Raw genomic sequence first — 144,179 nt, 5'->3', positions numbered from 1 at the left:
TCCCTAAAGAGAGAGCTGGAGAGGAGCGGGTGTCACGGGCTCTGCCACTAGTGAGCTCCGGGTATCTGATTATTTTCTGAGGGTCAGATTCCTCACGTGTGAAACAAGCTGGACTGAAGACCAGCTGGACTGAAGGTCTCTTGGCATTCTAGAACTCTTTGACTTGACAATTCCTCAACAGGCTTTTGTAGGCTGCAGGAATTTCCTAACTCAGAGAACGGAGTCAGTATCACCACTTAGCTAGTTTCGGCTAGGGGACAAAGTACCTCCAGCTTTATTGCCAAATAACAACCACAAAATGTGGCTGGGCATGGTGGCTCACACCTGGAGTCCCAGGACTTTGGGAGGCAGAAGGGGTGGATCACTTGAGCCCAGGAGATGGAGACCAGCCGGGGCAACATGGTAAAACCCTGTCTCTGCCAAATATAAAAAAATTAGCCCCGCGTGTTGGTGCCTGTTATCCTAGCTACTCCGGAAGCTGAGGTGGGAGGATTGCTTGAGCCGAGGATGTAGAGGTTGCAGTGAGCCAAGATGGCACTACTGCACTCCAGCTTGGGCGAAGGGAGTGAGACTGTCTCAAAAAAAGAAAAATAAAAACCAAAACCATAAAATGGAAAGGACCGAACCTTAAGTAAAAAAAAAAAAAAATCCGTATTAAATAATAGCAGCATTCATTCTTCTTCACTAGCAAAACATGCCAAAGCAGCAGTTGTTCAAAGGCAATTGCCTCTGGCCCGTGCCCACAGCCTCCTTTTAAAAGGAAATTAACCCTCTGAGTCATGACACAAGCATATTCACACTCCAAGTGAGAGAGGAGTCAGATAGCATCATAAACCTTCCACCCCAACTGTCTGAACAGCTTCAGAGGATTCTGGAATTACTGCCCTTTGGGCCATTTTCCATGTGGGAAACTTCCACACAGTCACTGTGTTTACTTGCTTACTGACTGGCAGTAACCATGAGTTCCCTAGGCTTCACACTCTACCCACTGTCAGCTCATTGTGCAGGTAATAATTCCTCAGTTACCCACATTTATATTTTGTACCTTAATTGTTTCATTCTAAATGTCAACAAAACCCATTAGCAGGTGTCTGAGGTTGGTAGAAAGCCTACAACTCCTCACTATCTAATACTAGGAGTAAAAGAAAACATAATGGCTATTTAAATATGGCCACATCAAATGCATTGAAATGTACAATTCAAATTCCAGTGGATCTAAATTGAAAACTATTGTCAGAAAGTTCAAATCTTTGAAAAGTATATTTAATAACACTTTTTAAAGTTATTAAATTGCAACAGAAAGACTTCGAGTTAGAAAAGCTGAATTGCCTTTAAAGTAACATTAATGATAATAAAAATTCTTCTTATTATAAAAATGTTTGGGCTGGGTGTGGTGGCTCACAGCTGTAACTCCAATACTTCGGGAGGCCAAGGCAGGAGAATAGCTTGAGGCTGGGAGTTTGAGAGCAGTCTGGCCAATATAGCAAGACCTCACTTTCTGCAAAATTTTTTAAAAATTAGCTGAGCATGGTGGCACATGGCTGTGGTTCCAGCTGCTTGGGAGACTGAGGTGGGAGGATCACTTGGGCCCAGGAGTTCCAGGTTGCAGTGAGCTATGATCATGCCATTGCACTTCAGCCCGGGTGACAGAGCAAGAGGCTGTCTTTATAATTTAAAAAAAAAGCGGGGGGTGGCGTAAGCATCCTTTTCCTTTAATAACACAAAGTATTTAACAATATGTTTTGCTCCATTTGTGTTCGTGACAGTGGAAGTAATGGTCGGTGAAAATATTATTCAGGAACAAAGAGACCTTTGGATTCCTCTCACTATATATCAACACTCAAAATGAAGGGGGAGCACTTTTTTCTCTGTTTTCTTTTTGGATCAGTGTGAATAACTCACCAAGATCAATTAGTTCCCAAAGCAGATCTAGGGTAGCTCTCTATCCAGCTGAAATTCACCTGATGATTGCCAAATCTTTCATTTTGTTTTTCAACTCTACCTGTGCTTAACATCTGGTTTGGGATTTAAAATAATTCATTTAAAAGCAAAAGTGAAATGGATTCTCCCCTCTGGAGCTCTGGGAGACAGAAGAGTGTTCTTTGCATTCTACAGTGCGCGGCCCAGTTTTCTTGTGGGGCCAGGCTTGTGTTTGACAGTCCCCAGGGACCCTGCAACAACTGCAATAGTCCTAGCCTTCCATTAAAGGCACTTTGGGATCTGTGATGAGGCACCAGGACTACCGTACAGGGCTCCCTGCTCTGCCTGCTGCCAGAGTCTTCTGTGGCCACTGCCTGAGTTTGAGGGCAGTCAGGGTGGTAGACAACTGACAGGTATATAGAGTTACTGAGACAGCTCCCAGAAGTGCCCCAGAGTGCTGGGGCCCTGGTTCTGGATTTTCTATGTGCAGTCCCCAGGGTTCAGACCTTTACATTCAGGCCTGGAAAATCAAAAATGCAGTTTTCCTTTTGGTTCATTCAATGAAGCCATCTTTCAACATCTTTTCTGCATCCCTGGATCTCCTCAAATTCTTCCTTCCACTCCTTTGGGGAAGTCAACCTTGCAGTCTAGAACTCATCCATGACTTAATCATCGTTGGTGGCTCCCCTCCCTCCCTCCCTCCCTTTCTCCTTTCTTCCTTCTTCTTTCCTTTCTCCTTCTCTCTCTCCCTTCCTCTCTGAAACTCTTTTGTTTCTCCTTCTTTGTTCTCTTGCTAAATTTCCCATCTCTGTCCCACTTTCCAAGCCTGGAATCTTTCAGAAGACTGCATGGGTTATTCTAGAGCAGCACTGCTTAATAGAGATATAATGTGCAGCACATGTATAATGTGAAGTTTTATAGTAGCTGCATTTTATTTCATTTATTTTATTTTTTTGAGATGAAGTCTCAGTCTGTCGCCCAGGCTGGAGTGCAGTGGTACGATCTCTGCTCACTGCAACCTCCACCTCCCAGGTTCAAGTGATTCTCCTGCCTCAGCCTCCTGAGTAGCTGGGATTACAGGCGCCTGCCATCAGGCCTGGCTAATTTTTGTATTATTAGCACAGACAGGGTTTCATCATGTTGGCCCGGCTGGTCATGAACTCCTGACCTCAAGTGATGCACCCGCCTTGGCCTCCCAAAGTGCTGGGATTATAAGCATGATCCGCTGCACCTGGGGAAGCTGCATTTTAAAAAGTAAAAAGGAACAGATGAAATTATTTTAATAACATTTATTTAAACCAATATATTTGGGTATTATTTCAATGATAGTATCATCTCAATATGTAATCAATATAAAAGCTGAGAGAGATTTTGCATTCTTTTTGTCATACTAAGACTTTGAAATCCTGTGTGCATTTTATACTTATAGCACATCCCAATTTGGACCAGCAGCATTTCTTTTTTAAAAAAAGTCTTCTTGTATTTTTAATGGACAAGTGATAACTATATATTTACAGGATACAATGTGATGTTTCAAGACATGCACACATTGTGGAATGATCCTATCAGCAGAGCAGCCACTTTTCAAGTGCCCAGTAGCCACATGTGGTTGGTGGTGGCCATATTGGACAGTACACATGTAGAGACTAATTTGCCCCCACGTTGTTGTGGCAGGGATTGATAATTACCTCCCAATGTTTATTTTCCCTTCCAGTTTAATAATAGAACTTCAGTTGTTAGGTTTTATTTCTTAGCTTCCCGTGCAGCCCGGTGTGGCCACGAGACCAAGTTCAGATCAACAAGATGTAAGTGACAGCTCAAGATTCCACCTTTCTCCTTATGGGGGAAAGACGTGTTCTTTGTCAGCTCTACCCTGTGTTTAACATCTGACTTGGGATAAAAGATCTTTACAGAGGAAGAATAAGCTGACTTCTCTCCTCCGGACTTTGAGAGAGAAGAGTGTTCTTGGTATTGTTTCCTCAGTTGGACTGAGCCCTGAAATGCCTTCACAGAACTGTCATGGCAGCCTTGGGCTCTTAGCCCCTGTACTTCTCTGTGAGAGAAATAAACTTCCGCCTTATTGAGGCCATGGGTATTTTGAGCTTTTTTAAGGCTCCAAATCTGAACCGATTCATTTCCATAAGACGGTTTTTGCCTACAACAAAATCAGCCACAGCAAGTAGCAGGTAACCTTGGAAAATACTTTGTGGCAATACTTTGCATCTTATCTTACCGTGTCTGTCCTCAGAGATGTTCTGAGTGTCTCTACCCACACAGACTCTTTGACTCACTGAATAAGCATGAAAAGGGGGTTCTCTCATAGCCTCATTGAGAGAGAAACAGACTTACTGATCGGGATTGCCTGAAACTTTCTGCTGCTGTATGCTTTAGTGGGCGGGAAAAGGTCAGTGATATAGACCAAAGTTTTAGACTATATTTAACTTTCTTTAAGAGTTAAAGTTGAAAAATAAAATTTTCCTGGCTCACAAGGGTCAACTGGAACATCATGCTGTACACATCTGAGTGTCTGCTATCTCATTCTTTTTTTTTTTTTTTTTTTTTTTTAGACGGAGTCTCAATCCGTTGCCCAGGCTGGAGTGCAGTGGCACAATCTCAGCTTACTGCAACCTCTGCCTCCCAGGTACAAACTATTTTCCTGCATCAGCCTTCTGAGTAGCTGGGACTACAGGTGTGTGCCACCACACCTGGCTAATTTTGTATTTTTAGTAAAGATAGGGTTTCACCATGTTGGCCAGGCTGGTCTTGAACTCCTGACCTCGTGATCTGTCCACCTTGGCCTCTCAAACTGCTGGGATTACAGGTGTGAGCCACCGTGCCCGGCCTGCTATCTCATTCTTAATGAAAGGGTTTCCTCAAATTCTTTAGAATACGTGTCTTTGGCTGGGCCCACTGGGGGCTGATGCCTGTAATCCCAGCACTTTTAGGCCAAGGCAGGAGGATCCCTTTAGCCCGGGAGTTCAAGACAAGCCTAGGTAACATAGTGAGATCCCATCTCACTATTTAAGAATTAACCAGGGGTGGTGGCACATACTTGTAGTTCCAGCTATTCGGGAGGCTGAGGCAGAAGGATTGCTTGAGCCTGGGAGGTCAATGCTGTTGTGAGCCATGATCGCTGCATTTCAGCCTGAGTGATAGAGCAAGACTCTGGTCTCAAAAACAACAACAAATAAAGAACATGTGTCTTTCAACTAGAAAGTGCTCCAAAGGCAATTCAGACCAAATAAACGGGAAGATAAGGTGCAACGAGCAAAGTTGTGTTGAAGTGACTCTGGTAGATGCCATGGGTCATCTAGACAAGGAGCTTTTGTGACCAGAAGCCTTACTGCCCAAAGTGATCTACAGATTCAATACAGTCTCTATCAAAATTCCAATAACATTTATTTTTACAGAAATTGGCAAAAGATCCTAAAATTCATATGGAATTATCAAAGACCCTGGATAGGCTGGGCAAGCCTGAGCAAAAAGAACAAAGCTGGAGGCATCACAAACAGTATGGTACTGGCATAAAAAATAGATACATAGATTAATGGAACGTAATACAGAGCCCAGAAATAAACTCAAGCACACACAGTCAACAAATTTTCAACAAAGGCAGAAGACACCATGAGGAAAGCACTGTCTCTTCAATAAATAGTGCTGAGAAAATTGGGTGTCTACATGCAAAATAAAACTGGACCATTATCCAGCACCATCTACAAAAATCAACTCAAAGTGGATTAAATACTTAAACAGAAGCTCTGAAACCATAAAAACTCCTACAAAAAGATTTGGGGAAAATATCTTTGACATCGTTCTTGGCAATATATTTTTTTTTGATAGGACACCAAAAGCACAGGCAATAAAAGCAAGAATAAACAGGACTACATCAAACTAAAAAACTTCTGCGTAGCAAAGGAAACAGTATACAAAATGAAAAGTCAGTCTACAGATTGGGAAAAAATATTTGTGACCCACATATCTGATAAGGAGTTAATATCCAAAATGTATAAGAACTCACACAACTCTGGGCAAAAGACTTGAATAGAGGTTTCTCCAAAGAAGATACAAAAACAGCCAACAGGTGAAATGAAAAGTGCTCAACATCACTAGTCATTAGGGAAATGTGAATAGAAACCACAATGAGATATTATCTCACACCTGTTAGGATGGCTTTTACCAAAAAGTCATTAATCCTTCTTACAGAGAAATAGTAAAGGTGTGGAGAAGAGAGAACTCTTGTACACTGTTGGTGGCAATGTAGATTCGTACAGCCACTGTGGAAAACAGTATGGGGGTTTCCTAAAGCAAGTAGAAATAGAACTACCATATAACCCAACAATCCTTCTTCTGAGTATATACCCAAAGGAAATGAAGTCACCACCTCGTAAAAACATCTGCACTTCCGTGTCCATTGCAGCGTTATTCACAATTGCCAAGATATGGAAACAGTCAAAGTGTCGATCAACAGATGACTAGATGAAGAAATTGTAGCATGGATACACAATGGAATGCTATTCAGCCTTAAAAAGAGCAGATCCTGCCATCTGTGACAACATGGATGAGCTTAGGGGACATTATGCTAAGTCAAATAAGCCAGACACAGAAAGAAAAATACTGCATGATCTTACTTTTAAGTGACATCTAAAAAACTAAATTCAATACATTGAATATGTAGAACCAGAGAGTAAAAGGGCAGATATCAGAGGTGAAGGGAGCCTGGAGGGGAAGGGTCGAAATGGGAAGATATAGGTCAAAGCGTACAAAGTTGTGTAACTGTTGAATGAATAAGTTTAGAAATCTAATGTACAACATGAGGACTATGGTTAATAATATTCTATTTTATACTGGTAATTTGACAAGAGAGTAGATTTTAGGTACTCTGATCTCACACACACACACACACACACACACACACAGAAGAAAAGTAGCTATAGAGATAATGTACCAGTATATCAATTTACTTGACTATAGTGACCACCTCACTATGTATATGCATATCAAGATAAGTATATTGGCCAGGCACAGTAGCTCACACCTGAAATCCCAACACTTTGGGAGGCAAAGGCAGAGGATTGCTTGAGTCCAGGAGTTCAAGACACACCTGGGAAATATAGTGAGATCCCGTCTCTACAAAAAATTTAAAAATCAGCTGAGCATGGTGGTGCGTGCCCATAGTCCCAGCTCCTTGGGAGGCTGAGGAAGGAGGATTGTCTCTACAGAAAAAAAAAATTAGTTGGATGTGGTGGCATGTGCCTGTAGTCCCAGCTACTTGGGGGTGCTAAGGTGGGAGGATCACTTGAGCCCAGGAGTTGGACGCAGCAGTGAGCCATGGTTGCACTGCTATGCTCTAGCCTAGACAACAGAGTGAGGCTCTGTCTCTCACGAAAAAAAAATGATAAGTATATGAAAATATGCTGTACACCTCAAATACGTTCAATTAAAAAGGAATAAGAAAGTAAGAAGTAGCAATTTTTTCCATTTTCCATAGTTATAACATTGAGAATAAATTTAGTTCTGTTGATCGAAAAATAAAAATTTTAAAAAATAAGTCATTTGGTTTTTAAAAGTTCATTAGCAATTGTCTCTGTGACAGTCATTTTATTTCCCTTGCACCTTTGTGGCTGAGGTTTTGTGTAGAGACATGGGCATAAGGAGGACCCTGAGTGGGTCCCCTGAAATGTGGACACAAAGCAACCACCAGTCCACATTCCTCAGTCCACAAGGATGTCACGTGAGACTTTTGCTAAGTGTCTTGCTAAAATAAGTCATTTCTGACTATGATATTTTCCTGCTCGTCCAGTGGAGTGCTACGGCATGGGAACAAGGTTGTCTGGCATGAGCTCAGATTTCGGGGAACTCATGAGAGTGCCTAGCAATCATTACTTTCTTTAATAAATACGCACAAAGCCCCTTCAATCATCTGTTCCGGAGTTTTGCTGAAGCTCAACATTAAATGTAACCAGCACACAGACCCGTAAGTCACCTTTCCTGTTGTGTTGGAAAATCTGGAACTCATTTACCCATCTCCGGTCTTTTGCTGTCTCTCCATTCCCCCCGGTTTCTCCAGTTCAGATGGTCCTGTAATCACATCTGCAAGTTCTTTCAGGACTCTGGGGTGCCATCTATCTAAGCCAACAGCCATCCCTGCTCTCATTTTAAGCAGTTAGATGCTCTCTTTGCCTGTGTCTTGGGTTGAAGATCATTCTGCTTGAGAGAGAAAACAAAAGCTTTGTCTTTTGCGCTGTTTTATCAGATACATTACATTTTTTCATTTACATTGATGATCTTTCTTTTTGTCTTTCCTGGTTCTATCAGGGCAAAATGTTATTTGCTGTCCCATATATCCTTTACACTGCAAAATCTCATTAAGTAGATATCAGTTTAATTCAAGATATACTATCCAGAGCTGCAAAGATTCCCTTGCTGACTATAGGATCCATTGATATGATAGATTAATTTGTATTATTATAAACATACTGAAGGATTCCACATGTAGTTCTATTTTTCCCTATTCCTTTGAGTTTTGAATTAATCTTGAGTCTTTGTCATATGTTACCAACAAGTTTTTAAATGAGTAAGTATCAGAAGTAACGTACATCATGTACTGAATCACAGCATTCTGTTCTCCATAAATGATGTCAGTATCAGAAGGTACATATTTCTTTCTCTCCATGCTTCCTGTCAAGTGAACATGTTTACATGCCCATTCATGGCTGATCTATCAGATCTCTGGACACCAAAGAAGGCCTGCAAAACCTTACACATTGGCCTGTTTGAGGACCAAACCAACTGAAAACCTGTATTGGCTGCGTGAGTCCCAGTTCCCATGAGGGATGTCACCCAGCCACCAGGTGCTGATGCAGTGCACTGCTGCAGGGGAGGCCTCTACTTCCTCCAAAGCTGGTAAACTCTCACTGTAGGATTTCCACTGAGGGGCATGGCAGCACTTTCCTAAGGGGGTTGCAGAAATAACCCAAGAATCATCCCCCTTTCCTCCCATTGCGGCCTGTTCTTCAGTGCATTTCTACATTTGGCTGTAGCGCCTCAGCCATTGCAGGAAAGGGAGTCTGGGAGAAGGTTAATGGGAGAAAGGCCCCTATAACTGCTTCAACTTGAGCAGATTTATTCCTGTTTTCAAAACATATATTTGTTGTATTAGTCAGAGTTGCTCAGAGAAACAAAATGAATAGATGACAGATAGGTAGATGGATAGATAGATAAATAGATGAGAGAGGACATGTTAGAGGAATTGGCTCACTCTGTGATGGAGGCTAATAAGTCCCTTGACAGGCCATCTACAAGCTGGAGAATTTGGGGTGCCAGTAACATGGCTCAGTCCAAGTAAAAAGTCCTCAGGACCTGAGGGCCACTGGTACAAGTCCTGGAGTGCAAAGGCCAGAGATCCTGGAGTTCTGTCTAAAAGCAGAAGAGCGTTTCCCAGCTCCAGAAGAAAGAGAGAGAGACCAATTTGCCTTTCCTCTGATTTTGTTCTATCTAGGACTCCAGCCAATTGGATGGTGCAAATCTTCCCCACTTAGGCGTGTCAGAGTGACATGCCAGTCTCCTCCAGAAACACCCTCACTGACACACCCCAGAATAATGCTTTATCAGTTCTTTAACTTGACACCTAAAATTAGCCATCATATTTGGCATCCTTGAAAGATTGTGTTTCAAAAAAAAATCCTTCAAGATGGCTTATAGTAATAACTATCTTTGGAGGCTACTCATATCTGCCCCCCACTTAAGGGCGGCAGGTTTCACAAGTAAAAATACATGATGTTCAACTGAATTTGAATTTTGGATATGTAATGAAGTTTTTTGGGATTAGTATGTCCCATATTTTTCATAGGACATATCTACACTGAAGAATGATCAGTTGTTTACATGAAATTCCAAGTCAGCTGGCAGTCCTTCCCTATCCCAATGAACCAGCAGCCCTTTGTCCCACTCCAGAGCCTGACAAAGCATGCCTTGTCTCACTGACCCCTGTTGTTGATGAGCCCTGCGTCCTTCAGCAGCAAAGTAGGGCCACGCCCCTCAGGCCCGGCCTCTGTCACTCTCTCTTCTCACTCCTGCTCCAGGCGACGCGGACCCAGGTCACCTTAACTTTGATTATAAGAACCAATGCCCCTTTTACGCTTCCGGGGCAGGCTGACTTTCATGTCTCTTTATCACTGGAAATGACCGCACATCAGCCTTTCCAGCTCTAAGCTGGGAAACAAAATCCTTAAGTGATTTCCCCAATAGAGGCTCTTAGCCGAGATTGTCGATCTACAGCTGGCCGGGGTTAGGGGTGAGGGTGGCGGGGGCTGACAGATCCCGAGGAAGTGCCCAGAGGTTGAGGGAGGTGGGAAGGAGGAAATATGTTCTGCCACGGCTGTAAAAGGAAGGGAAGGATCTAGAAGATGGCTTTAAAAAGGATCCCATCTAAGATAGCAAAGACATCTGACCGCGTGCTTCTGGTATTTCCCATCGTTTCTCAGCAAAGAACGAGGAGTCTCCGAGGTGGAGTTTGAGTGCATTCGCGGATCTACCATTTAGGGGCCTCGCGCAGCCAGCCATAAGCCAGCTGTGGAACCTTCTTGCCCTTTTCCCCAAGGAACGGGTGCTAGTGCCTGTCCTGCTGGAGTTGCTTGGGCGTTAAATGAACTAATTCTCAAAGTTGGATTCCTGTCCCTTCTCTTCTCCATTTTCCAGAATTAAATTTCTCTTCTCTCACTAAATAAAAATGAAGTTAAGGCCGGGTGGGGTGGCTCACGCCTGTAATCCCAGCACTTTGGGAGGCCGAGGCGAGCGCATCACTTGACGTCCGTAGTTTGAGACCAGCCTGGCCAACATGGTGAAGCCCTGTCTCTACTAAAAATAAAAAAATTAGCTGGACTTGGCGGGGCACGCCTCTAATTCCAGCTACTCGAGAGGCTGAGGCACGAGAATCGCTTGAACCCAGGAGGCGGATGTTGCAGTGAGCTGAGATCGCAGCACTGCACTCCAGCCTGGGCGGCAGAGCGAGACTGTCATAAAAATAAAAGTGAAGTTAAACAAAATAAAATGATTATGCTTCAGAGAGAATGAAGTGAGGAGGAAAAAAAGAAAATAATCACCTACAAATATTGACCTTAAAGCAAATTATACAACTTAGTTTGAAAATATGCCAATCTGCCTGGGAATATGAGGAGATTCTGTTGATGGACAGTGGACTGAACACACATATTTACTGCTTCTCCTTCCAGAAACATGACTGAAATTATGGCAAAGGGACAAACAAAAGCTGTAAACACACAGAACAAAGAGTACAGGAGGGAAGACAATAGCAAAGGCCGAAATCAGAAAGAGTGGTGAGCTGACTCAGCTCCCCGTAAGGCAGCTTGATTTCCCGCGGGAAGCACAAGGCAGCCGGGGAAATGGCACGGCAGTTCCTTCTGGAAGAGAGATAAAGGAGGGAATGGAACAGGTTGGGTACATCCTTAGGACCCTCCCTCTAAACCTTCAGCTGAGTAAGCCCCACCTCGTTGCGGGGGTGGGCGGGGGGTGCAAGTTGCTTCCTGAATGTTGGCTGTCAGGTGTAAATCCCCCAGGCAAGAAATCGAATTTTTTTTTTCTGCTGGGGAAGCTGATCAGCATGAGAGAAAACTACCTAAAAATCCTGAAACTGAGGGTGTGGAAGAGTCCTCATTGAAGAAGCCCAGCCTCCAAGCAAGCCCAAGCCCCCTTCCATATATGCAAAGTATTCAAACAGCTTTTTAGTAGTTAAATTTTATGCAATGACAGGAAGCCAAGAATGATCAGACATCTGAGGGGGAGTTTCTCATATGAAAAGTGTAGTTCTAAACATCAGTTGGGGGAAAAAATCAATTCAGAGGAAACCTGGACTATACATAGAAGTGAAAACTTTAAAAAAAATCAGGAACGTTCTCACAGAGATGAACAAATATTTTATCCATGCAACAAAAACAAGATGTCACCAAAGAAGTTTTCAGGAAAAACCCAACTCTTTTTTTTTTGAGACAGAGTTTTTGCTTTCATTGCCCGGCTAGAGTGCAGTGGCACAATCTCGGCTCACTGCAACCTCTGCCTTCCAGTTTCAAGTGATTCTCCTGCCTCAGCCTCCCAAGTAGCTGGGATTACAGGCACCCGCCACCACAATGCAGCTAATTTTTTTGTATTTTTAGTAGAGACAGGGTTTCACTATGTTGGTCAGGCTGGTCTCGAACTGCTGACCTCATGATCCACCCGCCTCGGCCTCCCAAAGTGCTGGGATTACAGGTGTGAGCCACCATGCCCAGCAACCCAACTCTTAAAAAATTAAAGTACCCACATTTAAGATGCCTGTAACCATAAGACACCCCATTATTTTCTGTACCATTAAAAAAAGAAAGCCAGGCATGGTGGCTCACTCCTATAATCCCAGCATTTTAAGAGGCCAAGGCAGGAGGACTGCTTGAGCCTGGGAGTTCAAGACCAGGCTGGCTTATAGAGAAAGACCCCATCTCTACTAAATTAAAAGATAAAAATTAGCCTTGTGTGGTGGTAAACACCTGTAGTGAGCTATGATCATGCCACTGCATTCCTGCCTGAGCAGCAAAGCAATATCTTGCCTCAAAAAAAGAGAAAAGAAAAGAAAAAAAAAAAAAGACCGCTAACCAATGTATGACACTGCTTAACATAAGTTTTGCCTATTGAAAAGGTCTTTTAATGTTACTTAGAGATAAATGTATTAAATATCACCATTGTTTGTATATATAAAAGAAAAAATAAGCAAAACGCTTTACTTAAGGAATTCATAAACATCTTCACATTTAAAGTGTGAGTCCTCTGAAACTGGTTCCCACCTCAGAATTATTGACATTGTTTTTTCCCCATTTAATATCTTTCTCCACATCATTAAGAGTATTGATGATGCATTATATTTTAGCTAATTGTTCCACTAGTGTGTCAGGGATTTTTTTCTAAGCTATTGATACCAAGTTTTTAATTTTGAAGCTAGTACTTAATTTGGCTTTATTTAACTTAAATAATCATTTCACCTTTTCTCCATTGAATCACATCACTGAATATCATGGTGTTTTGGTCCAAGGTCCAAGGAAGCTTCTGACAAACTAAGTTTTAATGCTTCAATGATAAACCTGTACAATGCACAAATTGGTCATACCAACTCCTTGTTGCTTTGAAAGTTTTCTCATTTATTCCAAAGGATTTGACATTTTTACTGCCTTCAGTTGCATTTCCTGACATGTAGTATCAACATGTGTGGCATCAACCATGCATATAACCCAACTGAGGAGATGGCAAGCTTGTGAATACACAGGCAATGGCAATGACACTGTGACTGGTGCCTGAACAATGGTCATTGTCATTGTTCATTATTTATGTAGTACATGCTGATCACAGAGGTTATAAACTGAAAAATATGCATCTTAGAATCAATTAAGAACATTTAAAAAATAGCACTCACAGGCCGGGCACGGTGGCTCATGCCTGTAATCCCAGAACTTTGGGAGGCTGAGGTGGGCAGATCACGAGGTCAGGAGATCAAGACCATCCTGGCTAACACGGTGAAAACCCATGCCTACTAAAAATAAAAAAATTAGCCAGTGTGATGGCATGCGCCTGTAATCCCAGCTACTCAGGAGGCTGAGGCAGGAGAATTGCTTGAACCTGGGAGGCAGAGGTTGCAGTGAGCCGAGATCACGCCATTGCACTCCAGCCTGGGTGACAGAGTGAGACTCCATCTCAAAAAAAAAAAAAAAAAAAGAAAAGAAAAGAAAGAAAGAAAGAAAAAGAAAAAAATAGCACTCACTAGAACTGATGGAAGATAAAATTTAAGAAATCTCTCAGACAGTAGGAAAAAAAAGACACAGGAAAATAAAACGAAAGAGAAAAGATAAGAAAATTAGAGAATCAAACCAGAAAGTCCAACAAATGAATAACGAGAGTTTGAAAGAGAAGAGAGAACAGAACATAATGGAGAGAGAAAACAACAAAGAAATAATTTGAGAACATTTCCTGAAACTGACCTATGAGAGTTTTCAGGCCCAGCACTGTGGTTCACACCTGTAATCCCAACAATTTGGGAGGCCAGAGGATCACATCAGCCTAGGAGTTTGAGACCAGCCTGAGCAACATAGGGAGAACTCATCTCTGCAAAAAAATTTAAAAATTAGCTTGGTGTGGTGGCACACACCTGTAGTCCCAGCTACTTGGGAGGCTGAGGTGGGATGATCACTTGAGCCCAGGAGTTTGCTGCCACAGTGAGCCATGATTACACCACTGCACTCCAGTCTGGGTGACAGAGCAAGAGAATCTCAATTTTAAAAACAAAAACAAAAACAAAAAAGAGCTTTCAGACGGTAAGAGCACACAAAATGCCAAGCATAGTTACAGTAAGACTTTAGCGTACATCATTGTGAAGAATGAAGTACTTAAAAGATCTTAAAAGCTTCCAAGGCTGGGCGTGGTGGCTCACGCCTATAATCCCAGCACTTCGGGAGGCCGAGGTGGGTGGATCACGAGTTCAGGAGATCGAGACCGTCCTGGCTAACATGGAGAAACCCCGTCTCTACTAAAAATACAAAAAAAAAAAATTAGCCGGGCGTGATGGCGGGCGCCTGTAGTCCCAGCTACTCGGGAGGCTGAGGCAGGAGAATGGCATGAACCCAGGAGGTGGAGCTTGCAGTGAGCTGAGATCGCACCACTGCAGTCCAGCCTGGGCGACAGAGCAAGACTCCCTCTCAAAAAAAAAAAAAAAAAAAAGTTTCCAAACAGGGCTGGGCATGGTGGCTCACACCTGTAATCCCAGCATTTTGGGAGGCCAATGTGGGAGAATTGCTTGAGGCCAGGATTTTGAGACGAGCCTAGGCAGCATAGTGAGACCCTATCTCTACAAAAAAATTTTAAAACTTACCTGGGCATAATGGTGTGCCCCTATAGTTGTAGCTACTCGGGAGGGTAGGATCACTTGAGCCCAGGAGTTTGAGGCTACACCTCTAGCCTGGGTGACAGAGCAAGACACCATCTCTGAAAACAAAAAGAAAATAAAGAAACCTTCCAAAAAAAAAAAAATCTGATTTCTTAGAAAGGAACAGTTCTTAGAATGGTTCTGGACCTCTTAATGACTACATTGTATGAAAATAAAATAAAATAACATAAAAATTCACAGGAAAATGATATTTGTATTTAGACTTCTCTTTCCAGTCAAATTTTGATTAAATATGAGACTGGAATGAAGATATCTCCAGATGTTCAAGGTCTCAAAAAATTGATCTCTGAGTACCCTTTCCCAGAAAGATACTAGAGGAAGTACTCCACCAAAATAAGCGAAAGAACCTAAAAGAAGAAGACACTGAATTTAGGGAATCCAACAAAAGAAGGATGTGAACAGTACCCCCAGGGAAAAGATGAGGAAGACCCAGGAAGACAGCTTTGTTGCAAGCCCCGAGAGTCACCAGTCCAGAGAGAGGCAGGTTGGAACATTCAGGTAGGGATGATTCCATGAAGAGACTGAGAGAAAATCAGATGTATTGAGAGGAGATTTAGACCACGGGAAAATTTAGAAATATGTTAATTATTGTATGTTGCTTAGAAAACTAAGCAAAGGAAAATACTTGACATTTACTAACTCCAGTAAAAATACAAAGTTAGCAGTAGAGGAAAAGTAATCATCGTATACTGTATGGCTTAGCTATACAGCAGTGGCTAGCATTTAGAGTCATAGTAATCAGTGAATACTGATGTAGCCAAAATTGGGATATGTAATGGGAGTATGGGAGGTGGTCAAGTAATATGTGTAGGAGATGGGGACATGGAAGGAGGCAGCGAAGAAGTAAGTCCTTACTTTCTGATGTGGGAAGTCAGCAGATGGTACCTAAAAGTGAAAAATCAAGAAATAGCAGTGTAAGTGTGCTATTAGTGATAGGAAGATAAAGACCAACAGTTGTCACTGAAAGTTTGAGAGTAGTTTCCTTCTGCTATGATTTGAATGTTTTTCCCTCCAAAGCTCATGTTAAAATGCAATTGTGATTGTGACAGTATTAAGAGGTGGGATCTTTAAGAAGTGTTCATGAGGTCATGAGGGCTCTAGCCTCATGAATGGACTCACGCTGCATTATTGTGGGAATAGGTTCACTTCTTTTTGTGCTCTCTCTCACCCTCTTTTGACCCTTCCAGTACATGGCACCTTCCACCATGTTATGTGGCAACAAGAAGACCATCACCAGATGCTGACATCTGATATTGGACTTTCAGCCTCCAGAACTGTGTGCCAATAAATTTCTGTTCATTAAAAATTACGCAGTTGAGGCTAAGTGCGGTGGCTTACACCTGTAATCCCAGCACTTTGGGAGGCTGAGATGGGTGGATCACCTGAGGTTGGGAGGTTGAGACCAGCCTGGCCAACGTGGAGGAACCCCATCTCTACTAAAAATACAAAATTAGCTGGGTGTGGTGGTGCGTGCCTGTAATCCCAGCTACTCGGGAGGCTGAGGCAGGAGAATCACTTGAACCTGGGAGGCGGAGGTTGCAGTGAGCCAAGATGGCATCATTGCACTCCAGCCTGGGCAACAAAAGCGAAACTCCATCTCAAAAAAAAAAAAAAAAAAAAAATTACACAGTCTGTGGCGTTCTATTATCACAACACAGAATAGACTAAGACATTTCTAGACATTTGACAATCAGGACTAGAAAGAAAGGGCAGTGCAAGGGACTGCTCTTTTTACAGTAAACCTTATAGAATCATTTCATTCATCAAAGTGATATGTATAATAAATAACGACAAAATATTTGGAGAGTAGAAACAATAAAAGAGGCATCGTAATGAGGTAATTACCAGAATGGGAGGCTGGGGCCCAAGTCTTTTAACCTCTGTAAGACTCAGTTTCCTCACATATAAAATACAAATTATAGTATGGACCATAATTTTCTGGGCTGTTTGCAAGGGATAAATAAGCTAAGATATATATGAAGGTTTTGTTAATTTAAAACACCATAGAAATGTAGAAAATTGTATTTATTAAGTGTATAAGGCAAAAGGCAGAGTAATAAAACTGGTTTAATGCAAAGAAACATCTGGCTCTTTGATACTTGTTTGCAGTCCTCAGAAACTTGAACTGAAAAATCTCTGTCATTCACAGTAGATGGCATGGCTAATGTTTATGGAAAAGAAGATGGTGCCACCTTCCACGGGGCACTGTGGCTGCTCTTATGAAACAAAACACCGATGGAGTCTGCAACCAAACTAGTGTTCTATGTGTGTTGTGCACATGTCCAATATGTATCATAAGATGCTTCCTAAGGTTGCTCCTGAGACATCTTGCCTACATGCTACACAAACGTGGCTGCCTTAGTCCATTTTGGCTGCTTTAACAAAATATCTTATAAATAACAGAAATCTATTTCCTACAGTCCTAGAGGCTGAGGAGTCCAAGAACAATGTGCGAACAGATTCACTGTTGGGTAAGGGCCGTTCCTCAGGCCTTCTTGCTGTGTCCTTACATAATGAAGGAGGGGAACAAAGGACCGCTTTTATAAGGCACTAATCCCATTCACGAGGGCTCTACTTTCATGACCTAATCAACTCATAAAGGTCCCACCTATTCATACTAATGCATTGGAGAAATATTTCAACATATGAATTTTGGGGGTGACACAAACATTCAGACTATAACAGGGACCAAGTCTGTGGTGTAGGTAATAATATTGCACATATTTCAAATTCTTGGTTTTGAAAATATGCTGTGGCTATGTAAGATGTTATCAATGGGGGAAGCAGGGTGATGGGAGCACACGGTACTATTTTTGCAACTTCTCAAAAGTCTAAAAGTAATTCAAAACAAAAAGTTAAAAAGTAAGTATTTAGATCCAACCAATGCCCCAATTTAAACATAATCCAAACTACATCTGGACCCCAAAGGAGGTCTGAACCCTCCAAGAACACTAGACTGTGCTGTGCTGCAGCAAATGAAAGGCTGTATGCACACCTAAGAGGCTGATCTGTTCTCACCAAGGAACAGGCTTTTCCCAATTCCGTTTTCCTGAACCATTTGTTCGTTACTTCCCCTCAAGCCACAGTTTCATTTATGCCATTAGGAAAAATTATCACGTATATTCGCCAACCTTGGGAAAAGAATATAATCATTTTGTTTTCTTTCAAACAAAGTAGGAAAGCAGAAGCCTTGGGTAACTTGAAAATCCCAACTTTGTTTTATTTAAGGGATGCCAAGACTCCTTGTGCCCTTGGCACTGTGGGTGGGGGGATTTCCTGCATGCCAAATTGCTAATGCAAGATGCATTAGCCCATAGCTTTAGAAGTTCCAGATTTCTTGGCACCAAAGGGTTATGAATAATCCTTTCCACTCCCCTTGACTGTTGGAGGACTTTCAAAATATTTTCTAGTCCTTACTTCTACTGCCCTTTGATCTTGTCAGGGAGAATGCAAGAGACCAACTTGTTTGTTTCCTGGACTAACAGCAATGCTTCTCCAACTTTAACAAACATAGGAATTACCTGGTAAAAATACAGACTCACAGGCCACACTCCTTGAAATTCTGAGGTGGGGCAAGTTGTACCCAATATTGACAATGATTCCAGGTGATCTGATGTGGGGTTGACTATATATTACACTGTGAAAATCACTGGCAGAGAGATATAAAAGATAAAGAACATCCTAAAAAAGTGCTTTGAAGGCTGGGCATGGTGGCTCGTGCCTGTAATCCCAGCACTTTGGGAGGCTGAGGCCGGGGGATCACCTGAGGTCAGGAGTTTGAGACCAGCCTGGCCAACATGGCGAAACCACATCTCTACTAAAAATACAAAAATTAGCCGGTCTTGGTGGCCGGCACCTGTAATCCCAGCTACTCAGGAGGCTGAGGCAGGAGAATTGCTTAAACTCGGGAGGCTACAGTGAGCTGAGATCACACCACTGCACTCCACACTCCAGCCTGGGTGACAGAGAGAGACTCTGTCTCAAAAAAAAAAAAAAAAAGCTTTGATGTGGTTTGGATGTCTATCCCTTCCAAATCTCATGTTGAAAGTGGAGTCTAGTGGGAAGTATTGGGTGGTGGAGATAGGTCCCTCATGAATGACTTAGCGCCATCCCCTTGGTGATGAGTGACTTCTTACTTACTTAGTTCACACGAGATCTGGTTGTTTAAGAGTCTGGGACCTCCCCCTTCTCTCTCTTGCTTCCTCTCTCACCATGTGATACAGCAGCTTCCCTTCACCTTCCACCATGATTGTAAGCTCCCTGGAGCCCTCACCAAAAGCAGATGCCAGCACCATCCTTCCTCTACAGCCTGCAGGACTGTGAGCCAAAATAAACCTATTTTCTTTATAAATTACTCAGTCTCATATATTCCTTTATAGCAACACAAACAGACTAATACATCTTTAAAAGAAAAGAAAGAAAGAAAAAGCAAGAAAGAAAGAAAGAAAGAGGAAGAAAGAAAGAAAAGAAAGAAAGAGAAAGAAAGGAAGGAAGGAAAGAAGGATGGAAAGAAGGAGGGAAGAAGAAAGAAAGAAAATTGCTCATTATCCACAAGATTTAGTTAAAAGATTACATGAAAAGCAAAGGGTTTGGTGAGGCGTGGTGGCTCACACTTGTCCCAGCACTTTGAGAGGCCAAGATGGGAGGATTCTTTGAGCCCAGGAGTTTGGGACCATTCTGGGCAACACAGTGAGACTCCATCTCTCCAAAAAAATAAAAAATTAGCTGGGGATGGTGGCATGCGCCTGTGGTCCCAGCTACTCAGAGTGGGAACTCTACTCTCTGACTTAAGGTTTCTATTTTGTCCTATTACACTTTGGGAGGCAAAGTAAGTCATAGGGCCATACCTAAAGGTCAATGGGAGTGGAGTAATGAACTGCAACCCTACCAAGTGTCTGGAGGGTGGAGAGCAAGAAATATTTGATGAATATCACAAAGGAGTCCTGCAGAGGGTATTTCAGCACAATCATTCAATTGGGAGGATCAATTGAATCCAGGAGGTTGAGGTTGGGGTGAGCAGTGATCATGCCCCTGCACTCCAGCCTGGGTGACAGAACAAGACCCTATTTCAAAAAACAAAAAAGAAAAGAAAAGAAAATCAAAGAGTTTGACATGAGCTTTGAACCATTAGAAATGAAAATGTGATGCTGGTTCATCAGCTCACATTTTAGGTATAATTTTCCTTTTAGTAATTAATCATTGAAGAATAAATAGTGGAATTGTCCAGTTATTTTCACCTCTGAGATAATGGCATTGATGGGGTTATTTCAATAAGCCTAATTGGGATAAAATGAAGCTGAATTCCTTAGTGTTTTTCCCCACGTGGTAAACACTTGCATCTAGAGTGACTGAGTTCTTTTTAAAGTAATAAGTAGAGAGTAGAAGTGGGTTAACGTATAGACTTGCTGAGATTACGTGAATTGTGAGTGTTTTCGGGAAAGTTCAAGGAGCAAATTGCATTTAAAGCTGGGGCAGTATGGTCTTCAAATAGGTTTTTTATTTCACTACTCCAAGCCAGGTCAGACTTCCCTTTCCTGAACAGCATTCCTATTAGCATCTCATTTACCTTCAAACTTGGCCATTTATCAGCTCTTCACCCACAAAACTTTTGTCCTCGGCAGGACTGTGAGTTCAGGGTAGAGCATAATCATACCATCTCCTGCAGAGCTTTGTATACAGTAACTGCACAATAAATATGTGTTGTATGAATCCATGAATAAATACATTTAGATGAGCAGCCAGTCAAACCACCAGATAAATTCCGTTTGAGAGGGGAGGAATACGTGCTCCAAAGAGCCCTGAATTTAGATTCAGAGCAACTAGTCTTTGCTTCCTCAGTCTATAACCAGTAAACCAGTGCTGTCCAAGAGAAATATAGCACAGATTACAAATGCAAGCTGCCTATGTATTTTTCCATTTTTAGTAGCTCTGTTCTAAAAGGTAAAAATAAACAAGCAAAATTAATTTTAAGATCATATTTTATTTAACTCACCCAGTGTCTCTAAAATATTATTTCATCGTGTAATTAATGTAAACTATTTTTTTCAACAACCAAGAGCAGGTAAAATATGAACTATTAATGAGATTTTTACATTCCTCCTTCATGCCAGTTTTGAATCTGGTATGTGTTTTATTGGACCAGCCACATTTCAAATGCTTGATTGCCGCTTGGGGCTGGTGGCCGTGGTGTTGAAGGACACAGCTCCAGAGTTAGGTTGACTGTGAATAAACCCTGATTTCCTTTTTTGGGACACTGGAATAATACCTACCTCATAGGACTTCTGTGAGGATTAAATAAAACCATGAAGTGTGAAGGTGTAGGGTGGCTTCTAACAAGAAGGTTTATTTCTTGCTTTCCATTCATTGATGCTTTATTTCTTGCCACCCATTCATTCAGTGGGGACTCTGCCCTCTGACTTAAAGTTTCTATTCTGTCCTATTACAGAATAATAGGTCATAGGGCCTATGGCCCTATGGGTGTGGCCGTATGACTTGCTGTGCGGCTTTGGGAGAGTTACTTAACTTCTCTATACTTTAGTTTTCTTATCTGAAAGATGGAGACTATGCCAAAAATAGTACCTACCTTATAAGATTGTAAGTCATAGGGCCACACCCAGAGGTCAATGGGACTGGGGTAGAAAACTGCAACCCTACCATGTGTCTGGAGGGTGAAGAGCAAGAAATATTTGATGAATATCACAAAGGAGTCATGCAAAGGGTATTTCAGAACAATCATTCTAATAACCATTTTTGGCTGGACGTGGTAGCTCACGCCTGTAATCCCAACACTATGGGAGGCCGAGGCCGAGGCAGGGGGATCACAAGGTCAGGAGATCGAAACCATCCTGGCTAACACGGTGAAACCCTGTCTCTACTAAAAATACAAAAAAAAAAAAAAAAAAAAAAAAATTAGCCAGGTGTGGTGGCGGGGGCCTGTAGTACCAGCTACATGGGAGGCTGAGGCAGGAGAATGGCGTGAACCCAGGAGGCAGAGCTTGCAGTGAGCTGAGATAGCGCCACTGCACTCCAGCCTGGGTGACAGAGCAAGACTCCATCTCAGAAAAAAAAAGAAAATCATTTTTACTAACTTTCTGAAGGACTCATTTCTCTAGTCCATACTACCACTAGAGACAGCATTTTAAACAGTTTTTTTCTCCCAGCATATGTTTGTGTAAAGGGGTGAAAAGGATGGGGGAACCACATTAAACATCCCAAAATGTTTTTTGGGAGGGGAATTAATTTATTTTATTTTTTTAGAGATTGGGGGAGGTGGTCTCACTCTGTTGCCCAGGCAGGTCTGTCTTAAACTCCTGGCCTCAAGCGATCATCCTGCCTCAGCCTCCCAAGTCGCTGAGTTACAGGCATGGGCCACTACATTGGGCCCAAAGTGTTCGTATACAGTTCATGCAAAGGTCTTGGTCCTGCTGTGTCTTTGCACATACTGGCCCCGCCTGGAGCACTGCTCATCTGTTCAGAGTCAAGTCAAATGCCACTTGCTTCATCCATTTTTTAGATAGATGTTTCCCATGTGCTCTATGAAGCTGTTCCAGGAGCTGGGAATTCCACAATGAAGAAACATCAAATTTCTGTCCTCCTGGAGTTTACTTGCCTCAGTTTCCTCTACAGAACTTCATCTTTCCCTTTTAAATGGCACACTTCTATGACAGACCATTGCAGGACAGTCACTTGTCTGGATGCCTCTCTCTTTCACTTCCGTGGAGAAGGCCAAGGATCTTACTCATATTTAGAGCCAGCTTCTTCATATTCTCCAGGTTTGGAGACAAGGTTGCCTAAAAGATTAGCCTCTGAAACAAAAATGCAGACGTCAACTAGTACATCTGTCATAGAAGCAACTCACCCTGGGATAGGGCTGCTGATGGGTGAATCTAGGGATAGTGGCCAAGATGGGTTACAAAATCAGCATAAGAGGTACTAGTGCATTTTATGCTCGATAAAAATGGGTCTGGAGAGTAAGAACTGATTATAGAAACACAAGCAAGAGAGCCATGGCATCTGACAGCTCCACCGGCACTAGAGATGCAAAACCTATGATGGAACAGTTTTCTCATCTGTAAAATGGGGATAACAGCTACCTAATGGGCCGTAGAGATTAAACCAGAGAATCTTTGCAAAGGACAGTGCCAGATACTTGGTAAGATTTCAATATATTGTATTATCATTGCTACTGAAATAATTATTTCAGTGATTCTGAATAGTATTTATTACGTTTTAGATTATTGCTTTCATTATTACTGGTTTGGGGCACTACCTTCTACACCATGTGTTAGGCGGATCTGTTTTAGCCACTTGGGGCTCATTTGGCTGAAGGTACTTGTGTTTGTTCTTTTCTGCATTGCTATAAAGAAATAGCTGAGACCGGGCAATTTATAAAGAAAAGAGGTTCAACTGGCTTATGGTTCTGCGGATGTGCAGGAAGCACGGTACCAGCATCTGCCTGGCTTCTAGTGAGGCCACAGGGAGCTTTTACTCATGGTGGAAAATGAAGTGGGTACCGGCATATCACATAGTGAGAGCAGGAGCAAGAGGGAGAGGAGGTCCCAGACTCTAAATGACCAGATCTCTGAACTCAGAGAGAGAACTCACTTATTCCCAATGGGATGACTAAACGATTCACAAGGAATCCACCCCCATGGTCCAAACACCTTCCACCAGGCCCCACCTCCAACACTGGGAATTGCATTTCAACGTGAGATTTGGAGGGGACAAACGTCCAAACTATATCAGTACTTCAGCTGGACTGAACTGGGCTTATATTCTGTTCTAGTCCCCAAACAGAGAAAGTGAATCTGAGGATGTTGGCAGCTGACTTCCCAGCCTCATGAGGAGACTCTGTCTGCAAAAAGAAGCTCAAGATGGGAGGCATTAAAAAATACAGACACACATACAGAAACAAAAACACACAAACAAGCAAAAAATATCCTGATGACACTGCCAGGCTCCCAATGTCCAGATTTGCCTGAAGTTGGATCCACTTTCGGATGTTTGAGTTCCAGAAATTTTTTTTTTTTTTGATAAAATTTGTGTGACTTTAAACCATGGTTTTAAAGCACGTTCGGAGTCATTCCTGCTGCCTGCTGTCCAGGGGTCGGTCACTGGACTTCCTGAATCCTGTTGGTGTCTGCTTGAAGCAAAGACCCCTCGAGCTGTCCTTGTCCAGCCTCCTTCTTTATCCCTCCAAGCGCTTCCCGAGGACACAGGTATTACACTCCTTTCTCAAGAGTATTCCTGTGGCTACAGCTGTCCCAACAGCTCAGCTGGGCAGTGAGGAAGGGACAGGTGACTCATTCTTGCCTTCTCCAGCTGGAGAATGCAGGCTGGGTGGGGGGATATCTGGGATGCAGAGCCGTGTGTGTGTGTGTGTGTGTGTGTGTGTGTGGTGCCTCTATGCTGAGTTGCTCCCTGCTGGCTCAGAGGTCACACTCCTCCTTCAGCTTACCTGCTGTTGGGGCTACACCATGGTCCCCTCCCAAGTCAGGGCTCCTCAGCAGGGAGCTGTTTCAGATACCATACATTTATCCTAAATTTATCTTTTATGACACCTCCTTATCATAGCTGGAGATCCCCAAATGATAGACATAAAATGTGTTATGCCTCTAATTGTAACTTATCGGGGAGGTAGTGGTGGGACATTTTTTGGAATAAGACAAGGGCATGTAGTCCCCTCTGAGGCTGACTTCACAACAGTCATCAGATTTAAAGATTGATGCATGTTAGATACTAACTCCTTAAAGTGAGCGTAGACTTTTGATCATCCTTTTGCCAATGAGAAAATGTAAAGAGATTTGTTCAAGTTCACAACAGTTTACTTACCTTGAATTTATTTACTTGAACGCTATGATGGGAGTGCTGATTTTCCTCTGCCAAGCATCCCTTCCTTTGAGAGGTTTCTCTCTTTACTCAGTGTGATGATTCTGGGGGTGCCTCGATTGCAGCACCAGATGCTTCCCAGTTGACCCCAGGGGTGGTAGGTGCTCCAGTCAGGGTGCCCACCCATCAATAATAGTGACTGTAAAGGGTGGGCATGAGACCATGTCATATTGGAACTGGGCATAGACATAGCTGGACTCAGTTTTTATGTTTGTTTCTAGTACTTGTCTCTTGCTGTGTTTTAAATCCACGTTTCTCTGGTTACCATGAAGCTGAGTATCTTTTTTTGGCACAATTCATTGTTATTAATATAACATAAATATTTATTCTAGCTTCAAAGTTGTTATACCTGAAGTTGCTAACTTTAAAAATGAATTTAAAACAATCACTTAATAATTCTGCTTTGACTAAGACAATGAAATGTGACTTTAAGAAACCATATTTAAATTCAGCACCATTTGCTCATAGGTCTTTCAGAATTTGTTCTTAAAGTTTCTGGAACTTTCCTGTTTGTAAACTACAGGAATTACTGAGCTACATGAGAAAGCCTCTCTGGGACAGGCAATGGGAAGTTAAACAAGGATATCAACTCCCGAAAGTGAAGGTAGACTTTTTTTTAGCTGGGCGTGGTGGCACGCTCCTGTAATCGGGAGGCTGAGGCAGGAGAATCGCTTGAACCTGGGAGGCAGAGGTTGCAGAGAGCCGAGATCACACCACTGCACTCCAGCCCGGGCGACAGAGCAAGATTCTGTCTCAAAAAAAGGAAAAAGAATGCCTGTCTTTGCATCAGTGAGTGGAACTGCCTCATTAGTGGGAAAAACTCCGGACATTGTATGCACCCTTAGCCTTCAGGAAGGAGCTACAGTAAAGAGACACACTTAGCTGAAGGAAAAGAAGGAAGAAAACATAGCTTTCCTTAGAGGTCTCTTTTTTTATCCCAGAAGGAAATCCAAAAGTGTTGCATATCTGGTTGTCTGAAGCCAAACAGAATTTGAAAAGCTATATTATTTGTCAAACTAGGAATAGTATCAGTTGAGGAAGGAAAATGAAGGATTCAACAGAAGATAAAATTGGAACTCAAGAACTCAAACCATCTTTCTGTCCATCCTCTTCCCTCTCCTTAGGATCGGCCACTCACTCACCACCTCCCACGGGAGTGGCCAAGCTCACTTTAAAGACTCAGTTGAGATGCAGCCTAGAAGCAGGCAGTACATTTTTGGTACCTTCCCACCCAAGATTATTGCATTCGTTTTCTATTGCTACTGTGACCAATTACTGTAGATTTTCTGACTTAAAACAACACAAATTGCCTGCTTGTGGTGGTTTACACCTGAAATCTCCACACTTTGGGAGGCTGAGGAGCGAGGGTCACTTGAGCCCAGGAGTTCAAGACCAGCCTGGGCAACATAGTGAGACCCCATTTCTACAAAAATAGAAAGATTAGCTGGGTATAGTGGTGTGTGCCTGCAGTCCTAGGTACTCGGAGGATGAGGTGGGAGGATTGCTTGAGCCCGGGAGATCGAAGCTGCAGTAAGCAGAGATCACACCACTGCATTCCAGCCTGGGCCACAGAGCTAGGCTTTGCCAACACAAATTTAATATGTTACAGTTCTGGAGGTCATCAAGAGGCTGGCAGAGCTGTGTTCCTTTCCAAATGCTCCAGGAAGAATCTGCTTCCTCACCTTTTCCAGGTTCTAGAGGCTGCCCAGACTCCTTGGCTTATGGTCCCTTCCTCCATCTTCACAGCCAGCCTTGGCCGATCAAGTCTTCTTCCAGTGCATCACCCAATACTGGTTCTCTGCCTCTCTCTTTTACATTAAAGGCTCTTGTAATTACATACATTGGCCTCATCCCAGTAATCCAGGATAATTGCCCTATTTTAAGGTCAGCTCATCAGCAGCCTTACCTCCCCCTTGCCACATAACCTGACATAGTCACAGGTTCTGGGGATCAGGACATGGCTATCTTCAGGAGGACACTCATCTGCCTCCTACAATTATTATTTTGAATGTCCTTATTGCTACAAAACACTACTCTTATTTTTTTATTTTTATTTTTGAGATGGAGTCTAGCTCTGTTGCCAGGCTTGGAGTGTAGTGGTGTGATCTCTGCTCACTGCAACCTCCACCTCCCAGGTTCAAGCAATTCTCCTGCCTCAGCCTCCTGAGAAGCTGGGATTACAGGCGCGTGCCACCATGCCGGGCTAATTTTTGTATTTTTAGTAGGGACGGGGTTTCACCATGTTGGCCAGTCTGGTCTTGAACTCCTGACCTCAGGTGATCCGCCTGCCTCCTCCTCCCAAAGTGTTGGGATTATAGGTGTGAGCCACTGTGCCCGGCCCAAAACACTACTTTAAGTAGCTACATCATACTTTATTTAAAATTGTCTTGTTGACACACACCTTGCATCTGTTTTTCTTTTCCTGTAATAAGTGATATTACAACAGACACCTTTTAGACAGAATTTTGTATTTCGGATTTTTTTCTAGGATTGTTGCAATAAATCATGTAATATTTTATGACTTAATACCTATAGCTATACTGTTTTCTAAAATAACTACAGTAATATCTTTTTTTTGTTTTTTTCTTTTGAGATGGAGTTTCACTCTTGTTGCCCAGGCTGGAGTGCAATGGCGCAATCTCGGCTCACCACAACCTCTGCCTCCCGGGTTCAAGCAATTCTCCTGCCTCAGCCTCCCGAGTAGCTGGAATTACAGGCGCATGCCACCAGGCCCAGCTAATTTTGTATTTTTAGTAGAGACGGGGTTTCTCCATGTTGGTCAGGCTGGTCTTGAACTCTCAACCTCAGGTGATCCACCCACCTCAGCCTCCCAAAGTGCTGGGATTACAGGCGTGAGCCACTGTGCCCGGCTTAGCTACAGTAATTTCATACTCATTTCCTGTATATTAGAATATCACTTCAGTAAACCTATGTTGACACTGCCTTTTAGCATTTAACATCGTTTTCATTTTTTTGAATACCATTGAGGCCGAACAATTTCCATGTTGTAAGTTTTAGTGGCAGAGATTTTTTGGCCTTTTTTTGGTGGTCTTATAACTTTATTTGATGTATTCAATGATCAATGGCTACTTCTCATCTACTTTGACTGTCTGTAGACTTTTGAAAGTGGTAACAGGTACACAGGTAATCAAAGTGTAGAGCTTGTTTGGTGAATCTTCATCCTAATTACGTTTTCTGGACAACCACACATGGATACAGTAGAGGATATTCCTTATTCCTTCAGCCCAGATAGCTTTGTTGAGTCCGGCATCAATGAGCACATCTGGAGTTCCCATCTCCTTCATGGCAAGTTTCTAGATCTCTCTGAGTGCCCGAGGGGCACACTTTTTGAAGCCCACTCTATGTATGCACTTGTGAATATTGATGGCAGAATGGCCTTTCTTCTCGCTACCTTTGTTTGCTGGAGTCATTCTGCCTGGCCCAAGTTGGAAAGCTGTTTTCGGCTTTCTTCATTCACTATTGCATCTCAGCACCTAGCATGGTGCCTAGCATGTCAGTAAATCGCCAGTGAATATTTGTGGAATGAATGGATGACTGGAAGAGCATACTAAAGTGAGTAAAAGCTGTATTTTTTCCCTTATTTTTTTTCCCCAGAGACAAGGCCTCCGTCTGCCTCTCAGGCTAGAGTGCAGTGGTGTCATCATACCTCTCTGCAGACTCGAACTCCCAGGCTCAAGCCATCCTCCATCCTTGGCCTCCCAAAGTGCTGGGATTATAGGTGTGAGCCACTGAGCCTGGCCAGGAGCTTTAAAGTCAAATGTATCTGGCTCCCTGTAATCCTAGCACTTTGGGAGGCCGAGGTGGGAGGATCACAAGGTCAGGAGATCGAGACCATCCTGGCTAACAAGGTGAAACCCTGTCTCTACTAAAAATATGATACAAAAAAATCAGTCGGATGTGGTGGCAGGCACCTGTAGTCCCAGCTACTCGGGAGGCTGAGGCAGGAGAATGGCGTGAACCCTGGAGGCGGAGCTTGCAGTGAGCCGAGATCACGCCACTGAAACTCCAGCCTGGGCAACAGAGCGAGACTCTGACTCAAAAAAAAAAAAAATGTATCTGGCTCAAGTTTCCAAATGTTTTCCACACAGTGATTTCTTTAATCTTCACAACCATCTTATAAGGTAGGTACTATTTTTGGCATAGTCTCCATCTTTCAGATAAGAAAACTAAAGTATAGAGAAGTTAAGTAACTCTCCCAAAGCCACACAGCAAGTGGAAGACCAGGACTTAAGCCCAGGTGATGAACTGTGGCTGCAGTAGCTAGGTTATTTTTATTTTTATTTTTATTTTTGAGACAGAATCTAGCTCCGTCGCCCAGGCTGGAGTGCAGTGACGTGATTTCAGCTCACTGCACCTCCGCCTCCCCAGTTCAAGCTATTCTCCTGCCTCAGCCATGCGAGCAGTTGGGACTACAGGCACGGGCCACCATGCCTGGTTAATTTTTGTATTTTTAGTAGAGACAGGGTTTCCTGATGTTGGCCAGGCTGGTCTCAAACTCCTGACCTCAAGTGATCCGCCTGCCTCAGCCTCCCAAAGTGCTGGGATTACAGGCGTGCAGCCCCATGCCCGGCCAGTAACTATGTTCTTAACACTGCACAGCTTCTCCAGTGTACCAGCGTCTACCTAATAGGATTGTTACCGGGATTAGGTAACAGAATAGAATCAAATGCTTCTATGCCAAAACAGCACTTGACCTATAATAAAGCATAATACATTTTTGCTCTTTTGTCATTCATAGTACTATCTTTTTACTATTGTTACATTTTGTGGCTTGTCTATAGCATTTGCCCTCTGTATATTAGTTTCAAAAGGCTTTAGTTGTCTATTTTTAAGTGGGTTTATATAATAAAAAGTTATTTCTCCTTAAAGCATTCTTATTTTACATATGAAGTATTTGTCCTCACTAGATGAAATGTTATATACCTTGACTCCTGTTTCCATTCCATACGGACTTTAATAAAACAATATTCTGAGAGATTTCCCCTTGTGACTGACACAACTCAAAATAGACCTCCATAGGGAAATACCTGCCACTTACAACCATGCCTTTTTCATTGCGTAACAATGTGAATGTACTTATTGCAACTGAATTGTCACACCTAAAAATGGTTAAAACGATATTTTACTGCACTAGAGTAATAACATCAACAAAACAAAAACACATATTTTTCAAATTTAAGTGGGCCTTAAAAGAGCAGGACTCTAGATCTATAAACATCTCTAGCAGAGGTAAATTTTCTAAAGAGCTTAAAATGTTTTCGTACTGAAAAGATGCCAATGTTATGTATATCCAGCAATTGTGTCCATTAATATTCTCTTGATAATACTTTATCTTTTCCTCATTTTTTTCTTGCATTAAGAAATCAATAACCCTCCCCCACCACACACACACAAAAGAAAAGTGGGTAAAGGGCAAATTTCTGAAATATTATTATTAAATGTTTAAATATTTAGAAGTATTAAAATATGTGCAAGACTTTGCACAACTGTTCTTGTGATTCAGCAAAGAAGAATTTCTCGGCCAGGCGGGGCGGCTCACGCCTGTAACCCCAGCACTTTGGGAGGCCGAGGTGGGCGGATCACTTGAGGTCAGTAGTTCAAGACCAGCTGGCCAAAATGGTGAAACTCCGTCTCTACAAAAATTAGCTGGGTGTGGTTGCATGCGCCTGTAATCCCAGCTGCTCCGGAGGCTAAGGCAGGAGAATCTCTTGAATCTGGGAGGCAGAGATGGCAATTAGCAGAGATGGCGCCACCGCACTCCAGCCTGGGCAACAGAGAGAGAGTCCGTCTCAAAAAAGGATTTCTCATCCATTGCCTGTAGCTAAACATTAGACAGACAGCACCATAGTGTGACAGAAACAATTCTCTCATGTGTCATAGTCAATGAATCATTCAATTAAATAAGCAATTACATGATCATTTCCTGTAGAGGCCGCTGCCATTCATGTCAAAATCATATCATATTGCTTTAGGAGAAAACTTTAAGATGATGTACTAAAATTATTCATTCAGAAACCAAAAATTGTTAAACACTTCCCCTCTATCTCATCACTTTTTTTTTTTTTTTTTTTTTTTTTTGAGAAAGTGTCTTGCTCTGTTACTCCGGCTGGAATGCAGTGGCATCATCATGTCTCACTGTAAACTCGAACTCCTGGGCTCAAGCGATCCTCCCACCTCAGCTTCCTGAGTAGCTGGGACTATGGGTATGCACCACCACACTCGACTAATTTTTACATTTTTTTTTTGTAGAGATGAGGTCTCACTATGTTGCACAGGCTGGTCTTGAACTCCCAGCCTCAAGTGATCCTCCTTCCTCAGCCCCGCAAAGTATTGTGATTATAGGCATGAGCCATCGCACCCAGCCTCATCACTTTGAATAATACATTTTAAATCTGTGAACCATTATTTTATAAAGTTATACAGACTGCTCTAGGGAAAACTAAATGCTATTCCTACTTTAAGGAAAACCATTGTCTAATGATAAACATTTTTTAAAAAAATTATAATTAGCCAGGCATGATGACATAGCCCTGTAGTCCCAGCAACTCAGGAGGCCAAGGCACGAGAATTGCTTGAACCCAGGAGGCAGAGGTTGCAGTGAGCTGGGATGGTGCTACTGTACTCCAGCCGGGATGATGAGTGAGACTGTCTAAAAAAAGAAAAAAGAAAGAAAATTCTCAGAAATTATTTCCATAATTAGCAAGTACATAGAATTGATGTATGATGGAAGAGATAGATTCTAAGGTAAATTATCACAATTCTGCAAACTATCCAAAAGTAATATTTTACAACATAAAAGTATTATATATTAAAGCACATTAATCTAAATAGCATTCCCACTAAAAGGAACCAGGGCTGTCTGGAAAAAATGGCTAATTTCAGTTTGGGGGCAGGGAAAGTACAACAAGGTAGGCCTGGATCATTTTTGTTCCAGAAGATAAGAAAGGGTTCAAAAACACACGAAGACAGGTAGAAACGGCACAGGAGCCAAGTGCAGTGGCTCACGCCTGTATTCCTAACACTTTAAGTGGTCCAAGTGGGAGGATCCCTTGAGGCCAAGAGTTCAAAAGCAGCCTAGGCAACATAGTGAGACCGTATCTGTATACAATTTTTTAAGAAATTGGCTGGGCATGGTGGTCCACACCTGTTGTCCTAGCTACTTGGGAGCCTGGGGTGGGAGGATCACTTGATCCCAGGAGTTGGAGGCTGCAGTGAGTGAGCCAGTGCACTCTAGCCTGGGTGACAGAGCAAGACTTTGTCTCCATTTAATTAAAAAAAAAAAAAAAAAAGACACAGGAGTCTACTAGAAGAGGCTTCTGCTGGCCAAATTTGGAAAACTTTGAGCATCCAAAAAAAAAAACATAGTGTTGGCAATGGATTAAAGCAAACTGAATTAAAACAGGAGTCCAGGATCCTCCAACAAAAGGTGAGGTAAGGAGAGGTTCTTATTTACAGAAGAATCTCAGCTAAGAAATATAGAAGGAATAACTGATTTCAAAATCACTATTACTTCACCAATTTGATGACTGATTCCAGCAAGTATCAACAATGGATGCTAAACCTATAGGTAAAAATTGCTGGGACCCAGTGGATACACACTAACCCAAATATCACAGGTTATTGATTAATTGCAAAGAGGAGAGGAAGATATCTGGCACATAATACCTTAACCAAAGGATCAAATATGACATCCCTGATGTTAGGGCAAACTGACATGACACAACTGCTGGTATGAGAAGAACACACTACCACCTGGGCCGGCCAAAGTGAATAATCTGAATTTAATTCCGAGACAGTCTACAAAACAATTGGCCCGGGCACTTTACAGGTTGTATCTCAAAATAAAAAAAAAAAGCAGCAGAACCGCTTGAAATTAAAGGAGATGAAAGCTACATGATGTTAAATGCAGTACCTGATCGTAGACTGAATCCCTGATTTTTTAAAAAAGAAGAGTTTATGAACAGCATTATTGTGACAACTGGTGAAACTTGATTATTGGTGGTTATTTTAAATATTCCAATAGTAAGTAAATTTTTGATAATAGTATATCAATGTCAAATTTCTTGAATATGGTCAAGGTGAAGTGGTTATATAGGAAAAGATCCTTTTTCTTAGGATTTAGGAATTAAATAGGAATATAGCATAATGAGGGAAGTTCTTTGTGCTATTCTTTTTTTTTATATACTTTAAGTTTTAGGGTACATGTGCACAACATGCATGTTTGTTACATATGTATACATGTGCCATGTTGGTGTGCTGCACCCATTAACTCGTCATTTAACATTAGGTATATCTCCTAATGCTATCCCTTCCCCCTCCCCACTGTGATATTCTTTTGACATGTCTACAGGTTCAAAATTTTTCAAAAGAAAACGGGAAAAATTACATTAAAAAAACTCTAGTAAAAGGTTATTTACTATGCATGTTTGATTTATCCATATTTTTGCTTAACATTGTCTTTGTCTTACCTTGTCGACATAAAATGAGGAGGCTGTGGCACAAAATAAGATTTAAGGAGTTCACCTGAGCCAAAGTGTAGACAGCTGCCCAGAAGATTTAGACCCAAGAAACCTTGAATGTGAGCTCCGTCCAGCCTTTGCTACAAGGAGGTTTTTAAAGGCAAAAAAGAGGGGTGGGAAGTGAGCTCATACAAAGTTGCTGTAAGGAATTCTGTTTGGTTTACAGAAATAACAGGGATTAGTGATTGGCTATACACTGCTAAACTATAGGGTGTGGCTTATAGTGTCCAGTGTGGCATTATTAGGGTAATTTATAGCTACTTGTGACAATAGCAAACAGTTTCAAGAGATAAATACAGAGCTTAAGGGGGACATGATTGCTGTCTCATTTTAATGGCTCTCTGGTCCTGATAATTTAAAAGGACTCGCATTCCTCAGATAATAGATTTTTTCTAAGCCAGGCATTGTGGCTCAATCCTATAATCCCAGTGACAAGCAGGAGGCTGAGGTGGAAGGATCGCTTGTGTTCAGCAGCAGCCTGGGCAACATAGGGAGGCCTCGTTCCCCATAACCCCAAATGTAAAGAATTAGCCAGGCATGGTGGTTCACACCTGTAGTCCCAAGCTACTCAGGAAGCTGAGGCAGGAGGACCCCTTGAATCTAGGAGTTTGAGGCTGCAGTGAGCCATGATCGAACCACCGCACTTCAGCCTGAGTGGCAGAGTGAGACCTCAACTCTTGAAAAAAGAGGAAAGAAAGAAGGTTGTTTTGTTTTGTTTTGTTTTGTTTTGTTTTGAGACAGAGTCTTGCTCTGTCACCATGCTGGAGTGCACTGGCAGGATCTCCGCTCACTGCAAACTTCACCTCCCGTGTTCAAGCAATTCTCGTGCCTCAGCCTCTGGAGTAGCAGGGATTACAGGCACGTACCACCACACCCAGCTAATTTTTGTATTTTTAGTGGAGAAGGGGTTTCATCATGTTGGCCAGGATGGTCTCGATCTGCTGACCTCATGATCCACTCGCCTAAGCCTCCCAAAGTGCTGGGATTACAGGCGTGAGCCACCGAGCCCAGCTTTTCTTTTCTCAAACTTGTCTTGTGAAATTTTATGTTGAGGCTCGTAAGTTATTTTCTAGTACTTTAAACACAGTAATTATTTTGGACCACATGTAATAGACAATTAATGCAGCTAAATTCCCCTGGCCTGAAGTTTATGCTTTTGGTAAATTAAGGAAATTGTAAAGAAATTCCCCTGGCCTGAAGTTTATGCTTTTGGTAAATTAAGGAAATTGTAAAATTCTACCTTGTTGGAATTTGGCCATAATGGGCCATCATGTTGCATGGCTGGATGGTGAATGAGAAGATGAAATTGGGGTCAGGAAATTTTAAACCTGGAAGAGATCTTAAACCTTGGCCAAATTAAATTTACCAGACTTCAATTGAGAAAAGAACAATTCATGAACTGGGCAGCCTTCTCAGCCCAGAGGAGGCTCAGAGAGACTCCAGTGCAGCCACGTGTTGGAAAGAGGTAAATAGAAAAAGGAAAGTGACGAACAGAAAATGGAAGTGAGGTACGGAAACAGTCAGATTGGTTACAGCTCTGTGTTTGCCTTATTTGAACATGGTTTGAACAGTTGGCCCCCTTTAAGCTGCCAAAACTTGGTGACTGGCACAAGAGTAGGTTACAGTCTGTTTACTCTTCCATTTAGGTTATGGTTCACTATGTACACAGAAACCTTTAGGCCAAAGTTAAAATATGTAAGCAGGCTGCTTTGGGCTAAACCCGCTTTAATAGTTATGAATGCAGCATGGTCTTGCTCTTATGTGGCTCAGTTTCTGCTGGGCCATTCTGACACATGTGCCACCTGGTAATGACCTTTGATCTGAGGGGATTGGGAGATCCTTGATAAATAGTATCCTCTTCTGTCCTGCCAGGGGAAAATTCTAAGGTGAATTATACGTGGCTCCTCAGACTTTCCAGCAGGATTAAACTCCAGTTACCTAGAGCAACAAATAGTTTGAAAATGCACCCTTCCCCTATTTCATCCTGTCCAGTCCTTCCCACCATTAGAACCACTTCCCAACATCAACCATCTGCATGGGAGCACATTTCTCAGGCTCTGCTTGAAGACACCCACATTCCAAAGAGCCTTTCCTGGTGCCTCTGAGTCCTGGGCTTCTCAGTTTCTCTAGATAATTGTCTTACTTCTCATGGTGGCCTGCTCTGCCAGGATTAGGAGCACATCCAAATTCCCTGCCAAGGAAGTGGAAACTCTATCATAAGTTTACCACCTTGAAAATATCGGTGGACATTTGCTGTCTCCTTTTCCCATTCTCTTTGCTCTTGTAAGTTTCAATATTTTAATTTTGTATTGTTATTTTAGCTGGGGAACACTGCAATATACAATAACCAAACTTTTTTTAAAACTCACAGATGGACTCAATAGCAGAATGGAAATGACAAAGTGAAGATTTAATGAACTTGAAGACAGAACAAAAGATATGACTAACCTAATGACAGAGAAAGAAAAAAAAACAGAGCTTCAGGTTTCAGGTATTATTGAGACTATAACAAAAGATCAATCATTCATATCATTTGCCATTTTTTGGCACCTTTTCAAATGTTCTTATGGTATTTCTCCTTTTTGTGTTGTTACGTTGTTGCTAATATGGTGAATTGCATTGACTGATTTTTTTAAAAACAGCAGGCCAAGCTTGCATTATCTTAGTGAGGATATATTACCCTTTTTGTTTATTAGTTGGATTTTATTTGTTAATATTTTGCTAATATTTACAGCTATATTCATGGAGATATTGAAGGAAATGACGTATAATAGAAAAATATGAAAGTAACAATAATCTGGATTTAAATGCATGTGTTATAGTAACAAAGACCAAGGAACACTTGGCTGTTAAGAAATGCAGACATGTATTATGTTTTTTATCTTGAATGGGGGTAGAGAGTTGGGCATAGCACCATGTCACTTTTGGCTTTGTCATTTAGAGAAATGCTGATTTATTTGAAAAGTTTAAAGGTACTCACTGGCAGAATTTAAAAAACAGTTATGAGACAAAATAACACAAGAAAGATCAGCTATCAGTTATAACAATGAGTATAAATAAATTAAACTCCTTATGAAAAGACAAAGATTCTCAGACTGACTCAAAAAAAACAGCATCCAACTCCAAGTGTATGGTATTTTATAGGGTTATCATTAAAAACAAGTATCAGAGGCCAGATGCGGTGGTCCAAGCCTGTAATCTCAGCACTTTGGGAGGCCGAGGCAGACAAGGCATTTTTGTACAAAAAATACAAAAACTATCTGGGTATAGTGGTGAATGCCTGTAATCCCAGCTACTCGGGGGACTGAGGCAGAAGGATCACTTGAGCCCAGGAGGCGGAGGTTGCAATGAGCAGTGACTGCGCCACTGCACTCCAGCCTGGGAGACAGAGCAAGACCCTGTCTCAAAAAAAAAAAAAAAAAAATCAGAAAACATTAAAAGTGCTTTCTTTCCTAGTTTTCTAACAAAAGTGCAGATGCTGAATTTTTTTATGCTTTCTTAAATATGCTGCTTTAAAAAAAACTGTATTGGACTATTAATATAACACATTATAGTAACACATTTTCTCTCTTTCTTTTTTATTTTTGAGGCAGAGTCCTGCTCTGTCACCCAGGCTGGAGTGCAGTGGTGTAATCTCAGCTCACCGCAACCTCCCCCTCCCAGACTCAAGCGATTCTTGTACCTCAGCCTCCCAAGTAGCTGGGATCACAGGCACCACAGCTGGCTAATTTTTGTATTTTTAGTAGAGACGGGGTTTTGCCATGTTGGCCAGGCTGGTCTCAAACTCCTGATCTCAAGTGATCCTCCCACCTCGGCTTCCCAACGTGCTAGGATTACAGGCGTGAGTACCACACCCTGCCAGTAATACATTTTTTACTATTGAATTATCCTGTAGTTTCTGATATAAATAAGAAAAGAAAACATGGCCAAAGATTTATCAAACATGCCTAAACAAAAAGTAAATACATAAAGCAATGATAACAATACTAATATACACAGAAGAAATCAAGGCAAAAGCCTCAAATGAGATACAAATGGCTATTTTATTTCACTGTATTTTTTGCTTATTTCTTTATCTTTTAGAGAGAGAAACTATACTCTAGGAAGCAGAGATAATACAGAACCTTATAAAATTTAAAGTTTAATTTTACTTTTGCCACACCCATGAACCCAGCTGTTCCTGAAAGGAAACCAGTGTCCCATACGTTAATAAAGGTTACACTTCATGTACTTGGAAACAGTGAATACTATTGTGTCCAAATATAAATGCGGAAGAAGAAATGAATAGCGTGCTACAGGATTTATTTATTTTTAGAGAGGGGGGTCTCACTATGTTGCCCAGAGTGAAGTCCAGTGGCTGTTCACAGGCCTGATCTCCTGGGTTCAAGCAATCCTCCCACCTCAACCTCCCAAGTAGCTGGGACTATAGTACAAGATATTTTAATGTATCATTCTCAGTCTCTGACAAATTTCACAAGCAACAAATAAACTAGACTATGGATGTTATAGTAAAATCAACAAACTTACTTTAATAGCTGCATGTTATGTTGTACAATGGAGAATATACTTTTTTCCCAATGTAAATGAAATGTATTAGTCAACAAAGAAAATACTGATAAAATTTAACAGCAGAAAACATATAGCACACATTATCTGACCACAATGTGCTAAAACAAAAAACTAGTAATGAAATTTTAAATTCTAAAGAATCAAGATACTTGGAATTTTAACTATAAATGTATTTAAACATTAATATGCATTACATAGAGGAAGAACTTCTAGATTCTAGAATCAATTTCCTTCAAATTTTTTTTCTCGTAGACTTATGTACATAAAAAATTATGAATTGAGCTTCAGTTTTACAATGATACAAGAAAAACACTGATTTTTATCCCATGAAAAAAGGCATATAGATTTTGTTTGTTAACCTTATGAAGTTATAGACCGCATGAAGTTATATATAAAAGTACAGTGGACATGCTACTCATGGAAGAAAGTGGCATTTTCCTTGAATGGATTTGTTTTTTGCTGATCTTTGTCATCATGGCCATTGAAATGAGTAAGAGAAAAAAGAAAAAAATGAAATAGAAAACACTTCAACAATTATCTGGCATGTATACCAATAATTTATTAGCTGTAAAGAAAGAGAAGTAAGGCCGGGCATGGTGGCTAACACTTATAATCCCAGCACTTTGGGAGGCCAAGGCAAGAGAATCACTTGACGCCAGGAGTTTGAAGCCAGCCTTGGCCAACACAGCAAGACCTCATCTCTAAAAAAAAAAAAAAAAAATTAACCTTTAAAACAGAAAAAAAAAGAAGAAATAGAAGAGACGAGAGACTCAATAAACAAAAAGCTTGTCAAGATGTGGCTAAATTAAATAATATTTTCCCAACATGATAATATTATTTTGACATCATATTGTACAGAAAGAAGTGGCAGGGTTTTTGTTTTTGAGTCAACACCTCTTGCTACCATGAGATCACATCAATTGAGGCTTCCACATCCATTTTCAATGGTGCCTGCAAGGGTGTTTGATGAGCAGCGAATTAAATGAGGATTTGCTCTTTCCCCACGACAAAGCCCGTTGCTCTAAGTGAACTTTCATTAGTTTACAACTGTGTGACTTTCAATCTTTTTCTTTTCTTTTAATTAATTTATTTTTTATTTTTGTAAAGACGGGGTCTTGCTATGTTACCCAGGCTAGTCTGGAATTTGTGGACTCAAGCAATCCTCCCACCTCGACCTCTCAAAGTGCTGAGATTACAGAAGTGAGCCACCATGCCCGGCTGTGTCTCTCAATCTTAAACTGCACCAGAGAAACAGTCTGCCCTGAGGACTTCACATTAATATGATTGTTGTTTTAGTGGTTGACTCACTTCTCAGAATTTACCTCTGTCTGAGTTGATGCCAGAGTCTCCTGGGTTGTGACTTCACAAATGAGACACCGGAAGAAATGGTGCTCTCACCAGGAGTCACAGACTAATGAAGTGGAATGGAGGGGCCCATTTGGGTTTTCTCCTTTGTGGTTCTTTGTATATTTAGGCTTTCTACAATGTTTCCCATGACTAGTCTACATTTACTCTGTTTTATAGGATAGGTTTTGTTTTTGTTGTGTTTCAAGAACTTATTTAATGAGTTATGTAATGAGTCTTCTAATTTATTATTTTGTTTTGTTGCTATTCATTCTTTTTTAAAAAAAATAGAATATTGCTGTCATCCTTTAAACATTTTTTTATTTGCTTATTGAATTTTTAAAAAACCCTAGCACCCCACTTTTAGTGTAATAACTATTTCAACATTTTCTGCAGAATCAGAGGAGATCTGTAGGGAGGAAACTGTCATTTTATGACACTAAAGCCTTCCCTACCACTCAAAGGAAACTGTCTCCAGCACCACAGTTCTATAGATTCTCCTGTCTCTGCTTTTTTCCTGGAGCTCCTTAAATCTGTCACTGCATTAAAATATTTCATATTGTTCTCATTTGAATTTTTTTTCCTTTTCCTTTTACAGGAGTAAAGTTCTTATTAGGAGTTGCATAGTTTCTAAATTCCTACATGTCAGGAGAAACCTTTTTGCCTTCTCCCACTTTGATGCTAATAAGATTAAAAATAGAAGTCTAGCTTCAAAAGTTCCATGGAAGGGAAGAGAGAAGGAAAGGGAAAGGAGAAAGAAGGGGAAAAAAGGGGATAGAATTAAACTGGCCCAAAAATTCCGTGACATTCTTGAATAACTTATGATTGCCCCAGGGCCCTTGTTTTGGTTGTGTATGCTACATAATAATCCTAAAACTTACTGGCATAAAGCAAAGCCCATTTATTTTACTATCTCCAACGATTCTGTGGGTTAACTGGGCTCAGTCAGGCCGGTTTTCTGTCCCCAGTGATGTGGGCTGCTTCTGAACTCATCGGGGCTTTCCACTGGTTGACACTATTCTGATGGCTCCCTCCAATGCTGGCAGGGATGCTGGCTGTTGGCTGGAGGACCCTCACTTGGCCCTTCTATGTGGCTTCTGCTTTCCACAGCATGACAACTGGGGCTGAGAGTTTCCAGAGGAAGGAAGTGGAAGCTGTCCATCCTCTTCAAGGCCAGGGCTGGAACTGGGGTGCTGCCCTTCCCTCTCCAGTGCTTTGAATTTGTTGGCTATAGAGCTTCTCCGGAGGCATCTTCAGGAAAATTCTCTCTTCCATCTGATATTTTGGACTGTGGTATTTTCCCTCTTTTTGGTCCTGAAAACTTGTCTGTATCTTGCATATTTACTTGTAGCTTTGTAGTCTGCTCTCTTTCTTTGCTTTCCAGCACTCTGCCATTTTATTGCTTTGGCATCTTTTTTAAAATTTATCTTTCTTTGAGACAGGGTCTTGCTCTGTTGTCCAGGCTTGAGTGCAGTGGCCCAATTACGGCTCACTGCAGCCTCAACCTCCCAGGCCCAAGTGAAGTGATCCTCCTACCTCAGCCTCCTGAATAGCTGGGACCATAGGCATGTACTGCCACACTTGGCTAATGTTTTGATTTTTCATATAAACGGGGTCTCCCTATGTTGCCCAGGCTGGTTTTGAACTCCTGGGTTCTAGTGGTCTTCCTGTCTTAATCTCCCAAGGTGCTGGGATTACAGGTATGAGCCACCATGTCTGGCCTCCATTTGTAAATTATTAATTTGGTTCTTCTTTTGGACAGCAGTTGTTTCACGTACATTTTTTCAGGAAGATTTTATTAATGCTGAACTTATAAAGTTCTTGCATATGTATCTGTCTATATATATATTTATTTATTTATTTATTTATTTATTTATTTATTTTTGAGACAGAGTCTCGCTCTGTCACCCAGGCTGGAGTGCAGTGGCACAGTCTCAGTTCACTGCAACCTCTGCCTCCTGGGTTCAAGCGATTCTTCTGCCTCAGCCTCCCAAGTAGCTGGGACTACCAGCGCTTGCCACCACACCCAGCTAATTTTTGTATTTTTAGTAGAGATGGGATTTCACCATATTGGGCAGGCTGGTCTCGAACTCCTGAGCTTGTGATCTGCCCGCCTCAGCCTCCCGAAGTGCTGGGATTACAGGCGTGAGCCACCGCGCCTGGCCAGTTCTTGCATATTTAAGAATGTATTTCCCATGCTTTTAAAATTGAAAGATATCCTGGCTAAGTAAGAATTCTTGTGTTCTATTTTTTCTTCTCAACATTTCCCATTATATTGTTCATCTAGTGTTGCTGTGGATGGAAGTCTAAAGCCTGCCTGATATATATTCTTTCCCTTTAAAGTTGACAAGTTTCTTCTGCCTGGATGCTTGCAAGACTTTTCCTTATCCTTGAAATTACTTCATCAGGATATGTCTTAATCTTGTTAGAACTCATCAGTTTTTTCTCCATACATTGTTTCAACCTGAAGATTTAGATCTTTTCTTTCAGGAGAATTGCCTATGAAATCTTTGAATACTTTTCTGTTTCATTTTTGTTGGTTTTTCCCTGGGAATGCGTATTATGTGTGTGCTGAATCTTCCTTGTTTCTTTTCACATCTGTGACTCAGATGTTAGCTAAAGTCACTTGGCCCTTTGAGATCTAGATAACTGGTTAAGTCCCAGCCAGCTCCAAGACCTATAAAAACCATAGACCTCACAATTTCAACTAAATCCTGTCTCTGTTTCTCTTCATATTCCCACAGCTATAAAACTTATACCTTTTTTTTTTAAATTGGTTTTCCCAAGAAAGCAACTAACACCAGCTTCCCTAAGCTTTGAGGGTTTGTGACCTTCTGTTCCTTGTTTCCTCTCTCATAGACAGTGGCCCCAGTCCCAAATTCTGCCCCCATGTGTGTGCAGAGTAACTTCTCTCTTTCCTTAAAACCTTCTTACCAACTTACCAAGCCTGGAGTTGGGAGTGGGGTGGGCTTGGGGAACTTAGAACTCATTTCTACCCTTACAATCTGCTCAACTGAAGGCTTTAGTTACAGGTGCATTCAGGTGTTCAAATGATGTCATCAAGAGTCTATTTCCCACTCTTCCTCTCAGGTTATGTTTGTCTCTGCCTCTTTTTGCATTTGGCCTCACTCTTTCCTGACACAAATATGTTCATTACATGTGGCAGGAGAGATGGCTGCTGGTAGTCCCAATCTTGTGTGTAAACTTACAATTCATGGTATGAAAGCGAGACACTCCCTCCCTTTCCCAGTATTTCCTATATTAAATTTCTTGAAAGAAATATGACTGGACTTGATTGGGTCAATGCCCAATTGTATTGTGTAAACATGGCTGGGGTGATGTGGTTGGACGGGGGTGGATTGTATACCCACCCCATAGCCAGGCCCGTGGGAATCATATGGGATCTGTGAAGACCAATTCTCCAGTGTAAAGAGGAGTGTTTTGTTGAGAGGACAAAAGCAACAGATGTCTACCACACCTCACACTCTTTGGTATGGAAATGTGCCCTAGCTGTATTCTCTTTCCTTCCCCTGGATCATCCTGCCTCTAGTTAAGAGTTATTTTCAGGGCCTTTCAGAGCCTTTCACATATATATATCCTGTTAAAGATTTGGGGAACTTGCATGAGCTTGCATTTTCATCTCTCTTGTGATTCTTTTTTTCTTTTTCTGTCTTCCCAGTAGATTTCAGGGAGAGGAGTTAACAGTGGGAAGTTACTTTTATGAAAGGTCTTATGTTTGTTTTTATTTTGCTTGCCTGTGAAATACGGTGGAATAAATAAGAATGGGGGAAAAGACTGAAGGGAAAATGACCTCATAAATGCCAATCTTTCAGAGAGAAATTAGAGTTGCTGCAGTGGTTTCACATACAAGGGGCTCAGTGAATAACAACAGGTCAATTCCATGGATAAAAATGCCCAATCAGCTAGATATCTGAGTCAAAGAAAAATCTTGCTTTGAAGCTATTCATTGAAAGCAATACACACGTGTTGAGCACTTAAAGATGAGCTAACTACTGAATATAAACATGGATGATTAAAACAGACTATGTCTTAAGAGCTTAAAACCTTGCTTTTGTGTTGTATAAATCTTTTACTTCCTCTATGCACTCCATTCTTTATTATGTGATGATTTTAGAAAATTTCACAGTATTTCTTTTCTTTTTTAAAAAATACTTTTATGTGTAATATAGCCACCATTTATTGAGGTCCTGTTGTGTTATATACACTTTATATATACTATCTCTAATCTTCTACAGACGAGAACAGAGGTTTTGTTTTTCGTTTGTTTGTTTGTTTTTTGACAGAGTTTCACTCTTATTGCCCAGGCTGGAGTGCAATGGCGCAATCTCGGCTCACTGCAACCTCCACCTCCTGGATTCAAGCCATTCTCCTACCTCAGGCTCCCGAGTAGCTGGGATTATAGGCATGCACCACCACACCCGGCTAATTTTGTATTTTTAGTAGAGATGGGGTTTCTCCATGTTCATCAGGCTGGCCTCTAACTCCAGACCTCAGGTGATCCACCTGCATCCGCCTCCCAAAGTGCTAGGATTACAGGTGTGAGCCACTGCGCCCGGCTGAGAACAGAGGTCCAAGGAGTTATGTTGATTCCTCAAGATCAAGTGGCAAAATTTAAATGAAATGAAAGCAGTTTCGCAGAGATATCTGCACTCCCGTGTTTATTGCAGCATAAGTCACAGTAGCCAAGGTACAGAAACAACCTATACAAATGTGGATGAATAAATGGATGAAGAAATTGTGGTATATATGTGTACTGGAGTTTAAGAAGGAAAGAAATCCCGTCGTTTGTGACAATCTGGAGGATATTATGCTAAGTAGAGTAGGCCAGACACAGAAACGTCCCATGATCTCCCTTATATGAGGAATCTAACAGAGTCAAGCTCATAGGAGCCGGGGAGTAGAACAGTGGTTGCCAGGGGCTGGGGGGTGGGAAAAATGGGAGATATTGGGCAAGAGGTGTGAAGTTTCAGTTAGAAAATGAGTAAGTTCTGAAGATCTAATGTACAGTCTGCTGACTATGGTTGACAATATTGTATTATCTACTTGAAATTTGCAAAGACGGTGGATCTTATATGTTCTCATCACACCACACAAATGGTAGCTATGTGAGGCAAGATCGTATTGTTAATCAGCTTGATTATGGCAATCATTTCATGATGTATTTCATGATGTATATCAAAACATCGCATTATACCTTAAACACATACAACTTTTCTTTGTCAGTTACAGCTCAACAAAGCTGAGGGGCAAAACCAACTGGCAGAGCCAGGTTGGGAGCTGTAATCTCCAGTCTTTCTCCAACTCTGGTTTCTCCCTCAAAGCTTTTCTTTGCATGTTCTCATCTCTGGCTCCCTAGGGTAGCTGCCTCCTACTCTCATGGTTCCTCTTTGTGACCCAGTTTACCTTCTCCCACTGGCCGACACCACAGCATCTGGCCTGTCTTGGGTCAGGTGTCCATCCTTGGTCCAATCAGCTGTGAGTGGTGTGGGAGGGCTTATTAGAGGCAGAAGTCTCCTTAGAAGAGGATGTGAATGCTCATTCTCTCTCCTGCTGCCATGTGAAGAAGGGCATGTTTGTTTCCCCTTCCACCATGATTGTTTCTGTTCCAGCCCAGCTCCTGGACTGGCCCCATGTTCTGGCCCTAAGGGTTTCAATCCAAGCATCATTCACTGTCGCACATGTTTGGCAGCAGGACCCAGCTCACTGTCTCAGGTAAGCCCAAGGCTCCCCGTTTGGTCACTCTGTTCCCGCCTTCCTCTGAGGAGCTCCAAGCTAACAAGGCCACCCTAGTGTGTCTCATGAGAGACTTCTACCTGGGCACCATGACAGTGGTCTGGAAGGCAGACGGCATCATCATCACCCAAGATGTGGAGACCACTAAGCCTTCCAAACAGAGCAAGAAACAGGCCAGCAGCTACCTGAGCCTGATGCCTGAACATTGGAGATCCCGCAGCAGCTACAGCTGCTGGGCCATGCATAAAGGGAGCACCCTGGAGAAGGCAATGGCCCATACAGAATGTTGTTAGGTCCCTGGCCCTCACCCCACCCATGGAGGCCTGGAGCTGCAGGATCCCAGGGGATGGGTTTCTCCTCTCCTCCCATCCCAAGTCATCCAGCCCTTCTCCCTGCACCCAATAAACCCTCAGTAAGTATCCTCATTGTCAAACAGAAAAACAAAAACAAAAACAAAAAAAGAAGAAGATGTGAATATTAGTGAAGACCACTGGCCTTCAACACAGATACACCTGAATGCATGATTTCATTAACTTGTTAATATGACTTTATTGGATTTTGTGTCATAGCTGGCAGAGGACTTGCCAAGAGTCATCTCATGCAGATGACAAAGCTAGCCAATATCTGAATGAGATCAGTATTGAAAAGTGACAGGCCAGGCTTGGCAGCACGCACCTGCAGTCCCAGCTACTCAGGAAGCTAGACGGGTGGATTGCTTGAGCCCAGGAGTTGGAGTCCAGCCTGGGCAACATAGTGAGACCTGACTCTATTTTTTTATTTTTACTTTTAATTTTGGGGGTAAATGTAGGTATATATATTTAATGGAGTACATGAAATGTTTTGATACAGGCAGGCAAAGACTTCAACTCTTAAAAAAGTGACAATCTAAATGTCAAAACACAGAGTGGTTAAGCAATTATAGTATATGTTGTGATATTAAATAATCTTCAAGAGTTATATTTTCTTTTCTTTTTTTCTTTCTTTCTTTTTTTTTTTTTTTTGAGACAGAGTTTTACTCTTGTTGCCCAGGCTGAAGTGCAATGGCGCCATCTCGGTTCACCACAACCTCTGCCTCCCAGGTTCAAGCAATTCTTCTGCCTCAGCCTCCCGAGTAGCTGGGATTACAGGCATGTGCTACCACGCCCAGCTAATTTTGTATTTTTAGTAGAGATGGGGTTTCTCCATGTTAGTCAGGCTGGTCTCGAACTCCCGACCTCAGGTGATCCGCCCGACTCGGCCTCCCAAAGTGCTGGGATTACAGGCGTGAGCCACTACGCCCAGCCAAGAGTTATATTTTCAAAAGATTTTGATTACATGGAGAAATTCCCAAAATATACTGAGTGAAAAAAAAAGAAAAAAAGAAAAGCACAATAAAATTCTAAATGCATCATATGTAAATGAACATAATGTGCCTTTTTAATGATTAGAAGGTAATATGAAGTTAAAAAGCGGATAAAGGTCAGGGCACAGTGGCTCACACATGTAATCCCAGCACTGTGGGAAGCCAAGGCAGGAGGACGGCTTGAGCCCAGAAGTTCAAGACCAGCCTGGGCAACATGGTGAAACCTCATGTCTACCAAATAATACAAAATTAGCTGGGTGTGTGGCACGTGTCTATAGTCCCAGCTGCTCAGGAGGCTGAGGTAGGAGGATGGCTAGAACCTGGGAGACTGAGGCTGCAGTAAGCCAAAATTGTGCCACTGCACTCCAACCTGGGTAACAGGGCGAGAGCTTATCTAAAAAGAAAAAAAAAAAAGAAAAAAGGAAAAAAGGGAAATCGAGATAATCAAAAGAATTCTAGAAACAGGAAAGAAAGGCAAGAAAACATAGGCTTCTTGGCATCGGTGTCAAGAACCAGAGGTAGAGAGATCCCAGAGCAGACAGACAAATGATAGATTTTTATATTTTGGTAAAAATATTTGGTAGCAGAGTTAGCTGCCTTTGTTGGGTTTATGATTCTTAAGCTTAGTAAGTATGTTGGCATAGGGAAGGTGATGCTTTCCCAAGTATCTCTGACTTTTGGAGAACTTTCCTCTCTCGGCTGGAATACTAGGCTGATCGTCTGGCTTACAAAGTAGCCCCCTGTTTAGATAAAGTGAAATGTTGATCTCAGTTACCTCATTCACCTCCAAGTTCACCATGGAAGCTCTGAAACTTCAGAGCAGAGAAAGCAAACCCTAAACTGTGCTCACCTTGCTCTAGCAAAAAGAAACCAAACAGGTTCAACCTGTAACTGCCTATAGACCTTTCCCATTTCCTCACCCCAGAGAGTTTTGAGATCATTCCACAAAGATACCAGCTTTTCATATTTGGGCCTAAACGAAATGCTCAGGTCCCAGGACCTCCTACGCTTATAAATTGGCTCCAAGACACAACGCCTCTACTGTTTGCTTCTGACTGTCACACCCACATACATTTTGAGGTTGTGGAGGTAGATTTTTGTGGATAAGGAAGGAATACATTCCATAAACACAAACTGGAAAACCATTGATTAGATGGAACAGGGAAGAAAGTCTAGGAAAGAAGGCAGGCCACAAGCTGGATATGAGTCAACAAAGCAACAGAAACGGGCACACACACAGTGTTTGAGGATGTTCAATGAAAGCATTGTCTGTAAGACAATTCTGTTTCTTTCTCTGGCCCTCTCTAGTGAAGACACAAGTCGAGTATTGTTGCAGACAGAACCACAATGATAGCAGAGAGTCGGGAAAACAAACTGTGAGGACAGAGTGAATAAAAACTAAGATGGTTATACAAGTGCAATAGTAATCAATAAATATATGAGTGCTTGCATTTAAAGAAATAGCAAGGTAGTGAGAAGGGAATAATTGTGGGGATTAGTTCCCACCATTTACTGGCAGAAGCATAAGGTCCAATGATCAAATTCAAAGGTTTAAGTCAAGCATTCTGAGCTTAAGGGGAAGGGAAAAGTCTCCCCCAGTCTGGGATAAGCTCTACCTTCAAGCTGTTCGGATGAAATAGTGGTTAACATTTGTTGCATTATGCCATTGTCATGCACCCTCCCAAAGCCTTAGATGTATTAGCTTATTGACTCCTCACAGAAACACTATGAAACAGGTGTGATTGGATGCACATTTGACAAATTATGAGACTGAGATAAATAAAGTTTAAGTAGCTTAACCAAGGTCTTGCTGCTAGTGTCAGGACAAGATTTTTAATTGAGGAACCCAGCTGTTACCCAGGAGGCTGGCGCTCCAGTTTTCTTTCTTTCTTTTCTATATATATATATACATTTTTTTTTTTTTTTTTTTTTTTTTTTGACAGGGTCTTGCTCTGTCACCCAGGCTGGACTGCACTGGTGAGATCTTAGCACACTGCAGCCTCTAGCTCCTGGGTTCAAGCAATTCTCATGCCTCAGCCTCCTGAGTAGCTGGGATTACATATGTGTGCCACCATGCCCAGCTAGTTTTTCCTATTTTTTAATAGAGACGGATTTCACTGTGTTACCCAGGCTGATCCTGAACTCCTGGCCTCAAGTGATCCACCCACCTCGGCCTCCCAAAGTGCTGGATTGCAGGCATGAGCCACCGAGCCCAGTTGGAGCTCCAGTTTTCATACAATGCACACACTTGAAAGCTTGCTATTTGGCCTCCCCTTTTAGTTTATTATTGTGATAGTTAATTTCACATGTCTTAAAATTACTTAATTGTGCCAGGGGTGCTCAGATTAAATATTGTTCTGGGGGGCTGGGCATGGTGCCTCACACCTGTAATCCTAGCACTTTAGGAGGCCCAGCTGGACAGGTCCCCTGAGGTCAGGAGTTCGAGACCAGCCTGGCCAACATGGTGAAACTCTGTCTCTACAAAATACAAAAATTAGCCAGACATGGTTGTGGGTGCCTGTAATCCCAGCTACTTGGGAGGCTGAGTGAGGCAGGAGAATCGCTTGAACCCAGGAGGCGGAGGTTGTAGTGAGCTGAGATCGCACATTGCACTCCAGCATGGGCGACAAGAACAAAATTCCATCTCAAAAAAAAAAAAACATAAATAAATAAATATTGTTCTGGGTGTGCCTGTGAGGGTGTTTCTGTCTGAGATCAACATCGGGATCAGTGGACTTGGTAAAGTAGATTGCTCTCTCCAATGTGGGTGGGCACCATCCAATTCATTTCCTGCCTGAAAAGAACAAAAGGTGGAGGAAGGAAGAATTTGCCCCCTTTTGCTTCCAGCCTGGCTACTTGAGTTGGGGGAGGTCTTCTCCTGCCCTTGGACTGGGATTTACAACGTGGGCTTCCCTGGATCTCAGGCCTTCAGACTAGGACTGGACTTTCCTGGGTCTCCAGCTTACAGATGGCAAGATCTTGGGACTTCTCAGCCTCCTAATCATGTGAGCCAATTCCCTATAATAAATCTCTGTATCCTATCTATATCTATAGCTGCATCTTTATCTGTATCTACCTCCTATTGGTTCTGTTTCTCTGGAGAATCCTGACTAATACAATTATAGTACCCCAATCTGCTCAGGAGTCTGACATAACGTTGGGGAACTGGGCAGAGATATTATGAGTGACTCTGCCCTCAAAAAGTCCCCCTTTCTTCTTTCCAGCTTCTAACCAGCTTCAAGAAACATCCTGGAATCCATAAAAAATACTTTTCACGATGTCTGCTCATCACAAGAACGTCTTAGAATAAACCAAGATTTAGTACTTATAACAGTGTATATTTGTACACAGTTGTATAAGTCCTTACTTTTTTTTTAACAAATGTTCTCACTTATTTCTTACAAAACCCCAAAAGCACTTTGAGGCTGGTATTATTCTCCTCATTCTATAGATGAGATAACTAAAGTTCTGAGAGCTTAGGTGACTTGTCTAAGGTCACTTAGCCAACACATAACACAGCCAGCACTAGAATCCAAATTCAGTGAGTGGTCTTATGTGATGGAACCTCTGGAGGCCAGAAAAAGTCCCTATTCTTTGGGATCTCTCATGTCACTAATATGGTAATACATAATCCATAAAAGATCTTAAATAGATATTGTTGAAAGATTTCAGTAACAGAGACTGGGCACAGTGGCTCACGCCTGTAATCCCAGCACTTTGGGAGGCTGAGGCAGGTGTATCAACTGACGTCAGAAGTTTGAGATCAGCCTGGCCAACATGGTGAAACCCCATCTCTACTAAAAATAGAAAAATTAGCCAGGCACAATGGCAGGTGCCTGTAATCCCAGCTACTCTGGAGGCTAAGGCAGGAGAATCACTTGAACCTGGGAGGCTGAGGTTGCAGTGAGTTGAGATCACACCATTGCAGTGCAGCCTGGGTGACAAGAGTGAAACTCTGTCTCAAAAAAAGAAAAAATATTTCAGTAGCAGAAAGAATTTTAAAGTGCTAATTAAAAACTGGAGTGGTGCCTGCATTCTGAAGTAGAAGCTTAGAAGATATTTTTATTTTGTTCTAGAAGGGACCTTTTCTGAGCCCTTTCAGTTCATCTTTCTCAAGGATAGCTAGCAGTTGAATAATCTGAATGCACATATTTCAGACTGAGATGGTAGGTGTTGTTTAATAATATAATGCTGTCATTAATATAACTTTCAATAATGTAAAGGTACAGAATGTTGTGCTTTGAATGTGCCCCTCAAACTTCACATGTTGGAAATTTAATGCCCCAATTCACATGCTGATTGGAGGTGAGTCCTTTTGGAGGCAATTAGGATTAGAGGAGGTCATCAGGGTGGGGGACCCACAACAGGACTGGTGGCTACACAAGAAGAGGAAGAGAAGCCTCAGGTGACACTCACCCTCTTGCTCTCTCACCATGTGATGCTCTCTTTCATGTTATCATGTAGCAAGAAGGCCCTTAACCAGAGGCTGGTGCAATGCTCTTGGACTTTCCAGCCTCTAGAACTATAAGAAATAAGTTTCTTTTCTTTATAAATTACCAGTCTTAGGTATTCAGTTAAAGCAACAAAAAATGGACTAAGGCGGGGAGTGTCTTTGTCTTGAGCAGAGATTTTCTTTATAATTTCTACAAGATTTTTGCTTCTTGTACCTGAAAGTGGTAGAAGTGAGGGAGATGAAAAGGAGGAACTGAGCCTGAACAACAAAGTGGTAGGCTGAGGATGGAAAACAGATGGCCCAAGGGGATTTCAACTGAAGGAGTGTGGCCAACGGGTGGCACTAGCAGTGATAATAGATATCCAGACTTAAGGTTCCCTTTTCTGCAGAACAGTTCCCTTGTGTTCATCTCTACCAATGTTAAGTCTTAAACATGGCAGCCTTGCCTTCCATCCTTTGAAAAATAAGGCACAGGGCTCTGCACCTAGTGTAGGAGGGGAAGAGGTTACGGAGAAGGGTAGCAGGCTGAAAAATAGTTATGAAACAGCCAGAGGTGAATGGCAGAGAAGCCTCGAGGTGTGGGGAGTATAAGATCTGAGACAAGATAACCAGAATGAAAGTGTGAAAAGGATGGCCAGGCATGGTGACTCATGCCTGTAATCCCAGCATCTTGGGAGGCCAAGGCAGGTGGATCACCTGAGATCAGGAGTTCAAGACCAGCCTGGCCAACATGGCAAAACCTCATCTCTACTAAAAAGACAAAAATTTGCCAGGCGTGGTAGTGGGCGCCTGTAATCCCAGCTACTCTGGAGGCTGAGGCAGGAGAATCACTTGAACCTGGAAGGCGGAGTTTGCACTGAGCTGAGATCATGCCACTGCACTCCAGCCCGGGCAACAGAGTGAGACTCTGTCTCAAAAAGAAAAAAAAAAGAAAATGTGAAAAAGAGAAGCAACCCTCACCCACCTTGAAGGAGACTCAGAAACGGCTGTGGAGGAAATTGGACTTGCTGCAGATAAGTAGGGTGGGAGTTTCAGCTGCTTTGTATAGGCTTTAAATAGACATGTTCCCTTGGCCACATACACACACCTAAGTTCATACATACACCCACAAGCATGTTGAAAGCTGGAGGATCCAGGGAACATTCAGGTTACTTTTGTTAAATACTTGAACTACCATATATCCTGAATCTTAGAAGAGAAATGTATATAACCAGAAAATGATATTACCTTATACTCAGACTGTCTTTGTGAGTGATGGGGGACGGTGATCGATAGTAAGTGAAGGGAAATGAAACCATACAAGTAACAGAACTGCAACTAGAGGGAAAATTATTTATTCAAGCCATATGTAAATATGTGCCTTTTTGAAAGTACAACTTTGTCACTCCTAATGGTTTTAGACATCTGAGAGGGGCCCTGTGCTATAGCCCAGAGAGATCACTGTTTCGACAAGGGGAATTCAGATTCTATTGACATTCATTTTTATAAGGAATACAGTAGATATCTGAGTAACAAAAAACAGCCTGTAATTATTTACATATATGAAATAATCCTCTTTGTATATTTGAAATAATCTGCTATCTATTAACAGAAAGAAAATATTAGTATACAGTAGGTACATCCAGTCATAATGGGCAGTTCGACATTTCTGGAAGAGCCACCTGCAATAAAACAATAGTATTGTAAATATTTGCAAGACAATAATTAAACTCAGCATTGAGGTGAACTCCACACTGATTTTAGTTATTGTTTTTCTTCAGATTCTACAAAGAGTGAAGTACTCCAAAGAAATCTTTACATTCTAAAAAGATCTAGTTTTTATCATGATGCATTGTTTAATACTTTAAAACTACTTGTCTGTGAGACTATGCTTTTTAGGAATGAATGTGATTCTGTTACTTCTAATGTGACGACAGTAACTCCTGGGTACATTTCAATCTTTGCAATATTTTAACTCAAAATAAAAATCCTCCACTAGTGTGAAATATTTCAATGACATGATTCCAATACAGATTCAAGATGAAAATGTCAGGTTTCCTTCAAAAGGAATTTTACTCTCCTTTTAGGAAATTGTGTAGGTATTTATATAAGTTAATTTTGAGAATTTTTAGCTAATCATACATTTATTCATCAGTAAGTGATTGAAATCGAGTCCTTTTAGACAAAGAAACCCAATTAAGATGGTGTGGTGGTTGAACTGTGTCCCCTCAAAAAACATATGTTGAAATCCTAATCTCCAGAACCTCAGAATGTGACCTTATTTGGAAATAGGATCATTGACGATCTAATTAGTTAACATGAGCTCATACTGGAACAGGGAGGCCTCCTAATCCACTATGACTGGTACAGGATGACCATGTGAAGACAGACACACACAGGAAGAATGTCATGTGACCACAGAGGTAGTGATTAGAGTTATGCAGCTACAAGCCAAGCACTGCTTGTGACACCAGAAGCTAAGAGAAAGGCACGTACAGATTCTCCCTAGAGCTTTTGAGAGAGCATGGCCCTACCAACGCATTAATTTCAGACTTCCAGCCTCCAGAAGTATGAGATGATAAATTTCTGTGTTCTGAAGCCACCCAGCTGTGATATTTTGCTATCACAACCCTGGGGAATAAAAACAGATGGGAACAGATGTACCCACCTGTCTTTGTGTCTATGAAGTAGTACAAAGGGCATAGGCTTTGGGGTCCAGCAGAAATGGAAATTAACCCCAATCTAGTCAATTCTTTCCTATGTGACTTTACACAGGGTAATTAGGGTAGCTTATTTCCTCAGCAACATGATAGAAATAAGATCTTCATTAGATACAGGCATGGTGGTGCATGCCTGTAATCCCAGCTATTCAGGAGGCTGAGGCAGGAGGATAATTTGAACCCAGGAGTTAGAGACCAAGCTGAGCAACATAGCAAGACTCCATCTCAAAAAAAAAAGATTGTTGAAGGCATCAACTGGTGATTGGTGAATATATGAAAGTTATAGGGCACATAGTTTCTCAAAAAATACTAATTTACAACCTGTATATATGAGCTCATTTAAGTGGTCCGTTAATATTATTTTATGTGGTCATGGAAATTAAAAGCTTTTTTTTCTTTTCAATAATTAAAAAAATAGTATCTATAAATCTGAACTTCTAGTGACCTGGATGTTCAGTAACATTTTTGTCAGTAATGATAAAAAAAGAATTATTCATAGTTAATGGGAAATAGACAACCATTTTATTTATGTGCTCTACAGTTCTGTTCAGTCAAAGAAACTCTAGTTCCCTGGTTTAAAGAACACTCTGGAAAGGAAGTATCCCACACAAGAGATGTGGTGGATGAAAACTCCCTATAAAAAGTTTATCCCTTTAATTATATGCTAAAAATATATATTTTTAGAAATAATAAAATGATAGTCTTTCCATGAGTACTGTAATGTGAATTATCCAACCTAATGACTCAGTTTAAAAGTCTGAATTATGTATTAGTCTCACTAGAAAGGGATAAAACTTGTCATTCAATATGGGGGAATGACATACTATTTATGTGATCATCCTTCTGAGAGCCCATTAAAATGATAGTAAAGAAATTAGGCTGGGCATGGTGGCTCATGCCTGTAATCCCAGCACTTTGGGAGGCCGAGGCGGGTGGATCACGAGGTTAGGAGATCGAGACCATCCTGGCTAACACGGTGAAACCCCGTCTCTACTAAAAATACAAAATAAAATTAGCCAGGCGTGGTGGTGGGTGCCTGTAGTCCCAGTTACTCGGGAGGCTGAGGCAGGAGAATGGCGTGAACCCAGGAGGCGGAGCTTGCAATGAGCCAAGATCGCGGCACTGCACTCCAGCCTAGGCAACAGAGCGAGACTCCATCTCAAAAAAAAAAAAAAAAAGAAAAAAGAAATTAAAAGTGGCAGAATCTAAGGGTAAAGGGCAATTAAAAGAAAAGGAAGATCTAATGATGATCACCGATCATCATCGGTGATCTAAATCTTTCAATAAACTTCTAGAAGACAGAGAAGGAAGTGATAACTAGAGAAACGCAGTGGAGGTAAAGGAACTCAAAATATGCCACTCAGGCTGGGCATAGTGGCTCACACCTGTAATCCCAGCACTCTGGGATGCCGAGGCAGGCAGATCACCTGAGGTTGGGAGTTCAAGACCAGCCTGACCAACATGGACAAAACCCCGTCTCTACTGAAAATACAAAATTAGCCGGGCATGGTGGCACATGCCTGTAATCCCAGTTACTCTGGAGGCTGAGGCAGGAGAATCGCTTGAACCCGGGAGGCAGAGGTTGCAGTGAGCTGAGATCACACCACTGCACTCCAGCCTGGGTGACAGAGTGAGACTCCATCTCAAAAAATAAATAAATAAATAAATAAATATGCCACTCTGGCAAATAGACTATTTTGAGTTAAGGGTCTTGAAAAAAACAGCAAGAACAAGATCACTCTGACCTTCCTACTGCTTATTAAAAGCAGATGATTAAATTCCTGTGTGACAAATGTCCTCCCTGTACCAGAAGGAAAATATCACTCTTATCATCATCAAGGACAAGAAGTTGAGGCCAAGGAAAATCTGTACCAACAAACCATGTTAGACTAATCCTTATCCTCCTAGCCACTTCTCTGTCCAATGAACCACCCTAGCTCAAGCTCCTTTGCCTTGTCACATTTTCACAATTTACTTTGCGTTGTCTACTTCAGTATCTCTGTGTTTATCTCTAACTGCCTCATTGAATCTCCATTCCTTTTTGAAGGCTCCCATGCCGTGTAAAACTTGCATTAAATAAATATGCATGTTTTTCTTCCATTGCTACAGCTTATGTCAATTTAAGTATCACGCTCAGCCAAAAAACCCTAAAAGGGTAGAGATAAAAATTTTGCTTCCTCTATAAAGGGAATTCCAGCCAGAAGGATGCATGGAGAGATCACATCTGAGAAGGAAGCCAATCTGCCTGCAGGACCCAATGTGCAAGGGCTCAGAAAATTCACTTCCCGCATTATCTTTTCTTTGCAAATTAATTGGCAATGTGCCTCAACAATACAAAAGAGTAAAGCAAGGAAAAGACACCAGGATCCAGGAAACAGTGGTTTCAAATGAGGTAAGTAATTAAGGGAAGTCCCTGGGTGATAGCTGTGCAGCAGATCAAGGCAGCAAGTAACAAAGGCCTTAGGAGGAAGTTATCTTGAGGAAAAAAAAGAGTTGAGTATTTTTCAAAATCTTATACTAACTTTGAGATTTTGTAATAATAGAAAGATACCAACAATACAAAAATAAAAAGAAAGATAGGAGAACAAGTAGAAAGCCACCTTATTAGGACAATTTGACTGCAAGCAGCAGGAAAACCAAACCCAAAACGCTTAAAAATAAGACATTTACTATCTGACATAACAAGAGCTTCATAGGCAGGGAAGCGTCAGTTGACTGGTTAATTCAGTATCTGATTCTTCAAGTGCATAGGTTCTTTACGTTTCTCTTTTGTTTTTTCTTTTTCTTTTTACAGTCCAGAGATCTTTTATTTTTTTAACACCTATGATGCCTTTAATTCATAGGGAACAGGTTCCAGCAGCTCAGGCTGCTTCCCATTGGTTCTCACACAGTGTGCTTCTCTGGGTGGAGCAGGCTGGGGCTTCAGTTGAACCCAGGTACCTTTCTCTTTGGCTTCTTTCTTTTTCTGATCATTTTCTTTCACGCATTTCAGGAAGCTATCTCAGCTCGTAGAGTGCTTAATGTGCGAAATATGCACATTAATTCTCTTGGCAAGAATCTTGCCCTTGTTTGTTAACAATGCCAACAGCATGCTGGGGAACATTGTAGACTCTTCCAGTTTTGCCAAGGTAACACTTGTGGGGCATTCCTTTTTGGACAGTACCCATTCCCTTGACGTCTACAATATCACCTTTCTTATAGATTTGCACATACGTGGCCAAAGGAACAACTCCATGTTTTCTAAAAGGCCCAGAGAACATATATCGGGTGCCTCTCCTCTTTCCTTTTGTGTTTGTCATTTTGGCAAATTACTAGAAGACGGCGGTTCCGGCCAAAAGGCTACATCTTTCTTTCTGCCATCTTCACTCATCCAAAGGCAGGTTCCCCTCATGGTAACAAGATGTACACGCTCTTTCAGGGTTCATATCCAAAATGGCAGAATCCCAAGGAAAATACTCTATCTCCCTTAGAGAAAGGAAAACTTTCCAGAAGCCCCTAGTAGGCATTTTCTCCTGTCTCATTGGCTAAAATTGTATCCTGTACACATCTGAACAACTACTGGAAAAGAAAATGGAACCACTGCAGCAGGGATTGTTAATTGCCCCTCAATATCCATCTCCCCCTCCTTCCTTTCTATGATAGAACTTCTCTGAATTGTATCTCCACACGTAATCACCAAGCTAGAAGCAACTTTTCCCATCCTCCCTTGCACCTAGGTGTGGCCATGTTACGACATTCTGGCCAATAGGATATGAGTGGAAATGATGTGGGCAATTTGTAAATTTTTCTTTAAAAGAAGTTGTGTGCTCTCCACTGGCTCAATTCCTCCATTCTGGCTAGTATGAAGATTTGGTGGTAGTAGGTCAGCTTCAAACATGAAGATGAGGGCAACTCCCAAGGGGATGACAGAGCCATGGGTAGAAGGAGCCTGGGGACCCAGGACATTTTCTTGATGCTCAGCCTCTCTATCCTCTTACACTGTCAGCTAGCTAGGAATTCTATCTGACAGAGAGGTCCACTCTATTTATTTTGGTGACTATTAAAGTAGTGGCAGGGTTCAGGCACGGGCTCATGCCTGTAATCCCAGCACTTTGGGAGGCTGAAGCAGGCAGATCACTTGAGGTCAGGAGTTCGAGACCAGCCTGGTCAACATGGTGAAACCCCATCTCTACCAAAAATACAAAAATTAGGCAGGTGTGGTGACAGGCGCCTGTAATCCCAGCTCTCAAGAGGCTGAGACATGAGAATCGCTTGAACCTGAGAGATGAAGGTTGCAGTGAGCTGAGATTGTGCCATTGCACTCCATCTTAGGTGACACAGTGAGATTCTGTCTCATAAATAAATAAATAAATAAATAAAGTAGTGGCGGGTGCTGTGGCTCATGTCTGTAATCCCATCACTTTGGGAGGCCAAGGCAGGTGGATCACCTGAGGTTGGGAGTTCAAGACCAGCCTGGCCAACATGGTGAAATCCTGTCTCTACTAAAAATACAAAAATTAGCCAGGTGTGGTGGCAGGCGCCTGTAATCCCAGCTACTTGGGAGGCTGAGGCATGAGAATTGCTTGAATCCAGGAGGAGGAGGTTGCAGTGAGCCAAGATTGTGCCACTGCACTCCAACCTAGGCAACAGAGTGAAACTTTGTCTCAAAAAACAAAACGAAACAAAACAAAACAACAAAAAAACCCAGAAACTTCCTAAAGTAGCCAAAGCAATACCCCAATTACTGCAGTGGCCGTGCTTCCCTTAGACCAATTGTTCTCAAAGTATGATTCCCATTCTGAGAGCACCAGCATCACCCAGGAACTTGTTGGAAATGTACATTCTTGGGTCTTGCCCCAGACCTACTGAATTGGAATGTCTGTGAATGGATCCCAGCAACTTGTTTTTTGTTTTGTTTTGTTTTTTGTTTTGTTTGAGACAAAGTGAGACCCTGTCTCAAAATAAATAAATAAAAGAAAAGAAAAAAGAAACTTAAAAAGAGAAGTGATGAAAGAAAATGGGAAGAGATGAAGTCAATAGGCGACATCATGAGAAATGAAGGTGCTAATTTAAAATCATAAATGCAAGGAAAGAGGAATTCAAAATAAGAATATAATTCTATTGTTAGAAGGGGCTGGGTAAAGGTGCACTAAATCTTCATTTTGCATAAAAAGAAAGTCAATAGATAGTTCCCGAAAATACTATATTAAGGCCAGACAAGGTGGTGCATGCCTCTACTCCCAAGGCTGTGGGAAGCTTGAGGCAAAAGGATTGTTTGAGGCCTGGAGGCAATATAATGAGATCACTATTTCTACAAAAAAAAAATAATAATAATTAATTAATTAATTGCGATGGAGTTTTACTCTGTCGCCCAGGCTGGAGTGTAGTGGCACAGTATCAGCTCACGGCAACCTCCCCCTCCCGGGTTCAAGCAATTCTACTGCCTCAGCCTCCCAAGTAGCTGGGACTACAGGCATGTGTCACCAGGCCTGACTAATTTTTTTGTATTTTTTTCAGTAGAGATGGGGTTTCACCATGTTGGCCAAGTTGGTCTCGAACTCCTGACCTCAGGTGATCCGCCCACCTCAGCCTCCCAAAGTGCTGGGATTACAGGCGTGAGCCACCATGCCCAGCCAAAAAAATTATTATTATTTTCTAAATTAACCAGGCGTGATGATGGACGCTTGTAACCTCTCATCAGGCTGAGGTGGGAAGATGGATTGAGCTCAAGAATCTCAAAGTCACAGTGAGCTCTGATTGTGCACTCTAGCCTGCGTGATAGAATAAGATCCTGTCTCTAAAAACAAAACAAAACAAACAAAACTATAAAATACTGTATCAAGAAACAACTGCCAGGCACGGTGACTCACGCCTGTAATCCCAGCATTCTGGGAGGCCAAGGCAGGTGGATCACTCGAGCTCAGGAGTTTGAGACCAGCCTGGGCAACATGATGATACCTGATCTCTATAAAAAAAATACAAAAATTAGCCGGCCATGGAGGCACGCAGCTGTAGTCCCAGCTACTCAGGAGGCTGAAGTGGGAAGATTGTTTCAGCCAGAGAGGCCGAGGCTGCAGTGAGCCAAGATGGTGCCACTTCACTCCAGACTGGGTGATAGAGCAAGACCCTGTCTCACAAAAACAAAAACCAAAGTAAAATAATACCTGCGTTAGCATATTACTTAAGGATATGACGCAATCACCATAAGAATAAAAACGGAGACGATTCAACTAGTTAAAAAGAATTTTCCCTTTTGGGATGGGGACTGTGAGAGGAGAGCTGTTGATTTTCATTATAAATCCTTCTGTACTGTTTAATTTTTTTTAACCTAGGGCATGTATGCTTATAATGAACCATTGAAAAATTATGCTTTCAGAGGGGCTATACACAAGGTGGGACAGAGTCCTCCCGCTCTGAGAGTCTCTTTGTGAAGGTCTGCTTTGTCCAGGAGGGGGTCACCAGAATGTTTGCAGAGCCTCCGCCAGCCCTGTCTCATGAGGCAGCTTTACAAATGGTCGGATGGGACAGGGTTTCTGACAAAAGGCCCTCTCCTCATTGGCATAATCCTCTAGACAGCTGTACCGGGTGAATGGGAACAGCTCAGAGCAGTCTGTTGGAAGGCTTGCTGCTGTCACCTCTTGTAGAATTTCCTCTCGACCACCCTGCTCTCTCATTCAGATGTCCAACACACAGCCTTAATGGGTAATGGATGTTTTCACCCGGAGAATCCTCCTCATTAGCCTCTCAGTTCTGACCAGGAGGCTGAATGTTCACATCATGGAAAGTCATAATATTTCAACAATCATTGGCCCCAAAGCACTTGTTCAAACAGTAATAGTAGCTAGTATGTTGTAAGAAGATCAATTAAACCATGTCTATGTCTTTACATTTAGCTGGTATGTTTCCTCCTACCATACTGTCCTGTTTGTGATTTACTCTGTACCCAAAAGCTGATGTCAGACTCTCTGCTTTCAACACCAAGTAATTATGGGTGGAAATGGGGGAGGTTGAAGTGGTCTAGGAGTGGAGTGACATGTAAGGTAATAGTTTTCAGATCATTTCCGGTGGCGCTTTGGTGTGCTACAAAGATACTTTCATGGAAATGTCCAGGGATTGGTCCGGACCCCGGCTCCTACCTCACTTGAATCAGAGCAGCTCACTTTTTTTTTTTTTTTTTTTTTTTTTTTTGAGACAGAGTCTCACTCTGTTGCCCAGGCTGGAGTGCAGTGGTACGATCTCAGCTCCCTGCAACCTCCACCTCCTAGGTTCAAGCAACTCTCGTGTGTCAGCCTCCTGAGTAGCTGGGATTACAGGTGTCCGCCACCATGCCCAGCTAATTTTTTTTTCTGTATTTTTAGTAGAGATGGGGTTTCACCATGTTGGCCAGGCTGGTCTGGAACTCCTGACCTCAAGTGATCTACCCATCTTGGCCTCCCAAAGTGCTGGGATTACAAGTGTGAGCCTCCATGCCTGGCCGGCCCACTTAATCTGAAATGCAGTCTTTCACTTCATACAACACACAGGAGATAGGATGCAGCAAGTTAGAAAAATTACTCATACCACTTCCCAGATGTGCAAAGAATTTAGAGGGCATTTTCCCTATGCTTGCTCATTTAGAAGCACACCTGCTCCTCTTCACCTCCCAGGTAGCAGGGGAAAGGCTAGATTTAATCTCGTTACAATATTTCCATTTCTTCCCATTTATACAGGCTTGTTTCAGTGTAAACATTTGGTCCATTCGAAGTTCAACTTCCCACTAGGGTTAATGAAAATCTTTACCTGGTTGAATAAATGTTTTCAGGTAAAATACTCTCTCTCTCAAATTTAGTCTCCTCTTCCTCTTCCTTGACCTGGTAGAAAGGGCGGGACTTACTATATCCTTGTGATGCCTGTAGGATAAAAGGGTTCCTGAGTGGTATGTTGTCTCAGGCCTCCTCTGGTCTCAGAGGCAATGCCCCATGCCTGCCTGGTTACTGTTTGCTCTGCTGCTGTTGGGGGTGAAATTTGCTGCTGGGATCATTCGTGGCTTGGTCAGTGCCCAGTGGGCTGTCTCCAGTAAAGCCACTCCCTCTGAGCCTATGCCACAACCCCCACCAAAACTCTCCCCTATTGGAGCCACACAAGCTCCTGCTGTCAAGCCCTCTTGCTCTTGCCCTCTGGGGACCCACAAGTCCCCTGGTCCTCAAGTCAGCCGCCTCTGTGTCTTCCTCCATCCAAAAGACCTGCAGGAGCTTCCGAGCCTGGTGACACTTGTTGGGGACCAAGACCATCCTACTCCGCCCCAGCCACGCTGCATGACCTCATCTCCGCCCAAAAACAGACATTGGGAACATCTGACCATCCATCCCGTTCCCCCGCTCTTTTTGGCTACCTGCATTGACCCCAGCAGCAGGGGCGGGAGTTGCCTGTCTTCCTCCAGCCTGGAAGAGCATCTATCCTACGCTCCTCCTTCCGGGAGTGACTCCCGCCCGCATCTCGGGGTGGGAAGGGTTCAGGAAACATAGACCAGCTTATCTTAAGGAAGCATGGTCGGGAATCTTTCAAAAACATATCTGTTACAAGGGGGAAAGAAACCTCCAGGACAGCAGTGATTTGCCTCAGCGGGGCAAAGGCCAGGCCTGACGGAAGAGCCCAGCCTTCGCCGAGCGCCGCAGGGAGCCAGAGACTCGAGCCTGCGGTTCCAGTCCCGCCGCGATCCAGAGGCGTGCGCATGCTCGGTGCTGCACGGGGCTCCCTCCTTACCGCAGGAGCTCCTCATCGAGAAATCCAGGTAGGCCGCATCCTTCTCGTCGCTGTAATCCTCAAGGACCTGGCACAGGCTATGGTTCCTTATATTGAGTGGCATGACTGCATTCCGGCTTTTGCCGTTGACTCATTCTTTGCCCTTGTCAGGTTTCCTTGCCTGAGTCGGTTTTTCCCTTTCTCGTTAGAGCTGATGATAAAACAGACTTACCTAGCCAGGGCAACATAGGGAGACCCTGTCTCTACAAAAAATACGAAAATAAAATATTAGCTGAGTGTGGCGTCACACGCCTGTAGTCCTATCTACTTGGGAGGCTGAGACAGGAGGATCTCTTGAGCCCAGGAGTTCAAGGCTGCAGTGAGCTGTGATGGCGTCACTGCACTCCAGCCTGGGCAACAAAACGAGGCTCTGTCCCCAAAAACCAAAAACCTCACAAGGCTCTTCCAGGTATGAGATAATATATTGAATGTCCCTTGGTGAATTCAGAAATGCTGGGGATAAAATATATGTAACTCTCAAATACATCCGGATTATTAATAGTGTAATGTCTACAAAGAAATGCTCATTGTCTCGTTAGCATTCTTTTATTTAATAGAGTAAAAAAGAATGAGGATTTTTAAAAAATTAAATTCACGGAACTGTTTTTATGTTAAAGGAGGGGAACATGGCTTATGAATATTTTTATTCTTCTTGGCCCTGCCCTACTACCATTATCTCATTTGCCACTCATTAATCCAGAGAGATTTATTTAGAATCAGTAAAGTTTCGCCCCCCAAAATTAGGTTGAGATTTGATTCGAATTTTATTAAACCTGACATCTTTATAATATTGAAACTTTCAGGAAAATGATAGTTTCCTTTGCTTATTCGAGTTGTTATTTTTCGCTGAGTAGATTTTGGAGTTCTCTTCATAGAGTCTAGTATTCTTTATAAAGATTATTCTTGAGAATTTTACAAGGTTTTTTTTTGGCATGGATGGTGGCTCACGCCTGTAATCCTAGCACTTTGGGAGGCCAAGGCAGGAGAATCACTTGAACTCAGGAGTTCAAGACCAGCGTGGGCAACATAGGAAAAACGTGTCTATAATTTTTTCAGTTAAAAAAAAATTTTTTTTCTGATTACAAATGAGACTTTTCTCTCCTTCATGGTTTTAACTGTTTATAGAAGATACGTAGTGAAGGGAATTATTTTATAGAATTATTCATCCTATAGGTGCCATAATAAAAATAACAAGAGTGATACAAAAAGTACAGTTGTATCTTATAGTATTGAGCAGTTGCCAAATGGCAGGCACTGTCGTGGGTTTTAAATGTATTTTCTCAGCAAATCTTCACAATAATCCTATAAATTAATTATGTTGTTATCCTAATGTGTAGATGAAAAAACAAGCCCAGTGAGATGACATAATTTGCCTAAGGTCACAGAGTTCATTACTAAGCACTAATTAATTCTCTTAGGTTTTCTAGATACACAGTCGTATCATTTATACAAAATGACAATTTTGTCTCCTCTTCCCAAGGGCTGTGTGTTCAATTTTTGTTCTACACTTTACTGAACTGGTCATAATTATATTACAATGTTAAGTAACTATTCTAACTTAAATACTTCTAAACCCTTTTCCATTCAGTGGATATGAGTATATGATGCTGTAGTCAGCGGAAATAATGATCACAATAATCCCTAACACTTACTGTGAACCCAGGCAGTCTGAGTCTAGAATTGATATTTTCAATTACACAACTAATTCAAGAGCTACTGCACCTTATTATAGCGTGTTCCAGGCCACTCTAGCATGATCCACATGTTTCAAACCTTCTCCACCACCTCCCTTCAGTTTTCTGGCTTTGTAGCCAGAGTTCATCTCTAAGTCTAGCCCCAGTTGGGTTGGTGATCCTGTTTACCATGAATCTAATCTCGTACTTTCTTATGACATACTTCTAATAATGGTCCCTTGGCTCTACCCAGTGAACTTAAATAAAGAGGTGACCCATTTGTGTCCTCTCTAGACCTCAGAACCCCATCCTATTTAAGTCCAGTTTCCTTTTACCAACAGATGAAGTCTCTCTCAACATTCCTTTCAAATATCTTTGAAAACAGAAAATAAGGAATTTCAAGAATTTTTATTCATCAAAACCCCATAATATCTATGCCAGCATGGTGGTGCACAGCTGTAATCCAAGCTACTCTGAGGCTGAGATCAGAGGATCCCTTGAACCCAGGAGTTCAAAGCCAGCCTGGGAAAAGTAAAGAGACCTCTTCTCCCCATGTCTCTAAAAAATAAAAATATTGAAAGCCCCAATGTCCAATGTCAGAAAGATCAAGGAGAAAGTGATACTCTTCTACACTACACTTCTAAATTCTTTCTAAAGGGCAATTTGACAACGCATGTAAAAAATTTTGCATATTCCTTGACTCAGAAATCTTACTTATTGGCCTCCTTCTCCTCCACCCCTGTCACCATCTCTGTCCTGGAGAAGAAGCCATATTTGGTCTCCCTCAATGGGTGAGACAGAGGCAACGCGGGCACCATGATCCCGGCTCTGCCTTCTGGTGACCCAGAGCTCAATGCTCTCATCCTGGAGCAGCTCAAGGGCCAGGCCCGTTTGGCAGCTTCTGTCGATGCTGCCTGGCCCCTGTGGACACCAAGCCAGCTTACCAAAACCCAAGGCAGAAAGCTGAGCGTTCGGTGTCCACACACCTGGATGAGCAGGACTGGAATCTTATGATGTGCAAAAGCCTATTGCGAAATGGTCAGAGGCAGAGTGAGGTTCAGTCAGGGACATTGAAAGCTGGAGTAGACAGGGTTATTTCTCAGGCAGAGGATCCAAAATTAAACCACATCCTCAGGCCACCAATGGAACGAGCAAGTCATGAGTTCCTGGGTGCCCAGAAGACAGCAATGGTGCCAGCGCCCCCTTTAGAGCCCACAGACCAGACCCTCCAGCTCCAGCCCAAGGCGGTTCTCAGGAACATGCCCAATCCCTTTTGAAAGCTCTATTTAATTATTGGTGAAGAAGTGACTTTGGTTACATAAGAGTGCAACTTCAGAATGAAGATAGGCCAAGGTCTCACTGATTTCAAGATTTCAGCCTTGGCTGTGGGCAGTGTCCAGTTTGAATGGGGAGCAACTTTGGCAGTGGGGATGTTGACCAATTTGTCCCCTGCATTGTGCTGCCATTTGGCCAGCCTGTCCAAGGATACAACACCCGGTAGACACTACAGAAAGATAAAGAAACACTATAGTAACATGGGATTGTCCTAAAACAGACTTTTATACTTGAACATGGAGTCTCTCTGTGGACTTTAGTGTTTGTGCTCTGGAATACACCAAAGCTACAGTTTGAGAGAACATAACCAGCCCAAAGATAATTTCAAAGAACAATAACAATATAAGGGATAGCTGGGAGTAGGTATTTGAGGGTGTTTATTTGATATTGTTTCTCAGAGTTGCAAACTGGAAAGTAGAAACCACTAGCATCAGATATCTAGAAAGTTGTTATGACCTTCTTGTACATGAATCTTCTAGCCAGTTTCCTTTTCCTTGTAAGAGATGACAAAACATGGAACCCTAGAATGTGTGAGGAAGCTTGGACGTTAGGTATAAAGAAAAACATTTGCAGCTGGGCACAGTGGCTCACGCCTGTGATCCCAGCACTTTGGGAGGCCAAGGTGGGTGGATTGCCTGAGGTCAGGAGTTTGAGACCAGCTGGACAACATGATGAAACTCCGTCTCAACTAAAAATACAAAAATCAGCAGGGTGTTATGGCATGTGCCTGTAATCCCAGCTACAGAGGCTGAGGCAGGAGAATCGCTTGAACCCAGGAGGCAGAGGTTGCAGTGAGCCGAGATCATGCCACTGCACTGCAGTCTGGGCGACAGAGCAAGATTCTGTCTCAAAAAAACAAAAGAAAAGCATTTGCAGGCTCTCTGTCCAGGGACTCTTCCTGTCCTGCAAGGGCTAGTGAGTCTGGGGTGTGTTTAGTTTATTCTCATGTTTGTATTTTTTAAGAAAAGTGAGTGGCCAATAAATGGTTTAAGATTTATAGTAAGTCGGGCTGGGTGGCTCACACCTGTAACCCCAGTACTTTGGGAGGCCAAGGGGGGCAGATAACCTGAGGTCAGGAGTTCGAGACCAGCCTGGCCAACATGGTGAAACCCCGTCTCTACTAAAAATACAAAAATTAGCTGGGCGTGGTGGCGCACCCCTGTAATCCAACTACTCAGGAGGCTGAGGCAGGAGAATCGCTTGAACCTAGGAAGCGGACGCTACAGTGAGCCAAGATCGTCCCATTGCACTCCAGCCTGGGCGACAAAGCAAGACTTTGTATCAAAACAACAACAACAACAACAACAACAAAAAGATTTATAATAAAATCAAATAAAATTTGATACTCTTTTTAAAAAAAGAAATCTCACTCGGAATTTATCCTAAGTAAATCATTATGGATAAGCACAAATATATTTTTACAAAGATGTTTATCTAAATACTATTTATAGTGGTTAAAATTTTGTAGCACTCTAGATGTCCAGCAAGGTTTTGTTTGTTTTTTTTTGTTGTTGTTGTTTGTTGTTTGTTTTGAGATGGAGTCTCGCGCTGTGGCCTGGTCTGGAGTGCAGTGGTGCAATCTTAGCTCACTGCAACCTCCACTTCCTGGGTTCAAGCTATTCTCCAGCCTCAGCCTCCTGAGTAGCTGGGACTACAGGCACGAGTCACCGCATCCAGCTAACTTTTGTATTTTTAGTAGAGACGGGGTTTCACCATGTTGGGCAGGCTGATCTTGAACTCCTGACCTCAGGTCATCCGCCTGCCTCAGCCTCCCAAATTGCTGGGATTACAGGCATGAGCCACTGCGCCCACCCTGTTTGTTAAATAAATTCTACTACATCCAGAGAAATATTTCATTACATGGAAACGTTCATGATACACTGTTAGATTTAAAAAGTATATCACAACTCAACATGTAAAGTATAATCCCATTTGTGTTTATATAACTATATCTATTTTTGTCTATATAACTGTTATTGTAAATTTAGCTACCTATTCATGTATATCTCTATCATTATTGAGATCACACAAAACAAAAATAGATATTTCCAAATATTCATTTCTCAATAATGGAATTATTAAGAAATATATTTCTTCTTTTTGTTCACTGTTTTCTGAATTTTCTACAATTGACATATATCACTTTTGGAATAGTAAAACGGTTATTCTGCCCGGGTGCAGTGGCTCATGTCTGTAATCCTAGCACTTTGGGAGACGAAGGTAGGAAGATCCCTTGAGCCTAGGAGTTCAAGACCAGCCTGGGCAACAAAGCAAGATCCCATCTCTACAAAAAAAAGTGGGGAGTTATTCTTAACAGCTTTTTGTTAGTTAAGCTAAAGGCAGAGAGACAAAAAATATAGGGCTTACATATGATCGAAGTTGTTTTTTTTTTCCTCTCCCCAAATTGTCTATCGGTGAAAGGGCCCAGTGTTACAATGAAGCTGTACTCCACAAAGTTACTCAGGGGTCCTGATTTTGTGCTGCTGTTATCTAGGTTGGTGTCTTTTCCACGTGGTAGAAGCTGGCTAACCTCCACTTCCACATTCCAGCCCAAGGGAAAGTCCAAGGTAAGTAGATATTTCTTTAAGGGGATGACTTGGAAGTTGCACACTTCATTTTCACTCACCATTGGCTTGAACCTAGTCATGTGACCACATCAGTCAAGAAGGCAGACTGGGATCTATAGTCTCCAGCTGTCAGCCATGTACAGTTGTCCCTTGGTATCCATGGGGGATTGGTTCCAGGATGCTACCTGAGAAATTAAAATGTGCAAATGCTCAAGTTCATTATATAAAATGGCATAGTATTTGCATACAACCTGTGCATACCCACCTGCATACTTGTAATCATCTTTAGATTACTTATAATATCTAACACAATGTGAATGCTATATAAATAGTTGTTATACTATATTGTTCAGTACAGATGCAACTATAGTAGGCCTAACTACATTTTCTATCCACGGTTGAATCTGCACATACAGAACCCATGGAAACCCAAGGCCAACTCTGTGTGTGTGTGTGTGTGTGTGTGTGTGTGTGTGTGTATTCAGCTAAAATTCAGGGGGAAGGGATTATTACTAAAGATGAGTAGGAATAGTGAGAGATGGACTCATTGGACTCTTATTTAGATATTAAAAATCTAGGCTGGCCATGGTGGCTCACGCCTGTAATCCCAGTACTTTGGGACGCCAAGGCGGGCGGATCACCTGAGGTCAGGAGTTTGAGACCAGACTGGCCAACATGGTGAAAACCCATCTCTACTAAAAATGCAACAATTAGATGGGCGTGATGGCAGGTGCCTGTAATCCCATCTACTCAGGAGGCTGAGGCAGGAGAATCTCTTGAACCTGGGAGGCCAAGGTTGCATTGAGCCGAGATCATGCCATTACACTCCAGCTTGGGTTACAAGAGCAAGAGCAAAACTTCATCTCAAAAAAAATTAAAAAATAAATAAAAATGTACAATAGTTAAAATACTGTGATTCTGGCACAGGAATAAATAAAAAGACTAGGACAACCGTAAATACACTGAAATTCATGTAAGATTAAAGCATATAAATTAAGATGGAGGAAAATAAACTCAATAATGTTGAGAGAATTGGAAAACCATTTGGAAAAAACAAATTTAGATTAAATGACAAAATTCATTCCACATAAAGACTTAACTTTCTGTAGGGAAATATAGATGAAAATGGCAACCAGATTATGACCTCTGCTTTAGTTGGTTCCCCATTCTACAGATTTCTGGACCCCATTGAGAATAGTTATCTGTTCCTTGACCTTCAGCAACCAGAACTGCAAACCACACACCACATATAGAAGACACCATGCTTGTATTAGGTCAGGAGAATGCTTTTTATTTTTGTGTGTTTGTTGGTTAGTTGGTTGGTTAGTTGGTTTTTTCCATCCTTTCTTTTGAAGCAGTCTTTTTTATGTTAATCTTCTTTTTGTTGATGTTCTTTATTGATAGATAAAATGCACAAAACTAATAATCCATATAATGACTTCTAATTTCCATCACTGGACTACCCTAAGTGTGTATCTGATTCTATATGCTCCATATAAAAATTAGTCTCCAACTCAACAAGAAAAAAGCAGGCTGGGCATGGTGGCTCAAGCCTGTAATCCCAGCACTGTGGGAGGCAAAGGCGAGTGGAACACCTGAGGTCAGGTGTTCAAGACCAGCCTGGCCAACATGGCAAAACCCCTCCTCTACTAAAAATACAAAAATTAGCTGGGCGTGGTGGCACCAGCCTGTAATCCCAGCTACTCAGGAGGCTGAGGCAGGAGAATCACTTGAACCCGGGAGGCAGAGGTTGCAGTGAACCGAGATCATTCCATTGCATTCCAGCCTGGGCAACGGAGCAAGACTCCGTCTCAAAAAAAAAAAAAAGAAAAGAAAAAGAAAGAAAGAAAATAACCTGATTTAAACACAGGTAAAGGACTTGACGTTTCTCCAAAGATGAAATACAAATGGCCAAGAAACATAAAAAGATGTTCAATATCAATAATCATTAGAGAAACACAAATCAAAACCCACAATCAGATTCCACCTCACACCCATTAGAATAACTACTATCAAAATAAATAAATACATAAATAAGGACTGGCACGATGGCTTATGCCTGTAATCCCAGCTTTGGGAGGCTGAGGCAAGAGGATTGCCTGAGGTCAGGAGTTTGAGACCAGCTTGGCCAACATGGTGAAACCCTGTCTCTACTAAAATACTAAAAATGCAAAAAATAGCCAGGCGTGGTGGCGCGCCCCTGTAATCCCAGCATCTCAGGAGGCTGAGGTGAAAGAATTGCTTGAACCTGGGAGGCGGAGGCTGCAGTGAGCCAAGATCACGCCACTGCACTCCAGCCTGGACAACAGAGTGAGGCTCTGTCTCAAAAAAAAAACAAAAAAACAAAACATACATACATACATACATAAAATAAGTGCTGATGAGGATGTAAAGAAATTGGAAGCCGTGTGCATTGGTGGTGGGAATGTAAAATGGTGCAGCCACTATAGAAAACAGTATGGTGGTTCCTCAAAAAATTAATAAAAATAGAATTACCATGTAATCTAGCAATTCCACTTCTAGGTATGTATCTAAAAGAATGAAAGCAGGGCCTCAAAGAGATATTTGCACACCCATGCTCATAGCAGCATCATTCACCATAGCCAAGGGGTGGAAGCAACCCAAATGTTCGTCAGTGGATTAATGGATAAACAAAATGTGGTGTAAATATATAGTTGAATCTTATTCAGTGTTAAAAAGAAGGAAATCCTGTCACATGCTATAACATGGATAAATCTTGAGGATATTATGCTAAGTGAAATAAGCCAGTCACAAAAAGACAAGTCCTATATGATTTAACTTATATAATGTATTTAAAATAGTCAAATTTATAGAGACACAAAATAAAATAGTGGTTACCAGGGGCTTGGGAGAGGTAGAAATAAGGAATTGTTGTTTAATGGATATAAAGTTTCAATTTTGCAAGATTAAAAATTGCAGAGATCCCTGAATGTAATTAATGCTACAGAACTATACACTTAAAAATAGTTAAGATTGTAAATGTTATATGCATTTTTTACTACAATTTTTTTAAAAGTTTGAGAACAGGCTGGGCAACAAACTGAGACCTCATCTCTACATTTTTTTTTAATTACCTGGGCAAGGTGGCATTCATCTGTAGTCCCAGCTACTTGGGAGGCTGAGGTGGGAGGATCACTTGAGCTTGGGAGTTTGTGGCTACAATGAGCTATGATCACACCACTGCAGGATATCCAAGAACTGTGGGATAATTACAAAAGGTGTAACATATGCATAATTGGACTTCCTGAAGGAGAAACAAAAGAAATTTTTAAAGTAATAATAGCTAAAAATTTTCCAAAATTAACAAAAGATACTAAATCACAGGTCCAAGAAGTTAAGATAATACCATGCAGGATAAACAACAAAAATTCTGCACCTGGGTGTATCATATTCAAACTACATAAAGTCAAAGACAAGAAGAAAGTCTAGAAAGAAGCCAGAGGGTGAGGAAAACCACTTTATGTATAGAGGAATAAGAATAAAAATTGCAGCTGGCACAGTGGCTTACACCTGGAACCCCAGCACTTTGGGAGGCCGAGGTGGGCAAATCACTTGAGGTCAGGAGTTTGAGACCAGCCTGGCCAACATAGTGAAACTCCATCTCTATTAAAAATACAAAAAGTGGCCAGGTGTGGTAGTACGCACCTGTAACCCCAGCTACTCAGGAGGCTGAGGCAGGAGAATTGCTGGAACTGGGGACGCGGAGGTTGCAGTGAGCCAAGATCGCACCATTGCACTTCAGCCTGGGCCACAGGAGCAAAAAACAAAAAAAAAAAAGGATAAGAATTGCATTGGCCTTCTCTTCAGAAATCATGCAAGCAAGAAGAAAATGGAATAAAATGTTTAAAGCATTGAAAGAAAAAAAACAGCAACCTAGAATTCTGTATCCAGTAAAATTATCCTTCAAAAGTGAAGGAGAAATAAAAACTTTCTCAGACAAATACAAATTGAGGAAATGTATCTCCCATAGATTTGCCTTGCAAGAAATGCTAAAAGAAGTTCTTCAGAGAGAAGGAAAGTGTTATAGGTCAGAAACTTGCATCTGTGTAAAAAGAAGTGTTTGAGGGCTGGTGCAGTGGCTCACGCCTGTAATCCCAGCACTTTGGGAGGCTGAGGCGGGTGGATCACCTGAAGTCAGGAGTTCAAGACCCGCCTGGCCAACATGATGAAACCCCGTCTCTACTAAAAATACAAAAAATTAGCAGGGCATGGTGGCAGGAGCCTGTAATCCCAGCTACTTAGGAGGCTGAGGGAGGAGAATTGCTGGAACCCGGGAGGTGGAGGTTACAGTGAGCTGAGATCATGCCATTGCACTCCAGCCTGAGTGACTGAGCGAGACTCTGTCTCAAAAAAAAGTTTTGAGAAATAAAGCATTGAGAAATGAAGGTAAAATAACATATTTTAGTTTTGTTATTCTTAACTGATCTAACAAAAAACAGTTTGTTCAAAATAATAGCAACAATATATTGGATGACTATAGCTTATGAATTAGTGAAATATATGACAACAACATTTTAAGGGATGGCAGGGAAGAATTGGAAATACTATGTTATAAGGTACCTGTACCACCCATGAATTTGTAGAATGTTATTTGAAAGTGGACATATATTATTTGTAAATATATATTGCAAAATCTAGGACAAAGACTGAAAACATTTTTTAAGTATAATTGATATACAAAGAAATAAGAAAAAATGGAATCATGTAAATGCTCAATTAAAATCAAACAAGTGGCCAGGCATGGTGGCTCAAGCCTGTAATTCCAGCACTTTGGGAGGACAAGGTGGGTGGATCACTTGAGGTCAGGCAGAGTTTGAGACCATCCTGGCCAACATGGTGAAACCCCATCTCTACTAAAAATACAAAAATTAGTCATGCTTGATGGTGGGTGCCTGTCATCCCAGCTACTCAGAGGAGGCTGAGGCAGGAGAATCACTTGAATCCAGGAGGCAGAGGTTGCAGTGAGCTGAGATCACGCCACTGCACTCCAGCCTGGGCAACAGAGTGAGACTCCCTCTCAAAAAAAAAAAATATATATATATCTTAATAAAACCAAACGAGAAAGAAAAAGAGTGGAAAACAAAAAGGAAACAAAGAATAAGAGCAATGAAATAAAATAAACTACAATTAAGGTACATGTTAATCCAACTACATCAATGATCACTTTATTTTTTTTTTTTTTTTTTTTTTTGTTTTTTTTTTTTGATTTTTAAGGTGTCATAGTTTAATTAATGACATTAACATTGTGTACAAATTAGATTTTATCTTCTGCCAGGGCTTCAGAAAGAACAGCAGACAAGCCGGTAACAAGAAAGAATCTTTTCCTGCCACAGAAATGCCCATTTCTGGCATTTTTTTACTCAGTCCCAGGGGAACTGCTTTTAAAGATGCATATATAGAGAAGTGCAGTTTTTCTGCTTCCAATTTACCTCATGTAGTGAATAGAAAATCTAGTTCTGTCCTACAAAGGCAGTAAGAGAATAGTTAGCAATAAACAGTTATTGTTGGACCAGGTGCGGTGGCTCACGTCTGTAATCCCAGCAGTTTGGGAGGCCAAGGCAGGAAGATCACCTGAGGTCAGGAGTCGAGACCAGCTTGGCCAACATGGTGAAACCCGGCCTCTACTAAAAATTAAAAAAAAAAAAAAAAAATTAGCCAGGTGTGGTGGCGCATGCCTGTAACCCCAGCTACTCAGGAGGTTGAGGCAGGAGAATTTTTTGAAATCAGTAGGCAGAGGTTGCAGTGAGCCAAGATTGTGCCATTGCACGCCAGCCTAGGCAACAGAGGGAGACTCTCTGAAAAAAAAAAAAAAAAAAAACCCAGTTATTGTTTAACAGTTTTATTTATAATAGGGTCAGCTGCTAAGGACACTTGACCTATCAAAAAGACTAAGTACCCAATATACATGTATTGGCAATTAAGAAAAGTTACAAATCACCATGTACCTAGAATTATTCCATTTAAATATTTTTTTCTTTAAAATAATAGTAGAGACAAGGGCTCACTATGTTTCCCAGGCTGTTCTTGAACTCCTGAGCTCAAGTGATCCTCCCATCTCAGCCTCCCAAAGTATGTAATCCTCCCAAAGGATTACAGGTATGAGCCATCATGCCTGGCCTCCATTTTTTTTTTTTTTAATAATTTTAAATTTATTTATTTTAAAATTATAAAAACAATAAATAAAAATTAAAAATGTAATATACCAAAAACCATTGAATTGTAAATTTTAAATTGTGTATGAATTTATATCTCAGTAAAGCTGTATGATTCCATTTATATAAAACTCTTGGAAATTCAAACTAATATATACTGATAGAAAGGAACTGTAATTCTCGCACTACCTCATTGTCTTTTTTTTTTTTTTAAGATTATATTTGTTTTGGAGACTGGACTCTCGCTATGTTGCTTAGGCTGGACTTGAACTCCTGGGCTCAAGCGATCCTCTCCCACTCAGCCTCCAGAGTAGCTAGGACTACAGGCGGGCACCACCACACCCGGTTTGTGTTTTTGTTTATTTTTTTAAGAATTATTTTATTAAAATTTTTTTTTTTTTTTTTTTTTAATTTATGAAGTATTTATTGATGATTCTTGGGTGTTTCTCGGAGAGGGGGATATGGGAGGGTCATAGGATAATAGTGGAGAGAAGGTCAGGAGATAAACACATGAACAAAGGTCTCTGGTTTTCCTAGGCAGAGGACCCTGCGGCCTTCTGCAGTGTTTGTGCCCCTGGGTACTGGAGATTAGGGAGTGGTGATGACTCTTAAAGAGCATGCTGCCTTCAAGCATCTGTTTAACAAAGTACATCTTGCACCGCCCTTAATCCATTTAACCCTGAGTTGACACAGCATATGTTTCAGAGAGCATGGGGCTGGGGGAAAGGCCATAGATCAACAGCATCCCAAGGCAGAAGAATTTCTCCTAGTCAGAACAAAATGGAATCTCCTATGCCCACCCCTTTCTACACAGACACAGCAACAATCTGATCTCTCCTTCCTTTCCCCACACTTCCCCCCCCCTTCCTTTCAACAAAACCGCCATCGTCCTCATGGCCGGCTCCCGATGGTCGCTGTCTCTTCGGAGCTGTTGGGTACACCTCCCAGACAGGGCGGCCGGGCAGAGGCGCTCCTCGCTTCCCAGACGGGGCCGCCCGGGCAGAGGCGCTCCTCACTTCCCAGACGGGGCCGCCCGGGCAGAGGCGCTCCTCTCCTCCCAGACGGGGCGGCCGGGCAGAGGCGCTCCTCGCTTCCCAGACCGGGCCGCCCGGGCAGAGGCGCTCCTCACTTCCTCCCAGACGGGGTGGCGGCCGGGCAGAGGCGCTCCTCACCTCCCAGACAGGGCGGCCGGGCAGAGGCGCTCCTCACTTCCCAGACTGGGCGGCCGGGCAGAGGCGCTCCTCACTTCCCAGACTGGGCGGCCGGACAGAGGCGCTCCTCACTTCCCAGACTGGGCGGCCGGGCAGAGGCGCTCCTCACCTCCTAGAGGGGGTGGCCAGGCAGAGGCGCTCCTCACTTCCCAGACGGTGTGGCGGCTGGGCAGAGGCGCTCCTCCCTTCCCAGATGGGGCAGCCAGGCAGAGGCGCTCCTCACTTCCTCCCAGACGGGGTGGCGGCCAGGCAGAGGCGCTCCTCGCTTCCCAGAGGGGGCGGCCGGGCAGAGGTGCTCCTCACTTCCTCCCAGACGGGGTGGCGGCTGGGCAGAGGCACTCCTCACCTCCCAGACGGGGCGGCCGGGCAGAGGTGCTCCTCATCTCCCAGACGGGGCGGCCGGGCAGAGGTGCTCCTCACTTCCCCCCAGACGGGGTGACGGCCGGGCAGAGGCACTCCTCACCTCCCAGACGGGGCGGCCAGACAGAGGCGCTCCTCACTTCCCATACGGGGTGGCAGCCGGGCAGAGGCGCTCCTCACTTCCCAGATGGGGCAGCTGGGCAGAGGTGCTCCTCACTTCCTCCCAGACAGGGTGGCGGCCAGGCAGAGGCGCTCCTCACTTCCCAGACTGGGCGGCCGGGCAGAGGCGCTCCTCACTTCCCAGACTGGGCGGCCGGGCAGAGGCGCTCCTCACTTCCCAGACTGGGCGGCCGGGCAGAGGCGCTCCTCACCTCCTAGACGGGGTGGCCAGGCAGAGGCGCTCCTCACTTCCCAGACGGTGTGGCGGCTGGGCAGAGGCGCTCCTCCCTTCCCAGATGGGGCAGCCAGGCAGAGGCGCTCCTCACTTCCCCCCAGACGGGGTGGCGGCCAGGCAGAGGCGCTCCTCACTTCCCAGAGGGGGCGGCCGGGCAGAGGTGCTCCTCACTTCCTCCCAGACGGGGTGGCGGCTGGGCAGAGGCGCTCCTCACCTCCCAGACGGGGTGGCCGGGCAGAGGCGCTCCTCCCTTCCCAGACGGAGTGGCCAGGCAGAGGCGCTCCTCACCTCCCAGAGTGGGCGGCCAGGCAGAGGCGCTCCTCACTTCCCAGAGTGGGCGGCCGGGCAGAGGCGCTCCTCACTTCCCATAGGGGGTGGCAGCCAGGCAGAGGCGCTCCTCACTTCCCAGATGTGGCAGCTGGGCAGAGGTGCTCCTCACTTCCTCCCAGACGGGGTGGCGGCCAGGCAGAGGCGCTCCTCACCTCCCAGACGGGGCGGCCGGGCAGAGGCGCTCCTCACCTCCCAGACGGGGCGGCTGGGCAGAGGCGCTCCTCACCTCCCAGAAGGGGCGGCTGGGCAGAGGCGCTCCTCACTTCCCATATGGGGTGGCAGCCGGGCAGAGGTGCTCCTCACTTCCCAGACAGGGTGGCGGCCAGGCAGAGGCGCTCCTCACCTCCCAGATGGGGCAACCGGGCAGAGGCGCTCCTCACTTCCTCCCAGACGGGGTGGCGGCCAGGCAGAGGCGCTCCTCACCTCCCAGACGGGGCGGCCGGGCAGAGGTGCTCCTCATCTCCCAGACGGGGCAGCCGGGCAGAGGTGCTCCTCACTTCCTCCCAGACGGGGTGGCGGCCGGGCAGAGGCACTCCTCACCTCCCAGACGGGGCGGCCGGGCAGAGGCGCTCCTCACTTCCTCCCAGACGGGGTGGCGGCCGGGCAGAGGCGCTCCTCACCTCCCAGAAGGGGTGGCCAGGCAGAGGCGCTCCTCACCTCCCAGACGGGGCGGCCGGGCAGAGGTGCTCCTCATCTCCCAGACGGGGCAGCCGGGCAGAGGCGCTCCTCCCTTCCTCCCAGACGGGGTGGCAGCCGGGCAGAGGCGCTCCTCACATCCCAGACGATGGGCGGCCGGGCAGAGGCGCTCCTCACTTCCCAGATAGGGCGGCCGGGCAGAGGGGTTCCTCACATCCCAGATGATGGGCGGCCAGGCAGAGATGCTCCTCACTTTCTAGACGGGGTGGCGGCGGGGCAGAGGCTGTAATCTTAGCACTTTAAGAGGCCAAGGCAGGAGGCTGGTAGGTGGAGGTTGCAGCGAGCCGAGATCACACCACTGCACTCCAGCCTGAGCACCATTGAGCATTGAGTTAGCGAGACTCCGTCCGCAATCCCAGCACCTCGGGAGGCCGAGGCAGGCAGATCACTCGAGGCCAGGAGCTGGAGACCAGCCCGGTCAACACGGCGAAACCCCGTCTCCACCAAAAATACAAAAACCATTCAGGCGTGGCGGCGCGCGCCTGCAATCCCAGGCACTCGGCAGGCCGAGGCAGGAGAGTCACCGGAGCCCGAGGCAGGGAGGTTGCAGCGAGCCGGATCATGGCAGTACAGTCCAGCTTCGGTAACAGCGGGAGACCGAAGAAAGGGGAGAGGGAGAGGGAGAGGGAGAGGGAGAGGGAGAGGGAGAGGGAGAGGGAGAGGGAGAGGGAGAGGGAGAGGGAGAGGGAGAGGGAGAGGGAGAGGGAGAGGGAGAGGGAGAGGGAGAGGGAGAGGGAGAGGGAGAGGGAGAGGGAGAGGGAGAGGGAGAGGGAGAGGATGATCACTTTAAATGTGAATGATCTAAATACATTAAAAGACAGAGACTATCAGAGTGGATAAAATAACAACACCCAACTATATGTTGTTTACAAGAAACTCACTTTAAATATGCAGGCACAGGTGAAAAGTAAAAGGATGAATAAAGATATGCCACACTAACACTAATCAAAAGAAAGCTATAGTAGCTATGTTAATTTCAGACAAATTATCCCCTACAATACCTTGGAAGACAGCTCACATGTCAGTCAGGCCCTTAGCCCTTAGTTCTAGGAGGGGTGTTTCAGAAATATCAGTGTTTTTTGACTGCTTTTTGCTGCTTTTAGCCAAGTTCTGTGAGACTGATGAACCAAGGCAAGAATTAGCCAGTTGGAAAGCAGACTAGAATTGAATACATTTCCTCACAGGAGGGTTTGTAAAGGCTTCTCGAGTGTTCTTTACCAAACCAGACAACGAGAGCCAGCCAGAATAATAAAGTTGCCTTCCAGCCCAAGGATATTGCTTTATACAGCCTCAGAGTATCCATCATAATATTGCAAGCATGGAGTTTATGCCACATGCCAGCTAGTGAGTAAAAGAGGAAAGTCTTCAGCCTTAAGAACTCTTTCCAAGGCTGGGTGTGGTGGTTCATGCCTGTAATCTCAGCACTTTGTGAGGCTGAGGTGGGTGGATCACAAGGTCAGGAGTTTGAGAGCAGCCTCACCAACATGGTGAAATCCCATCTCTACTAAAAATACAAAAATTAGCTGGGCGTGTTGGTGCATGCCTGTAATCCCAGCTACTCAGGAGGCTGAGGCAGGAGAATCGCTTGAATCTGGGAGGCGGAGGTTGTAGTGAGCAGAGATTGCGCCACTGCACTCCAGCCTGGGCAACAGAGCAAGACCCCGTCTCAAAAAAAAAAAAAAAAAAAGAACTCTTTCCAGAAAAGATCTATGGCTGTGTTTTCTTTACTTGCCCAAAGAACTGAATGGAAGAAAATACATCAGAAATAGATTGAGAATGCACAAGACTGGCCTTTAATAATCTGTAGCTCTCCAAGTTCTAAAGCATCCCCTGGAGCCACCCAAACAGAACCTACACAAGAGCATACTCTTCAATGTCACTTTAGATGTGACTATGGAGGATAACTAATGGAAGAACCTTTCCGAGGCAAAGCCAAGAGCCAGAAAGGACAATGAGCAAGGAGATTCCGTGACAGAATCAGGATCAAATGTACTTGGCAATAGTATGTTGGGAAATCTGCAATTTAATCTCAGTAGGAATTTTATCATTGCAGTAATCCAGTGATTGTTCTTTCCCTCCGTTTCTTTTCTTTCCTGAAAGAGGGCTTTTATTAAGCCATTCCTAATTCACCACTAACTTTTTGGTGGGTGGAGATGGGAAGACAGATAACTTGTCTTTTAGAAGATGCTCGCCTGAGTCACCGGTGGTCCTGATGAAGAGGACTTAATATTACTGAGGTCCTAGATTTTGAACTGAAGGCAGTAGCTGGATGGAACACTGCATTATTTTACTTGAAAGGGAGAGAAGTATGTTTTATATATAGAAAAAAGAAGGGGGAGCATGAATATTTGGGTAACCAGGAGTGGACTGTAACAGAGACTACTTGTCTCACATGTGCTCTCTCTTTCTCTAGCACATGGCTATTCAACCAAAGGCTATATTTCTTTTTTTATTATTATTATTTTTGAGATGGAGTCTCACTCTTGTCGCCCAGACTGGAGTGCAATGGTGCAATCTCGGCTCACTGCAACCTCCACCTCCCACGTTCAAGAAATTCTCTTGCCTCAGCCTCTCGAGTAGCTGGGATTACAGGTGCCCGCCACCACGCTCTTCTAATTTTTGTATTTTTAGTAGAGACGGGGTTTCACCATATTGGCCAGGCTAGTCTCAAACTCCTGACCTCAAATGATCTGCCTGCCTCAGCCTCCCAAAGTGCTGGGATTACAGGAATGAACCACCGCACCCAGCCCAAAGGCTATATTTCTTACACTCCTTAGCAGGTGAGTTTGACTGTGTGACTTGGTTCTAGTCAATGGGATGTGAGGAGAAATTATATACAGTCATGTACCTCATAACATTTTGGTCAAAGACAGACTATGTATATGATGGTGGTCCCATAAGATTATAAGGGAGCTGAAAAATTCCTGTTGCCTTGTGACGTCAAAGCTGTCCTAACTTTGTGGTGCAACACATTATTCACATGTTTGTGGTGAAGCTGATGCTGGTGTAAACAAATCTACTGTATTTGATGGTACTAGCACTTGATAATAAATGACTAAGTTACCTGTTTCTGAGTTTACTATACTATGTATGTACATATATACATATATATGTATGTATATATGTATATATATATACTTTTTGTTTTGAGACGGAGTTTGCATCTTGTTGCCCCAGGCTGGAGTGCAATGGCGTGATCTCGGCTTACCGCAACCTCCACCTCCCAGGTTCAGGTGATTCTCCTGCCTCAGCCTCCCGAGTAGCTGGGATTACAGGCATGCGCTACTAAACCCAGCTAATTTTGTATTTTTAGTAGAGACAGGGTTTCTCCATATTGGCCAGGCTGGTCTCGAACTCCCGACCTCGGGTGATCCGCCCGTCTCGGCCTCTAAAGTGTTGGGATTACAGGCGTGAGCCACTGCGCCCGTCTATACTATATTTTTAATTGTTATTTTAGAGTGTACTCTTTCTGTTTATTAAAAAAAAATTAACTGTAAAGCAACCTCTGGCAGGTCCTTCAAGAGGTACTGCAAAAGACAGCATTGTCACCATAGAAGTTGAACACTCCGTAAGTGTTACTGCCCCAAAGACCTCTCAGTGGGAAAGATATAAAGGTGAAAGACAGTGATATTGGCAGGGCACAGTGGCTCACGCCTGTAATCCCAGCACTTTTCGACACCGAGGTGAGCAGATCACTTGTAGTCAGGAGTTCGAGACTAGCCTGGCCAACATGGTGAAACCCCGTCTCTACTAAAAATACAAAAATTAATTGGGCATGGAGGTGGTCACCTGTAATCCTAGCTACTCAGGAGACTGAGGGAGGAGAATCGCTTGAACCTGGGAGGCGGAGATTGCAGTGAGCAGAGATAGTGCCACTGCACTCCAGCCTGGGCGACAGAGCGAGGTACCGTCAAAAAAAAAAAAACAAAAAGAAAGACAGTGATGTTGATGATCCTGACCCCGTGTAGGCCTAGGCTAATGTGTGTGTTTGTGTTTCAGTTTTTAACAAAAAGTTTAAAAGTAAAAAAAAAAAAATTTTGATAGAAAAAGATTATAGAATATGGACATGAAGAAAATACATTTCCATGGAGCTGTACAGTGTACTTGTTTTTAGGCTTAGTGTTGTGACAAAAGTCAAAAAGTTTTTAAAAATTTAAAACTTTATAAAGTAAAAAAAGTTATGGTAAGGTAAAGTTAATTTATTATTGAAGAAAGAAATTTTAAAAAATAAAGTGTAGCCAAAGTGTGTATCATTTATAAAGTCTATAATAGTGTACAGTAATATTTTGTAGGCCTTCCCATTCACTCACCACTCACTCACCGACTCAGAGAAAGCAACATTCAGTCCTGCAGGCTCCATTCATGTTAAGTACCCTATATAAGTGTGCCTTTTTTAGTCTTTTTTTTTTTTTTTCGAGACAGAGTCTGGCTCTGTCTCCCAGGCCGGAGAGCAGTGGAGCAATCTCGGCTCACTGCAAGCTCCGCCTCCCAAGTTCACGCCATTCTCCTGCCTCAACCTCCCGAGTAGCTGGGACTACAGGCGCCCGCCACCACACCTAGCTAATTTTTTGTATTTTAGTAGAGACGGAGTTTCACCATGTTATCCAGGATGGTCTCTGTCTCCTGACCTCATGATCCGCCTGCCTCGGCCTCCCAAAATGCTGGGATTATAGGCGTGAGCCACCGCGCCCAGCCTTTTTTTGTCTTTTATGCCATATTTTTACTATACATTTTCTAGGTTTAGATAGATCAATACTTACCATTGTGTTGCAATAACCTACAGTACTCATATGGTTACATCACTCCTAGTAGCATAGGAGCAATAGGCCATACTATATGCCTAATGCATGTAGACAGCTCTAAGTTTGTCTAAGTACATGCCTGAAGACACATTTCTCAGAATGTCTCCCTGCCGTTGATGCATAACTGTATATCACATATTGTACTATTGAAAAAACAGGCATGGCTGGGCGTGGTGGCTCAGGCCTCTAATCCCAGCACTTTTGGGAAGCCGTGGCAGGAGGGTACCTTGAGCCCAGAGTTCTCAACCAGCCTGGGCAACATAGTGAGACCCTGTCTCTACAAAAAAAAGTTTTAAGGCTGAGCGCAGTGGCTCATGCTTGTAATCCCAGCACTTTGGGAGGCCGGGGCGGGCAGATCACGAGGTCAGGACATCGAGACCATCCTGGCTAACACGGTGAAACCCTGTCTCTACTAAAAAAAATACAAAAAATTAGCCAGGCTTGGTGGCAGGCACCTGTGGTCCCAGCTACTCAGGAGCTACTGAGGCAGAAGAATGGGGTGAACCCAGGAGGCGGAGCTTGCAGTGAGCCGAGATCGCGCCACTGCACTCCAGCCTGCACGACAGAGCGAGACTCCCATCTCAAAAAAAAAGAGTTTTAAAAATCAGCCGGGTGTGGTGGTGCACACTTGCAATCCCAGCTACTCGGGAGACTGAGGCAGGAGGATCAATAGAGCCCAGGAGGTCAAGTCTGTAGTGAGCTATGATCACACCACTGCACTCCAGCCTGGGTGACAGAGCAGTGCTCTATCTCAAAAACAACAAAACAAAAAAAGGCACACCTGCCCTAGTTTCTTCCTCTCTTTCCAGTGGCCTAAAGGTTGAGAGGTAGAGAGAACTAAAGCAGCTATCTTAAACTAAAGAGGGCAGCCACAATGGAGTGACAATACAGAAGGGGTCTGCGTCACCAACATTGTGGAGCGTCCGCAGCCCTGGAGTGCTTATGTTCACACTGTGACACAGAGACAAGTCAAATTCTTTCACGCTTATTTGGGTCTATGTGAGAGCAACTCAAGCTGCGACCTAATTAATGTAGGTTTATGATGAAGTACATATCTCATTGTATTGTAGCTATTTCTCTAATTATGATTATTTTGTTATAAGTAATCATCAGTAATAATATCAGCAAAGTAATTTTTTTTTTAATGTCAGATGGGTAATGTGCCAAGATTTGAGGGAGGCATATCTCACATGAGAGTGTGAAAACACAATCATCATGTTATTAACTACAAAGGATCACATGCAGTTAAGTTTTTACTGTAATCCAAGGGTGGGAAGTTCAGCCACACCTTGCAGGATCTGAAACAGGAAATAGAGAAGCCATCAGTAACTGAGGTCATTCTCATATCAGCTTCTGCAAACCAGATTTCTCTCCTGTGATATTGTGAAATACAACTTGGTCTTCTACCCTTTTCCTGGCAAGCAACTTCTAAAATCCTTGGAATCTCCTTGTGTGCTAATGAGTTGACCTTTGGGTGGGTGGGTGGGGGCTACTGGATAGCCCCAGGATAGTGGTTGCCACATGATTAGAGGGTAGGAACTTTCAGCCCCACCCCCAGCCTCAGGGAGGAGAGAGTAGCTGAAGTTTGAGTTGTTCACCAATGGCCAATGATGTAATCAATCATGCCTACTTAACGACCCCTCCATAAAACCCCCAAAGGATAGAGGTTGGAGAGCTTCTGAGTTGCTTAACACTTGGAGGTGTTGGGAGGGTGATTTGCCTGGAGCGGGCACGGAAGCTCTGCACCCCTTCCCCATACCTTGCCCTATGCATCTCTTCCATCTGGCTGTTCATCTGTATCCTTTCTAATAAACAGGTAAACACAAGTGTTTCCCAAAGGTCTGTGAGCTGCTCTAGCAAATTAATCAAACCTGTGGAAGGGGCATGGGAACCCTGATGTGTAGCCAGTTGGTCAGAAGTATTGGTGACAACCTACGACTTGTGATGTCTGAAGTGGGGCAGTCTTGTGGGACTAAACTCTCAACCCGTGAGGTTTGATGCTACTTTCAGGTAGATGGTGTCAGAATTGAACTGAATTCTAGAGGATGAAACTGCCTTTGCAAAATTATGACAGCAAGAGATATGTGACATGGCTAACTCCATCTTGCTTCTATCCTCACAGACTGGCTGTTCTTGCTCATACCTGGGCATAGGCCAAGCTAACCACGGGAGAAATTTCATTTATAGTTTATGTGATGATGGCCCTTTCCAAAAACTAAACTACCCTTGTAAAACTGATGAACAGCATGAAGTTAGGAGGATGAGAGGGGCCTAAATTCTACTAAGATGTGGGTGTAGTTAAATAATTACCAGCCATTATTCCGAAAGTCACAAGATTTGCAACTTCTCCAATTAATCCTATAAATAACATCACTATTGTAGAACCTAAGATTTGGCCTTTTGGGATGTCTTTTCAGGCTTTTGCATTTCTAAGTACTGGATGGCCCCACCCAGACCAGTGACTCCTCTGGTGGGCCCCACCCAGAAGCCAACTCAGCGTACAAGGACTGTTTTCCACACCCCTATTATTGCATCCCCAGCCAATCCGCATGGCCCCTTCGCTAGCCTCCTGCCTACCAAACTATCTTTGAAAAACCCCTAACCTCCAGGCATTCTGGGATATTGATTTGGGTGATAACTGTCTCCTGCATAGTGCCAGCATCATGTCAACTGAACTCTTTCTTGACTGCAATGCCGTGGGCTCAGTGGATTGGGTCTGTGCAGGAAGAACCCATCAGGCAGTTACAAGGACATCCAACTGGTGTGTGCTGGAGCATCTGTTGCAGAGTTGATTGCTTGCTTGGTGTGTGAGGAAACCCACACCCTCCCCCTGCCCTGCCCTGCCCTGCCCTGCCCCCGCCCCATATTTGGTCACAGCAGCATCCTATGTTGTGAGAGTATAGTAGGAGAAAGTGTTTTTACATATATCCTTTTCTCTATTTTGTTTGGTATATGGCCATGTATAAGTGAGCAGTCCGCAGCTTTGAATTTCCTAAGACACACTAAGACCTTAACCCTAATCTTAGACCCAATTCTGGCTAGGGTCCTTTTTTTTTTTTTTTTTTTTTTTTGAAACAGGGTCTTGCTCTGTTGCCCAGGCTGGAATGCAGTGACACAATCTTGGCTCACTGCAACGTCCTCCTCCTGGGCTCAAGCAATTCCCACACTTCAGCCTCACAAGTTGCTGGGACTACAGATGCACACCACCACACCTGGCTGATTTTTGTGTTTTGTATAGAGACAGGGTTTCACTGTGTTGTCTAGGCTGGTCTCAAACTCCTGACCTCCAGCGATCCGCCTGCCTCTACCTCCCAAAGTGCTGGGATTTTACAGGCATGAGCCACTGCCCCTGGCCCAGCTAGGGTCCGTTTATTCAGTCAACCTATAGACTGATAATGGAGAATGTTCTCAGAAAAGACTGGTGTTAGCTGTGCAGATAACTTATGGGCCTAATATATGTCTGTCTTCCATATTGTATTTTGTTTGCTAAGACTATGGAAAAAGAAGCAGAATTCCCATTCATTGCTAGTGGAAATGCAAATTGGTACAACCTTTGTGAAGTAGAATTTGGCAATATCTAACAAAGCCACACATGTTTATTTTTGACGTAAGAATCACACTTTTAGGAAGTTGTTCTGAGGATACAGCTTCGATAATATGAAAATACACGTGAACAAGATTGTTCTTTGCGGCGCTATTTAGAATTGCAGTCCAAATGCCAAACGTGACAAAGTAATTAAACCATGGTACATCCAAGCAGTGGGGTACTATGCAACAGTAAAAAAATTAATAAGGGTGATCTCTATAAACTGATATGGAGTGATTTCCAGAGTATATTCTCCCTTTTTTTTTTTCTTTTTTCTTGAGATGGAGCCTCACTTTGTTGCCCAGGCTGGAGTGCAGAGGCACAATTTCGGGACACTGCAACCTCCACCCCACCAGATTCAAGCGATTCTCCTGCCTCAGCCTCCCGAGTAGCTGGGACTACAGGTGTGCGCCACCACACCTGGCTAATTTTTGTATTTTTAGTAGAGATGGGATTTCCCAGGTTGGCTAGGCTGGTCTCCAACTCTTGACCTCAAGTGATCCGCCTGCCTCAGCCTCCCAGAGTGCTAGGATTACAGGCGTGAGCCACTGTGCCTGAGCCAGAATATATTCTTTTTTTTTTTTTTGAGACGGAGTTTCCCTCTGTCACCCAGGCTGGAGTGCAGTGACGGGCTCTCAGCTTACTGCAACCTCCACCTCCGGGGTTCAAGCAATTCTCCTGCCTCAGTCACCCGAGTAACTGGGATTACAGGCAACTGCCACCACACCTGGCTAAGTTTTATATTTTTAGTGGAGACAGGGTTTCGACATGTTGGCCAGGATGGTCTCGAACTCTTGACTGGAGGTGATCTGCCTGCCTGGGCCTCCCAAAGTGATGGGATTATAGGCGTGAACCACCACACCCGGCCTCAGAATATATTTTTAAGTGAGAAAAAGGAAAATGCCAAAAACAATCTATGGCTGGCATTCTCAAAACGTGGTGCCCACACCCCTGGGGGTACCTGAGGCACTTTCAGGTGGCCCATGAGGTTAAAACTATTTTCCAAATAATGCATAGTTTGCCTTTTTCACTGTGCTGACATTTGCATTGTTGATGTGGAACAGATGCACATAAAACTGCCAGCCCTTCACAAATCAAGGCCATGGCAAACTCTCTCCACTGCCACACACTCTGGGGGCTGCGGGGAGGGAGAGACAGTTTTACTTGAGAATTTCCTTGATGAAGCAGTAAAAATTGGTAATTTTTTCAAAACTTGACCCTGAGTTCACATCTTTTTACTATTCTGTGTGACCAAATGGGAGGTTCACAAGAGCACTTCCGATGTGGATGGCGTATGATGGTGATCTTGTGGAACAGTGTTTCTGCAGTTGTTTGAGTTGCAAGATGAGGTAGCCATTTTTTCATGAACATTATTTTTAATTTTTTAATTAAAAAATTTTTTTTTATTTTTAAAAATTATTTTGGCCGGGTATGGTGGCGGCTCATGCCTGTAATCCCAGCATTTTAGGAGGCCGCGGCAGGCAGATCATGAGGTCAGGAGATCGAGACCATCCTGGCCAACATAGCAAAACCCGGTCTCCACTAAAATACAAAAAGATTATACAGGCATGGTGGCACGCACCTGTAGTCCCAGCTATTCAGGAGGCTGAGGCAGGAGAATCACTTGAATTCGGGAGGTGGAGGTTGCAGTGAGCCAAAATCGTACCACTGCACTCCACTTTGGGCGACAGAGCAAGACTTCATCTCAAAAAAAAAAAAATGTTATTTTATAGGTCGGACGCGGTGACTCATGCCTGAGATCCTAGCACTTTGGAAGGCCGAGGTGGGTGGATTGCCTGAGTTCAGGAGTTCGAGACCAGCCTGGGTAACACAGTGAAATCCTGTCTCTACTAAAATACAAAAAAAAAAAAAAAATTAGCCAGGCATGGCGGCGTGCCCCTGTAGTCCCAGCTACTCAGGAGGCTGAAGCAGGAGAATTGCTTGAACCCAGGAGGCGGAAGTTAGAGTGAGCCGAGATCGCGCCACTGCACTCCAGCCTGGGTGACAGAGCAAGACTCCGTCTCCAAAAAAAAAAAAAAAAAAATTATTTTATAGAGACGGGCCTTGCTCTGTTGCCCAGTGTAGAGTGTAGTGGTAGGATCATAGCTCACTGCAGCCTCAAACTTCTGGGCTCAATCAATTCTCGTGCCTCAGCCTCCTGAGTATTTGAGACTACAGGCATGTGCCACCAGGCCCAGCTAATTTTGTAATTTTTTTTTTTTGTAGAGACTGGAGTCTCGCTTTGTTTGCCCAGGCTGGTCTTGAACTTCTTGCTCAAACAATCCTCCCAAAGCACTGGAATTACAGGCATGAGCCACCATGCCCAGCCTGTGGAACACCATTTCAAGGTGAAACCGGAAAGGCAAACTACTGCTAGTTGGACATGGGATTTCACAGTTTTCTTCTCAACTATGAGTGAAGTAAGCCTAACATTTCAAGCAAAAAAAAATCGATAGTAAATGTTGCTAATGTAAAAATTCAAAAATTAAATTTAAATTTAATTTGGAAAATCTCTCATCTACTACCATGGGCTTTACAGAATCAACAGAGTCAGAGAAGATAGTAAATGAAGTAACTTCTTTTATGTACAATGAAATGTGTCAACATTTGGAAGATGTGTATACTTCAGTGAACCATTATTTTCCAAGTGACGAAAACATGATGTTACAAAATCACGCATGGTTAAAAAACACAATCAAAGTACAAGATAGGGCAATGCATTTTAATGTTAACAGCACAAAAAAGTTTGTGAATGTGATTTCAGAATCCACATTGCAACTAACTTCTGAGAAACAATCACTATTGTGTTTTAGTGTTGTCAAAGAGGAACAAACGCAGTTACGTGAAAAGGCTGAGGCTGGGCACAGTGGCTCGTGCCTGTAATCCCAACACTTTGGGAGGCCAAGGTGGGTGGATCACCTGAGGTCAGGAGTTGGAGACCAGCCTAGCCAACATGGCAAAACCCCTTCTCTACTAAAAATACAAAAAATTAGCCAGGCATGGTGGTGGGCACCTGTAATCCCAGATACTTGGGAAGCTGAGGCAGGAGAATTGCTTGAAATTGGGAGGCAGAGGTTGCACTGACCTGAGATCGCGCCATTGCACTCCAGCTGGGTGACAGAGTAAGACTCTGTCTCAACAAAAGAGAAAAGACTGTGAAAATACTCGTCCTTTTTCCAACTACATATCTGTTTGATGCCAAGTTTTCTTTAGATGCTTTTACCAAAACAACGTATTTCAAGAGATTACTGGAGGAATCAGCTATGAGAATCCAACTGTCTTCTATTAAACCAGGCATTAAAGAGATTTGCAGAAATATAAAACAATGCTATCCTTTCTATATTTTTGTTTGATAAAATGGAGTTTTTATTCATAAAAATATGAAATGTTACTTATATTTACATGTCATGAATTTATATTATTATTTTACATGTATTTAATAAATATATATCTTTGCAATTTCTCAATTTTGGCTTAGTTTTGTTTTGTTTTTTCTTTTTTTGAGACGAAGTCTTACTCTGTCACCCAGTCTGGAGTGCAGTGGTGCCATCTTAGTTCACTGCAGCCTCCACCTGACACAGGCTCAAGCAATCCTCCCACCTCAGCCCCCCGAGTAGCTGGGACTACAGGCCCATGCCACCACCCCCGGCTAATTTTTTTTTTTTTTGGTAGAAATAGGGTCTCGCTATGTTGCCCAGGCTGTTATCAAACTTCTGAGCTCAACTTATCCTCCTGCCTCAGCCTCCCAAAATGCTGGGATTATAGGCACGAGCCACTGCACCTGGCTAGTTTTAGTGTCTAATGCGGTAAATATAATAGATATAGTCCACATAAACAAAAGCTTTTTGGCTCTTCAGTAGCTTTTAATAGGGTGAAGAGGTCCTGAGCCTAAAACAATCTGAGACTTACTACTTATTTTATAATAACAAATATACACATGTCTGTATGATCTGAAATGACTGATTCCAGGGCCGGGGCAGGGAGAATACGATATGAACCTGGAACATTTTGTTATGCCAGAAAATAAAAAACCCTGAAGGAGTGATGGAGGCAAGTCAAAAGGATAAGGCACCCAATTTGAGGAGCTCCCACTGGCCAAATCCAAGATAATCTGAGCACTGAAATAATAGGAGGCCGGGCGTGGTAGCTCGCACCTTTAATCTCAGCACTTTGGGAGGCTGAGGCAAGCGGATAACCTGAGGTCAGGAGTTCAAGACCAGCCTGGCCAACATAGTGAAACTCCGTCTCTAGTAAAAATATAAGAATTAGTCGGGTGTAGTGGTGGGTGCCGGTAATCCCAACTATTCATGAGGCTAAGGCTTGAACCCGGAGGTGGAGGTTGTAGTGAGCCGAGATTGTGCCATTGCACTCCAGCCTGGGCAACAGGAGCGAGACTCTGTCTCAAAAAAAATAAAAACTAAAACTAAAACTAAAATAAAATAATTAAATGATAAATAAATAATAGTAATGGATTTTTAACCTAGTGAATAAAATAGGGCTCCACAAATCCATACTGATACAAATAAGCAAACAAACAAATGGAGAAGGAAAAGCTTTTCCATAGAGTAGAAAACCAACAAATAAATGTAGAAGAAACGATGGATGGTAAAACTAAAGGGTAAAAGTTTGAGGAATAGGACATCTATCTTGTTTCAAAATAAGGAGAAATAATAACTTTATTATTATTTCAGATGGAGAGGCCCGGCCGACACCACCTTAACCAAGTCATCAAAGTTAATCAACAAAGTTAACATTACCAGTAAGGGGACAAGCCCACATTAAAATCACGTGCCACCTAATAAATGTACTAAGGGCCGGGTGCTGTGGCTCACGCCTGTAATCCCAGCTCTTTGGGAGGCCAAGGCAGGCAGATCATGAGGTCAAGAGATCGAGACTATCCTGGCCAACCTGGTGAAACCCCATCTCTACTAAATCCTGAGTAGTCCCAGCTACTCGGGAGGCTGAGGCAGGAGAATGGCTTGAACCCAGGAGGCAGAGATTACAGTGAGCCGAGATTGTGTCATTGCACTCCAACCTGGGCAACAGAACAAAACTCTGTCAAAAAAAAAAAAAAGCACTAAGAAGGCTAAGGAAGGCATAATATCAATTTTGTGATATATCTGTCAAAAATGCACAGCCTCAATCTAATCATGAGGAAACATGGGACTGCCAAAGTGAGGGATGTGCTATAAAATAACAGGACTTTACTCTCAAAAATGACAAGGTCGTGAATGACAAATACAGACCATTCTACATTAAAGGAGACTAAAGAGATATGCTTACTCAATACAATACGTGATCCTAGATTGGATCTTAGTCTGAAAATTTTTGCTTTCTTATGAAGGACATTATTTGACAACAAAAGGTATGAATATGGTCAGTATACTAGGTAATAGCATTATATCAATGTTCATTTCCTAATTTTGATAATTGTATTGTAATACATTCTCTTATGTATAAGAGAATGTCCTTGTTCTCAGGAAGTACACACTGAAGTATTTAGGGCACAAAGGGCAACATATCTGCAATTTACTCTCAAATGATTCAGGAATAAAAGACATATATGGGAAATGATTATATGTAGTGTGTGCACCTGTGTTTGTCTATGTGGAAAATAATGGATCAAATCTGGGGAATCTGGATGGTGAAGTGGTGAAGAGTATATGAGATTTCTTTATACCATTCTTAAGACGTTTCTTTTTTTGTTTATTTGTTTGTTTTTTTTTGAGGTGGAGTTTCCCACTTGTTTCCCAGGCTGGAGTGCAATGGTGCGATCTCGGCTCACCACAACCTCCGTCTCCTGGGTTCAAGCAATTCTCCTGCCTCAGCCTCCCGAGTAGCTGGGATTACAGGCATGTACCACCAAGCCTGGCTAATTTTGTATTTTTAGTAGAGACGGGGTTTCTCCATGTTGGTCAGGCTGGTCTCGAACTCCCGACCTCAGGTCATCCGCCAGGCTTGGCCTCCCAAAGTGCTGGGATTACTGGCGTGAGCCACTGCGCCCAGCCTTCTTTTTTTTTTTTTTCTTTTGAGACTGATTCTGATTCTCACTGTGTCACCCAGGCTTGAGTGCAGTGGGGCAATCTCAGCTCACTGCAGCCTCCACCTCCTGGGCTCAAGCACTCCTTTCGCTTCAGCCTCCCAAGTAGCTAGGATTACAGGCACATGCCACCACCCTGGGCTGATTTTTGTATTTTTGGTAGAGACGGGATTTCCCCATGTTGGCCAGGCTGGTCTCCAACTCCTGGCCCTACGTGATCTGCCTGCCTTGGCCTCCCAAAGTGCTAGGATTACAGGCATCAGCCATCACGCCCGGCCCTTATAAATTTTCTATAAGGCTAAAATCACTTTAAGATTAAAAATTACAAGACAAAAGTAAATGCGAAAGTAATACAATTCTGATATATTCTATAACATGGCCGCAGGTTGAAGACACTATGCTAAGTGAAATAAGCCAGATACAGAAGGACAAATATTGAGATTCTACTTTTATGAAGAACCTAGAATAGTCAAATTCATGGAAGTTAAGACGGAAAGCCTCCATTTTAGAATGAACTAGAATACAGAAGAGAAGTTACTAGGGACTGTGGGGAGGAGAGAACGATGACTTAGTGTTTAATGGGTAAAGAGGTTATTTTTTATTTTAGAGACAGGGTCTCGCTCCATCACCCAGTCTGGAGTGCTTTGGTGTAATAATAGCTCAATTTAACCTTGAAGAGTTTCAGTTTTGTCAGATGAAAAGAGTTCTGAAAATGGATAGTCATGATGGTTGCACAGCCAAGTGAATATACTTAATGCCACTGAACTGTACACTTAAAAATGGTCAAAATGGTATATTTTATGTTATGTATATTATACCACATATACAAAAAAAGTAAATGAAGGTTGACAGTCCCAGGTTTATACTTTACCTACAATATCAGCACGTCTTCCCCAGAACTGATTACAAAATGCAGTTTCATTCTATAAAAACATTTAAGGAACAGCCTCCTTCCCTACCAGAGATCTTGTACCATCTTGCCAATCGAAGTGAGAAACAGCTCATTTAAATAATAGTTATGGGCCAGGTGCGCTGGCTCACGCCTATAATCCTAGCACTTTGGGAAGCTGAGGCAGGTGGAGCACTTGAAGTCAGAAGTTTGAGACCAACCTGGCCAACATGGTGAAACCACATCTCTACTAAAAATACAAAAATTAGCTGGGCCTTGGGCCGGGCGTGGTGGCTTACGCCTGTAATCTCAGCTCATTGGGAGGCCAAGATGGGTGGATCACCTGAGGTCAGGAGTTCGAGACCAGCCTGACCAACATGTAGAAACCCCGTCTCGGCCAGGCACGGTGGCTCACGCCTGTAATCCCAGCACTTTGGGAAGCCAAGGCGGGCGGATCACAAGGTCAGGAGATCAAGACCATCCTGGTGAACATGGTGAAACCCCATCTCTACTAAAAATTTAAGAAAAAAATTAGCCAGGCGTGGTGGCGGGCGCCTGTAGTCCCAGCTACTCGGGAGGCTGAGGCAGGAGAATGGTGTGAACCTGGGAGACAGAGCTTGCAGTGAGCCGAGATCGTGCCACTGTACTCCAGCCTGGGAGACAGAACGAGACTCCGCCTCAAAAAAAAAAAAAAGAAACCCCGTCTCTACTAAAAATACAAAATTGCACCACTGCACTCCAGTCTGGGCGACAGAGTGAGACTGTCTCAAAAAACAAAAATAAATAAATAAATATAGTTATGAGCAGGCTCAGGAGGTAAACACTACAGTAATTAGACAACAGCAAAGACTTCATGATAACACTTCCCAAGCATGCTTGGTGACCCGTGACCCTCAGGAACCAAGCATTTTGCAAGTTCTGCCCTTTCACACCCTTTGACCTCTGCAGTGTGAACAGGAAAAATAAAGCAAAGTAAAACAGCTGACTTATACAGTCTTAATTCTGGCATGGACCTGGCCTGAAGTGGGTTCACTTATCATTAAGGTTACTCATTGCTTTTTTACAGTGTAAGCAATGGTAACGTGTCTTTTATGCTTTAAGTGTCTGTAGTAATTTGCCTGTAAGCATCAAATACCAAGGCACAGTCAATCTTGCCTTATTTTTAAAAACTTAAAGTACCAAGTGAAAAACTCATTTCCATTTTCAAAGGCACAGTGAAATTTCAGGCCTTTAATCTTTTAAAACCCTATTTTTTTTTTTGAGACGGAGTCTTGCTCTGTTGCCCAGGCTGGAGTGCAGTGGTGTGATCTCGGCTCACTGCAGCCTCTGCCTCCCGGGTTCAAGCGATTCTCCTTCCTGCCTCAGCCTCCCGAGTAGCTGGGACTACAGGTGCATGCTGCCACGCCTGGCTAATTTTTTGTATTTTAGTAGAGACAGGGATTCACCGTTGTTGCCCAGGCTGGTCTTGAACTCCTGAGCTCAGGCAATCCGTCCGCCTCAGCCTCCCAAAGTGCTAGGATTACAGGCATGAGCCACCGTGTCCGGCCTTAAAACCGTATTAACCAGACTCTGTCTCTAATTGATTCCGGAGAAAATTGCAAACTTCATCTTCCTCAACTGTTGCCACATAGTCATCATTTCTTATAGAATAAGGCACTGATCCCATCTCAATCTAGTAACTTGATCTCAGTGTGTCTTTTGAGGTTTCCCTTTTGCTATTCCTTCTGTAGCTGTCAAGTTAGACTCCCAAACTTTAGAATAAATCCCCAATAATTGCTGGGCCACAAAGTGTACGCATTTTCAAAACTTTGCATATGCATTGATGAGTTGCTGTCTCACTAGCTGTGAATAAAAGGCCTCCTTTTCCCCAAACTAGTTGGTAAGGGTTTGGGATAAAGGAGGACTAAATATATATGTATATATATTTAGGGACAAGATCTCACTTTGTCACCCAGCCTGGAGTGCAGTGGCATGATCATAGTTCATAGCAGCCTCGAACTCCTGGGCTCAAGCGACCTTCCCGTCTCTGCCTCCTGAGTTTCTGGGATTACAGGCGTGAGCCAGTGCACCTGGCCTTCCTTCAATTTTTGAAGTTCCCAAGCTACTCATTTTTTCTCTTCCTCTGAACGCCTGAGCACATTCCTCTATTATTATTTGTTTACTTATTTTCACACCAGCCAGGTTAATACTTCACACATAGTGAGCCCTCAGGAATATTTGTCAATATTTGTCAAGTGAGAATATCACTATTTCAGCAACTTTTTTTTATTAACTTAAAAAATAATGCCTATTGCTTTTTATGATGATAAAAGTAAGACAGTACCAGCTAATTGCGGAAAACTTGCAAAAGACCGAAAACAGTGAAGAACCATAACCCCACAACTTGGGCATAAGATTTATTTACATTTTGGCGACAAACAGTCAAACTTTATCCAACAGATGAAGGTGAATCCCAGAAGAGAGGCATGAAATTTTAATTTGTGTTTTGCTTTGTTTCTGTGAACATTCAAATAATGTCTGGAGTGGATGGACATAGGTTAGAGTGTAAATCTAGAGGCCCCCAGATTAAATAAAAGAAGCCCTGAATGTAGCCGGGCATGGTGGCTCATGCCTGTAATTCCAGCACTTTGGGAGGCCAAGGCAGATGGATCACCTGAGGTCAGGAGTTCGAGACCAGCCTGGCCAACATGGTGAAAGCCCATCACTACTAAAAATACAAAAATTAGCTGGGCGTGGTGTCGCACTCCTGTAGTCCCAGCTACCCAGGAGGCTGAGGCAGGAGAGTCTCTTGAACCCGGGAAGTGGAGGTTCCAGGGAGCCAAGATCGTGCCACTGCACTCCAGCCTGGGAGGTAGAGGGAGACTCAAAAAAAGAGGGCTGGGTTTGGTGGCTCACACCTGTAATTCCAGCACTCTGGGAGGCCGAGGTGGGTGGATCATTCCAGGTCAGGAATTCAAGACCAGCCTGGCCAACATGGTGAAAATCCATCTCTACTAAAAATACAAAAATTAGCCAGGCTTGGTGGCTCATGCCTGTAATCCCAGCTACTCGGGAGGCTGAGGCACGAGAATGGCTTGACCCCGGGAGGCAGAAGTTGCAGTGAGCCGAGATTGCACCACTGCACTCCAGCCTGGGTAACAGCGAAAGACTCCATCTCAAAAATAATAATAATAATAAAAAAAAAACCCTCAATTTTATTTACCCAGAAAAAAAGAGTGCCAACTCTTTTTGCACATCCTCCAAACCTTCTCAACTGTATTTTTCAAGAACAATTGATAGTTGACATGACTTCTCTGTGTGTGGAGGTGTATGAGCATGGGGGATCTGCATTCTTATCCTGCAGATAATCAATAAGGAAGGAGTGTAAAAGTCCCATTCCAGTATACGTTTTCTTGTTTCTAGCTTAGGCCACCTGTTACCAGATAAGGATTTCCTAGCAGTAAATTAATTAAACCTTTACCTATCTTAAAGTCCAACAATACATAATTTATGTTATTTTTTTCCTGGACTAAAATTTATTTTGCATTTTCAATGATCACCATTTGCAAAATAATAAGTGATGTATTTTGGGAGTGGGTGAGGGAGAAATGGGAACAGAAAGTGTACATTGAAGTTATATTAGAGAGAAAGCTTTTTTCTAAACAGCAATTTTAGTATGAAAAACAGAGGTTATTTGTTAATTGTATTTCAAAGCTACATGGAAGGGCTTATATTTCTGGCTGGGGGTGATTCAAAGAAATGCTTCTTGGAAACTCAGCAAAATGATGACAGAAGACAAAGCACATATGGTTATAGAATCACTAATCCCCTTGGAAAATGCACTTTGTGATCAGACAAGAAGTGACAAGTGGCCAGGCACGGTGGCTCATGCCTGTAATCCCAGCACTTTGGGAGGCCGAGGCAGGCGGATCACCTGAGGTCGGGAGTTCGAGACCAGCCTGGCCAACATGGTGAAATCCCATCTCTACTAAAAATACAAAAATTAGCCAGGTGTGGTGGTGTATGCTTGTAATCCCAGCCACTTGGGAGACTGAGGCAGGAGAATCGCTTGAACCCGGGAGGCAGAGGTTGCAGTGAGCCGAGATCACGCCATTGCACTCCAACCTGGGTGACAAGAGCGAAAGTCCGTCTCAAAAAAAAAAAGTGACAAGTGACTAATCAAATAGAAGTTAGTGTAGGTTGTTGTTGTATTTTTTTCCATAAAGAAGCTGATAGAATCAAAATATCATTTTATTAGTTGAAAGCAAAGTGAACCTAAATCAAGCAATCTAGACCCTGCTTTTGAAAAAGTTGGTTTAGTTTTTAAAACCAAATGGGATTCTCGTGAAGCAAAAAATATTTAGTCACAAATTACAGATGTGCGACTTGCAGTGAAGGGTCATGTGTACAAGAGTTATGAGAGATGGGAGAAGAGAGAGGAGGTGAGGGAGGGAGGACAAGCATTCAGATAAGTTACCTGAAATTCTCCTACTTTTTCCAAACCTAAAGGTCAGAATGTTATGTTTTAAAACTTTGTAATATGGCTGTTTGTGTTTCTATGTCACCATCTGGCTGTGCTGGCTAAAAACAGCTCCATGTTGGATGTATCAAGTCCTTTTAGACTTCACTCCCCCATCTTCCATTCCCATCATTTCATACACACACACACACACACACACACACGAGAAGGAAATCATTAGCCATTACTTTTTCTAAAAATTAATTTTGTCTAGTCAATAAAGTAAAACAATGTTCCTGGAGATCTCAAAGTGAGATTCTGATTTGGTGAACATGTTTCCTGAACCAAAAAAATCAAGGCGCGTAGTCTGACCGGTGCAAACAGAAGTGGAAATAAATATTTGAGAGTAGGACTATCCAAAAGAGAAGTTTTCCCTCTGTGATTGGTCTAAAATAAGCTAGTAGAACTAAAAGCATTAAAGTTCCATCTAAAAATAAAATGGAATTGTTCTCTCTGACAAGAAGAAATTGTATAAACATAGGAATATAAATAGCTAGAAAGAAAAAGACAATAGAGCATAATTCTGGGACTACTTGGCCCCATTAGTAAACAAATCATTTAGACCGAGGAATAAGGAGTTACTGATCAGGCAAGCCGGATCATTCACTATGAGAGCTTATCCAGAAGACGTATGATGTCTGGAATTTGCTCTAAAGTAATATAGGTGAAGAGAAAGTGTGTAAGGGAGAAGGCGACACTAGATGGGTCATGAATTGATCATTGTTGAAGCTGGGTGATGGTTCTTTGGGGATTTATTACACTAGGATCTTCTCACTATTGGATATATTTAAAATTTTCCATAATCAAAAGTAAAAAAAGCAAAACAAACAAAAACACTCTGGACACAACAGAGTCCTTGTTTCTGAAGTCACCTCACTGTTTTAATTTTTTTTTTTTTTTTTTTTTGGAGACGGAGTCTTGCTCTATTGCCCAGGCTGGAGTGCAGTGGCAGATCTCGGCTCACTGCAACCTCCTCCTGGGTTCAAGCGATTCTCCTGCCTCAGCCACCCGATTAGCTGGGATTACTGGCATGCGCCACCATGCTTGGCTAATTTTGTATTTTTAGTAGAGACGGGGTTTCTCCATTTTGGTCCAGCTGGACTTGAACTCCCAACCTCAGGTGATTCGCCTGCCTCAGCCTCCCAAAACGCTAGGATTACAGGCATGAGCCATCGTGCCCAGCTCTAAAGAATTTTTTTAAATAAAATTTATTCAGGACTAGTAGACGTGTGTGAATTGTTGCCTCTCTCAGGGAAAGGAGAAAAGAAAAATATGGATGGGGCCAGGTGTGGCACCTCATGCCTGTAATCCCAGCACTTGGGGAAGCTGAGGTGGGCAGATCAATTGAGCCCAGGAGTTCAAGACCAGACTGGGCAACGTAGTGAAATCCGGTCTCTAAAAAAAAATACAAAAATCAGCCAGGTGTTGTGGTGGGCGTCTTTGGTCCCAGCTATTAGGGAGGCTGAGGTGAGAGAATCACCTGAGCCCGGGAGGCGGATGTTGCAGTGAGCCAAGACCGAACCACTGCACTCCAGCCTGGGCAACAGAGGAAGACACTGTCTCAAAAAAAAAAAAAAAAAGTACTGATTTAGACATTTATTTCACCCTTGAAGAGGAGCTCTACTAATCTACTCTGTAACCCCGCACTTTGGGAGGCTGAGGAGAGCAGATCACTTGAGGTCAGACGTTCGAGACCAGGCTGGCCAACATGGCAAAACCCGGTCTCTACTAAAAATACAAAAATTAGCCAAGCATGGTGGTGCATGCCTGTATTCCTCATTACTTGGGAGGCTGAGGCAGAAGAATCGCTTGAACCTGGGAGGCAGAGGTTGCAAGTGAGCCGATATCGTGCCACTGCACTCCAACCTGGGTGACAGAGCAAGACTCTTTCTCCAAAAAAAAAAAAAAAAAAAAAAAATTACCTGCATTAGGATTAACATTTCCAATTTTGCAGATTTGGTCATCCAAATCCAAAGCCATTTGGGTTGGTAAATGGTTTGACAGTATTTGTTCTTATTTCTTGTAAAAGGCAATGAATAATTGGCTCCCAGAGTGTCATTAGGGGTTATTCACATTTGCTGATGATTAACCACCAATGGCTCATGGACTCCAGATACAGACTTCAACTTACCACTTTCTACCCCGATTAGAAAGGCCTTCCCCAATCTAAACACAACTGTGTCCCATTTCAGATCCCTGCTCAGGTTTTTATACAAGATTTGTGAAAAATCTCCTTTAACACAAATGAGAACCAAACGTAAATGTCCAATAATTGGGCATTGGTACATAAATTATATCCATAGTTACAATGGACTATTATTTAGTTGTTAAAAATGGACGTAGGCTCCCCAAGTCAGTCTAAGATTGGGCTGGTGTCTTCCTCTCCACACTTATATCACTCTAAAGGTAGTAACTGTTAATCTTTCTACACTTATCATTCCAGAAAAATACAGGCATACAAAAATTCTATGCAAAAGGGATAATATTGTAGAGTTCTATACCTTGCTTTTAAATAAAACAACTTAACATCTATTAATAATCTTTCCATATCAATTCAATCTGATTTACTTTATTGTTGTAATGACAGAAAAACAAAGTTTTCATGTCCCCCCCTCCATGTTTTTTGGTTATCTGGATTCCTTTTTAGGTAAAACATGAATCTACAGGCTGTCCAACTTTTTAAACACAGAGTTTTTCTTTCCTATGGTTTGTATAAGCTCTTCATGAATTAAGTCAATTGGGCTTATGCCTGAATGTGCTACGACTATTTTTCCAAGTTTCTTAGCTTTTGAAAATTTTATACAATTTTTCCTTAAACATAAATTCTTTCTAAGAAACAAAGTACTTATAAACATTTATATCTCTTATCATTTCTTGATTTTGTGCTCTGATTAGAAAGGCCTTCCCCACTCCAAGATCATATATTTACTCATGCCTTCTTCTAGAAGTGTGTGTTTCACCCTTGGCACTACTGACATTTTGAACAGGAGAATTCTTGTTGTGGGGGCTGTGGTGTGTGTGGTAGAATGTTGAGCAGCATCCCTGGTCTCTATCCACTAGATGCCAGTAGCAACACCTCCTCTCCAGCTGCAGTCACCAAACGTGTCTCCCGACATTGTCAAATGTTCCCTGGAAGGAAAAATTGCCACACACACACACACCCTGCTTTGAGAACCACTATTCTAGAATATACATAGGTGCATTTTAAATTACTTTTACATTTCATTCAGATGAATTGTACTTAGGTTAAGGAAGTGAAATGGAGATTTAGCTTTATTTTTTTAACCAAAGGTAGTCAATTATCCCAATTCAATTTATCTCTGATTTGAAAAGCCACCTTTGCCAAAATCTAAATCCCCATTATATTCTAATCTGCCTCCTTATTGTTTCCTCTTTATTATTTCTCCAGCATAAAACTTTTACATTTAAATTATAGACTTCAAAATATGCTTTAATATTTGGAAGGTTTTCCCAGTGTTCCCCTATACCAGCTCTTCTCTTTCAGAATTTCCCCAGCTGCTGTGAGGTTTTAATTTCAATGAACTGTGACATTGTTTCATCAATTAAAAAGAAAAAGAAAGCCCTGTTGGTATTTTAATGAAAATCACTTTGAATTTAAAGACTGATTTGGGGAGAATAAACATCTTTATGTAACTTTCACTATTGGATCTTGCTAGAAAGAATAAGTTGTCTTTTATTTTACTTGTCTTCCTTTATGTCTCTCAGTAGGGTTTCAAAGTTTTCTTTATAAAACTTGCACAAACTTCTGTCAGTTTTATTCCTAGATATTTCATCATTTTATTGCTATTATAAATGGCTACTCTAGAGCTTTGGGAAGAAGTAACTGTGATAAATGGAAACGTGGATGAATTAACCCTTTAATGGAAAGAAAAGGAATAAGTTAAAAACTGGTACAGTATTCTGAAGGTCTTTTATAGTATAAATATAGTACTTAGTCCAATTATTTTTTTAAAACAAATGGGGACACATTGCCTTCTTGCATTTATAATATTAGTTCACTGCTTTTTGCTCTGTCAGATGAGCTTTTAAGCTAATACAAAAACAGGCTGTCTCTTACTTATCATTTTAAAAAGAAAAGAAAAAATATTTAAAAATCAATGCAATAGAAAATTTGGCAAAAGTTATGAACAGGATTGTGCAGTGGCTCAACTTGTAATCCAAGCACTTTGGGAGACTGAGACGGGGAGGATGCCTTGAAACCAAGGAGTTCAAGACCAGCCTGGGCAACATAGTGAGACTGCATCTCTACTTTTATTAAATAAATAAAAAATCTTTTAAAAATAGTGTTACGAATAAGCAAGAAGAAGAAATAAAAATGACTAATACATACACAAAAATGGGCTCACCCTCTCAAAGAAATGTGAACAATAAAAACATTTCGTTCCATTTACTTAGCTGGGAGATAGACAAATAGGAAATTGATTGATAATATTCAGCATTAGTGAGGGCACAAAGAAAGAGATCTCACATAACTTTGGTGAGATTTTAAATAGGTAAGATCATTTGGAGGCAATTTGGCAATATCTATTAAAATTCTGAATGAAACACATTTTGATGCAGCTATTCCACCTCCCAGAAACTCCTACAGATATGCTCACAGAAGCCCCAAAAGATCTGCATAGAAACTAACATTCTGTTGGGCCCAGCTGGTTCATTATCAGTATGCCCCAGTACACAATCAGAAGGGGCTCTTCTAATTGGTTGATGCGCGTATTCTATCAGTTGTTAAATATTTCAAATGTAATTGCACTATCTTTTTGTGCTGAGTTACACATTGGAAACAATTAAATGCTCATTACTAAGAAAATACATGAAAAAACAAATTGCAGAATATTAGTATTGTTTAGATTATTGGCCCATGGGTTATACTGGCAGGATAAATTAATTAACTCCCACAGACTTCAACTTCTTCATCTGTAAGATGGGGATAATAATACTTTTTTTTTTTTTCCAGATGGGGTTTCGCTCTGTCTCCCAGACTGGAGAACAGTGGTGCAATATAGCTCACTGCAGCCTTGAACTTCCAGGCTCTGTAGGCTCTAACTCTATGCACTACAGGTGTATACCACCAAGCCCAGCCAATATAATATGAAAATAATAATAATGAGTACTTTTTTTTTTGAGATGTAATTTCATTCTGTTACCTAGGCTAGAGTGCAATGGCGCAATCTTGGCTCACTCCACCTCCCAGGTTCAAGTGAATTCTCGTGCCTCAGCCTCCCGAGTAGCTGGGATTACAGGCTCCCACCACCATGCCTGGCTAATTTTTGTATTTTTAGTAGAGATGGGGTTTCACCATGTTGGCCAGGCTGGTCTCGAACTCTTGACCTCAGATGGTCGCCCGCCTTGGCCTCCCAAAGTGCTGGGATTACAGGCATGAGCCACTGCACCTGGCCATGAGTACTTCTTAGGGTTGTTTTAAGGAATAAATAAAATAAAAGAAGGAAAGTATTTGCACACTGCCTGGCATGCTGTATACAATAAATGACTGTATTCTTTCTTTCTTTTTTTTTTTTTTTTTTGAGATGGAGTCTAGCTCTTTCACCCAGGCTGGAGTGCAGTGGCACAATCTCGGCTCACTGCAACCTCCACCTCCCGGGTTCAAACGATTCTCCTGCCTCAGCCTACCGAGCAGCTGGGACTACAGGCGCGTGCCACCACTGTGCCACCATGCCCAGCTAATTTTTGTATTTTTAGTAGAGACGGGTTTCACCATATGGGCCAGGCTGGTCTCAAGGTCCTGACCTCATGATCCACCTGCCTCGGCCTCCCAAAATGCTGGGATTACAGGCGCGAACCATTGCACCCGGTCTGTATTCTTATTTTTAATTATTCTTATAGTCTCATTTTCTTTTCTTTTTTTTTTTAGTGTCTTTTTAAAAATTTTCAAACTTTAATTTACATTTGGTGGTACATGTGAAGGTTTCTTAAATAAGAAAACATGTTACAGGGTTTGTTGTACATATTATTTCATCATCCAGATATTAAGCCCAGTACCCAAAATTTCTGCTCCTCTCCCTCCTCCCACCTTTCTCACTCCAGTAAACCCCAGTGTCTGATGTTTCCTTCTTTGTGTTCGTAAGTTCTTATCATTTAGCTCCCATATAGTCTCACTTTCATGCATTATTCATTAGATAAATATTGGGTACCTATGATGTGTTAGGCACTGTGTTAAGTGCATAAAGGTTTTGTTTGTTTTTGTTTTTTGTTGTTGTTTTTGAGACGGAGTCTCGCTCTGTCACCCAGGCTTGAGTACAGTGGTGCGATCTCGGTTCACTTACGTGCATAAATATTTAATAATGAAAATTTTTTAAAAATAAAATAAAAAACAAATTTAAAAAAAGATTTAATAATGAACATACATTTGAGTGGGAGGTCAGAGGGAAAAAACCAAGCCAACAGTCAAATAAGCAAAATATTTGAAAACTGTGATGTTATGGAAGAAATAAAGGATTGAGCTAGATTTGTGGTTCTGAACCAGGGGTGATCCCCCTCCCCCATTTCTATCCCCATGGAACATCTGCCAACATGTGGAGACATCTGTGTTTGTCACAACTTGGGGGAAGGATGCTACTGGCACACACTGGTTAGTGTCCAGGGACGTTGCTAAATATCCTACAATGCACAGGACAGCCCCACAAGAATGATCCAGCCCCAAATGTCAACAGGGCTATGGTTGAGAACCCCTGAGCTACACGATGTCAGTGGGGCTAATTTAGGTCAGGTGATCAGCGAAGACTCCTCTAAGAAGTAAATTTAGGCCTAGCCTTGACTGGTGAGAAACTGTCAGAGGAGCAACAAGCAGTGAAGGAACATCCCCGGTAGAGGGGACTTGGGAACAAATAACAATGGAAAACCCATTACATTTGTGCATAATATACAAATACCTAAATGAAGAATGGAAGGGGGCAGTTACCAGGTCGGCCATGTCTCACTTAGTATATTCTTTCTTGCTTGAATTTTTTAGAACTTTTTTTGTAGTTAAAAAATGAGAAGAAAAGCAAAAAAAAAAAAAAAAAAAAAAGCTCAGACAGATTGAAAGAGAGCTTCTTGGAAAACTGGAGGTAGATTTCAGAGCACAACCCCCCACAGTGTTCAGGAGGCCCTGGCGTCCCTGGCATAATCTGAGGTCAGTTTCTGCCCTCCACATCCATCTGACCTTCTGAAATGACAAGATTTCCCAGAGACCACTTGATTTATAATCAGATAATTTATGTTGGGTACCCAGTTTTATGCCTTTTAACTTTGTTATATTTGGATGTGTTAAGTGATCTTGACTTTTTAAAAAAATAACTAACATCACTAGTTTGGGCATTAAGTGAGATTAAATAAGTGTTTCATAAATTGTAAAGAATAATATAGACACAGATGTTGAGAATAAGGAGAGTGAAGCCTGTGCTCAAGGAATTATCTTTCCGTTTTTTTTGTTTTTGTTTTTGAGACAGAGTCTTGCTCTGTCACCCAGGCTGGAGTGCAATGGCGCGACTTCAGCTTACTGCAACCTCAGTCTCCCAGGTTCAAGCAACCCTCCTGTCTCAGCCTCCCAAGTAGCTGGGACTACAGTCACATGCCACCACGCCCGGCTAATTTTTGTATTTTTAGTAGAGATGGGGTTTCACCATATTGGTCAGGCTGGTCTCAAACTCCTGACCTCAGGCGTGAGCCACAGCGCCTGGCCTATCTTTCCGTTTTATCCCCTGGATTCCAAAACTCATTTGGGTAAAGAGAAGTGATGACTTAGCTACAGAGAAGAAAGGAGGGCTGGGAAGGGAAGTGCAGGCTAGGAAAAGTGACTAAAAACAAAAGTAGTAGCACCAGTTACATTATTCATGCAAAGGAAGCTGAGGAGAATTATCCTGATGGGGCTGATAAAATCACCTTAAGATGGCTCTAGGCGAGCCCCAGGCTCTTAAGACAATGGTCAGCTCTTTCTTAAGCAGTCCAAGACCCTCTGACCTGAGATGTGACTAGATGATTACAGACCTCTTGTCCAGTGTTTAGAGCCTAGCTGTCTGCATATTTTATAAAGATATCTGCCTTCCAGAGACTGGAAGTAAAAGAGATCCAATGACTGGGTGAGTCACCCTTTCTCCACCTAGAACACAGTCCTTGATGGGAATCATGCTTCATCAATTGTTGAGTAGAAGAAACAAATACATCCTCCAATCTTCACTTGGTGGACCTGGCATCAAAAAATAATCATATTAAGTGCATTTATTAGTACACTTTTCTGGCTTACCTGCCTTTCCAAGTTTCTATTTGAGTTCTTGCCTTTGAAGGGTTTGCAGGCCGTGAAAAGTAACTTAACTTTTTAACAACTTTCTTTGCTTGGCCTTGAGGCAGCTTCAGAAGATAAGACACCAAAAGGAACTATGTGTGCCTGGAGAGAAAAAGAATAATGGTGAAAAACGTTTATCAGCAGCCTCTGCCAGCACCAAGCAACGCCTCAATTTTACTCAAGCAATTTCCCAATTCAATTAACATTCATATGAATCAGCAAATAATATGCAGCAAATTTGAATCTATGTACTTAAAAAAAAAAAAAAAGCACTGGAAAGAATCTTAAAAGTCATTGAATACGTTTTATAGCAAGGCCCTGAGACTGGAAGGGACTGACAGAGCTAGAACTGAAACTTGTTTTTCCACCTCGAGAAAAACGAATCAACAAAAAATACCCTAAGCAATTGCTGGTATCTGAAGCCCACTTTTTTGAGGCTGTTCCCTTTGTTACGTTGCGCTGACCCTAGACACTTTCTTCCCAGAATGCACCAAGTTTCCAAAACTCCAAACAAGTTTGGGATCAGCGTTGGTTGAGGGGAGGCAGTGGGTGTGCATCTACGGGGGCGGTTGGGCTATAAGCTTTCGCTGCATCACAGAATTGTGCCAGTGTTTCTCTCTGGAGTGCCTCGCCAGCTTTAATAACTGTTTGGATATGACTTGCTCGGGCAAAAGGTGTGCATTGGCCCGATCAAGCCTGACTTCTAGCCAAGGTGAGTTCACATCTCCATTTTTTCCTCCCCCTAATTTGAAAGAGGCTTTTAATTGTCTCCGCCCCTCCCCCCTCCCCCTGGAAAGTTTGTTTTCAAGCTATAAACCCTTACCAATTCTCGGTTTCCATCTCGGTTGCCTAAGAATCGCAGTCATTAGCCAAGTGCACTTGGACGAAAGCAAAGCTACCTTTGTGTACATAATGAGAGCCACCGCGTGGCCAAGGAGAACCACAGGGAAGAGGGAAACATTTTTGTCTCGAGCTGGCTAAAGCGGGCGGGGGGAGGCAGGGTTAAACCGACCGAAGGCGTGTTTTGTGGAGTGGCTTTGAAAGCGGCCGAGGCAGCCGAAGCCGCTTTCGAAGTTAGCAAACAAAGCGTCTCCCCAGTAACCGCCCGGTTCCAGACGAGGCTCCTGCCACTCAGGCCGCGGAGTCGCAGCGTCGCCCAGCCCCCGGCTCCTCCTCCCTGCGTCTCTCCTCCCTCAGCTCCCGGCTCCCCAGCGGATATGAGCCACCAATCCCAGCCACAAACAACCCTTCAAATGAAATAGCGAGGCGGCCCTCTAACGGGCGGCGGGGGCGCTGGCCCCCTCCCTCCGCCACATCTGTCCCGCACCGGGCGCAGCAGCTGATTCATCTGCAGCCAGGTCCGGGAAGGAACTGTGCTCCCGGCAGTTGCAGGGCAGCGTCCGGGCGGGTGGCTTCTCCCCAGGACCACGTTCCCCCCGAGCCGTTTTAGATGTGTGTTCTCTTCTGTGCCGAGCAGTCAGCAAACCACAGAAGAAAAAAATCGTAAGGTTGCTGCCTTCTTAGAGAGACGCTTTTTTCCCCTGTTGATTCATTTTAGTCCTGTAATTGGAAAAACCACCCAGGCTTTTTAAACTCTGGCCTCCACGCATTCTAGGGGCGGGGGTATCTTATTTTTTTTTTTTTGAGGGAGGGTGGCAGGCTGGCTCTAATTTTCGGCGTAATCCTGAAACAGACGCTCCAAAGTCGAGTTAGTTATCCCTTGGCCGTCTTAGTACTCCTCGGGTTTAATCTTATTTCCACAGTTTCTTCTGCCGGGATCTCCACCGAGGTTACCGAACAAAAACAGCACAGAGCCCAGACTGGAGGCAGACCCGGGCGCTGTCTCTGCTAGGCTTATTTACGTTTGGGGCTTTTCTTTCCTTTTTTTAAAGTGATGAGGGAAGTCTCATTGTGTGGCATGTGACAGTTCCTTTGCTTCAAAACAACAGGACGTAACCACGCGAAAACTAGAACCAGAGGAGGGGACATGCGTTTCTTTAAGTCAGCCAAACGGCATCTGGTCTCTGAAAGCGCAATTTCATCAAGAAACTTCTGTTGGATCCCTCCTAACTGTGGACCAAAATAAGTCAACAGGAACGGGTGTTTACTTAATGGCTAGTTTCTGTTTGAAATACCGGAGGGGAGGAGGGATCCCCTAGCAGGGTTCCAATCCTAAGAGTAGACACTGTTGACCGAAACAGATGAGCAGCCACGGCGTGGTCACCCTTTAGCCATAAAAGTGACCGCTGCCGGGGTCTGGCGACTAGGGGTGTCAGGCGGAGTCTTGGCGAGGCGTGCGCGCGCCCGGCCGTCCCCGGGCAGAGAAGTTTAAAGAGCATGTGAGCATGACAAGTGTCTGTCCGCAACGTGTCAGATTTCGAAACTGCCTTGCAATCCAGTCCGGAACTCGCAGCTTTAGCCCGGGGGAACAGACGTTCGCTTAGGCTGTGTCTCTTCATTCCCCCCCCCCGCCGCCCCACCCCCGCCGACCTCCCACTGTTGCTGCTGGAGGAAGAGCCCCGGGAGGAGAAGGGTGCGCCGCGCCGCGCCCGCGTGTCAATGGCAGCCGCGCATTCTGGAAGAAGTTGGTTCTTGTCTCGAATACTTTTCCTCCCGTGTCCCGCCCCTTGAATCAGAGGCGGCTGTCTTGTGCGGCTAGAGCAGGGACAGCAGAGTTCGGGGCAGCTGTCAAAAACGAGACGGGGAGGCTTTTCTTCCCTGGGGTGGAGGAGGGAAGGAGGGAGGTGTCCTTTTTTCCATCTGTTGCAGTTTCCGAACCAAACGCACCCTCGCCAGCCCCGGGAAGAAAGGCCCAAGGGAGAAACCTGGGGCGCTCGGCTGGTGCCCCCACCGCCGGGCGAGGGATGCGGGCGGTCCGTGCACGGCAGGCGGAAAGGATCGTGTTTCTGGACCCGGCCACCCCCCGCGTCCGCAACGCCGCCCCCGAGGGACGAGTGACAGCGGCCGCCGCGCTCGGTCCAGTCTTCCCGGCTGGAAGGTGAGGGGGAGGGGCGGAGGAGCGGCGGGGCGGGAGGGGGACGGGACGGGCGGCTGGGGGCGGAGGCAGGACCTCCTGTACCTTCCCTCCTCTCCTCTCTCACTCTGACAGCGCCGAGGTGCGCCGAGCAGGAGCAGGGAACAAAGGAGCGGAGAGGGGAGGGGAGAGAGTTGGGCGAGGGAGAGCCCCCGGCCGGCTGCCAGAAGATCCCGGCGGGAGGAAGCCCAAGTGTCACTTGAATTCCACCCAAGGAGCGGGCGCCTGGGATCAGAGCGCCCTGTTAGCAATAACGGCTGGAGCACGTCCTACAAGTTACGGGAGAGTCGGCTGTGAAGGAGACCGTTCGCTTGTCCCCTGTGTCCCCGCTCCTGGCCCCTCCAGACCCCAGCCTTGCCTCGCGCTGGGAGGGGAGATCCAGAATGAAAGGCAAGAAAGGTAAGGCGGCCGCGGGCTGCGCGCACCAGGAGGCGCGAGTCCGGGGAAACGTGCTGGCCGGGCCGCGCCGCGCGGAGTCACTTGGTGGACTTTTCCGCCCAGGGGCTCTCATGCTGGAGTGGCGGCCGTGCTCTTTGTTGAGGCTGCGTCTGAAACGGCAGCGGCTGTTTTCCTGCTAGACACAACACGAGGGGCTGTTGTGGGGCGAGCCTCTCCACGCTGCTGGCACGTTGTCAAGAAACACGCTCAGCGCCTTGTTTGTGCGCCTGCAAGTTTCATTGTCTCCGCCGACACCCCACGCTTGGCCCAGCCGCCGCGTGGCTTCTCGCTCTTTCTCGCGTGCTGGGGATATGGGGTCCGAGTAGGGAGGACCCAGCACCTGGTTTTTCCCGATCCGGACCCGAGGCGGCCGGGGCCGCGGGACCGCCGCGCCTTTGTCTGAAAGTTCCATTCCTAGGCTCCCCCTGCCCCCGCCGCCCCCCTACTCCCAGCCGGGCCCTAGCACTGTTCTTTAGGGATGTGGTGTTTTTACGATCGAAGGAATGCGATTCTGGACCCCCTCATCGCCCTCGGGTGTAAACAGCTTTGGAAAGCCAGACTTTTACAAATCCCCAGTCTCTGAAAGTTTTCCCACGATGAATTTTGGGGCAGGAGGAAGAGTTAGGACCCAGGGCCAGCAGCTTCAAGCAGCATGAAGTCAAAATGCGTCCAAATGTGACAAGCAGGCTTGGTTGTAAGTGCAAAGAGCAAGGCTGTCATTGTTTCCACGAAGCGTTCTGGAAGCTTTACAACTAAAACTTGCCGTCAGTTTGGTTTAAAAACAAACTACACCGGAGGGGGACGGGGGGTGGAGAAACCACACACAACACCCCGAAAGGTCAAAGAATGTGAAGTCCCTTTTGAAGTTAACTTTTGAGTCCCTGGCTGGGAGGTCCCCCGAGTGTTCCGCCGTGGGCTGGAGGTGGCGTTTCTGTTGTGATTTATGTGGAGTGGTTCAAAACAGAAGTTAATCACTCGGGAAGCGGACGGGAGGGGCGGCGCTACTGCGCATGCCCGGGAGCCGCCTGGAGTTTGGAACTCCACATTCTTTCAGACCCGGCCCGCTGGGGGGCGTTCCTGAGGGGGTAGCCGCAAGGCCAGCGGGGTTCCTTCGGCTGCGTTTCTGTGGGAGGCCCTGAAACGCAAGGAGCTTCCCTCTGCCGCCAGGCTTTCCCAGCGAGAGTGAAATTAAACTTGAAACTCGGATCAACTGGTAGTCGTTGTTGGTAGAACGCCCTAAGGACCCCTCCCCGAGGGACGGAGGGAGGACTCGGGACAGGGAATTGGCCCTGGGAGAAAACGCGCGGGGAGCGTCCGAGACGCCCCGTGAAAGCCGTGCCGACCCTTGGGAGGGTTGACAGGTCTAGAGAGACGCGCTGTCTGTTGTGGTGGGCCTCCCCGGAATAAGTGAGGGGCTCTGTGTTTCGAGGATGGTTCTAGCGCAGAGCCGGGCGTCCGCCGGCGTGGGCTCCCCGCATTGTTCGGGCTCTGGCGGGGGCGGCTCTGATTACTTTCCATGGCCCGCCCCCCACCCCGGGAATCCCCAGTGCTCCTTTTCCACGGCTTTTCTGGCGTCCCCCCGACTCTCCCGCGGCACTTTGGCCTACCTTCCCCCAGCGCCCTGGTCCTCCCTGGAGACCACCTCTGCACTCCCAGGGTCCTCCTGCCCCCACCCCCACCGGCGCGTCGCCCACAGCCGCGTGCCCTCTCCCCGGAGCTGGGGACCAAGGCTGGGCCCCGCCGGCCGCATCGGTGGGAACTTCCGCGGTCCCCATCCCAGGGCGCACAGGGTCCAGCTCCTCGGCGCCGACTCATGGAAACAATGAAAGGTGACGGGCTGAAGGGGAAACTTTGCGACTGGTTCAGGGCTTGTCGGGGGAGCCGAGGCTGCCGAGGTTACCCGGGTTTCTTTCCCCTTTTAGGTTTCCCTGGCGAGTCGTCTGGGGTGGGCAGGCCCCTGAAAAAGTGGGATTCACGGCCTCATTTCTAGTTTCTTGGGTCCTGGAGTTCCTTTGCTTGTGCTAACTCGTGCAGTGTGCGGGCCGGCCTGTTTCACTTGAGGCCGAGGAACTCTCAAGAACAAAAGCTACTTGCTTTTCCTCCTTGGGCCCCTCCCTCTCCTCGTGCTCCTCCGCGGTCCTCCCCTAAAACTACCTGGGGCGGGGGGGGAGCCTTCCCCGTCGGCTCTGGAAAGACTCCTGAGGAAGTCGAGCCCTCATTACTGTCTTGTCTTATAAAAGTCTGCAAATCTTTTCAAGTTTTCTTAAAACAAGTGCACTTTCAGCTCCATTCCTGAGCCCGGGGTTTGGTAAGCCTGGTTTGTGATAATAGTGTGTCTTCCCAGAAAGCTGAGAGTGACGCCAAAAGATCTCCCAAAATGACTTTAAAACAATGAGAAGGATCGATAAGGAAAATCCACTAAGTCTTTTTGCTCCCAGTTTTTAACTGTTGAATTCCTGCTTTGGGATTGCTCTTTGGCTGGGGTAGCCAACCACACCTTGGATTTGGTGGCTTGAGTGTTCAATTCCTGTTGCTTCTCCCAAGGAGATACTGATTTTTTTTTTTTTTCTTTTGTTCCTGGAGACCGGGTCCGGCTATGTTTCCCAGGCTGGTCTCGAACTCCTGGGCTCAAGAAATCCTCTCGCCTTGGCCTCCCAAAGTTCTGGGATTACAGGCAAGAGACATTGCTCCCAGCTCAAAGGAGAACTTCTGGTCGGGAAACTTGTTGAGTTAAATTTGCTTTTTCCTAATTGTGCATCTCGACTTTTCCCATCAATCTTATTTCTAGAGTTTCTTTACAACCAGTGTCTCCCTGCCTCCCTGTCTCATGATGTTACCGAGCTATTCAGAAAAGAAAGTGCAGGGCTGGGCGCGGTGGTTCACGCCTGTAATCCCAGCACTTTGGGAGGCCTAGGCGAGCAGATCATCTGAGGTCGGTAGTTCGAGACCAGCCTGACCAACATGGAGAAACCCCGTCTCTACTAAAAACACAAAATTAGCCGGGCGTGGTGGCTCTTGCCTGTAATCCCAGCTATTCGGGAGGCTGAGGCAAGAGAATCGCTTGAACCCGGGAGGCGGAGGTTGCGGTGAACCGAGGTTGCCGCATTGCGCTCCAGCCTGGGTGACAAGAGCGAAACTCTGTCTCAAAAAAAAAAAAAAAAAAGTGCAGGAACAAGGTCGCTGCTTAGAGCGGTGGGATCCTCAGGCCATGTTGTGGCTTTCTACACAACATTTCCTTGTATGTGGATAGCGTGAAAGAAGCTTGTGATCCTGCCCCCACCCTCCCCACCGCCACATTTTTTAAAGTGTAAGCAAAGCAAGACGTTTGGAAACAAGTCTTAACCGGGAAACTTTTCAAAAGCGCTGTTACAATAGGAAATGAGTAAGGAGGAAAAAAGTCTTTGTTTTTCCAAGCTGAGCCACAACCAGGAGGGAGAGTTTTAATGAAAACAGTCCTGACAGCAGCAAACGTGGTTTTACTGCAGTGAAATATCAGCTGGCGTAGCCAAGGCACTGAAGTCTTAACTTCCTGTTACTTCAGCTTTTGTGCACATATTGGAAATATTTGTTAAGAGTTCCAGAGGCCTGGCATTCATTTATTTAAATGAACTGAGACCAGAGTAAAGTCGCGCTGCAGTTTGGTGTTGCTTAACTGAAACCTGCTTTTGTGTGTCACTAACCTATTCTGAAAGATCAGGCTTCTTGTCAAACTAGGCAAGCAGATCAAAGGGCAGCCTTCAGGGGCTTTTTTTGTTTCAAACTCTTTGTGATTACCAACTTACAGTTGGGAATTCACTGTTCAATGAGCAAATTTTCACACTTTTTCTAGATTAAAAAAAGGAAGGAGATAATAGCCTTCAGAAGAATGTCTGGCTTTTCAGACGTTGGAGAGTTTAAACAAATTGCTTTATTCAAATTTGCTTTAGTCATTTAATTAACTTGACACTTTTTTTAAAAGTTCGATTTCTTTAATTATTAAAGCCAATGTGAGACAGGAACTCAGCTATAATTTCTTTAAGCTATTTTATTAATAGTTCTTCACCCAAATTTCAATATGGGTTTTGAAAGTCTCATCTTGCCAATAGTGAAAGTAGTTTCAGTTTTAAATGGGCACTTTTAAAAAACTTTTTAAAAACTTAAATCATCAGGGGAGGGGAATTTCAAATACATGGCAGTTAAAACTTAGGATTCTTGTGCGGTTTATTTGTAGCTGTTTATTAAGCTGTGAGCTAAAGTGAATTTGCAAGATCATCCACCTCTTTGTTAGAACTTGCTTTACTTTGTCTTTGGAGAGTTCTGCCTTTTGTAGGAATACCCTGCAGCACCTTCTGCCCCCTGCAGTCCAAAACTAAAAATGTGTCACCAAGTCAGAGTCAATCAAAAGGGTGGGAAAAATTCCTTTAAAAAACATGGTGTTTAGCTTAAGAGGAATATTCCGTTTTTATTTCCTGTCAAGGGGAACTGGCTCCATTAAGGTCAAGTCATATTTTCAACCAAAATTACATACTACAGAGGAAAGAGCATACAAAGCTAAAAATGCTTACCTTTACATTTTTGTTGTTTTAATTACTTCCCCTAATATAGAAGTACTGATTTTTTTCAAGCATGCCATTGTTTGTAATTCATTTCTGTTTTTAAGAGTCTAGATTGTCTACAAGCAAAAGAATGTATTTCTTTAGTCATTCGGAGTTAGCCTGCTGTAGTTTTTGAAAGGTGGAATTAATAGCGTTTGTTATTTAATTTTTTTTAAGTTCAGAATGATGTTTAAATATCTGTAAAGGCCAGTTCTGAAGCTTTATTGAACCCAGTCCATCTGTGATTTAAATATTCTCTATGGCTTGTGAATTCTTAAAATTTCTGGCAGGATTAAAGTACTTACAGCCAAAAGAGCTTCCTCTGGGGCTTGCATATTCAGTTTCCTTTGTCATGTAATCATTTAAGACTAAACTCTGCTTATTGATATGTAGTATTCTATTCTAGGTTGAGATCAAACTGGTAGCTGAAATTTAGGAGACATTTTTAATTCATTTAGTATTAGGCATCTTTTGACCTTACTAAAGTACCAGTAATAGAAAAATATTTTTATGTGATGAAACTGAAAACATCAGTGGTCGTATTTAATAAAAGGTGACTAGTACTGCCCATTTAAAGTAGATGTCTAACTTTGAATAAATGTAGATAGCAATGAATAAGAAATGACCATGCATGGTGTTAGCAGAAAATTTTAACATGTGTTTTACCTTTAGAATGTTAACTGAGTTCAGTGTAGTATGTAATTTTCCTTCCTTATATCCGTGAAAAAGAAATGTACAAGTGCTCCCTTTTATTTCAAACCTTCAGTAGAGGAAGGAGGAAGAGTAACATTTGAAATGTACATTAGGATACTGGTTAGGTTGTTTTTCCTAGTTAGCACTGATCTTAGAAAGAAGGTTGGTAGGCACATTGCAACTTCCTGTTTCAAATGTGGCAGGTTATTCATTTTGGGTGCAGTTTGTCTCCTCCAATGATTAGACGAAAGAGTTTTCGAAGCATCATTCAAAAGGAATGTGAGAAGTTAATGAATGCTAGAGGAAAGCGGCTGAGAAAAGGCATCTGGCGTTTGGTTGAGAACCTCCCATGTGGTGCTAGTCAAATTACTTTTACTTGGACCCTGAATTCAGGACAGAAAACACTGCTCCTTCTCCTCGCTCTCAGTTGTTGGGAAGGCATGGTTACATTGAATGGTCAGCGTAAGTGAGCTTTGCAATAGTTGCTGTGCTTATAAAGCAATTGACAACTGGCCCTTGTCCTTTCCTAGGTATTGTTGCAGCATCTGGCAGTGAGACTGAGGATGAGGACAGCATGGACATTCCCTTGGACCTTTCTTCATCCGCTGGCTCAGGCAAGAGAAGGAGAAGGGGCAACCTACCCAAGGAGTCTGTGCAGATTCTTCGGGATTGGCTGTATGAGCACCGTTACAATGCCTATCCTTCGGAGCAAGAAAAAGCATTGCTGTCCCAGCAAACACACCTGTCTACATTACAGGTAAAGAAAGAGAGCATGAGGTTTACGGATGCATTTTTATTTTCAAAGTCATTTTATGGCATTCCTGTGTGTCAAGTCATTAAGCTCCTTGCCACTTACAGAAGGAATATCTTTTTATTGTAAACTTGATAGTGTTAAAAGCTAATAACTAGCTATTTAGAGAACACAAACACTTGACAGTCATCTATCAGATAGCATTTCCTTTAATGCCTAAAAGAACCTTCCTTTATGCAACAGACATTAAAAGGAGGTTAAACCTTACTCTATTGTCCAGGAAACTGGTTTGATATTTAAACAAGGATGACTTCAGTGAGGTAATTCATGTTATGTCTGTTGACATAGTCATTTGAACTGGGAAAAATCAGTTACTGGGAGGAGTGGCCCTTTTCATAAGGAGAGGTTTTTCCTGTAGTTGATTAACTTAAATGTTGGGGCAGTAGGTGATAGGTTAAAATGGGGAGAGTTAAAAGGTAATCCTCTCTCTCAAATCATTTTTAAGCATTTGAGATTTTATATCTTTTTCTTTGTCCTGAAAAGGTTTAAGGATGAAGAGACAAAAAAGGAAATTTGTATTAGAAACCAGAAGGTTTATGACAGGTGGTAGCTTGCTTTCTTGGCGGAGCTCAAATACCTTGAAATAACATTGTAAGTTCGGATAAGCCTTTTCATCCTTTTTTAATACAGAGAGCAAAATCAATTAGGTACCCCATAGAACATTCTCAGAACCCGTTGGCTGAGTGAATGAGGAAAGTGTTAAAGCGTACCGATATGATTTCAGGTCTGTAACTGGTTCATCAACGCCCGCCGCAGGCTCCTCCCTGACATGCTGAGAAAGGATGGCAAAGATCCAAATCAGTTCACAATTTCCCGCCGTGGGGCCAAGATTTCTGAAACAAGCTCTGTGGAGTCCGTGATGGGCATCAAAAACTTCATGCCAGCTCTAGAGGAGACCCCATTTCATTCCTGTACAGCTGGGCCAAACCCAACCCTAGGGAGGCCACTGTCTCCTAAGCCGTCATCCCCGGGATCAGTTTTGGCTCGTCCATCAGTGATCTGCCATACCACTGTGACTGCATTGAAAGATGTCCCTTTCTCTCTCTGCCAGTCGGTTGGTATGGGACAAAACACAGATATACAGCAGATAGCGGCCAACAACTTTACAGACACCTCTCTTATGTACCCAGAGGACACATGTAAATCTGGACCAAGTACAAATACACAAAGTGGTCTTTTCAACACTCCTCCCCCTACTCCACCGGACCTCAACCAGGACTTTAGTGGATTTCAGCTTCTAGTGGATGTTGCACTCAAACGGGCTGCAGAGATGGAGCTTCAGGCAAAACTTACCGCTTAACCCATTTTCAAGCAAAACAGTTCTCAGAAATGTCATGATTGCCGGGGTGAAGGCAAGAGATGAATTGCATTATTTTATATATTTTTTATTAATATTTGCACATGGGATTGCTAAAACAGCTTCCTGTTACTGAGATGTCTTCAATGGAATACAGTCATTCCAAGAACTATAAACTCAAAGCTACTGTAGAAACAAAGGGTTTTCTTTTTTAAATGTTTCTTGGTAGATTATTCATAATGTGAGATGGTTCCCAATATCATGTGATTTTTTTTTTTCCTCCCCTTCCCTTTTTTTGTTATTTTTTCCGACTGTGCAATACTTAGAGAACCTATAGCATCTTCTCATTCCCATGTGGAACAGGATGCCCACATACTGTCTAATTAATAAATTTTCAATTTTTTTCAAACAAGTGTGAATCTAGTTGATTGATGCCTTTTTTTCATGACATAATAAAGTATTTTCTTTAAAAATTGTTGTAATTCAGAGTATTTCTGTTGAGGGAGGCGCTTCTTAAAAATGAGTAGGAATATAGCACCCCAGTGAGCAGGAAGCTGGGGGGGTAGGGTGCAGTGTTAGGGGGTGTCACCAGCTCTTTGAAAACCTGTGGACAACAAGCCAGTTTGCATAAACAGGATGTGTGATATTTACTCTTGATAGGAGGCATAGCAGCCCCTTAGAGCTTTACTTAAACTGCATGGCAAATTGAAATGAATCATTTCAGTGTTTAGCTAGCCACTAAATCCCTTGCTGATCTGTCCTGCATAGTTTAAAACATGGCCATGTTATAAAGAAAAGTCTTGAAGCATCCGGTTATTGCTGAGTTTTCAGAAGAAAACAACGCAAGCAATCTCTTGCCTTTTTTCCACGTTACCCTTTAAAATAACTTTTGTTCAGTGGTACATTTAGTCAAGGCGTTTGTATTCAAATGTAGCATAGTATTTGCAGAGAAATTACCTTTTAAAACATCTCAAAATATTTTCTAAAATGATGAAATAAACAGTGGGGTTCTGTCTATGGTGGGATTGTTAGTTTTATTAGGTGAGTATTTTCCAAGGTCACAGTTTGTGAAAAAATGGTGCTATGTACAAGTGGAGTTTGTTGGGATAGACAATCACTTGCAAAGCTCAGATGGCCAGAAGGGAATTGGTGTTGCTCCTTTCACTTGTATGGTTGAGCAGATTTGTCACATGCCACAAAACCATTCTTTGTAGTCATGCTTAGTATGAGCTTTCTTTGTTGTTACAGTCATGTTCTTTCCAGCCCTGCCCCAGCTATGAATTGTGTAAGTGTGAGGGAGAATCAGAGCTTCAGTATTGTTTAAAGAATGTAGAAAAATACTCACAAATTTGTCTAATTTTGAAACTATTTTAGAAAGTCCCTACTGTAGAAAGAGCTAAACTCAAAGACTTTTCTTGTAAGTGAAAGAAAAAAAACTGCTGACGACTACCAAGAGGTGTAAGAAAATTAGGTGAGGGAATGTTGTGCTCTAGCCTGTAGGGTGCAGCTTCGTAGGGCACATCAGCTTAGAATGGTCTGGCCCCACCACAGAGAGTCACAGAAATAGACAAAAACCCAAAAAGTACTAGTAAAGTAAATACAAGGAACAAAATAAACATTAATAAAAATGAATGATGCAAAGGTGATCCAGAATCATTACTTGCTCCAACAGCTAGATCAAAGGCTGAACATTTTGCTTTAGTATAGATGAGGGAAATGAGCAAGTCCTAAAAGGCTTGCCCTGTTACGGTGTTTCATCACTCATACTGAAGGAGAAGGAAAGGAGCCATATGACTCATTTAAAAGAAAAACTGTAAGTCACCTTAAATTCCCTATGTTTTACTTCATTTTTTCCCTATTGAGGTTGTTACAGGTCATGGTTGATAATAGTTGACGTTGAATGAATGTAATCCATTATTTAAAAACAGGTACATTTAATTGAAAAGATAAATGTAAAAAGCTGTTCATATCAAAGCCAAATAGAAATGATTTTTATGCTTATAATTTACATGGTGCAATATACCTTTTTAATTTGTTTACTTTTCACCTATTTGTGTTTTTGAAGTTCATCCCATAGCATATAGTTTGGGTCTTGCTTTTTTATTTAGTCTAATGATCTCTGCCTTTTACTTAGCATTTGTCAATTTACATTTACTGTAATTATTGATATGTTTAGATTGAGTTTACCATTTGGCTTTTTTCTTTGCTCCTCTTTTCCTGCCTTCTTTCAGGTTGAATATTTTTATTATATATCATTATATCATTATTATTATATATTATATGTATCATATATTAAGGTATTATATATATGAGAATGTCAGCATTCTCATATATATAATGTCTTTTTCTCTGATTTTGTTTTAATTTTTCTCTTTAAAAAAGTATTCTTTTTTTTTTTTGAGACAAGTTCTCACTCTGTCACCCAGGCTGGAGTGCAGTGGCGTGATCTTGGCTCAGTGCAACCTCCACCTCCTGGGTTCAAGGGATTCTTGTGACTCAGCCTCCCAAGTAGCTGAGATTACAGGCATGCACCACCATGCCAGGCTAATTTTTTTGTATTTTTAGTAGAGATGGGATTTCGCCATGTTACCCAGGTTGGTCTTGAACTCCTGGCCTCAAGTGAATTGCCCTCCTCAGACTCCCAAAGTGCTGGGGTTACAGATGTGAGCCACCAAGCCTGGCCTATTTTTATAGATTTAAGGGGTACAAGTACAGTTTTGTGTTTTAATTTTTCTATTGGTTTATAAACTATACACCATATTTTTAAAATGGTTCTTCTAGGTATTACAACATACATCTTTGACCTACTACAATCCACTTAGGGTTAATATGATACAGCTTCATAAAATACAGAACCTTGCAACAGTATAGTTCCATTCACCCTCTCCTCTCTTCCTTGGTTTTTCAGATATATTACAGCTACATACATAATAAATGCAACAGTACGATGCTATCATTTTCACTTAAACAAGCGTCATTTAAATGATTAAGAGAAAAAAGAATATATCTTTTATATTTGCCAAACATTGACCATTTCTGATGTTCTTCATTGTCTCCTATAGATTTGAGTGACATCTGAGGTCTTTCCTTTTCAGCTTGAATGATTTCTTAGAGAATTGTAGTCCAGTGACAAGTTTAGGCTCATTGAAACACTTTGAAAATGAGCTCATGGAAGATGACTTTATTTCACTTTGATCTTTGAAGGATCATTTCACTGATGGGGAATTCTGGGTTGATAGCTTTTTTTCTTAGAGCACTTGGCAGGCATTTATTGTCTTTTGGCCTCCATTGTTTCTGATGAGACATCAGCTGTCATTTGTATCATTATTCTCATAAATATAATGTCTTTTTCTCTGGCTGTCTTATTTTTGAATTTCAGCAGTGTCACTAAAATGTGCCTAGGTGTGGTTTCTTTGTACTTATTTAGCTGGGGGTTCATTGAGCTTTTAGATCTGTAAATCTATGTTTTTATTTTTATTTATTTTAAAATCAAACTTGGGGAAATTTTGGCCATTTTTTCAATTTATTTCTTGCTTTCCTGTCTCCTAGAACTCCAGCAAATTTACATTAGATCACTTGAGGTTGTCCTGCATGTCTCTGAAGCTCTTTTTCCTACAGTCTTGTTTCTGTTTTAGATTGAATAATTTGTATAATTTATTTGCAATTCACTAACTCTTCTACTGTCTTCAGTCTGCTCATGAACTTATTGAGTGGACTTTCATTATAGTGCTAGTATTTTTCACATGTAAAATTTCCACTTGGTTCTTTAGCGTTCCTAATTCTGAGATTCCTCATTACTAATTATGAATATATATTCTTATAAGCATTTATAATAGCTGCCTTAAATACTTGTTTGCTAATTGTAACATGTCCTAATCAGAATCAGTTTCCATTGATTATATTTCACTTCTGTATGGGGTCACTTTTTTTTTTTTTTGCTTGTCTAGTGATTTTTTATTATATGCTGGACAGTATGGATGGTACATTAATAAAGACTATGGATTCGGCTACATTCCTCAGAACAGTTAACTTTTGTCCTCAAGCAGCTCATTCGCCTGAACTGAAACTTCAAACCATCCTGTAATGGATAGCAGCCGAAGTCTCTGATTAGTTTTCAGCTTCCGGCTGCTGCCTTTCAATGGTCCCACTGGCGTCTCCCCCGCTGCACAAACCAACTAGGGATTTGAACAAAATTTCTATTCAGAGGTTGAGATTTGCTCCTTCTTCAGTTCCCCTCTTTCCAGAATTATTCTCCTAACTTTCTTAACTTTTGCTCTGCTCTGCCCACCCCATTTCTGTTCTTGACATCTCAAGCCACTGAAGATGCAGCTTTCTGCCACCCCTAACCTTCTGAAGAATGAGGACTGCCTTCAGGCATAAAGGTACAAACTTGTACATCTTGAAGTTCTCTTCTTTTAGGGGGAGACAACCCTCCAGTTTCTGCTTTTGGTTACTCTTCAGGCCTTCAACTAGCTTTTTGTTTGTTTAACTTTTTGTTCATTCACACTTTATGATTGTTACCTGGAGGGAATTAGTCTGAAAAAGGAAAAAAAGAAAATCCACTATTACTAGAAACTAGAATTTTACTATAGTTACTTTGAAACTCCAAATCAGCGGTTCTCAAACTTAACTGAACACTGGAATCACCTAGAAAGCTAAAAAACAAAACAAAACAAAACAAAACAAAAACTGTGGCCTCGAGTTGGGAATTTTTAGAAGATCTCTTAGTAATTCCAATGCATAGACAAGACTGAGAACCATTGCCTTAAATAATTCTTTAAATCAGCCATTGTTTCTGTCCTTATCCAGAACATGGGGAGTTGACCATTCTTTTTCCAGACCTAAAAACAAAACAAAACAAAAATTGTTTCTGTAGTCTTTTTGTTTGGACAGAAGGACTGAAAATTAGGGTCTTACAGAAATGTAATAATTTGCTGTAGAATTATTTTGTCACCCAGGTCAGCTTGTTCAATTAGAGTTTAGCATAAATTTGATGTTTGGCACTATATACACATAGCTCACACCACATGTAAATCTAAGCCTCTGAGTGATAGACCCCAAAACTTACTGCAGGAATACAAAATATTCATTTGTATTAAATCAAAAAGTAAAATTTATCTCTGGAAACTGGCCAGAGAGCAAAAAGCAATGTTTAGAGATCAGTTTTAGGCCTCACTCAGCTCATTAACAGGAGAATGTGTCAAGTCTTAACCTCCAAAAATCGTGACCTCTAATTAAAAACAGGCTATGTTCTGGGCTGAGTTTTATGATTCAGAGGCTGAAAAGAGAGGCATTCAACAAATGCTTTGTGGCTGAAAGAAGAGCAGTAACTTAGGGTTGATGGTTACAATAGCACAGCTGGCAAAGAAAGGAAGCATGAGAAATCAATGAATAAAAATAATAAGTAGTACAGGGATTTAACTAAATATCAAGGAAATGGGGTTTTTGAATGAAATGTGTTATAGACATCAATAGAATGTGCAACCTTTGAAGCACAGTGTGGGTGACTTACAAAGGAAACCAAATCCAATGATGGAAATTTACTCAGGTTTAGAAGGAACATATTTATAGACAAACATTTAACATACAGGTAAGGAAACTAAAACCATGGAGGGATTTCAGAAGATAAATTGTTACTCTAGGAAGTGTCAGCTTGTTTTGTTTTTAAAAAATATTCCAAACTACTTTCCTTTTTTTTTCTCTTGAGACAGGGTCACACTCTCACCCAGGCTGGAGTGAAGTGGCTCAATCTCGGCTCACTGCAACCTCCGCCTCCCAGGTTCAAGCGATTCTCCTGCCTCAGCCTCCCAAGTAGCTGGGATTACAGGCATGTGCCACCACGTCCCACTCTTTTTTTGCATTTTTAGTAGACATAGGGTTTCACCATGTTGGCTAGGCTGGTCTTGAACTCCTGACCTCAAATGATCCACCTGCCTCAGCCTCCCAAAGTGTTGGGATTACAGGCGTGAGCCACCATGGCCAGCTTCCAAATTATTTTCTTTATAAAGAAAATTACTGAAACTTGAACATATTCTTATTTGATCAGATCATTCTAACTTATGATCTTAGGACAAATTCAATTCTATCTTGTCTCAAATTTTTGCTAATATATATTTTAATACTCTAAAGGCATAAATTATCTCCATATAAATTGTAATGTGAGGATAGGGCTTTCAGAGACAGTAAATATGTTGAAATGCAACAAAAGGTACACGTTTAAATTTTTACATATGCCTCTTTTAAAAAATTATCCTGTTTAACAAGTCAAAACAACTTTTTAACTTGTTACCTAGTCTGATTATTAATGTTTTGTTGCTTTTAATTTCTTTCCAATGATTTTCAGGGATTTTTTGGTGGTGGTGGTTATTGTTTTGAGACAGGATCTTGCTGTGTCACTCAGGCTGGAATGTAGTGATGTGGTCATAGCTCATTGCAATCTTGAACTCCTGGGCTCAAATGATCCTCCTGCCTCAGCCTCCTAAGTGCCTAGGACCACAGGTGAACTCCACCAGGCCTAGCTTTTAAAATTTTAATAGAGATGAGGTCTTGCTGTGTTACTCAGGCTGGTCCCAAACTCCTGAGCTCAAGCAATCCTTCTGCCTCGGCTTCCCAAAGTGCTGGGATTACAAGTGTGAGCCCCTGTGCCTAGGCTGATTTTCATTTTGAAATTTGATTTACTTGAATGATTCTGTGAAAAGCCAACGTGTATTACATTAGTCAACATCTTTTCCCATCTGAGCATGGGGGCTTACCAGTCTGGGCAGCATAGGCAGATCTTGTATCTACAAAAAAATTAAAAATTAGCCAGGCGTGGTGGCGTGCACCTTTAGTCCCAACTACTTGGGAGGCTGAGGCAGGAGGATTGCTTGAACCCAGGAGTTTGAGGCTGCAGTGAGCCATGGTTGCGCCACTGCACTCCAGCCTGGGCAACAGAGCAAGGCCTGGTCTCAAAAAAAAAAAAAAACATTGGCCGGGCGCGGTGGCTCACGCCTGTAATCCCAGCACTTTGGGAGGCCAAGGCAAGCGGATCACAAGGTCAGGAGATCGAGACCATCCTGGTTAACACGGTGAAACCCCATCTCTACTAAAAATACAAAAAATTAGCCGGGCGTGGTAGCGGGCACCTGTAGTCCCAGCTACTCGAGAGGCTGAGGCAGGAGAGTGACGTGAACCTGGGAGGCGGAGCTTGCAGTGAGCAGAGATCGTGCCACTGTACTCCAGCCTGGGCGACAGAGGGAGACTCCATCTCAAAACAAAACAAAACAAAATGAAACAAAACATTTTTTCCCCTAGCCTGCTTGTACAATAAATCTACACAATCTAGAACATCATTTATTTTAAATTCTCTAATTAACAGCTTGATTCAGTCATTTCACAATGTATACATATATCAAAACACCATGTTGTATACTATAAATATATACTTTTGTTAATTGAAAAAATAAAAGTAAGAAACTTCGAACAAAAAAATAGCCCAGCCAGGCATGATGGCTCACGCCTGTAATCCCAGTGCTTTGAGAGGCCAAGGTGGGCGGATCACTTGAGGCTAGGAGTTCGAGACCAGCCTGGCCAACACGGTGAAACCCCGTCTCTACTAAAAATACAAATATTAGCAGAGCATGGTGGTGCATGCCTGTAATCCCAGCTACTTGGGAGGCTGAGGCAGGAGGATCGCCTGGACTTAGGAGGCAGAGGTTGCAGTGAGAGGAGATCACGCCACTGCATTCCAGACTGGGCAAGAATGAGACTCCGTCTCAAAAACAAATAGATAAATGGATAAATTAAAATAGCCCTTTCCATTATAGTGTTATTTTCTGGTATCATCTGTAAACCCAGTATTGAAGTGAAAGTGTTGGATTAATTTGAGAAGGAAAAGATACACTTATCAAACACCTTATATTAAGTTATCATCTATTATATTATTATTGTATTTATTGAATACCATGTATACATATTTAGTCCTCACAACCCTAATGGGACGTGTTATTCCCATTGTGTAGCTGAGGAAACTGAGACTCTTCAAAGTTCAGCTTGTCCGTGGTTTCCAGCTGTAATGGGGCCCACAGTCACGGGGTGATTCTGTGAGCTCACACTCTTTCCACACCCTATCCCCGAAATGAAACAACTTGGAACTGTCTCCATTTTTCTTAACACTGTTCAATAAAAATTTGGGGGTTGCTTTGGCAGATGATCATATGCAAGCTCTATTTTCCAAATATCTCAACTTATTTTTCTGCTCTCTTGAATTCCTCCCTCCCCTCCCCCATTCCATTTCCTTGTGACCACATCTGCTTCTTGGAGAGACCTGCAGGATCTGACACATCCTCTTGGTTTCCTAAGTCTTATGACTAGCCAATGCCTGAAATAATGAACTCCTCCAAGGCAAGAAATCTGTTTTGAAGCTTCTCTGCGTAAGTATTAACACTTAATCTATTATTCGATGCATTTCATTTCCCTTTCCAGGTATCAGTTTTCTGAGCCTGCAGCCTTAGGCTAGTACCTTTTTTTTTTTTTTTTTAAGTAAGTTTCTGTTTTTTATTTGAGCTCTGTTAGAATCTTTAGATCTATCCTAGTGGCTATAGTTTACTCTGTGCTGTGCCTTTTTGCTTTCTCTCTGCAGAAATTATGGCTTTTTAGCTATATTTCCCCAAACAGAGGTGAGGTACTGCTCTTATACAAATACTTGAAGTTAGAAACCCCACCTGCATTAAAAGGAAAGTGAAGATTTATGACAATGCCTTCCCGTTCTTCTCTTTCAACCCCAAAACCTCCACCATTTTTGAAACAAGGCAAGTTCTTTAGGGCTGGAGGTCTTCAATGGTATACACCATGAGGTAAAGATCAGCTTTAAAATAAATACGTACCTCCAAGGGAAGAAAATTTAACAGGCCATTCATTACTTTTCCTTCAGAAAGCTAAGGTACAACAGGAATAAACTTAACTTGTGAAAGTTTTATGAAAGGATTGCCACCTCCTGCCTTGATGAAAAGATTAACCTGATTTGGTGAAATATGTTGCTATTTGCAGGCAGGTGCTGGCCTGATTCACCAACTCTGTGTTAATTTGAGTCTGCCGAGGTACCTTTGATCAGCTCTCAGAGCCTCAGCGGTGGCTAGGGAAACATCAAAACGCTGTAGAGCAGGCTCTAATCTCAGCCTTCCTGTTTCTATTGCCTGCTCACTAGGTTCACACACAACAGCCTGGTTTCCTGGAAGGGCATTTTCCACATTGTGCATTATGGATGATCATCCCGGGTATCAGGATGTGAAGCCCCGCATCCACATCCAGGGGCTATCAAATCTCTCTGCAAAAGGAGAATCTGGACTCAGGCTCGTTTCCAGTGATGTGTATGCAGGTATATGTAAATTAATGACTGCATCTAATGCTGGAAGTAACAACAGTTCAGTTGCAGGGAACTCTATTATCATAATGCAGCTGCTAAGTGCAACATATTCTGTCCATGAAGATGACACTTGGATAACAGGTTTGGGTGATAGAAACTGGGGCTCTGGCAGTGGATTGAGAACTCTGAGCTAGAAACATAATGGCAATACCCTTTACTAAGCCAGGGTGGTAGGTCGGATAGCATGGATATTTTTTCGAAAAGTTGAGCTCTTAACCCTTTTTTTTTTTTTGAGACAAGGTTTCACTTATTGTCCAGGCTGGACAATCATAGTTCACAGCAGCTTCACCATCCCAGGCTCAAGTGATCCTCCCACCTCAGCCTCCTGAGTTGCTGGGACTACAGGTGCACACCACCACACTTGGCTAATTAAAAAAAAAAAAAAAATGTACAGGCCAGGCACAGTGGCTCGAGCTTGTAATCCCAGCACTTTGGGAGGCCGAGGCGTGGGGATCACCTGAGGTCGCGAGTTCATGACCAGTCTGACCAACATAGAGAAACCCCATCTCTACTAAAAATACAAAATCAGCCAGGTGTGGTGGTGCATGCCTGTGATCTCAGCTACTCGGGAGGCTGAGGCAGGAGAATCGCTTGAACCCGGGAGGCAGAGGTTGCAGTGAGCTGATATCGCATCATCACACTCCAGCCTGGGCAACAAAAGCGAAACTCCGTCTCAAAAAAAATAATTTGTACAGACAGGGTCTCTCCATGTTGCCGAGGCTTGTCTCAAACTCCTGGGCTCAAGCGATCCTCCTGCCTCAGCCTCCCAAAGTGCTGGGATTATAGGCATGAGCCCTTGGCCTCTCATCCTTTTTACTCTCAATGACAGGTTCATATTTGCCCTTGGGCTTTATTTCCCTTTCCAGGCACATTTCCCTTAACTCTCCTCCAGAGTCTTACACTCCCATGTTTGGAATTTTAAAAAGCTGATGCATTTTTTACATTGCATTGGGAGATACTTTAGAACCACTGGGGAGCTGGGCACGGTGACTGACACCTGTCATTCTAGCACTCTAGGAGGCTGATGCCGGTGGATTACTTGAGGTCAGGAGTTCGAGACCAGCCTGGCCAACATAGCGAAACCCTGTCTCTACTAAAAATACAAAAATTAGCCAGGCATGGTAGCGCATGCCTGTAGTTCCAGCTATGCATAAGTAGGAGGCTGAGGCATGAGAATCACTTGTACCTGGGAGGCGGAGGTTGCAGCGAGCTGAAATTGTGCCACGGCACTCCAGCCTGCACAACAGTGAGACTTTGTCTCAAAAAAAACAAAAACAAAACAAAACAAAAAACACTAAGGAAACAGGGGAAAGAGAATTGAACTTCTGTAGCTGCTCAAGTCATTTGGCATCTCTAAATCTGGGCTTCTTCATCTCTCATTATATAAAAAAACAAACACCTAAATTTCAAGGTTGTTGAAGATTAAATGAGGTAACAATGTAGAAACTCTTTAGAGTTTTAGAGCAAAGCTGATTGACCTACAAATCCATGTTACTGTTGGATCTTAGATGAGCAAATCCACCTGGCTGAGGTTCTGACTCCGGTTTCCACTTGCCGCCTGGGAGGTGACTGTCCCCAAGTCCGCCTCTGAGCTGGTCCTGCTGGGTCCTGGCCTCGCCTATTTCCCGCACCTCTAGTCTGCCTTTCTCCAGTTTCTTACAACAGCAGCAGCAAAGTTCCCTTCCCCCTGATCCTTAATGCTGTCTTTACTTCTGTCCTATGATGTTATACAAGGAAGTAGTGTGAGGGCTTCAGGCGGCGGCTGTAGGCTGGAGATAGTGGTGGCTGTTATAGTGCTGATGAGGTCATCATCATCCCTGAAACTAAGCTGTGTGATTTTCTTTTTTTACCACTGGCATCATTCCTATAATGCTGAAAACAACACCAGGTCTTTTTTTTTTTGAGACGGAGTCTCTCCCAGTCACCCAGGCTGGAGTGCAATGGCGCAATCTCGGCTCACTGCAACCTCCACCTCCCAGGTTCACGTGATTCTCCTGCCTCAGCCTCCCGAGTAGCTGGGATTACAGGCGTGTGCCACCACGCCCAGCTAATTTTTTGTGTCTTTAGTAGAGACGGGGTTTCACCATGTTGGCCAGGCTGGTCTCAAACTCCTGACCTTGCGATCCACCCGCCTCGGCCTCCCAAAGTGCTGGGATTACAGGCGTGAGCCACCGCACCCGGCCCAACACCAGTTCTTTATTACTAAAGGGCTAACCACCCAGAGCCTCCGATTTGCTTTCTCCTTCTCCCTCTGGGCTCACGTAAGTAGAACACTCTGAAGAAGCCTCAATCTGCTTTTTGTGATTTTGATATGCAGTAACCGAAGCTGCCCCCAATACAGAAGGAAGAGAACTGAGCTTAGCTCCAGAAGACCTAACTATGACACTAGGCCAGCATAATACTAGCTGGGTGGCTAGGAGTAAACTAACTTCTTTGAGCTAGTTTTCTTGTCAGTAAAGCATAGAGTTGGATTAGATGATATCTTAAGCCTCTGAAATCTCTAACTTTCCAAGGACATAAATAATACATATAGATCTAGTAACAGTGTAGGCTATTTGAAATCAGTGAAAGTTCCATAAGATATCTCTCATCCTAAGCCTAGGTGAAAGGTTTGCCATAGAAGAAAATGCAAATAAAAAGGTTCAGTAGAGGGGATCTCAGAATGATGAAATGATTGGTTTCTTTGGGCAAAACCATCAATAGGGTGATTTGAAACTTTCAGGATGACATTTCTGTCCAGAGAAAAGGACAGTCAGCCAGGCACGGTGGCTTGGCTCACGCCTGCAATCCCAGCACTTTGGGAGGCCAAGACCGATGGATCACTTGATGCCGGGAGTTTGAGACCAGCCTTGCCAACATGGTGAAACCCCATCTCTACTAAACATACAAAAATTAGCCGAGCATGGTGGCCCATGCCTGGTGGCCTATGCTTGTAATCCCAGCTACTCGGGAGGCTGAGGCAGAAGAATTGCTTGAACCTGGGAGGTGGAGGTTGTAGTAAGCTGAGATCACACCACTGCACTCCAGCCTGGGAGACAGAGTGAGACTCCATCCCAAAAAAAGAAAAAGAAAAAGAAAATAACAGTCTGGTCTAAGGGTTTGTTTTAGTCGAAGTAATAGGAATTGATGTGAAGAGGAAGCATCCCCTGATGCCAGGGCAGAGGGTGGAGAGCAGAACACCAGGGTGGTACAGGGCAGAAGAGGGAGGGTGAACAGAAAGGGGTGGAGGAGACAGAGGCAGGAAGAGAGGGGGCATCATGGCCTGGGGGGTGGAGCCAGGTCAGCCCTGCTAAGACCAAGGGTGATGTTCTTCACCGGAGGAAGAAGGTGGAAAGACCTTAGGGAGCCTCAAGGACCTCCAAGGATGGAAAACCTGGTATTGATTAGGAGTTGATTAGGAAAATGACTGTGATTGTATCAATGTACACTTAGTTGAGAAGTCAAGGAGCATTTTGGAAACTGAGAGAAAAGAGCCTTGTTACTTCAAGGAATAAAAATGTGTAACACCTGCAGTCAGGACATAGTGCTTTTAAAACTGAGCTGTCCTTTCAGAGCAGCTAGGCAAGCGTAGGCTTTAATATTAAGCACATTTGGCCAGGCGCGGTGGCTCACATCTGTAATCCCAGCACTTTGGGAAGCAGAGGTGGGCAGATCACTTGAGGCCAGGAGTTCGAGACCAGCCTGGCCAACATGGTGAAAGCCCGTCTCTACTAAAAATACAAAAATTAGCTGTGTGTGGTAATGCGTGCCTGTAATCTCAGCTACTTGGGAGGCTGAGGCAGGATAATCGCTTGAACCTGGGAGGTGGAGGTTGCAATGAACTGAGATTGTGCCACTGCATTCCAGCCTAGGCAACAGAGCAAGATTCTGTCTCAAAAAATAAAAATAAAAAAATAAAAATTAAGCACATAGGGTAAGTCTTATTTGAGAGAGAGCTGCAGCTATGCAAGGCGGAATACTTTGAGTTCAGGACTGCCTTAGGCAAACGTGGAGAGGGGCCAGGTGTGCAGTGAAGCAGGCAGGTAGGAGTAGAGGACTCCGAAGCCTTTGAAATAGACCCAAGATCCCCAGCTCTGGTTGTGCACCTGAATCTTCTGGCAGTGGTTTTCCAATGCAGGTGTCTAAGCTCAGCCCTGGGCCAGCTCTGGAATTTACAGGCCCCAGGGCAAAGTACACATCTATAGCCCCTCCCCAAAACACAAAAAACAGTATCATTAAAGGTACTCAAATGTCTTTTTCCTCTCTGCCAACTTGTCTTGGTGTTTTCTGTTTGCTATTTAAAATTGTTTTAAGTAGAGATAAACTACAATTTAAAATTATTCGCATGAATTTTTACCACTTGGCTTTACATTGTGCAGTAGCAGTTTTCAATGGGAAAGATAAGCGCATTTAACTTAGACGCAGAATCACCTAAGTTACACACTTTCTATTTCATTGCTTATGCATAAATACATGTTTTATTTTTACTAGAACAGGGGAAACACTACAGACAAGTAATTAAGATTTTTTTCCTTTACTTTTTTTTTTTGAGATGGAGTCTTGCTCTGTCATCCAGGCTGGAGTGTAGTGGTGGGATATGGGCTCACTGCAACCTCTGTCTCCCAGGTTCAAGTGATTCTCCTGCCTCAACCTCCTGAGTAGATGGGATTACCGATGTGTGCCACCAAGCCTGGCTAATTTTCTATGTTTAGTACAGATGGGGTTTTGCCATCTGGCCAGGCTGGTCTTGAACTCCTGAACTCAAGGTATCTGCCCACCTCAGCCTCCCAAAGTGCTAGGATTACAAGCGTGAGCAACTGTGCAGGGCCTCTTCACTTCTCTTATGAGATGGGGTCTTGCTCTGTTGCCTAGTGCAGTGGTGCCATCATAGCTCACTGCAGCCTTGAACTCTTGGACTCAAGTGATCCTTCTGCCTCAGCGTCTTGAGTAGCTAGGACCACAGGCATGCTCCATCAAGCCCCACTAATTTTTTGTAATTTTTGTAGAGATGGGGTCTCGCTATGTTGCCCAGGCTGGTCTCGAATTCCTGGGCTCAGGTGATCCTCCCACCTCGGCTTCCCAGGGTGCTGGGATTACAGGTGTGAGCCACTGCGCTGGCTTTTTTTTCACTTCTTAATATGCTCATATCCTACCATCACTCTACCTTTGGCTTAGTAAGGAAGGACTGAAAGGAAAAGGAACTGAAGGATACCTTCTCTTTCCGTCTTTGTATGTCATTGTTTTCAGCATCAGTGTTTGGCTAATACAAGCGCACCTTGTACTAGCCTTGTATTGTGCTTTGTCTTACTGCACTTTCCAGATACTGCATATTTTACAAATGAAGTTTGGTGGCAACCCTGCGTCAAGCAAGTCTGTTGGCACCGTTTTTCCAGTAGCATATGCTCACTTCTGGTCTCTGTCACATTTTTGGTAATTGTCACAGTATTTCAAACTTTTTCATGACTTTTATGTCTATTAGGGTAATCTGTGACCAGTGATTTTATTTATTTATTTTTTTTTTTTTTAACGGAGTCTCACTCTGTTGCCCAGTCTAGAGTGCAGGGAGGTGATCCCGGCTCAGTGCAACCTCTGCCGCCTGGGGTTCAAGCGATTCTCCTGCCTCAGCTTCTCGAGTATCTGGGATTACAGGCACCCGCCACCATGCCTGGCTAATTTTTGTAGTTTTAGTAGAGCCAGGGTTTCACCATCTTGGCCAGGCTGGTCTTGAACTCCTGACCTTGTGATCCACCCAAGTTGTCTTCCCAAAGTGCTGCAATTACAGGCGTGAGCCACCGTGCCCGGTCGACCAGTGATCTTTCATGTTACTATTGTAATTGTTTGGGGTCACCATGAACCGCACACATATAAGACAATGAACTTAATCAATAAACGTGTGTGTTCTGATTGCTCCACTGACTGGCTGTTCCCTCATCTCTGTCCCTCTCCTCGGGTCTCCCTATTCCCGGGGATAAAATGATATTGGAATTAGGCCAATTAATAACTATTATCACCCAGAAGAGTTCAAGTGAAAGGAAGTCAAAGGTCTTTCACTTTCAATCAAAAGCAAGAAATGATTAAGCTTAGTGAGGAAGGCATGCTGAAAGCTGAGACAGACCAAAAGCTGGGTCTCTCGTGCCAACTAGTTAGCCAAGTTGTGAATGCAAAGGAAATGGTTTTATTTTGTTTGTTTGTTTGTTTGTTTTTGAGACGGAGTCTCACTCTGTTGCCCAGGCTGGAGTGCAATGGCGTGATCTCAGCTCACTGCAACCTCCATCTCCCAGGGTTCGAGCAATTCTCCCCACCTCAGCCTCCCAAGTAGCTGGGATTACAGGCCCTCGCCACCAAGCCCAGCTAATTTTTTCTATTTTTAGTAGAGACAGGGTTTCGCCATGTTGGCCAGGCTGGTCTCGAAATCCTGACCTCAGGCGATCTGCCTGCCTCGGTCTCCCAAAGTGCTGGGATTACAGGCGTGAACCACTGCGCCTGGCCAAATGTTCTTGAAAGAAATTAAAAGTGCTGCTCCAGTGAACATACGATTGATAAGAAAGCAAAACAGCCCTATTGCTGATATGGAGAAAGTTTGAATGGTTTGGATAAAGATCAAACCAGCCACAGCATTCCCTTATGCCAAAGCCTAATCCAGAACAAGGTCCTAATTCTCTTCAGTTCTGTAAAGGAAGCTGCAGAAGAAAAAGATGAAAGAGGTGAGGAAGCTGCAGAAGAAAACCTGGAAGTTAGCAGAGCTTGATTCCAGATGTTTAAGGAAAGAAGCCATCTCCATAACATAAAAGTGCAAGGTGAAGCAGCAAGTTCTGATGGAGAAGCTGCAGCAAGTCATCCAGAAGATCTTGCTAAGGTAATTGATGAAGGTGGCTACGTTCAATAACAGATTTTCTATGTAGACAAAACAGCTTTCTACTAGTAGAAGGTGCCATCTAGACCTTTAATAGCTGGAGAAGAGAAGTCAATGTCTGGCTTTAAGCTTTAAGGGACAGGCTGACTCTCTTATTAGGGGCTACCACAGCAGGTGATTTTAAGTTGAAGCCAAAGCTCTCTCACTATTCTAAAAATCCTTGGGTCCTTAAGAATTATGTTGAATCTACTCTTCCTGTGCGCTACAGATGGAACAATACAGCCTGGATGACAGCATATCTGTTTACATCATGGTTTGCTGAATTTTTTTTTTTTTTTTTTTTTTTTTTTTTGAGACGGAGTCTCACTCTGTCACCCAGGCTGGAGTGCAGTGGCACGATCTCGGCTCACTGCAACCCCCTCCTCCTGGGTTCGCGCCATTCTCCTGCCTCAGCCTCCCAAGTAGCTGGGACTACAGGAGCCTGCCACCACACCCGGCTAATTTTTTGTATTTTTAGTGGAGATGGGGTTTCACCATGTTAGCCAGGATGGTCTCGATCTCCTGACCTCATGATCCGCCTGCCTCAGCCTCCCAAAGTGCTGGGATTACAGGCATGAGCCACCGTGCCTGGCCGGTTTGCTGAATATTTTAAGCCCACTGTTGAGATCTACTGCTCAGAAAAAAAATTCCTTCCAAAATATTAATGCTCATTGGCAATGAAGCTAGTCACCCAAGAGCTCTAATGGAGATGTACGAGAAGATAAATGTTGTTTTCATGCCTACTAACACAATATCCATTTGGCAGCTCATAGGTCAAGGAGTCATTTCAACTTTCAAGTCTTATTATTTAAGAAACACAATTTGTAAGGCTAGAGCTACCATAGTGATTCCTCTGATGGATCTGGGCAAAGTCCACTGAAAACCTTCTGGAAAGAATTCACCACTCTAGATGCCATTAGGAACATTTATGATTCAGGGAGGAGGTCAAGATATCAACATTAACAGGAATTTGGAAGATTCCAATTCTCATGGATAACTTTGAGGGGCTCAAGACTTCAGTGGAGGAAGTCACTGCAGATGTGCTGCAAATAGCAAGATAATTAGAATTAGAAGTGGAGCCTGAACATGTGATGGAATTGCTGCACTCTCATGATCACACGTGAATGGATCAGGAGCTGTTTCTTAAGGATGAGCAAAGAAAGTGGTTTCTTGAGATAGAATCTACTCCTGATGAAGATGCTGTGAACACTGTTGACAACAAAAGGCTGGGCGCGGTGGCTCACTCCAGTAATCCCAGCACTTTGGGAGGCCAAGGCAGGTGGATCACCTGAGGTCAGGAGTTTGAGACCAGCCTGGCCAACATGGTGAAACCCCGTCTCTACTAAAAATACAAAAATTCGCTGGCTGTGGTGGCGGGCGCTTGTAATCCCAGCTACTCGGAAGGCTGAGGCAGGCGAATCACTTGAACCAGGAAGGTGGAAGTTGCAGTGAGCTGAGATCGCATCATTGCACTCCAGCCTGGGCGACAGGAGTGAAACTCCGTCTCAAAAAAACAACCAAAAAGCAAAAAACAAAGGATTTAGAATATTCTGGAAGCTTAGTTGATTGATAAAACAGTGACAGGGTTTGAAAGAATTGATTCTGTGTTAGTCAATTTCACACTGCTGATAAAGACATACCCGAGACTGGGTAATTTATAAATAAAAAGAGTTTTTTTGTTTTTTTTTTTGAGACAGAGTCTCACTCTGTCACTGAGGCTGGAGTGCAGCGGCACTGTGTCAGCTCACTGCAACCTCTGTCTCCTGGGTTCAAGCAATTCTCCTGCCTCAGCCACCTGAGTAGCTGGGATAACAGGCGTCCACCACCACGCCCGGCTAGTTTTTATATTTTTAGTAGAAACGGGGTTTCACCATGTTGGCCAGGCTGGTCTTGAACTGCTGACCTCAGGTGATCCACCCGCCTTGGCCTCCCAAAATGCTGGGATTACAGGCGTGAGCCACCGCGCCTGGCCGGTTTTTTTTCTTGTTTTGTTTTGTTTTGTTTTTGAGACGGAGTCTTGCTCTTGTTGCTCAGGCTGTGTGCAATGGCATGATCTTGGCTCACTAAAACCTCCACGTCCCGGATTTAAGCAATTCTCCTGCCTCAGCCTCCCGAGTAGCTGGGATTACAGGCATGTGCCACCACACCCGGCTAATTTTTTATATTTTTATTAGAGACGGGGTTTCACCATGTTGGCCAGGCTGGTCATTACCTCCTGACCTCAGGTGATCCACCTGCCTCTGCCTCCCAAAGTGCTGGGATTACAGGCATGAGCCACCGCGCCCAGCCTAATAAAAAGAGGTTTAATGGACTCACAGTTCCACGTGGCTGGGGAGGCCACACAATCATGGCCTAAGGCAAAAGGTACGTCTTATATGGCAGCAGACAAGAGAGCATGACAGCCGAGCAAAAAGGGGAAAGAAACTTCTTATAAAACCATCAAATCTCGTGAGACTTATTCACTACCACGAGAACAGTATGGGGGAAACCATCCCCATGATTCACTTATCTCCCTCCGGGTCCCTCCCACAACATGTGGGAATTATGGGAGCTACAATTCAAGATGAGATTTGGCCAGGCACAGTGGCTCATGCCTGTAATTCCAGCACTTTTATGATCAAGTACTCTCAATTAAAAAAATTGGGGGCGTACTACCTATATATGTTTATTTATAAGTTCTATCCATATACTACTCTATAAATAGTCTCATTTTATGAAACATTCAATCAACAGAAAAATACTAAAGACCACACTTGATTTTTTTTAAAAAAAGAAGTGTTAAGGCCCAGCGTGGTGGCTCACACCTGTAATCCCAGCACTTTGAGAGGCCGAGACGGAGGGATTACGAGGTCAGGAGATTGAGACCATCCTGGCCAACATGGTGAAACCCCGTCTCTACTAAAAATACAAAAATTGGCCAGGCGTGGTGGCGGGTGGCTGTAGTCCCAGCTACTCGGGAGGCTGAGGCAGGAGAATTGCTTGAATCCGGGAGGCGGAGGTTGCAGTGAGCCGAGATTGTGCCACTGCACTCCAGCCTGGCAAGAGAGCGAGACTCCATCTCAAAAAAAAAAAAAAAAAAAAAGATGAGATTTGGATGAGGACACAGCCAAACCATATCAGACTCCAATTTTAAAAGAAGTCCTACTGTGGGTAAAATGCTATCAAACAGCATCACATGCTACAGAAAAATCTTTCATGAAAGGCAGAGTCAATCGATGTGGCAAACTTCATTGTCGTCTTACTTTAGGATGGGGATAGCAAAGTGCTGGTCTGAGTGCAGGGCCCTCTGAGCGAGGAGCCCTTTGTGACTCCGGGGGCTACATGCTCATGAGTGGCCCTGGCTCCACCTCAGCATTTCTCAACACACATCTTACTTCAGCCTGGTATATTCTCTATATTTTGCACTGAGGGTCTCTAGAATGAAGGCAGGGTGAGGGGAAAGTAAGAAAGAGCCAGGCCCCAATCACCTGCTAAAGGCCTGGGTGAAAGGATGGAAAGGAAAGGACTCTGGCTAGCCCCTTCTTTCCCTTTCCTCCTATGTCCTCATTTTCAGTGTAAGTTCAAGAGTTCACTACCACCAAGCTTCAGGTCAGCCCTGGAGAAACTCTGGATAGATTATTTTTGTAACTTTAAGAGTTGGACCAGCTTGAGGCATTGGGGAGGGATACACCCTTCCTCCTCACCCTACATTTTGTTTTCAGACCTTAGGAACCAAAGCTCTATGATGGAAGCCAGGTTGAGGGCAGAGTGTTTATCTCTGAGGCCCCCAAATAAGAAACCCTGGTATAGGGGAGCTAGAGGGCTAAAGTCTAGTATCATCTCCAATCAAACCTAGCTGGATAAATCCCAAACCCACTTATGGGGAAGGTTGGTGAAGAGCATTCAATTGATTCTTGATATCAAAGCTATACTTTACTCTGTGTTCAGACTCAGAGATTAGGTGCTATCCAAACTAGTTTTTCCACAACCTTTTCTAGAAATGGAAATTTAAGATAATTCATAAAAGTACTACTGTCAGGAGAAGATTGCCTGAGGCTATTACTGTGAAATTATTTTCATGGCACAAGAATCATCAAAATGGCTCGGTAGCACAGTACTTGGCAATTCTTTCTCGTCATGGCAAGCTTAGAAAGTAGACACATTTGTACAGAGTATACAATGGCTCAAGGATGGAGATCTCACTGGGTACTCTGGCTGTTCCAGCCTTATGTGAGCTCCAAGGCCTGCTGTGATCTCAGCATATCTTAACCTAGTCACTCCACATGCCCTGGCATGCGGGGTGGGAAGCTCTGCAGGCGTAGACACTTGGTGTTCCCTCCCCAATAGCCATTTCCCCTTTCTCCTTTCCAACAGTGTGTGTTTTCCATTTGGGGGACCATATGGTTCAGGAAAAGGTGATACTCGCCCTGGCTTTGAAGAGTGAATGCAGACTTGGGCTAAGTCAATTGGTGCATCCATGGCCTTGGCCTTGATGACTGGTTCCAGCATGGCACTCCACCAGTCCATTAAGAATAAAACTCACGGCTTAGCCTAGGCCTCTGGGACAAAACTGATCTCATTTCCTTCGGACAGGGTATGCACAGATGTGGAAACAGGAACTGATGTGTCCATTACACCACTAGGACAGAGGCCAGAACAATGAAGAAACCAAATACTTGGAAGAGGGTAGAGATAATGAATGAAGTCCAAGAGCACTGATTGTGTCATAAGTGTCCAGATAATTCCATACCTGAGGATTATGTGGTTTGTAAACTTGGCACTTAGAAGAACCAATAAAATTATGTTATAGTTTCAACCGGGTCTAGTTACCTTTCCTCTTAATTGTGACTGTCTATGTCCTAACTGACACAGGCTCTCATGCCATGTCTAATACTAAGGCATCTACAGCAAGCACTTTTCCAGTAGCAGTAGGGAAAAATCTATCCAAATTTTTCATTCATATAGAATTGTCATTAAGAACAAACACCCATTTGAAAGATGTTTGGCCTGGGTTAGAAAAATGGTCTCTGACTGTGAGGTGCAATAAAGTGAACTGGGGCATACAGAAAGCAAACCTACAACACTGTTTGGTTGTTGAGACTCATGGAGCAATTGAGTTAAAGCTACTTGTGCCACAATGACCCACAACTCCAAGAGATGTAGGGATGGTCAATCATGAAGGATTTCAGAGCAGGCCAGGCACGGTGGCTCAGGCCTGTAATCCTAGCACTTCAGGAAGCCGAGGTGGGAGGATCACTTGAGCCCAGAAGTTCAAGACCAGCCTGGGCAACGTGACAAAAACCCATCTCTACAAAAAAATAGAAAAATTAGCCAGGCCTGGTGGGGTGCGCCTGTAGTTCCAGCTAACTGAGAGGCTGAGGTGGAAGGATCACTTGAGCCTGAGAGGTTGAGCCTACAGTGAGCTGAGATCGCCCCAGTGTACTCCAGCCTGGGTGACAGAGTGAAACTCTTTGTCCACAACAACAACATAAAAGGATTTCAGAGCATCCAAGTGCGGGAGAATGACCTCCACTTTCAAAGACAAGAACAGCCTTTAATTCTTGATTATGCAAATTCCCAGTTTTATGACCTTGTCTGAGCCTCAATTTCTTCACCTATAAAATGGGAATGACATGTGTGTTATGGAGATTTCATAAGGATAAATTAGGTGATGGATGGTGATGTGCTTGGTAAAGCATAAATATTATACAATCATGGTGAATTATTTGTAGAGCTTTTTTTTTTGTTTTTTGTTTTTGAGACAGGGTCTTGCTCTGTCATCCAGGTTGGAGTGCCATGGCATGATCACAGCTCACTGCAGCCTCGACCTGCTGGGCTTAAGTGATCCTCCTACCTCAGCCACAAGTACCTGGGACTACAGGTGTGCACCACCATGCTTGGTCTCAAACTCCTGAACTCAGGTAACCCTCCTGCCTTGGCTTCCCAAAGTGCTGGGGTTACAGGCATGAGCCACTGCACCCAGCCTGCCTGCTGCTTTAATCTTATTGACATGTCATGAAGTCAATGATAAAGTTAGGGTTATACGTCTAGAATATGTTAGCCAATCCCTGTGGGCTTCCGAGCAGCCACCCAATACAGTAAAAGCTCCCTCCCTGCCTGCCTGCATGGGTCGGAAGTTCTGTTTCCAGCGGTGCTGCTGCTGCTGGCCTGACTGAACTTGCATAAGTCACTTACAAATCTCCACCCCAGTATCTTCATATGCAAATGCAGGTAATAAATCTCACCTGTATGGAGAAAGACCGTGATGCTGTGTGCTTTCCTCCTCCTCACCTCTTTGTGCATCCTCTTCCGGGTTCAGACAGAGATGCCCACAGGCCTTGAGGACCACAAGGAGTATATGGCAAAAGGGCAGGGAAAGAGACATACGCCCTGCTCATTGGTTTTGCTTTCAAAGTAGGTTTTTTTTTTTTTTTTTTTTTTTTTTGAGAGACAAGGTCTTGCTCTTGCCCAGGCTGGAGCACAACGGGAAGGTCATAGTTCCCTGCAGCCTCAAACTCTTTGGCTCAAGGGATCCTCCTGCCCCAGCCTCCTAAGTAGCTGGAACTACAGGTATGTACCACCATGTTTGGCGAATTTTTTTGTTTTTTATAGAGATGAGGTCTCACCATGTTGCCCAGGCAGGTCTCAAACTCCTGACCTCAAGCGATCCTCCTGCTTCAGCCTCCCAAAGTGCTTGGATTACAGACGTGAGCCATTGCACCTGGCCTCAAAGTATACTTTTGAAATCAAAAGAGGGAATGGAGCAGCAAGCCATAGGGTTTATGCTGTAAAAATGGGATGAAAAGAGAAGTGAGGAGTTGGCACACTCACCCCAGCAGGGAAGTGAGGTGAGGGGATGAGGGTGATGAGGCCAAGGTCACCACAAAAGATCACCAGTGCTGCAGGGGTGAGGAAGAGAAAGATGGGCCATCCTGGCCTTGCAGATAGTCGGGGCTGGTGATGAGAGGTGCTGATAAAAAGGGAGACAGCAAAAGAGTCAGGCAAATAAAAGTCTTCCAAACCAAGCCCATGCTAGGCGCTGTGTGCAGTTTGGGAGCTTGGGACTCACTACCCCAAAATATGACACCTTGATATTTGAGAGAACTGAAGAAGCAAGGAGTTCACTCTCTGATCTTCTCTGCCATTGTCCTCTGAAGAAGGCCATAAAAGAATTCTCTGACCTTCCTCTGGAGTGGGTCATAAGATCCTCATGTGAGAGGCGCCCTTTGTATACCCAGAGAAAAGGAGCATTCTTTTTTTTTTTTTTTTGAGGTAAGTCCTCACTGTCTCGCTCTGTCGCCCAGGCTGGAGTGCAGTGGCACAATCACTGCAGCCTTGACCTGCTGGGCTCAAGTGATCCTCCCACCTCTCAGCCTCCCAGGTAGCTGAGACTACAGGCTAATTTTTACATTTTTTTTGTAGAGACAATGATCTCCCTATGTTGCCCAGGTTGATCTCGAACTCCCGGGCTCAAGGGATGCGCTCACCTGGGCCTCCCAAAATGCTGGGATTATAGATGTGAGCCACCACGCTGGGCTGAAGCATCCTTATCAATGAACATGCAGGAACACAGAGAAGAATCTGAGTAAACTGGCCTTGCCAAGTTCCCTCTAGTTTGTTACTATTACATCACACTCCCTTTGTCTCATCACACTTCTCCTCCACTGTCCCCTCTTCATCAAGTTTAACATAAAAACACGTTTCCCTGTTTCTTTGAGCCTTGGTTTCCAAAGGCTCTTGTTTTACATGAAATTTAAATAAATTGGTATGCTCTTGTTAATCTGTCTTTTGCTATAGGTACCTCAGCCATGGACCTAGCAATGGGTAAGGAAAAGAATATTTTCTCCCCTACAGCACCCCTGGTGGCAGGCTCTGTTTTAGAGAGTATCGCCTTCTGTGCTATTTGAGTCAAGGCAGCTGTTCCTCCAGTTGCCTGCCTACTGCCCATGGTTCATCCTATAGATAAAGCCCCAGACTTTCCCCACATGAACACCCAAAACAGGGCAGGATAACTGACACCAGCGGCTCAGTGGTGGAGGAAGCAAAGCCCCAGCTCCTGAACTAGGGCGGCATGGCTCAGTGGCTATGTGCAGTGTGAAGTGTACTTAGGAAGATGTTGGGAGAATCAAATAAGATAAACATGTAGGGGTGTGCTTTAAAATTTCTGAAGTATTGGCAATATAACTACATATAGGATTTTCCTGGATTATAAACCCGTCACCCAAATTCAACTTGAGGAAAATTGCTCCAGAGAACATGTAGTAACATTTCAGATACGGAAAAGTTGGCTTTCTGGCTGCTTGTGATATTTCTATTATCCCATGAATTCTCATTGCATCAGCTCTGGGTCGCTGTGGTTGTGTCTTCTTTTTTGTGTATTTTTGGAATTTGAGGTTCAAATTTCAAGTTTTTCTGCCTCTGCTTGACCCACCCTTTCTTTAAAAAATTGTCTAAATGTACTGTAGCCCTCATCTTACCAGATGGGGAGAATTTAGTGCTTCCTTCCAACCACCAATATTGCTGAGAATTTTAGGGGAGGGATCCAGGAGCTTACATTCTTATTGACATCTTCTACTCCGTATTTTCAGTTTTGCCAAAGTGTCACCTCATCTTCTGCAGTTAATGTCTCCTTTCCTGCCACCCCCATACATATGTATACATATATATATACACATATATAAATATATGTATATATATTTAATATATATACATACATATATACATATACATGTATACACCCCCATATACATATACACCCCATATATACATATACATATACACCCCCATATATACATATACATATACACCCCCATATATACATATACATATACATGTATACACCCCCATACATACATATATATGTATGTGTATATATATGTATATATACACATATATATATATGTGAGCCACTGTGCCAGGCTCCTAACTGAGAATTAATAGTACTAGTTACTATGTTAAAAATGGACTACACGTGACCAATTAGTCTCCATTCTGGGGTTATATAAAAGCAGGAAAGTGGTAGATAAGAAAATTGTCGCGGGGTACAGTGGCTGTTCCTGTAATCCTAGCCACTCTGGAGGCTGAGGCAGGAGGATAACTTGAGGCCAGGACTTTGAGACCAGCCTGGGCAACATAGTGAGAACTTGTCTCTAAAAAAAAGAAAACTGTCATTTTAGGTCATTCCTTATAAGATGCTGATTCTCTGTGCTAGGTATCTATGCAGAAAAGTCTCATTTCATAGTAATTGATTCACATATTATTGCAAGGTACATTTTGGAAAATAAACCGATATAAGCTAGTCACTATATCAGAATGTGCTGTACAATGTTGAGCTTTCTGCCTGCTGCATTCTAATTCTTAGAATGACTGCCAAAGAGCCAGGCTGACCAAGAAGTTTAACCTCAATGGGAAACCTCACACCGGACTGACATACTCATTTATGCCCCAGACAAATGCCCCTTAGATACAAATCAAGAAATTGTTTGTGTCCCACTAGTAAGTGGGTCATACATTTCCTAGTAATGCTTTAGGTGAGGACAGATTTTTTTTTTTCCTGGTACACAGTCCACTAGTTCTTACTTGTCTTTGCCTTGTAATACGAGTTAAAATACAGCTCCCCTGATGAGTGGGTCATTCTAGCCACGATACTTCCCTGTGACTGAGTTTTGAAACACTCACTGCTCCCACCTTCCTCCCGGCCTTGGCTCAGCCTACTTCTTTTGCTTCAAATGCCTCTGCAGTAGGGATTCTCAACCTCAGCAGCACAAAAACATGCAAAACATAGGTGCATTTGTCTAATATAATTGGTTTGCTGTGCAGGTTTCTCAAAGCTTCCCAGGTTGAAAAGTACTGCTGGACAGCAGAGTCTTGGAGGCTGGCCCATGAACTCCGGCATTAGCCTCAACTGGGTGAATTGTGAGAAATCCAGGCAGATTGTCAGAATAGACTTACAAAGTTAGGATCTGCTTGGGGGCCCCAAGCGATTCTTAGGAACGCAGATGTTCGAGGATCATTGCTCTGAAGGCTATCAAAAGCCTGCAAGTCAAACTCCACTTCTTCCATAAATCTTTGCCTATCTCCACTCCAATTCATCACTTTGTGTGTCTATGAGTGTATTTTGTAAAAGGTAGAATGCTTTGGCCGTTTTCCAGTTTTTGTTGGGTTTGCTTCTACTGCATTTGCAATGTGCAACCTTTTCCCTCTTTGTCACCTTTCAAGCAGTAGAGTGTGGCTACAAGAGGGTGGGGACAGCTTAGTCCATTGTTTTATATTTAATAAAGAAATCGGCCAGGCACAGTGGCTTATGCCTGTAATCCCAGGGCTTTGGGAGGCCAAGGCGGGTGGATCACCTGAGGTCAGGAGTTCGAGACCAGCCTGACTGACATGGTGAAACCCCGTGTTTACTAAAAACACAAAAATTAGCTGGGCATGGTGATGCGTGCCTGTAATCCCAGTTACTTGGGAGGCTGAGTCAGGAGAATTGCTTGAACCCAGGAGGTGGAGGTTGCAGTGAGCCGAGATCATACCATTGCACTCCAGCCTGGGCAACAAGAGCAAAAAATCCATCTAAAAAAAAAAAAGAAAGAAATCATCGAATAAATTCAGTGCCAAAGCATAGTCTTTCCAGGTCTGGGCCAGAGATATTAAACAGACCTTAGAAAATGGCAGCTGCTGTGTGAAGTCCTCTGTGTGCTCTTTCACACTGAGGAAGAGTTGTCCTAATGTGTGTTAAAAGGCACAGAGCTGTTGGCTTAAATGCAGCTGAAACTACTGTCCAGGGTCACAGCACAGACACTGGTGATAAGTCTTTTGCCCAGCGAGGAGTGTCTGAGGCTGCAGGGCGGAAAGGGTGGCACCCTCGAGCGTGACAAAGAGATACATCTGGGAAATGAAGAGTTCCTGCTCACAGACGAGCAGGTCTCGAAAGTCATGGGCTCTGATATGGGCCCTGTCTGAACAGGAAAACCAGGACGTCTCATCTGTCAGGTCTGCTTTAGAAGAAAAGAAAGGAAAAAAAAAAATACTGACTGAAATATTGCTTACTTCCTAGAGAGAAGGACACATTCTTAGATTGAACCCCAAAGGATGTTGAACTTAACAAGGATGTCAGAACTAACCCCACCTTATTCTGGGACCACTTGCTTGCCAAGAACTAAAAGTCACTTACACCAGTTAAATAAAAGAGAGTTGATTTTAAAGATGCAATAGCTGTACTTCATTCTATGTGGTCATTTATCAATGTTGTGATTAGCAAGTTTTGCTCCTGTGAGCTCACACATTAGATTTGCAATGTATGCAAAATCATTTGGTAGCTTTCTGAAAGAGAAGAGGTGTTGAAAGTTTTGGTGTCTGCAAAGTGAATGAGACTCTTTTCTTAAAAATTTCCAAACATGAAAATGTCTTTTATTTCTCGGAGAAAAATAAATTCACATTTCTAAATGGTATATATCAACATCATAACATCATAACAAGTAGAAAATTTCTAACAGAACAACAGACATTTTATTAAATAAGGTAACAATATATGCATAATGCCCACTACCTAATAAAAGGCTTTTAGGAAAATCAGTCAATCATCTTTGTTTTCTAGTGTAGCTAGGAATTATAAAATGAAATCTGAGAAGTTGTGAACGTATCTTTTTCTTCTTATAAAGATTAAAAAAAATACAGCATTTCCAATTGCCTGCTATGAGATTTTCCAAGTATTCATGATAGGCTTTTGGAAATATTTTCTTGTTTCCTGCTTGAATATTAACTAGTTACAGAGTATTAATTATATAATTATTTATAATTATATCCCATAATATAATTATAAAATGTTAATAAATTGATGGCCATTAACTACAATATTATTGTAGAATGTTAATTAACTATGAAACTGATTCTATGTTGAGAAAATTTAGGTGGCAGGAGTTGCCACAATCTATTTTTCTGCTCAAACAGTTTTTATTCTAGAGTTGAAAGAAGAGGACTTTGCATGG

At 43.1% G+C, this 144,179-nt stretch overlaps 2 protein-coding genes, 3 long non-coding RNA genes, 1 pseudogene and 1 gene segment (V, D, J or C); 3 read left to right on the top strand and 4 right to left on the bottom strand.

The window, feature by feature from the left end:
• LOC112129958 (uncharacterized) overlaps positions 1-1,202 on the bottom strand; it is a 4,011-nt gene extending 2,809 nt beyond the window's left edge. The window contains exon 1 of the long non-coding RNA XR_002912287.3: positions 1-1,202. This exon is cut by the window's left edge and continues 7 nt beyond it. This is a non-coding gene — a long non-coding RNA (uncharacterized LOC112129958).
• Positions 1,203-2,640: 1,438 nt separating this feature from the next.
• On the bottom strand, positions 2,641-21,773 carry LOC134760314 (uncharacterized). 3 transcript variants are annotated; one of them, XR_010137655.1, is made up of 4 exons: positions 19,785-21,773; positions 15,752-15,781; positions 14,822-14,934; positions 2,641-8,127 (listed from the first exon to the last, which is right to left on the bottom strand). It is a non-coding gene; the product is annotated as an uncharacterized LOC134760314 (long non-coding RNA). The 3 variants fall into 3 exon arrangements; XR_010137654.1 differs by having other exon boundaries at positions 14,822-15,781; positions 19,744-21,773; XR_010137653.1 differs by having other exon boundaries at positions 14,822-15,781.
• A 2,179-nt stretch (positions 21,774-23,952) lies between these two features.
• On the top strand, positions 23,953-45,284 carry LOC100449584 (immunoglobulin lambda constant 1-like). The segment is given in 2 exon segments: positions 23,953-24,193; positions 44,905-45,284. Coding segments are annotated over 2 exon segments (621 nt in total).
• Positions 45,285-65,613: 20,329 nt separating this feature from the next.
• Positions 65,614-108,982, bottom strand: LOC129051704 (uncharacterized). Its single transcript, XM_054538226.2, has 6 exons — positions 108,761-108,982; positions 108,491-108,703; positions 105,922-108,373; positions 105,060-105,200; positions 70,916-71,039; positions 65,614-68,005 (listed from the first exon to the last, which is right to left on the bottom strand). Exons 1-3 carry the CDS (start codon positions 108,980-108,982, stop codon positions 107,207-107,209), a joined length of 1,602 nt encoding a protein of 533 aa, XP_054394201.2. The 3' UTR covers positions 65,614-68,005; positions 70,916-71,039; positions 105,060-105,200; positions 105,922-107,206.
• Positions 82,932-83,022, bottom strand: LOC112130012 (small nucleolar RNA U13; annotated as a pseudogene).
• An 824-nt stretch (positions 108,983-109,806) lies between the features above and the next one.
• TGIF1 (TGFB induced factor homeobox 1) lies at positions 109,807-116,418 on the top strand. The gene is given in 4 exon segments (XM_054537692.2): positions 109,807-110,235; positions 110,238-110,399; positions 114,368-114,594; positions 115,373-116,418. Coding segments are annotated over 4 exon segments (1,200 nt in total). The 5' UTR covers positions 109,807-110,000; the 3' UTR covers positions 115,949-116,418.
• Positions 116,419-123,926: 7,508 nt separating this feature from the next.
• Positions 123,927-137,014, top strand: LOC100448513 (uncharacterized). Of its 2 annotated transcripts, XR_010137675.1 has the most exons (3): positions 123,927-124,356; positions 125,130-125,300; positions 136,792-137,014. It is a non-coding gene; the product is annotated as an uncharacterized LOC100448513 (long non-coding RNA). The 2 variants fall into 2 exon arrangements; XR_008515856.2 differs by having other exon boundaries at positions 123,927-125,300.
• The last annotated feature ends 7,165 nt before the right edge of the window (positions 137,015-144,179 follow it).

Source organism: Pongo abelii, chromosome 17, assembly GCF_028885655.2.
Source record: "Pongo abelii isolate AG06213 chromosome 17, NHGRI_mPonAbe1-v2.0_pri, whole genome shotgun sequence".
Classification (NCBI taxonomy): domain Eukaryota; kingdom Metazoa; phylum Chordata; class Mammalia; order Primates; family Hominidae; genus Pongo; species Pongo abelii.
The sequence above is the reverse complement of the archived record's forward strand: the minus strand, read 5'-3'. Positions and strand labels throughout refer to the sequence as shown.

Coding starts and splice junctions, on each gene's coding strand:
- LOC129051704 (XM_054538226.2), bottom strand. CDS start 108,982: ATGGAACTTTCAGACAAAGGCGCGGCGGTCCCGCGGCCCCGGCCGCCT. Junction 108,704..108,760: donor TGAGCGTGTTTCTTGACAAC/GTGCCAGCAGCG, acceptor TGTGTCTAGCAG/GAAAACAGCCGCTGCCGTTT. Junction 108,374..108,490: donor ATCTCCCCTCCCAGCGCGAG/GCAAGGCTGGGG, acceptor TATTGCTAACAG/GGCGCTCTGATCCCAGGCGC.